Here is a 143,175-nt window from a genome sequence, read left to right as displayed (position 1 = left end):
AGCGATAAAAAGAAACACAAAAATGTCAAGAAGCTGTTGTATTATTAACTGCAATAGCCGGTCGCATGACAGCCACGGGAAGCCGACGGGTAAAGAGATCGGTTGTTATCGGATTACGTCGTTGAAGAGAAATTGTTCGAGCCATGTTTCCGAAGTAACAAAGACGCGACGGGTGGCCTGGATTGCAGCCATTCAAAGATCAAATATAACGTCCCAGAACACTCCAGCTCACAGGTTAGTCTGCTCCAAGCATTTACACAGAGGTCAGTCTGCTGTTGTAGTTAATGCGTCATTTTTCTTAACATAACTGGTGATATAGGTTACAAGCAAGTCTGGCGCTGAACAGAAATTGTCGCGCTATGCTCCTTTGTTTATTGTGCATAAATAGTGAATTGTCCTGACACAATATTGTGTTTCGCTTCTGTTATTATGGTACATTGACAAAAACATATACTTTTATTCACAGGATAAAACAGTTGTTTTGTATCACTAATTGCCCAGTACGATTACAGCATACAGTATTATTGTCACTGCTACATTTCTGTGATGCTACCAGAAATTATTTTCACTACTAATTAATTACCGCTGAGCTCAAAGGTTATATTAATAAACGGTTAACGAATGTGTATTTATGACGACGATTTGTGAGACTGGTAAACTTATGATACGTACGATGGCCTTTACTTTCTACACGGTGCATTTCAAGGTCCTGCACCCATCCGTCAGTAAACTGTACCTGGGCTTGTTGCAGTGACCTGAAGTTACTAAACTTCATGAGTGTATGCACTCACTCCAAGAACCGTATGATTATAAATATGAGCGTGGTGAAGTTGGGCAGCACGCTGACGTCTTTTGTCCACTCTGTGTGCTCGTAAGGGTCTGACCCTTTCACTCCTTTGATTTTTTCCTCGTATCTTTTCTTTGACTTTTCATCAAGTCTGTCTTTGTACGGACCGGCATTGCTCTCCTTCGTTTTGTACATACCTTTTTGGGGGGCAAAGAAAAAGCAAGAATTTATTGGAACCGAAGAATGAACATTTTGCGGTGCTGCAAATGCTTGCATTTGATGCAGGTACTTGGATTGTTTTGCCACGAGTTCCCGGCATGCAATGCGCAAAAATCACGTGGTCTGTCAATCTCTTGATGCTTCTCATTGTCACACTAATAATAACAACAGAGACACTTCATACACAGTGTGGATCACTGATGTTTGGCATCAGGTAAAGTCTCGTGTCTCGACAACATCCCATACACACATCTGTCTGTTTCATATCTACGGTGAGTTTCTCTTTAACAGGTTGTTGCTGCTGTGAGTCCCTGCAGCCGGAGCCCGGTTGCTGTTTCTTCCAATTCTGCTGTTTTGCTTCAGAGATGAGACTAGAACGATGTGACTGTAAATGTGTTCCTTTAAAGAGAAGTGTGTGTGTGGCAGTATCCAGATTACAACCCTGTGAATTCAGAGAGCATCACCACCTCCACACATCACAGCGCATAAACATAAGCATGCTTAAAACATTTCCAACTTGAGCTTCTTCTCTTACCTTTCCAATTTCAGGTGCCCATGTCACTGAAATCTGATTGGGTACTGCAGATGAGAGTCTAACAAGGGAGGTAATGTTGAGTGGTCTTCCTGGTCTCTTCTGTTCCACGCCATTTTTTGGTGGCGGTGCGTAGCCCTGCAGGCAGAAATCCAACGTTAGCATATTCACAATATAAAGTTTGCCTGGCTTCTTGTTTGACTGCAGTACAACGAGCACTTACTGGCAAAGGAAACAGTTTTCCATTGACCTTTATGCAAAGACTGTTGGGGTAATTGTCCTCCTGAGGGCAGCTCGTCTCTGATAAACAAAACCTGAAAACACACAGAAACATTTCAGAGCCCAGTACGAAACTTTAGATATAGTCAGATATACACAGATATACTCTGATATACTCAGATATACTCTGATATACTCAGATATACTCTGATATACACAGATATACTCTGATATACTCAGATATACTCTGATATACTCTGATATACTCTATTTAGGTAACTGAGACTTCATCATTACTCTTAACTGAGAAGTGGGTCGAGCCTAACTGCTGTAGGAGAAATAAGACAGAGCTGTATTTATATTAAAAAATCTGGACAATAATGTTTTTTCTGAAACGCAAACAACGAGATCTGTTACAAGCAGTTATTTATGAATGTTTACTGTCATAATATGACAGAAATAATCTGGTTTGATTGTCACAGGAAGTCAGGGACCAGTCCCAGTGTGTTCAGATCAGTGGGCTGGTATTTCTCCTGTTTTCATTTATCAGCCACTACAGAGTGTAAAACATCCACACTAACATCTCACAGAGGACAATATGACGGGGGTCAGGTTCTAATGTAAAGCCCTCTTCACACCGACCGCGTCAATTCACCCGCCGTGTATATCTGAACCAAGCTGGAGCTTTCTGACGTTTCCGAATCAAGAGATCTGACCAATCAGATTACAGCATTTGGTAACAGGTGCCCTCGTAGCTCAAATCTCGCACTGGTATGAATATTCAATGATATGGAAATACAGTTTGTAGCTCAGACACAGCTAGACGCTGCTCTGGGTCCATCTGAATGACCTCTCTGAGTTCAAACTGCCATCCTGAAACATGTATGTACGCTGTGATATTCTCCATGTTGCTGCCTGCTCGTGAGAACTGGAGGAACTCGGAATCTCTGCTTCCTCCTTTTCTCCTTCAGGATCATCAGGACCAGATCATCATCGCTTCAGCTTCTTCTTTTGTTTTTAAACCGTTCGTTTTTTGGGGACGAATTTTCCTCAAAATTCAGTGTGTATAAGTCACACATCGGTTTAGATTGATCAAATCTGCAATGTCGTGTTGTCTTTAGGCACTGTGTTCGGTGTATAAATGTCACTTTAAGTGTTTACAGAAAACTGAACATCCTCACCTCAGCTGAATCTGAACCATATAGTCTCTCCTCCCACCTGGTAGAAAGTCTCTGAAAAAGTTTAAATCAGTTAAAGTCGATTTTAAAAACTTTTTTCAGTTACTGCAGATGAACTGACCAATCAAGAAACAGGCTTACCGGGAGATGCACACTTCTCTAACTTGTTGTGGCGTCAACGCAAAGATAAAATATTTTTCCTGGTGGTACCTCTGAGCCGTACTCGCTCCTGTCAACAGAAACCAGGGCTGTCAAGTCAGGTTACAACACACACTTTCTCTGTCATTTATATTTTGGACAAACGATCCTGACTTCAATGATTTCTCCACTGAGATCGGCACCATCTCTCTGTTAGCTGTTGTTATACTGACTGTTGCCCCACAGCAGTGGCTTTTATCATCATGTGCCTGAGTACACTGAGTCCATCCTCACCCACCCACGACCTGTTTCAGTCTGCATCCTTAAAGGACGCCCTCCCTGGTGCTCTCAAACCACTCATGTGCTACTGCTGTTCCTGCACTTCAGTTCAGTTCCTGTTCCATGATGGTAACAGCAGTAACACCTCCAACAACATCATGCTGCGCAAAAGGCTCCACAGCAGCGTGTGCTCAGCCCACTACTCCTCACCCAGCTGATCCACCAACCAAATCACTGGGTTTCCAGACGACATGGCACCATCAGCATTGCTGTTGATGGCTCCACACTCCTCCTGCGTTTGGGAAGGAGGTACCACGGCATCCAGAATCTGTCTGAAAGACTGCTGAACAGCTTCATTTATCAGGCTGGGGAGGTGTTTGGAGTTTCATTGTTTTGTAGTGTTGGTCATGTGACAGCCTTGTGTGTCACAGGGTTTAGCTAACCCAGTATTTAAGTTCCAGTTTGTCTTGTGTTTGTTTTTGTAGCTAATATTTGGAGTTTATCGAGTTGACCTCTTTTCTTGGTCTGCCTGTCCAAGTTTTGGATTTGTTCATCATTTTTCATATTTCAGGGTAAATAAAAACACATTTTTGGATTTAAACACCTGTGTCCTCGATGCTGTTGATGTGTAATTAACTGAAATTACAAATAGATTTTTGGGACTAGGACAATCAAATTAATTACATTTTCTGTCCTCTAGATGGCAACATTGTGTACTGATTGTCAAGCAGACGGGACAAGTTATGAGCCAAGTATACTCACTCCAACAGTCATGTTGGGACTAGGGGTGGGCGATAGAAACGATATAAATTTGGCCAACGATAGAGATTTTGATTACACCACTCAATCACGTTAGCGCATGTTGATGATGTCATCAAGCTGCGCCTGTTTTGGTCAAAAGCATCGCAGCGGCTACAACCATCATCATCTGCAAATTATGCCGACAGTCACAGCAAAGAGATGAAGCACTTTTGAAATATGGGGAAAGCCAAAAACTGCGCTTCCTCTACTTCCGTAACATTGATTCATTAATGTTGGATTCTCTCGCAGCTGCTCTATTCCGGTGTTGTTTCAGTATATTAATAACTAACCTCGTATTGTGGATGAATAATCTCAGTTGTTCTCCTGACTGAAGTTTGGCCCGTGTACAGCATCCTGCTATGTGATTGCATTTGTCCCTGACCACCAGAATCCCTCACGTTAACTTTTATCGAGTGGAAAAAAAGTTGGCTTCATCCTCCAGCTTCACTGTGCTAATGTTATGCTAACATAGCTGTGTCGCTAGCAGTCACGTAGCACAACATTATATAGCAGCTAGCCCAACTTCAGTAACCCTGCAAACGTCACTGCTGTTTAGTTTCTGTCTTCATTTATGTTGGAAGTGGTAGCAGAGCTGTACGTTTGAATTAGTTTCAAAAATCTCTCAGTCAGAACATGGTATGAAATGTTTAGGTGGTAACTAGCGAGCTAACTTCCTGCTAACTTCTAACTCTGTTAAATTTAATAAATTCTGTTTTCATGGATGCCTGGATGTTAAACTTAATTGTTACACCTGATAAAGCAGCAACGCTGATGATTTTATTAAAGATGAAAGAATTTAGACCGTTTTTAACTCTCAGTGTTCGTTTGATTTGGGACCTGAAGCGGACGGAGTTTTGGACCCAGATTACTCCGCGAGGCTCCTCACTACGGCAGCCGTAATGCTCTGACAATCCATCAAACATTTTTAACAGATTTCTGCAGCCAAAATCGGTTCGAGGTCAGTAAGCACAACCAGAATTCATACATAAGGAACACTCTCTCGATTTTTGAGAAAATTAAAGGATTTTAAGTCCTTATAGTGTGAAAAATACGTTATACAGAAGAAAAGAATATATCGCGATATATATCGTTACCGCACGTGCTTCAAATTATATCGCGATATGGATTTTAGGCCATATCGCCCAGCCCTAATTGGGACCATTTAAAGTAGTACTGCGGGTATAAAATACTCACTGCAGTATTCTCCTGAGCCACAGGTGTCACCACTCAGACTACACCACCATGTCAGTGCTGACAGAGGCGAGGAAAAGTCAAAACTGGAAGTCAAGACTTTGCCGAGTGTTTTTGTTCTTTCCAAACTGTTCCAGCGTCTCCTTCTGTGTATCTGCACGTCTCTGAGCTCCTGTTCTGGAGCATCATTAACATGGGGGTAAAAGACTCTTCCACCCAGATGGGCAACGCACCTGGTTGTAAAAAATCAAGACCAGTCGACACACCACAAGTTTGTGTCTTGTGACACATGATGTGACGTCAAACTAAGCGGCGCACCAGATAAGAAGTTGCAACACGCGTTTGCGTCCATATAAAAGGCACTGTTTTTGTCCGCTAGAGTGGGATTTTCACGGCACATTCTGCACCACATCTCTGTGCGTTCATCATTTGTTTGAAGCCAGCTCACCTCCTGCAACCACTTTTCCAAGAACACGCGCTTCTTTTGTGGTTCGGACTCCTTCTGACATTTCTTTGGAGGTGGAGGAACACTAAAGTAATTGCTTAAAGGAGCTTCTTCGACATCTTTAAGCGTTCTAAACAAATGTCTGTCCTCCTCCAGAAAATCTTATGTACACAAACACGCGTTGCAACTTCTTATCTTATGCGTGTTTTTTATTTTGACAGCAAATGCGCACCACTTATGTGCACCCCTGGTTATTTAGCTTGTCATATTGCAGCCACAGAAATTCTTTTGTCCATGAAACCATAAAGCTGCACTTTCTTTTTGTTCTTTTCCGTTTTGTGGTAAGCTTTTCTTTGGCTGTCACTTCTTCACCCTGACCTGTCTTATTTGGCTGAACTAAAATATATATCCTGCTGCTTTTACACACGCGCTCACGTTGTCAGCGATTCTCTGCTCGATCAACCTCTCACATGTTTAAGCTTGCTGTGGGAGATTTCACTTGTCATGTTTGCATAGTAAGCTAACGATTGATAAGACAATGTCAGAGGAATTGGTGCGCAAATTATCGTCACTCACCAATCAGTACTGTCGCTCTCTATGCACAGTTTGCGCGATTGCAAAGTGAAGCAAAAAACAAGCGCAAATTCAAACGCGATTTCAATATGTCACATATTGACAGTGGCTCACCGATTCCAATGACATAATTACCCAGCTACATTTCCGAAAGAATGCAAAAGCATTGACATATATTTTTCCTTCCTATGATAGCCCGACGGGCAGGGCTGAGATAGATTTTGGTAGCCCGACTGGAAAAATCGCTAGCCCCGGGACGTCGGGCTAGCGATTTTGCGAGCCCTGCTCTAGGAACAACAAGTAGGTCTGCAGAGCAAGAGCGAAGTGCTGTAATAGGGTGATATGGTACTACAAGGTCATTAAGATAAGATGGGGCCTGATTATTTAAGACCTTGTATGTGAGGAGCAGGATTTTGAATTCAGTTCTGGATTTAACAGGAAGCCAATGAAGGGAAGCCAAAACAGGAGAAATCTGCTCTCTCTTTCTAGTCCCTGTCAGGACTCTTGCTGCAGCATTTTGGATTAGCTGAAGGCTTTTCAGCGAGTTTTTTTGGACATCCTGATAATAATGAATTACAGTCGTCCAGCCTGGAAGTAATAAATGCATGAACTAGTTTTTCAGCGTCATTCTGAGACAGGATATTTCTAACTTTAGAGATGTTGTGCAAATGGAAGAACGCAGTCTTACATATTTGTTTAATATGTGCGTTGAAGGACATGTCCTGGTCAAAAATGACTCCAAGGTTCCTCACAGCGTTACTGGAGGCCAAGGTAATGCCATCCAGAGTAAGAATCTGGTTAGATACCATATTTCTAAGCTTTTCAGGGCCGAGTACAATAACCTCAGTTTGATCTGAATTAAGAAGCAGAAAGTTAGCGGCCATCCAGGTCTTTATGTCTTTAAGACATTCCTGCAGTTTAACTCATTGGTGTGTGTTATCTGGCTTCATGGACAGATAGAGCTGGGTGTCATCTGCATAGCAGTGTAAATGTATGCTATGTCTTCTAATGATGCTGCCTAAGGGAAGCATGTATAATGTAAACAGAATTGGTCCTAGCACTGAACCCTGTGGAACTCCATAATTAACCTCAGTGTGTGAAGAGGACTCTCCATTTACATGCACAAACTGGAGTCTATTAGATAGATATGATTCAAACCACTGCAGCGCAGTACCTGTAATACCTACAGCATGTTCTAATCGCTCTAATAGGATATTATGGTCGACAGTATCGAACGCTGCACTGAGGTCTAGCAGGACAAGCACAGAGATGAGTCCACTGTCAGAGGCCATAAGAAGATCATTTGTAACCTTCACTAAAGCTGTTTCTGTGCTGTGATGAGCTCTAAAGCCTGACTGAAACTCTTCAAATAAGCCTCTGCAGATGATCTGTTAGCTGTGTGACAACTACTCTTTCAAGGATTTTTGATATGAAAGGAAGGTTGGAGATTGGCCTGTAATTAGCTAAGACTGCTGGGTCATAAACAGATTATTTTGATTTTGTGCAAAAATTATGATTACTTCTCTGTCAGTGCGCCCCAGGGTGGCTGTGGCTACAATGTAGCTTGCCATCACCAGTGTGTGAATGTGTGGATGACTGGATGTGTAAAGCGCTTTGGGGTCCTTAGGGACTAGTAAAGCGCTATATAAATACAGGCCATTTACCATTTACTTCACATTTTAATATTTTTAATGATAACATTATTAGGTTTTTAATGTCCCTTACTGCAGAATAAAGGTTTCTTATGAAAGTTTTGTTTTGTTTTGTTTTTATCTTTAGCTCCATTCTAAGAAAATGACCAGTTTCAAGTGTCCTCAGTGTAGGACACATACAGGATGTCATGCTGAAATGTAAAGCACTTACAATAGAAGACAAACAACAAACTATTCCAGCCTAATTGATGACATTTATGGCATTTGTTTTCTGTGCTGACTGATATGCTGCTCAGTGCTTTGCTGCCTGCTTTTAAATCAGATGTCACTCTGAACATAAACACAAGCTACATGTGATGTCTCTGATGTGTATCTGTTTCTACCCATGCTGATGCTAGCATGACTAAAGCTAGCCAAGCAGCAGTAAATATGTGAAGTAAGGAAGAAGGATATACTCATCAAACAAACAGGATCATAAGAATATAAAACCACGAGCACTACAAATGTAACAGAAATATGTTGACATAAAATGGCATGTTATTTGAAATCTACACGAAACAATGACACAACTACTTTTTTTCAATTTTTTCAATTTATTTATTTTTTACCAATTGTCCAAATTAGTCTGTGATTGGCCTGAGTGTGACAGAAATCATATTTATATACAACTAAATATGACTCAGCAAACATGTTTTAAATGGATGATTCCTCACTTGATGACGAATGATCCATTTCCATATTTGCTGAGTCTTAAATTTGATGTCAGTGAACTTACCAGTGGTTGGTGTTAAAAAAAAAGCCCCCAAATCCCCTATGAGCAAGCACTTGGCGACAGTGGAGAGGAAAAACTCCCTCTTAATGGGAAGAAACCTCTGACAGAACCGGGCTCAGGAAGGGGTGGCCTTCTGTCTCGACCGAGAGGGGTTCAAATGTTCACTGACAATTTAGTTGTATATAAATATGATTTTTAGGACTTGATGTTGACACCAATTATGTGAAATTGGGGACGCACACAGTTCCGCTTCTTCTTGTTCTTCTTCTTCTTCTTACTTGGCGGAATCTCTGGCAGGCTCTTAACTTCATTCTCGAGTTCAGCCACCTTGACATTGAGCATTTTCTGTTTGTCTCGTAGACTTTGCAAAGATCCCTGTACAGAGAATGCAGCTGACTCTTCTTTTTCGATCTTCTGTTGTTCTGTGGTGTCTTTTTCTTTCTGAGGCTCCTGCAGAGACATTGCAGTGGATGGCAGTGAGTCCTCTTTTTCCATCTTCTCCTGTTCTCCAGTCTCGTTTTCTTTCAGAGGCTCACATTTATGCATTTCATTTGCAGCAGTGGAATTTTGTTCTTTGTGCTGCTGTGGGATTTTAAGTGAGCAATCTTTGGCCTCTTTCAGCTCTCGCTCAGGAGATTCTCTCTTCAAATCATGAAGGGCCTTGTTGGGGCAGAGCTGGGATTTCAGGTCACTGATTTCCAGGTTGAGTGTCTCCTGCTCCTGCCTATGTTTAACGGCCTGCTCTTCAAGCTGATTTTGAGCTGCTAGGAGCTGTTTCTGGAGCATCTCAATCTGCTCTTGCTGAATCCTACATTTGAGCTCAAATTCAGCCTCCTTAGAGGACTTCAGTCCTACAGAGTCAGTGTGTGAAGCCTCTGTGGTTGGAGTGGCAGACTCCACACACTGCTCTGTGGTAGGGTGGCTGATTTGGTCCTGCAGGGTAGCAATCACCTCATCCAATATGACAATAGCTTCATTGTCATTTGTGAGAGTGTCTGTCTCACTGATGTCATTGGGCTTATTACTAGAAGCCTCTTCCAGCTGCTCTATGAGGTCTTTAATCGTTTCCTCATAATTTCGCTTGTTCTCGTGAATTTCTTCACAAAGTTTGTTCACCTCAAGCTGGTGATAAGAGGCCCTCTTGTTTGCACCTACCATTTTACAGTAAAGGTTGTTCTGATGGTATTGGGAGGCTTCCAGTTGGTGTCTGAGAGCAGCAATCTCGTGCCAGGGATTAAACGGGGGTCTAAATGTGGGATTGGGTTGATATTGCCAAGTCCCTCCGTTAGGCACAGGGTTTGGTCTGCTGTGGTTCTTCCTATTTCCCTCTCTCTCCATGTCCTCCTTTGCATTTGAAATGGGGAGGGATTCAGCCTTTTCTTTTTCAGGAGTGGCTTCAGTGTTTTTTTGCACTTCTTCATTTTTCGAGTTTGCTCCATAACCCGTGCTGTTTTGAGCTTCAAGAAGAGCCCGGGCATTTGCCCGAGTAATTGGTCTTCTTGGTTCTTCAGCCACTCTTTTCTGTTTTTGCTTTTGTTGTTTCTTTGGTTTCACAACCGTTTCCTTTGGTGGTTGTGCCACAGGAGACTTTTCAGTATTTGGTTGTGCGGCTTTTTTTGCTTCTGCCATTGTAGATGCGTCAGCGTTTGTGTCTGCGTTTCTCTGCGTCTGCCTTGTCTTTGTTTTAACAACCAGGTTGTTTTGTGTTTCTGCCATCCGAGATCCACTGAAGTTGGTTGAATGTCTCCCCTATTTATAGGTTTTTCAGTAGAATGTGCACAGTGACATCACAGGCTGTTCCTGTGATGCGCTGTTCCTTTGAAGTGCCATGATTAGAACAATTCAAAATAAAATGCCCACAAACCTAATGTAAAGGAAAGGCTTTTATTTTGTAGCACATACTGAATTAACACTATAAAAGCTACTCTACAGGAATTGCAGTAAAAAATAAAACTAAAGCAAAATATGTTTTTTAAATGGTTGTTAAAAAAACTAACCAAAGTAGAAGACAACTGTTTAGTGGAAAGTATTCGACATTCTAGAGATTCTCAGGCATAATAACTTCTTTCATAATTTAAACAAGGACAGGTAGAAAACGTTCATATTTAGTGAAAGATATTTATTAACATTATCCAATGAGAGTTACTGAATGTCTGTAGGCAGTGAGATCTTGGTGGTTGCCGAGGCAACAGAATATCATCTATGTTTTGTTTTAAATTCAGTTTCAATGCTGAATCTAAGAAACAACAGACTGCAGAGGGAGACTTTAATAGAGGTTTACTAACTCTTACTATCATATACATTGTGGAAAAATCTGTCTTTATTTAGCATAATATATTTGTTATAAGCACTAAATATGTTTGATGATTAACTGACGATGAACACTAACGTACCAAGCTGAAAATTCTGCTCACCAGTCAGCAGCTTATATTCACAAAAAACGGATAAATCTGCGATCCATGCAACTCTAACCAGCCAACAAAAACATGTGTTCATAATACAAAACAAGTTTACTTTGTGAAATGTTAAAAGGTACAAAAAATAAAACAATAAAATAAAACAATATGTTTTCAAGACTTTTTCACAAGTTCCTATGAACTTCCTATGAGCGTGAGGGCGCCATAAATCATCCCTGCTACCCTCGATGTAACCTAACTGACCATGAGCAGCACTAACACTGGAGAAGCTCGAGAAAGCTTCTAATTCACAGGAAATGACGCAGTTCATCCACCTGCTGTGAAGAGGTCATGGAACAGGAAGTCTGACACCCCTGCAATGGTTTATCTGTGCTCTACACTGGGCTCAGTTTACACGAGTAAAGGCCGACATTTCTTATCGTATTAACCCAATAAAACATTTGACTTTCAGTGTTAAAAACAAAGTGAAAGCAGACCTAGACTTGAAGGTTTGATCAGAACATCCAGCACATCGTAGAAGGGAAGAGGCTTCATCTGCACATCAGGGTGGACAGGGGGGATGGGAGGGGCTGGCTGCTGGAGATTCATGGTGGATGTGGGGACACACGGCTGCTTCACCCGTCTGTGTTACAGAACTTACTCCTGTTTAACATAGAGAAATGAATGCGTATTTACTATGGTTAGCCTTCAATCAACAGAGAACAAGCAGCAGTGATGGTTGGACCTCCACGGTTGGAGACAGACTGGTAACACAGCTCCTTCATACGTAAGCAGAGACAGCCTGATACTGAGCCCAGTAACACGCCTCGACGGTACATGACTGAATACTAGCATAAAATAAAAACAAATTCAAAGAGTTTTCTACAGTCATACTGATGCACTGAGAGAAAAAAGCACAACTGTGTGATGTAGATCTGAGCGTACAGTAACATTTTTAGAATAATGTTGCATAAAAAAGCAAAAGAGGCCCTTTTGTTAGTACTTTACAATATTATAACTGCAGGTGTTTTATCAACATATCAACATGTTGTTGCCTCAGGGTTTGACTGGAATAATAATGTCATAATGTGAATTCATTCATAGCAGCTGACGTACAGCCGGCTGCTGTGAGAGGACTCCACAGTTTCTCTGGTTCAAACATTTTCCCAACAAGTTCAACACCAGCTTGTTTTTACTGAATAAAGTGTTTGTTTGTGTCACTAAACTAGTCACATGTCATCATGTGTGAAACACACACGACAACATGTGGGTTACTGACACACAGCAAGCTTCAGCTTACATGGTTATCAAGCAGAGACAAAACAGGACATTTCTGCCACGATCCCACAGCAGAGGGACGGGAGCTGAGGAGGATATAACAAATCTGATATATACCACTCATAACATTACTTTCAGGTTACTCTGTAAAATAAGCTGAAACACACTGTCTCATAATCACCATTTAACAATATAACCTGAGGCTACAGCCCCACACACCAGCACAGATGCTATCCTGATGAGGACACTCGTGATCTTTCTCTGAGTGTTTATGTATGAAACTAGGGGTGGGCGATAGAGACGATATACGATAGAAACGATATAAATTTGGCCAACGATAGAGATTTTGACTATACCGCTCTATCGCGATAGTGCATGTTGATGATGTCATCAAGCTGCGCCTGTTTTGGTCGAAAGCATCGCAGCGGCTACAACCATTATCATCTGCAAATGATGGCGGGCGACAGTCATAGCAAAGAGATGAAGCACTGTTGAAATATGGAGAAAGCCAAAAACTGCGCTTCCTCCACTTCGGTAACATTGATTCATTAATGTTCTCAGTGTTCGTTTGACTTTGGGACCTGAAGCGGACGGAGTTTTGGACCCAGATTACTCCGCGAAGCTCCTCACTACGGCAGCCGTAATGCTCTGACGATTCATCAAGCAGTGCGGCTTACAAAGTTGTACTAAAACATTTTTAACAGATTTCTGCAGCCAAAATCGGTTCGAGGTCAGTAAGCACAACCAGAATTCATACATAAGGCACACTCTCGACTTCTGAGAAAATTAAAGGATTTTAAGTCCTTATAGTGTGGAAAATACGTTATACAGAAGAAAAGAATATATCGCGATATATATCGTTACCGCACGTGCTTCAAATTATATCGTGATATGGATTTCAGGTCATATCGCCCATTTCATAATGAAACCAGCACAAAGACACTTCAAAGTGATTCTACTGTAGAAACATCAACAGGTAGAAACCTGCAGCCTGACTGCTCATCAGTTTGCTGCCTGTTCAAGTTCAGCAGCAGCTCACTTTGTAACGGTGCTGGTCTGGGGTCAGCATTTACTCAGCTTTAACGTCACTCTGGGATCTTGGCTAGTTTAGCGTTAGCGTTAGCATGTTGTCTGTGCAGGTGCTTGTAAAGAGCTGAAGTTGTGTTAATAGTGTGATTCTGTCCTGGAGCAGTCTCACTTTACCATCACGCTCTCATCCTTTTGTGCAATAAAAATAAAAGTCATGTCCACGCTGCGGACTGCGCTGCTGTGTTCCTCCTCCACAAACTGAAATCAGCTGATCATAACGAGGGTGCAAGAACTGATAACTGGGATCTATAGGCAGACCGACTAACGATTCCAAGGAATCCTCGTTTCCCAACCCTAGAGGCAGGTGACATCCACACAGTAATTGTCTTTTTTCTGTTCGTTAAACATGCTAATCATCCTTCATCTAGTCTCAGGCTTAAAACACATTCTTACAAAAACTACTGCAATCCATCAGTGTCTCCCCTCAACTCTATGGTATCAACTTTAAAACATCCTACATCATCTCATCCTCAACTTATCACATTCCCAAGATTCCCAGAAAACGTACTCTGACCTTTAGGTCGAGGTCACCGAGGTTGGAACTCATTAGAAGATGTTGAGTAGATACACTTATGGTACTAAATGAAAATCCTGCGTCGCTTCATTCTGTAGGTCTTCCTTTTTTCTTTAAAGTAAGGTCACGTGATATTTTGTGTGGCAACACTAATCCTAACTCTATCGATACAGGCACGCCACAGGTCAATAGGATGCTGAATTCACTCCCTGCTCTCACACATGATCTCCAGACCTGCATGCACCTCTTCCCTCTGAGCCCCCCCTCCAAACATACAAACTCTGACCCACCACCATCAGCCTTTCATTGACTGCCCCACTCCCACTGCACACGGACTTACCCACAATCACTACGATTGTGTTGGACACTGCTGTTTAAATAATTGTGTAGTGTTGTATTGTGTTGTACATAAAACTTTTTATTTTATTTTGTTTTTATTTCCTTCTCTTTGTATTTTTAGTGTACACTGGGGGAGCATTGCAATTCCAAATTCCTGTGTACGACTGTACATATGATCTTTGACAATAAAGCTGACTTTGACTACTAAACGAGAGGGCACATTTCACCTGAGGCAACCTTTCTGGACACAGCTGCTTAGGCTGACTGGTTAAAAGGTCTAATTTATAAATGCAGGCAGATTTCCAAAGAATGAGTCTTTATCAACAAGGACAACTGAAAAGGATTCGACTGAGCAGCTGCTCTGGTTATAAGAAGAAGGCTTCACAGCAATAATAAGCAGTAATATCTTCATATGAATTTGTCTCTACGTGACAACAACATGTTATAGTGATTTATCACAGCTGCTGTATCATCAGGAATAAACTGCATGTAATTTGAAACTGTCGGATGGCAACATTTATGACAGATACAGTGTTGGTGTGTTTGACAAAACTCAGAACTATCTGACTGAATTAAACAGATTTGATGAAGTTTAACTTAATTTGCAGTTGAAAAAGATCAAATGTCAAAGTTTATTATTACAACGTGGATTTGTTATATGTTTGAACTGAAAACTAGAGCGTAAGAAAAGTACTTCAATCGTGTATTTCATTGTGTTTTTAATGAATCCATTTGAACTTTCAAAAGCGAGTTTAAATGTTTGTCTGAATGAAAGTGACAGACCTGATTTCATCAGCTGAACAAACAACTGATTCTAGTTTCTCAGAACTGAAGACGAACACACAACAGCACGGCCAAGTGCCCAGCTTAGTTTGTCCTTTATCTGGGGTCTTGTTTCAGTGTCACGTCCACGGTGAGTGAACCCACGACAGTGTGATGATACAGACGCGGTGAACGAGCGCTGGATCAGGAATATTTAACACGACATGAAAGCAAAGTTTCTGTAATCTCGTTACTAATAAAATGAAAACCCGGATGTTTTAACATGTTTGTGTACATCGTGTTTAACTCACAGCCTCGCGATAACTTTTGGCTAATCGGGTGTATGTAGTTTTTTCGATTAGCAGTTTGGTTTAAGATTCCCACGGAAACTATTATGTTTCTTACACCATACCTCACACTCATGTCTGCCACATACAACACGTAGTACATCAAGACAGTGTGCGAGCTTCAGGCGCATTAACTTATAATAACAGCGGGTTGTTGGGAGCTAGCAGAGACTGGCTAGCCTGTGTTAGCATCAGGGCTACATAGTGAAACGTCCACGATTCCCGTGACTACGCTCATCCCTGCCTGTGGGCGCCCACCTCGCCCATCACTCACACAAACACACATCAGCTGCTTTCTTTCTTCGTTACAAGCTTCAGCGTCAACACGAGTTACAGGTTGTGTTTTGTTTTCGCCTACCCGAAGCACCACAGTCCTCGCCATCTTGTTGTTCCGGTCAGTGTGATCACTTCCAGGTGAAGCTACAGTGTATGGCGTTATTTTTGTGCCAGGCAGCTCCGAAAACGTCAGAGCACTTGTGCAAATATGTGATGGTATTTGAAGTTTACACAGAAACATTCTCGCATGGAAAATATCTTTAAAGTTTATTTTGTGACGCAGACAGAGTAATATTTCAAACTCCGCCACTCTGTCTTCCTCCGCCACTGCCTCGTTTGAGTTTTGAACGAAATGCATTCTGGGATATTGCATTTCGTCATTTCGAGCTGATTGGAGACCAGAACAGCCAATCAGAGTTTTTTGCATCCAAGTCTGTGATTGGCTGGTTTTGTGGCACAAATATAACGGTGTAGAGAAAGAGTTGAACGCGCACGGGCAGAAATGTTGAGAGCGCGAGCGACACATTGCGAGCGAGCGCAAATGCAAAAACTGAGCGAGAGGGGCTGCTGGTGTGTGTGTGGATAATAGCAAACACTGAAATACATCTTTTGCACACAGGAATGAATTTTGTTCACTCAAATTTAGCTTTTCTTCGCTCAAAATAAATTTCTCCTCAAAATACAACACTTGCACCTGCAAACTTTTTTTTACGTGTGCTCAGAATAGCAGTGTTGGGTAAGTTACTTTAAAATAGTAACTTAGTTACATTACTAGTTACTTCTCTCAAAAGTAACTCAGTTACTTCAAGTTACTCGTTACTTTCAAAGTAACTAGTTACTAGGGAAAGTAACTTTGGTTTTACTCAGAATTCTCGTTAATGTGTTGCTCCCATAACTTTGCAGTCTTCTAGCTTGCTTACTTGCCACAGTGCACTGTGCCACCGACCAATAGAAAGGAAAAGATAATGTGCATATTTCCACGAGAGAAATCCCACGCCTGGACCGTCATTGACTGCTGCCATGATTCTAGCCTACGTCACAGCGTCATGTGCGCCTTTTACATCCAACACAAAAACTGCAGTCGTGGTGCTTTGATTGTACTCAGAACTCGGAAATTCTGCCTTCTGAATAGGAAGATGTAGGTAACAGCAGACTGCAGATGAGCTGCATACAGAGCTGGACTGGGACAGAAAACTGGCCCGGGCATTTTGACTATTATAGGAAAAATCATAAAGCCTTTGAATGAAAACAAACACTGTTGTGACAGTGATGTACACTGTTCTGATGGTATATATGCATCAATCTATCAATCGTTTGTTGTAAGATTCAGGTAATTATTTTTTAAAAGCTCGACATTTTAAATGAGAATAAGAAAGAAAAGTATTTCTTTGTGCCCCCCTCTCCCTGTTAATGCCCTACATGCCCCCCTGGCCACACTTTGCTAGACCCGCCCCTGCACAGTCACCAGCTGTCAGCTGCTTAGAAAAGGATCCTGGTGTTATTTGTCTCTCAGAAACAGTTCATAACTTCAACTCATTCATGTCACCTAAAAGGTAAACCTGTTTCTCCATCACCTGCTCAGCTCTGATGATTCAGTAAGGACATCTCCTGGTTTCATCTTCATGTTTCCCTCTCACCAGATAACCAAACCATATCATGACCAGCAGCTTTACAGCTGTGGCTCCAGCAAACATCAGCTGATACTAGAAATTAATATTAAATAAATTCTAACAACAGCTGATCAAGCTTAAACGTGCTGCTGTTGTTTAGCGCGACATCCGCTGGTTTCCTCTTTCGGCGCAAAGTGGGCGATAAACAAACAAGAGAGCTGATCAGCTGATCATTGATCAGTTTCATGATTGAAGTAGAAATGGGAGAGAGAGAGGGGAGAATGAGAGAAGAAGAGGCAGCTGTGCAGCGTAAACACAGAATAACTCCAGCTTTGTGTCTTTTTCATTGTAGCTGAATTACGGGACAAACTGTTCCTTTTCACCTCAATAATAAGAAACGCGTAATATTTTCTCTGAATACCAGACGGGACGGTTGGCAACTCTAATAACTTATGAACAAAATAAAGTTCAACATCATTAACTTCATAGCACCACCCAGCTGTATAGAAACTCTGTCATGCTAGCTAGCACGCAGTACGGAAAAGGTCAGAATAACGAAAATAAACTCCACCTACACTTGGTTCATATCTGACCCAGAGAGACTGCAGGTCATAACTTCTTACCTGAAGTTCAGTTCACACTTGGACCGGCGGCCGCCTCGGGTCTCTTTTCCTTCTGTGTCCCTTTTCCTTCATCCACCTGCTGGCCTCCACCACTTGCTAATGTTACTGAATCTGTGGAAGCTCCGTGATAGCCACCACACGAAGTAACGAGTAACGACCCTATCTAAATCCCAGTAACGAGTAACGCGTTCCTGATTTTGGCATAATAACTAGTTACCGTGCTCGTTACCACAATAATAACGTAGTTACTGTAACGCGTTACTTAATAACGCGTTAGTCCCAACACTGCAGAATAGTGGCACAAAAATAACGCCATAACAGTGCGGTTCACTTTACAGCAGCTACAAGGAAACTCACAGTGAAGCCTGTCACGACAAGCAAGAGTCTGAAAACTGCTGTTGTTTAACATGTGTTAGGAAATGGTCCCACAGCACGTGTCAAATCCTCGCTAATTTATATAGATAAGAGAGTGAGACCAAGCTCTTTAAGGCCACCGAAGCAGCATGTACCACCGAGCTGATGGGTCCCACTATGGGCCCCGGGGACAGACTGGGTACAGCCTGCCGTGGGTACAGCCTGCCGTGGGTATTGCTGCCGTGTCAAATGTGGCGCATTGCTATGGAACTAAATTAGGATCAAAAGCTTTGTTCATCTGGAAAAGTGATTTCCATCTGTTTTTGACATTTAAAAAGTAAAACAAACAAGCAGATGAATTATTTTGAATAAAGTATCCTTTGTCTGTTTTCTGTTGTTGTTTTTTACAGCTGCAATTTTTTCTTCTTCTTTTTTATCAGTTTCAGATCTTTTGGCCATGATTTTGTGTTGTGGGCGTGTATCAAGGGCGGGGCGTAGAGTAACGAGTGACAGCTGGAGCAGCGTTGGATGGTAGTGCTGGAGGACGACTTTGGAAATCAAGAGGAAGCGAGTGAAGGCAGAGGCAAGGATGCAATGGTAGGAAATGAAGAGTAAAGGATGCTGCACAGATTTCAGGGAGAGGTTGAGACAGGCTCCGAGTGGCAGCAAACATGACTGGAACAGTACAGCTATAGGCTGAAGGAACCTGTCATGAAGGTGATGGGTGTGTCCTACAGAGGAAAGAGGACAACGAGACTTGGTGGAGGGATGAGGAAGTGCAGGAAAATATTAAAAGGAGATTACCAAAGAGACTGGCAAATAAAAAGTGGGACCGGAGGTGCAAAATACAGACAGGAGTACTGGGAAACTAGGCATACAGGAAAGACAGACGTGGCAAAGGAAAAGCCTTAGTGAGTTGTATGTGAAGGAGGGAAAGAACAGTGCTGAGTGGCTACACGCTGACAGATGGAGCTGGAAAGGAGCTGGAGATAATCAGGGACAGGAATGGAGATGTGTTAACAGGTGATGGGAGTGTGCAGAAAGCGAGAGATTGAGGAGCACAGATGGACAGTGGGTGAGTCAGGAAGTGACTTAGAAAGGAGGAGGAGTGGAAAGGCAGCTGGTCCAGGTGCCATACCTGTGGAGGTATGGAGATGTCTGAGAGGGAGCAGTGGACTTCTCAGTAGGCTTACAGCAAAGCAGTAAGAAGAGAATCACAACATCGTTTCAACCTGTTGACCAAATAATAAAGCAATCTTTGATGATTTTCCACCTAACGTGCACATTTGCAGACACTCTTCTTCCTGTCATCCTCAGTCCTATGTTGATGCAAGTGTTCAGGTATTTCTGACTGTTCCAGGTTTCATGTCTGTAGTTTTCCCAGTTTAGGGAAAGAAAGGGGTTTGTCTTTTGGTTAATGTTTTGCTATCGGCCATAATGAACGACAAATCTAGTTTTGCGTCTGGTCGTCTGTGTTTGGGTCGCCATGATCACTCCACACGCTGTGGCACTGCAGACGATCAACATAATCTATGTTATAAGAGCAGGTTTGTGGTCCACACACACTGAGTAGTTCTATAAAATCATCATGAGTGAAACAGAAGCTTCCCTGGTGTGTATCATCTTTCACTACGTGTCAGATCTTGTCCTGTTCTTAGCTCTGTCTCTTTCTCACCCTCTCTGTCCTGCTCTCTCAGTGCTGTCACAGCAAAGTGTAACAGTGAAACAGAATTTACAACCACATAAATGCCATCAGACTAAAGTTAATTAATAATTTCTAATAACACAGTGTACACATGTTTATAAATGAGACGGTGCAGTCTGAATATTCAAACTGAAGGTGGACTACCGCTTTTCAATGTTCAGGTACAAGGATGACCTGCAGAGCTACATCATCCTATACTGAGAGAGACGACGGTCATTGTACAGCAGGGTGGTGCAGCACATACATGTGTGCAGCAGTGGGGGGGGGGGTTACATCAGAAACGTGCTCTGAGCCGTACTTGTTTGCAGTGCTGATGGACAGATTCACACATGTTTGTAGCTTTAGAACGAAAGTGCAGGGCGAACATGGATTTGCACGTGATATTAAAGTAGAAACATGAACTCAAATAAAACTTTATTGTTGAAAGTGTTGCACAAGCACATGGAACCTTTTTGCTCTGTGCCATCCACACGACTGTTGCATGAGCCAATTACAACAGACTGACAGCAGAGCTGAGGGTTAACCAAGCCGACTCATACAGGTGTAACTCATCATGCGTTTTCAGGGGTCTACATGCGAACACCTGCATTAATACTAACAAATAAAGCGGAAGCAGACACAGCTGGGTTCAGGCTCAGGTCTCCCCCCGCGGCTCCGGCTCACAGCCCAACATGTTTGTAACATACATAATTACAGATATCCCGCATTTAAACACGTCGCTTCCTGGCGTGGACATGTCGGCATGTTCACAAACAGGCGGATGTCCAACCTGATCAGCCTCAGCGCAGGAACAGACCCATATTCCCAGCGCGGTGAATTCTGGGAACACACAGTAGTTTCAAGATGGCGGCGAGCAGGAGGCTGGCCAAGGTAAATCCGTCGTTGCCGTTCTTTTTGATCGTTTCTAATGTTTAAGGACGTATTGACGGTTAGTGGAAGCGTCCGTCCTTTGGCTCGTGTTCACGTTACAGAGTATATTTGCATTAAGTGACCGTCAGTGTCCAGCTGTAGCTGTAGCTCAACAGAAACAAGAGGTCAGCATTGACCACCTAGCCGACCAAATATTAACGTTAGGCAACTAAGCAGTCCCAAATCAGGCCGGAGGATCTACAGGGATCCTGCCCGGGGCTGCCAAAAACCTCATTCAAGTCTCTTATCTACAGTTTGAACGTCAAACTCTTGAGTTGTGTGACCGAGGGAGTCAATCCGGCAGCGGGCAGCCCGAGATCGTGTCAATTTCCACGGCATAAGACGTTTGCTAATCAGCTAAGTTGCTATCCCCAGGTCTCAGCTAGCTACACTTCAACTTAATCAGACTTTGAAGTTCGCCATTAGGAAGTGGGTGTGAACTACAGCGCAGCGTTACACTTCCAGTAATGCGGCCTGAAGGCGACACACACTAAATGCTGCTTTCGTTTTGTGTAGTGGTCGTAGCATATTGCGTAAGGTCTGCGTTAACCTACGTTTGTTTCCCCGTGATTATCGTTTCCGCCTTTAAACGTACACTGCGCTGAATGAGGCGGTTACAGGAGGCTGTATGTTTGAAGTTTACCCGGAGTAACAACGCTGAAAGCTCGCGGAGCAGAGCTAGCCTGGAACCGGCTCACTGATGCAGGTGGAGTTATTCAGTGCGGACATGCAGATTAACATTGACAGGATTTCATTCACGTGAAACAAACGTCGGTGCTGTTGGACCGTAAACCGGTCACACGCTGTTTATTAATCACAATCACTTTACCCTAAAAACGTGTTAGACACGTTTACACCGTCGAGCTGTGCAACAAAAACCTGCCACAGATGGAACCACGAGGCTGGCTGTAAGTGCCACTCAGGGGGTTTCAGCTAAAAACTAACATAATCTAACGTAAGTCAAACTGGTGACAGAACCAGTAACCTGATGGCAAACTAGGAGGTCCACTGTGGTGCTGCTGGATGCAGGTTGTAGTTCACTTTCACTTTCACTGTTGGCTGCTGCACTGAAATGAAAGAGAAACGCTCCTGTTGGCTGGAAGGCTTGAGTTTGTTTAGCATGTGATGAATTAGGATTAAGTGCAACGCTGCTACTTTATGCAATGAAATAGTTGCAATCCAAGCAGTTTAGAGCTTAACGGGTCACTGGACACATACTGTGAATAAAACATGTAGCGCTGAGCACATCCTCAGATCTACCATATACAACACTTCTCTACAAAGCTGAGATGTTGCAGTTGGTTTGTCATTTGTTTTAAGTGACATGTTTCATTGTATAGCAGCTTTAATTTTCTTTACCTGAAAACACTGGAGGTGGTGCTGTTTAGTACTGGGGACCTCTGAGGTGGATAACAGGAACCAAACCAACATCAGCTTGTTGTTTCTTTGCTCCTACTTTCTGCTTAGACTTCACATCAACATTCAGGAAAGAACGTGTAAATAATTTCAGCGCAGTTTAAAACCTGGTGTGTAGTTTGGAGGCTGCGTCTTCCTGCTACGCTGTCCTAAACTGGTGGTGTCATTTGGGTGGTGCATCCTTCCACTCTGTAAAATCATACATGTTTTATTTTTCTTGTATTGACTGTAATAACCTTTCTAATATCAGCTGTGTGCTCGTTCTTTCAGGAACTTGATGAGATTCGCAAGTCTGGAATGAAAAACTTCAGAAACATTCAAGTTGAGGAATCAAACTTACTGGCATGGCAAGGGCTGATTGTTCCTGTAAGCTGCTGTTCCTTCTTTGGCTGGTCTGAGATACGTAGGCCCGAGGTTCCCCTTACTAACCTTATTGGTTCCCTTTCAGGACAACCCTCCTTATGACAAAGGTGCATTCAGGATTGAAATCATTTTCCCCACCGAGTACCCTTTCAAGCCTCCCAAGATCACATTCAAGACAAAGATCTACCACCCCAACATTGATGAGAAGGGCCAGGTGTGCTTGCCTGTGATCAGTGCAGAGAACTGGAAGCCTGCCACCAAAACTGACCAAGGTTGGTGCTGAAGTCTTACACAGGGCTGCTCGATGTGAGTCGCAGCGAGCTGGAGAGCTGCACATCTTTTGCTTTTTGTCTGACGTGATGATTGCAGGAAAAAAAAAGTCCGTGTCCAAAATAAAACGTTGTCCTGTTTCAGTAACTGCCCGTCTGTCAGGCTCAGAGCATTTTCACATAGAGCTCCGTGTGACGAACAGAGCAGAAAGCGTGCTTTATGCACACGCATGGTTGTGTGATCAAAACACAGTGTTTAGTATGTTTTGTATTTATTGAACAGCACAGCTATAGTAACAGGAAGCTGTGACGATTCTGTGACTCAGTAAAGCGTCACATCGTTTAGACGGCTGTGTGTTTTTATATCGCTGCTACTGCAGCTGCTAACCTGTTTGTTTTATCAGCGAAGCAGGAGACACACAGATGACTCCTACTCACGGTTTAGGGAACATTTATTCCCTAAATCTTAAACATTGAGTGTTATTTCAGTTTGAAAGAAACAAAGAGAAACCTGCGGAGTTTATCACAAAGTGTACGTGAAAAACAAGAATGAACTCAGCACCGACTCAGTTTTCAGTGTTGTCCCTCAGGTGGTAGGACCTGCTGCCAGACAGCTTTTAGTACCTGGTGACGGTTTCAAGCGAGCAGAGTCGGGCAGAAAGTGTGATGTCAGCAGACAACAATCAACCCCACCAGTGTTTGTGAAACATGGAGGGAAACAGCTGCACATAAACCAACACTGTGGTCCAACGATGGGTGCAGGTGCAGCTATAATCCTCAGTCTGCTCCATTGTTTGGGCCACCTTGCTATAACAACCCATCATCATTGGGGTGGTGCTCAGTTGTCATGGAAACAGAGTGGAGACGAGGTGCTAGTGTGAACGAGGGAGATCTGTGGTCAGTTTCCACAGTGCTCGTGGGTATAAATGTCGTTATAATTTGGGTCCTTTAATGATTTCTTTGAACCGGTTTCTTTCAGGGTGGAGTGACTGTGCAGCGAGCACGTTTAACCACTTTAGAAACAAGTTTGGATTGATTTTGTCTGATCCACACTGCGACTGAAAGCAAACTGCCCCTCAGTGAGTGGGGCTTGGCCTTTAGCATAGTTCTGGCAGGATATTTGACCACCGTTCTGGGCACAGTGGGTAGAGTTCATTCCAGTTGGTTTGGTGTCATGGAGCCATCTCTGTAACCCTAACCTCAGTCTACAAACTCTTCAGTAGGGTTAATGTTGGGCTTTTAAGAGCATCCCAGGAGCTCAGTGCAGCCGTTTCTAAATGACTGCAGATTCTGGGATCACCAGTTTCAACAGTTGGACATAAGTGCCAGTTATTTGGATGTGTTAGCACTTTGCTGAGGTGTAGGAGAGGACACGTTAACCTGCAGCTGCCCACGTGGAGAAAAGTCAGCGTCAGATCAGACGTTTGAGTTGACAGACGGATTTAAAATTGTGCATCCAATTCTTTCTTCTTTTTTTAAAAGTCCTTAAACATGTGCCGTACAGTCGCTTCACCCTGGAAGAGTTACTGTGAGCGTCTGTAAACTTTTGGCCTTTCATTATAGATCAGGTTATAATGGTTTCTACTGTCAAACACATCGTTACATACGTCACACTGCAGGGTTTCATCTCACTGGTTAATCTTTAATCTGACAGTTTTAATTCAATAGTTTAAATGTTTCCCCATAAGCTGAGCTTCAGTCTGCTGACGTGGAAGAGCATCTGTCCTCTCAACAAACACCATACATGCAACCACGCAGCTGAAATGGGGGTTAACCTCTACTGTGCACGAGAGATGGCACCATACCACTTTTTTATGTCCGTACCGATATCATAAATTTGGATATCTGCCGATACCGATATGAATCCGATATAGTGTTTTTTAATCAATAAAACTGTTTTTTAATATCTTGCTGCATTTTGTATAAGTTCATACTCAAGTTTAAAACACCCCACTAAAGCTATTCTGTTACTCCCATATGTAAAAAAACACACTGCACCCAAAATATTTCATAGTTCAGCAAAACTGATCAATCTAATAAACTTAAACCTGCTCCATCCTCCTACTCTGGTATTTTAAAGAGTACTTAGCAGAAATATTAAGCAACCTAACTAATAGGGCTGCAAACTCCCAACAAAAAAAATACTGAACCCCCACCCCCCACCTCATGATGCTTAATCGATGTAATCAACTTTAATTTGATGCAGTGTGAAAAAAAAAAATGCACAGAAATAAATTATTTTTCAAGAATAAAAATAGATTCAACATCTTTCTTCAACAGAACTGCACAGATGGAAAAAGTACTATAGCTTACTAGGGTATATTAGACTTAACAGTTATATATACAGTAATGGACTTCTATACATTTACATCAGATTAAAACTTTGGGTGTAAGATTTGGATAATTATTTATTAAAAACTCGACATTTTAAATGAGAATAAGAAAGAAAAGTATGTCTTTGTGCCCCCTTTTCCCTGTTCATGCCCTATCGGCCCCCCTGGCTAAACTTTGCTAGATCCGCCCCTGCACAGTTACCAGCCGTCAGCTGTAGAAAAAGATCCTGGAGTAGAAAGTAATATTAAATACATTCTAACAACAGCTGATCAAGCTTAAACGTGCTGCTGCTGTTCAGCCGCTGGTTTCCTCTTTCTGGTGCAAAGTGGGCCAAAAACAAACAAGAGACGATCAGCTGATCATTGATCAGTTTCATGATTGAAGCAGCAGCAGGAGAGGGAGGGAGAGGCAGTCGCTCCATATATCGGTTGTTAAGCTTAACGTGGGAATGCTTTACAAACATTCAGAGATGAACTTGCACACTTGCTTTACTTCTCTCTGGGAAAACTTCCTCTGAGTTTGGTAGCGAGGCTACAAACACACAGCCGCTCTATCACGTCACCACGCTGCTCCGACGTGCTACGGTTATGAGCAGAGTTACGGCGTGTCGCAAGTTTTGTGAGGTGCTTTTGTTATTTAATGGATCGATTACATTTTTTTTTTTTTTAAATTTCTCTCCGATATCCGATCCAGTAATTTACGGTCCGATACGTAATATCGGATCGGTCCATCTCTACTGTGCACATGACTTATTGCAGCAACGTCATTGGTTAATCAGTTCCCAGTTGCCCTCTGTAGTGTTTCAGAACGGTCCCATGGATTTATCAGTGGACTTACATGATGTGTGCACGTTTCAGAAGAACGACACGACTGTGCTGATCAGGTCTATCAGGGCACGCTGGGTTTGTGTTTGTGGATTCACTGAGCGCGTCTCCTAAACGTCCACACACAACAAACAGTTTTATTTAAACAATCACAACAACATTAAGCTGAAGCTGCTTCCCACTGTCAGTGTGTGTTACCTACAGTCATACAACATGTGTTTGCATGATGTGAGACTGACGAAGAGAAGGTTGGACTTTCTCACGACACAAACTCATGAGTTCACTCTGACTCTAAAGACTTATCTAAGTGCACAAGCTGCAGACTGTTTTGTTTTTATTACTTTTTAGAAATGTTTTCTATTTCTTTGCTTTACATGATGATAGTTGTGAAAAGCTGTAAGTCACAGCACACTGCAGCCTCCTGACAAACAAACTGCTGTGACAGTGGAGGCTGTGGCCTGTTAGGAAGCATTTTGTGTCTGACTCGATCTCCTTCGTGTCTTTCAGTAATTCAGTCTCTCATCGCGCTGGTGAACGACCCCCAGCCCGAGCATCCCCTGAGGGCCGACCTAGCAGAAGAATACTCAAAAGACCGTAAAAAATTCTTGAAGAACGCAGAAGAATTTACAAAGAAACACGGAGAAAAGCGGCCAATGGACTGATCACGTCACGAGCGCGTAGCCCTCTGTCTGCCTCCCTCCCCAGCCCCCTTCTGTTTCACGTGTCCGACCAAATACTGATCTTCCTCTGCCCTCCCCGCTCCGTCCCCCACCAGCAGCTCGCCACCTCCTCGGCCCCCCCCCCCGTTTCACATAGCGCTCCTTTAAACGGCCCTGGAGCTGCCCCGCTGAGGCCAGGCAGCGACAGCCAAGCAGGACTCTCTGTGGATCAGACCGCTTTCTCTCTCTCGTCCTCGTCGCCGTAGATCTCCAGACCATTTCTAACTTTCTACTCTTTCTTAAAGTGAAAAATGGAAAAAAGAAATGCTAAGGGAACATGTGTTAATTTTCTTTGGGCTTTTTTGGCTTTTCCTCAGTAGAAACAGCTCCTGTTTTAAATGGATCTCACTTAGACATGATTGGTCATAAATATTTGATTCTTTTATTTTGAAAAGCAGAAGACGAGTGTGTTTGTTTTTGGTTTTGTTGGTTTTCATTTGGCCCATCTTGTGTAACATTTTAAGCTGAAACACATGAAGTAGTGAAATGAGAGTTGCCGTAGCTCAGGCCGATGTTTGGCTGCAGAAATGCACCGTACTCTGTGGAACATCTCACATCTCCTCCCCCAGAGTCTGTAACAGTTGACAATGTTAGGCCGTACATGAGTCGAGTTATTGTAGAAATGCCAGAGATGACTTCCGAGTGTTAAAGATTTTCAAACACTAAAAACATGCAGCTGAAAACTTCTGCATCACAGATGGTTAGCCATTCACCCGCCCTCCTCAACAGCCATTGGCTCCCAAACGTCTTTTTTTTGATTGACACTTGTGTATAAAATCTGCAAGAATGTGTTGGATTGATTTGAATTTCCATGCATGTCCCCTTTCCTCCTGCTGGGTGCCCAGTATAACCATGTTTAGAACCAGGAACCTGTAGTACACTGAGACATACTCACATAGTCCCAGCTGGGAGGGGCCTAACTTATCAAGCTGGGGGAAGGAGACGCTAAGCTTGAAGCTTGGATCAGCTCCTGGAGATCGTCCAAGAAACGGTAACCTAGAAGGCAGCTGGGAGAGGGCTGGCCGTCCAGGGATGTGCCGGGACATGGAAAGGGACTGCAGCGGCCAAACGACACCATGTAACAGCTATTTGATCTGCTCCCAATATTGTTTCATAATAAAGATGATGGCTTACCATTTGGCCTCCATGTTTTCCTGGTGCTGTGGGGATGTTGTGTTGGGACTCGATCCAGTGCTGCTCACAGAGGGACAGATTCACTCCACTTCCAGCATAAACTGGGATTTGGTGTTTAAAAAAACACACCACAGGTATTTAGAGAGTGCAGCGAGGGGAAGAACAGGCTAACAGAGATAACACACCGCGTCAGTCCAGGGCTGAAGAAAAGCAAAGTTATAACATTCAAACTATCAAATCTCTGTTCACACCAACGGACCCTTTATCTACAGCTCGGTGAATAATGGAGGCCCACAGTAGTTCTGACAGCAGCTAAACTCCATGCTATAAGCACATACAGATAAAATTGTGCCATACAATAGTAATGGTAGCATCTACCAACACATTAGATTTAGATGGTGAAAACATATGAAAGACTAGGGGACTCTTAGCTGGGCAATATCTGCCATTTGAGCCAATATGAGAATAAAGCTGTTTTATGGCATATTAACTGTAATGGTTGTTGGGTCTGCGCTTCCACAGGCCGCTGGTTTAGAGACTTATTCCCATTAAGGAAGCAAGACGAACAGCGATTTTACTTGCGCAAGGGAGGATCTCAGAGCAGCCCTTCTGCCCTCGTTCAGACCACTTCCACCCCGGCCTCCGCTTGCTGCCTTTCATTGAAAACAGTTACAGTACACACAGCACCACCCATTGTAAACCCCCCTATGGTTATAAAAGATAAGGTACTGTGTGTGTGTGTGTGTGCACGTGTAAGCATGCGTGTGTATGCATGTATGTGCGACCATCTGTATGTGTGTGTTTGGGGTTGTGTTTCTGTGACCTGCTGCCCACAAAAAGGTCATAAAGGCAGGAAGTTTACTAACCTCATAGGACCTGTCGTCCACACGTGTGGACATCACATTTTGGGTTAATTAGACCAAAATACTAAATTTTGCTCTGCAAGGGCCTGATGTCCACTGACGAGGACGTTATGCTGCTGCTGTTCTATCGAAATTCTAAACACATCCTCATATGTGGCTCTCGTTTTTCTCAGAAACCAAAATCAGGTAAAAAAAGAAATAAATCGGGTAATTCTTTGTTTTTACATTCACCAGGTCCCAATCAGCCCAAATATCAAAGAGAAATTAAAAATGCTGCTGTGGAAGAGTTCAGGTCTCAGGAGGCTAAAGAAAACAGAAGCCTCACATAGGATGTGCCTGTAATAAACACTACAGCCTCCCCACCGCTCAACAGGCTGCGGACGGCGTCAGAAACAAAAGAATGTCTTTGATCATACAGTTTGAACTAACACAAATTTAACTAACACAATGACAACATTTAACAATTTGACTCCAACAATGGTCAAGTTGGATAAATATATTCAAACCATGACACGGTCCATTCAATGACTCTGGGTATTCAAACAGTGGAGATTTAGTGCAAATGACAATGAACTCAGCATTTCATGGCTAACATGACTTTATTTGGGCCTGAGACTAGTTTTTGTCTCCGTGCAGCAGACGTTATACATGTAAGGATTACTGCTTCTACTACAGGCAGCTCCAGGCTTTGAGATGTCCAGTAAGCAGGTCACAGTCACAATCGATGACCTGAAACTTTGATTGGATGCAAATGAAGGCGTGAAGCTGCCCTCGACAGTGCACCGCCTGCTGCACCTCACCTCTGTGCAGGTGGGGTGGCTGCAGCTCAACGGGCACAGCAGGTCTGCTAACTGGACGGTTGGTGTTTTGATCCCTGGCTGCTCCAGTCTGCAAGCCAACATATTAACCTCGTGTTGTTCTCCGACGCATCAATCAGAGTGTGAATGTTAGAAAGAACTTAAGCACAGTAAAAAGTCATTGAATGGGCGAATGAGGCGCGTTGCAGTAAGGCAGAGAAGAAAAGTGCTGTATAAGAACCAGTCCAGAGTATTATGGGCTCATGTTGGGCCATCAGGCCAGCCTCATGTCTGTTTTTGAGTGACTGATCAGAGACATCCACACAGCGACCTGCTGGAGGTCATTTTGTGCTCCTCCTCTTCTTCCTTACAAATACCAGTCCTGCTGATGGGTTCAGGACCCTTTGCAGGTCTGCCCACCTCTTCCTGAGACTGTGCTTGGGGACACAGTTGGACTTCCTCTACAGCGTCTGTAGGGACATGCTGGTCTTAGCCAAATGTAAAACTTGAAAGCACAGTACTCAGCTTCTTCACTGCTCGGGCTGACAGAGACGGCAATGTGAGCAATGAGGAAAAAGGTGGTGCAGTCCAGAACATGTTCCTGTGACTGTCTCACCTGACAATGAACTGAGCGTTTCACACGTTATTTACTGGGAGAACTCTCGTCTGCTGTATTGATCAGTGTTTACTCATCACCACCAGCTGGTGGAGGCAGCAGCCTTACACTCAGCTGACCTACAGTGTAAACACTCAAAAGTGGGATTCATGTTTGAGCAGACGGAGGGTGTCTGCTCCTCTCCAAGGCCGGCCCGTCGGCCTGCAGTGCTCTGCTGTCAGTGTGCAGAGGAGGTGCTACAACCGGTCTGTGGCTTCCTCGTGTTGGTTTGTGAGCCAGACGCAAAAGAGAGCAAAGTTACACCTTACAAAGAGCTGAAGCCAAACAGTGTTCATGAAAGTGTGTGCTACATCCAGTGTCTGTGCTTGTCATGGTTTATGTTTTCACAGTGAACTCTGCTATCACTCCATCAGTAATGGGGGACATTTAAAAGCTGACGTGTAAACCTACGCACACAGATCAGTATTTAAGGTTTGAATACTGAGAAAACCTTTGCTGGTGCCTAATGCGTCAGGAGTATGGGAACAGTTAAGACACACTTTCTTTAAACGCAGCATCTCTGTGGCTAAAAACTGGTCCACCCCAAGGATCGGGTCCCCCGACACAAACAGAGTAGTGTAGTGCACGCTGTTAAGAGCCAGGAGGACTGCTATGAGAATGGTACTCGTGGCCAGGGATGGGTACCGGTGTCCGGTGCCATGATGGCACCGGTTCTGACATAAACGGTAGTAACCAGACCGAAAAGCAGCGCACATTTCGGTGCTTTATTTCGGTGCTTTATTTTCCTGAGCTGTGATACACTTTGGATTCTAGCCAATCATTTTACGTTTCCGAGGATAGTAGGCGGGGCCAGGTACGTCCGTTCCTTTAGAGCAGAGCTACAGATTAAAAATGCCCAAGGTGAAGCGGTCAAAGTCTGGCTGTACTTCACAGCAAAAGATGCAAACTCAGCAGCAACAAGTGCTTTAAGCTGATACTGTGATACTGTCAAAGGAGGTAACACCTCGAATCTGATGAAACACCTGGCGACACATAGCATTTTTTTTAAAAGCCGAGAAATGCGCCGTATTTGATAGCTTGCTGCGAGACCTCACACCGAGCACATCTACTGCGGGTGTGGTGCCTGTTATCGGACCCGGAGTTAGCAACATCCCCCAAAAACACGAAGAGGAGAGTCCTGGCCCCTAGCCCTGCCAGTGTAGCAGAAATGATGAGGATGATGATGCAGCAGCAGCCGTTCTTCTCTGCGTGAGTAGCTTAATGTTGTTCGTGTGTAATTTACGTTGAGTAGGCTAACCACGTTATTACATTAATGCATGTAAGGTGAACTAGCAAACATCATCATAGCTACATGCGGCTGTCTTCTTGTTTGATGGCAGATACTCCCTTCACCCTGGCCAAAAAGGCTAAAATGACCAAAGAAAAAGTGGAAAACAGTTAAACATGAGAGGTTTTTGGACAAAGTTTGTGTTTTTTCCATTGTTTAAGCACTGCTTCCAGCCAAGAGTGATACCATATATGCCCCATAGCTGCAGAAAAGGCTAACATTGTTATCTTTTTACAAAAAAAACAGCTGAACATGAGAGGTTTTTGGACCAATTTTGTGTTCTCCATTCTTTAAGCACCGGTTTGAGCACCGTTTGAGCACCGGCACCGTTTCAAAAGTACCGGTTTGGCACCGGTATCGGATAAAACCTAAACGATACCCATCCCTACTCGTGGCCATTGATCATTGATCAGTGTTGTTAATCAGTGATCATGACTGTTTGCCTATTAATGATCAACAAACTGACCTCACAGCCCTTTGTTCCTTCACTGGGCTGGTTTCAGTCATCGTGCAAATGTCCTGTTTATAAGATTGGAAACCTGCAGTCAGCTGAGACTGAAGACGTCACCTGATGATGATGATGATGATGATGATGAAACGTTTCTCCCACTGGAAACTTCCAGATGAACACAATCAGCCTTTAGGATCAGCTGTCACTCCTTGCTCTGCTCTGGCCCAACAGCCACCAGTCGCTCACACCATGCACTTCCAGTGACTCTGCCAACTATCCAGCAGTATGTGGGCTGTAAAACACAGGACAATACAACTCTGGACACACAGGTGACAGAGCCACGGGGGAGACAGAACAATGCTGTAAGCCCTGATTACATCAGTCCCAGGGTCCTGAGATCTCTGAGGCCCAGCCTTCATCCTTCAGCATCTCTTCAATTCAATTCAATTCAATTCAATTCAATTCAATTTTATTTATATAGCGCCAAATCACAACAAAAGTCACCTCAAGGCGCTTCATAGATACAGAGAAAACCCAACAATCATATGACCCCCTATGAGCAGCACTTTGGCGACAGTGGGAAGGAAAAACTCCCTTTTAACAGGAAGAAACCTCCAGCAGAACCAGGCTCAGGGAGGGGCGGGGCCATCTGCTGTGATTGGTTGGGGTGAGAGAAGGAAGACAGGATAAAGACATGCTGTGGAAGAGAGACAGAGGTTAATAACAGATATGATTCAATGCAGAGAGGTCTGTTAACACATAGTGAGTGAGAAAGGTGACTGGAAAGGAAAAACTCAATGCATCATGGGAATCCCCGGCAGCCTACGTCTATTGCAGCATAACTAAGGGAGGATTCAGGGTCACCTGGTCCAGCCCTAACTATATGCTTTAGCAAAAAGGAAAGTTTGAAGCCTAATCTTGGAAGTAGAGATAGTGTCTGTCTCCTGAATCCAAACTGGAAGCTGGTTCCACAGAAGAGGGGCCTGAAAACTGAAGGCTCTGCCTCCCATTCTACTTTTAAATACTCTAGGAACAACAAGTAGGCCTGCAGAGCGAGAGCGAAGTGCTCTAATAGGGTGATATGGTACTACAAGGTCATTAAGATAAGATGGGGCCTGATTATTTAAGAGCTTGTATGTGAGGAGCAGGATTTTGAATTCTGGATTTAACAGGAAGCCAAAACAGGAGAAATCTGCTCTCTCTTTCTAGTCCCTGTCAGGACTCTTGCTGCAGCATTTTGGATCAGCTGAAGGCTTTTCAGGGAGTTTTTTGGACATCCTGATAATAATGAATTACAGTCGTCCAGCCTGGAAGTAATAAATGCATGAACTAGTTTTTCAGCGTCACTCTGAGACAGGATATTTCTAACTTTAGAGATGTTGCACAAATGGAAGAAAGCAGTCTTACATATTTGTTTAATATGTGCATTGAAGGACATGTCCTGGTCAAAAATGACTCCAAGGTTCCTCACAGTGTTACTGGAGGCCAAGGTAATGCCATCCAGAGTAAGAATCTGGTTAGATACCATATTTCTAAGATTTTCAGGGCCGAGTACAATAACCTCAGTTTGATCTGAATTAAGAAGCAGAAAGTTAGCGGCCATCCAGGTCTTTATGTCTTTAAGACATTCCTGCAGTTTAACTCATTGGTGTGTGTTATCTGGCTCCATGGACAGATAGAGCTGGGTGTCATCAGCATAGCAGTGTAAATGTATGCTATGTCTTCTAATGATGCTGCCTAAGGGAAGCATGTATAATGTAAACAGAATTGGTCCTAGCACTGAACCCTGTGGAACTCCATAATTAACCTCAGTGTGTAAAGAGGACTCTCCATTTACATGCACAAACTGGAGTCTATTAGATAGATATGATACAAACCACTGCAGCACAGTACCTGTAATACCTACAGCATGTTCTAATCGCTCTAATAGGATATTATGGTCGACAGTATCGAACGCTGCACTGAGGTCTAGCAGGACAAGCACAGAGATGAGTCCACTGTCAGAGGCCATAAGAAGATCATTTGTAACCTTCACTAAAGCTGTTTCTGTGCTGTGATGAGCTCTGAAACCTGACTGAAACTCTTCAAATAAGCCTCTGCAGATGATCTGCAACCTGAGACTCCAGCAGCAGAAGTTGTCGAACTATGGAAGACATCATGTTTAGTTCCAATACTAAAGAAAGACAGATCAGACTGGTTCTCATGTCATGAAGGTGCTTGGAGCGGTTCTTGCCCAGTTTAGCCTGCAGGTGAAACCTCTTCAGTTTACTCACCAGTCTTTTGTGGGGGTGGATGATGCTTTCATCTACCTGTTGTTCCAGCATTCTCACTCTCAGGTGGAAGGTGGCATTGTAAGAATCATGTTTTTTATTTTTACAGTGCCTTTAATACCATCCAACCCCTTTTGCAGAGTGGAAAGCTGGTCAGGATGTCAGCACTTCTACTGTCTCCTGGATCGCTGTCTGTCTGGCTGGTGGGTAGCCTGTGTGTTGTGGTGGTCAGTAATACTGGGGCACTACAGTGCTATCACCATTCCTATTTACCTTGTACACCTCAGATTTCCAGTATAACAATGAAACGTGAGTCCTCTGATGACACTGCAGCGGTTGGGTGTGATAGTCACGTAGAGCTGGAGCTAAGTGTCAGAGTGGAAAGACGGTGCAAACCATCTGTACCCTCGATCATTATGGGAGATGTCAGATCTCTCCCCAGTAAGATCGAGGAATTGGCGGCGCTGACCAGACTCCAGGAGCACCGGAAGGTTAGCACGATGTGCTACATAGAGTCGTGGCTAACACACCTCACTCCAGACTGTCACGTGACTGTTCCGGGATTTCACCTGGTGAGAGCGGATCAGGACGCGAAGGAGACCGGCAAGAGGAAAGGTGGGGGGATTGTGATGTGTGTGAACGAGAGGTGGTGTAAATCGGGACACATCAGTGTTAAGGAGCAGCACTTTACTCGTGATGTGGAGCTTTTAGCGGTTAGCATCCGACCATATTACCTGCCGCGGGAGCTCTCGCAAGTCATCGCGATAACCGTGTACATCTCGCCAGCGGCAGCAGCATGTGAGACAACCCACGCGGTAGTGTCCCAGCTGCACACGTCACACCTCCAGTGGCGTGTCTAGAAAATTTTTGTTTGGGGGGCCAGGTAGGGGCACAGATTTGGAGAAGGGTGGCAGATGTAATTGGCAGATAATGTTAAAAAATATTCTACCAACTGAATCAGAATCAGAATACTTTATTAATCCCGAAGGAAATTAGGGTTACAGCAGGCAGCACGCTAATGGCGCATGCGCACTTACAAACCTTCTGACCAACTTTACACAAACATCACATTGGGCAGACATGTCAGAAGGTAGGCTGATAGGAAAAAAACAACGAAAATACACTACATGAGGTGAGAGGAGGAGAAAAAAACTCCACTCAGACTGAGCTCCTGGTGGGAGAACAGTTTGATAACAGAAAAAACACCTCAGCACAAAAGCACATGACTATCAACACACCACAGAAACACGAGACAAGCAACAGGGGCGGGTAAAGGGTAAGAGAGAGCCGGCGTAGACAGCGCATCCGGTCCTGCAGCATGTCTGTGCTGGTCCAGTCGACTGCCATCTTCCCCGGTAGGGCACAAGCATCGAAGGCGTTTGGAAAGGGAGGGGGGATGAGTGTGTACATATCAGTGTAAGTGTGTGTGTGTGTCCAGAGTTCAGCTGAGACAGTGTCCTTCGCCCTGCCAGCCTAAGTAAACAGTCTTCCAGCCAACCCAGGTGGCCTTGCATGGGATGGGAAGGACAGTCATAACACAGTCGTTATCAGGGAGTGATTGTTCGGCTCCAGCCTTGGGCCTGCAGCTGGCGCCGTGATGGGGGTCCGCAATTTTGATATTGATTTTGTAAATTTCCATGCGAGCAGCCCAGGAGAATTTTCAGGCTGCTCTTTAACACTCTGACGCTGGTCTCTCAATCTCCCGTTGGAGAGTCGCGAGCCTCCCCATGATGGTATCAAACTTCTGTTCCGTGGTGTTGTCATTCTTTTGATTCTGAGACCTCACAGCTGCAGTGATCCGTTCCGCGATGTCTTCCAACTGTCACTCAAGGGTGTCATTCTGAGCAGGCCCCTCTCTGATGTATCCCCCATACGCTCAATGGTGTTGTTTTGAGCCTTCACAGCAGCTGCAAGCGTCTCCAAGGTGTTGACCATATTACGTTCGTTGTGAGAGGTCGCGCCTCGTCCCGTCGCTTCGATTCCAGCAGGCAGCCTTGGGGGGGTTTGAACAGCTGGTTCCGCTCTCTTATTTCTCCGATAAACCAGGGCTAAGCCAACGCCGATCAGCAAGAACAACCGTTCACCATAATTCAATAACCCTATAAACCTAATAACCAAATGTGCTTTTAACTCTTATTAGAATGAGATTTTAACCACTACGGTGCAAAGTTTTTAGATACTGCGTTGATAAAGTACAAGAGATACAATCAGTCAGTGTTTACTCAGCATTCAAGGACAGCAATATTTGCATAGTATTTTTACTGACATATACTGCACATGTGTTTTGGGCAAAAACATTTTTGAATATTAAAATACGAACATTTGTAACATACAATTGGCAAATTAGCCAATGTAAAACTTTATCTGCCTGTTAAAAAAAGAAGATAATCTTCTCACAAACTGGTGTTTGATTTTGAAACAGGAAAAAAGTGGGGAAACAACTGAAAAGACTAACATTTGAATAAAACCTGAAAGCAAGTAAATACTTGCTATGCTGCCTTATGGTAAACTTTGGTAATATTGATAAAGAACAACACTGGCTGATGATGAAATCCAGTCAGCTGGCATGGTGACACTGCCAGTATTAACCTGCAGGGCTGGACTGGGACAAAAAAATCGGGCATTTTGACTAGAGACCGGCCCACCAGGTATTAAAGCCATAAAGCCTTTGAATGAAAACAAACACTGCTGTAGGCTGTGGCACTTGGCCAGAGGTGGTGCTGGTTGATTCGAGTCCATGTTAGTGCACAAAGTAAACTGCACGCTTTAGTTGTGAAGCAAAAACACTGAAATCGGGGAAATAAAACGTAGGAGGGGAACGATAACGACGACAAGAGCATCCCGATCGTTGACTCTTGCTGTCCTGTGAACAACATCGGCTTCTGGGTGGCAAATGTTTGGAATCATGTATGATTTTCGTTCCACTTCTCACGTGTGCACCACTTTGTGTTGGTCTTTCACGTGGAAGTCCAACACAATTGATTCATGTTTGTGGCTGTAATGTGACAAAATGTGGGAAAGTTCAAGGGGGCACAATACTTTTGCAAAGCACTGTAAGAAGAGCATGAGCAGACTACTTTCTAAGGAAGCTCAGACCCTATAATGTGTGCAGAAGGATGTTGGGAGGTCTTCTACCAGTCTGTGGTAGTGAGTGCCAACGATGCCAGTGCCAGAGGTCCCAGCAGGATCAACAAACTAACCCACGAGTTATACTTGATATATAAAATATAAGTCATGAAAATAAAGATTCATAGATGAAACACAAAAGTCAAAGTGCACTTTTCCCACTGACAACATCCAGATGAGCAGAATCAACTTTTACTTACCTGGATGATTGAAACAGATTTTGTCTTGATGTCTGCTCAGAGTGCAGCAATGTCCTGTGTGAAGGGGCCTTCAGTCGCTTGTATTTATGCCCACTGTTAAGAGGCAGGAAGCCACTGCAGTATCCTCCTGAGCGACAGCTGTGTCACTCAGACGTACGTGCTGGTAAGAGGAAGGAGTCACGTTCTTTCCACAAACTCAACTTTTCAAACAGTTCCAACACTGTGTGTCAGTACGTCTCTGAGCTTCTGTGCAGGATTATCATTAAAACTGTAGTAAACACTGGCACCATCGCACACTCACGCCTCTAATCCAGCTGTGACGGCCGCGCACAGCGTGCCACCTTACAAAATCAAGAGGTGCACAGCTGACCGACGCAACACAAACACTGTGTTCCAGTCCCAAACAGCTTTAAATCCATCACGGACAGCAAACTCACCTGTTCACCTGCAGAGTCATGCACCCTCTAAATAACACAGTTAGTATAAACAGGAGATTTCATCATCAGTTGATTTTTAACATGGCAAACAACCCTGACAAAAAACAGCCAAAACAGACAAACACAGCATCTGTTTTTATTTAGATTTCGTGCAGCTTCCCACAGATGGATGCAGAAAGTCAAAAACTGGCACTTTAAGATAATTAAGGCATTTGTTGTTGGTGATCAGGTTTACGCTGCAAGTGGTTTGAAAGAAACAACAAAGAAAAAAAAGTTCACCATCATTTATTCCCCAGAGCTGTTCAGTTCTGATGTTTGATGACAGCAGACAGAAAACGGTTTCAACATGAAAATATGAGCTTTGAAATACAAAGAACATATCTATAAAGACTACTGAAGCTCTCTGTAGTTCCACACATCCAGACCTGAGATAGTTCAAAAGTGTCCCTGCTCAGCAGGTGGAAACCAGGGCCATGAACACACATACAGCTCCTTTATTCTATAATCTGAAAACTACCAAACATACTTATGATGAGAGCTCTGAACATATGTTGCTGATTATTTTAGTAAAATGATTCATTAGTTTAAAACAGTGTTGCAGTGAACACTGTGCCTTCATTAGACATTTCTACACATGTGCTGCTCTGACAGCCATCCTCAGGCTAGACTCAGAGCCGGTCATGGACAGTTCCACTCATTAAAGGCTGCTACGAGCTAATTTGATCAGTCTCAGTTTGTAGGGCAGCATAAAGTCGTGTTACTACAAACATCAGTGGTAACTGAGCAACATTTGGAAGCTGAGGGCAGTCACAGGTCTCTGAAGGCACAGAGCTGCACTCTCTCTTGGCAATAGAGAGCCAGCACAGATGGATCTTTGAGAACACTCAGCTCGTGCTGCCTGTCAGCAGACTGGGAGAAGTCGTCGGGGCCCTCTCCACAGCCTCCCTCCTTGGGGTGACTGGGGTACCCCGGGTGGACCATGAGCTCAGCTGTGACCACAGGCTGATGTGAACCCTGCACAGAGCTGGAGGTAGAGGATGAAGGGTTTGCAGCCAAGGCGTAGCTGAGGGCCCTGTGCAGGCTTGGGATGGACATGTTCTGCCCCATGGTGGTCAGTCCCAGGTACACATCTGGCCACCTGTGGAGGAGGAAAATTGTTACGATTCATGTTTCTCATATGTGCAACATCAGAAACTCTCTACAAACTCTCTTGTCCTCCAATTGTCCAGTTTCCTTTATTTAAAGACACTCTCCACACTCTGCCCAGCAGCTCTTTGGAAACTCTAATGAGACACTTAAGCTTGTCACAACATCTTAGCAAAGATACTGAAGTTTTTTGCTAAAGGCAGCTAGTCCTTTACTACGTTTCAGCGTTATGTGTAGAAACTCTGGTTCATCACTGTGTCCTGAGTCAGGTGTCTTTCCTGTGCTTGAGTCACAGGTCAGTGTTGAGTAGCTTCCTCTGAAAACAAGCATCACACTGAACAAATGAGTGAAACGCTGCCAGTGTTCAGAGAAAGACTTCAGACAGTCTGGAGCCAAATATAAAATCTAAGAAAGTGTGGTGAGTTTGGACAGCACTGTGAAACACCACCACTGACACTTAAGCTTGATGCTTAAACTCAAAGTAACTGTAGAGCTGACTGGGCTCATCTGCACAGACAACAGGACAAAGAGCAGCCAGCAGCCAGCTTTGATGAAGCCTGGAGAATTATTTCTGAGGACTACTTAAAGAAAACACGAGCGCCCCACAGAGTCCGGCTGTGATGGAGAATAGAGGTGGTCACACCAAATACTGACTTTCAGGTCAGAGTTGTGTGAACTCTGGTTTTGCCTTAGGTGTGTTTTTCATGTATGCTCACAAATTTGTTTAATTGCTGCATTTATTTCCTGTTTTTGTAGCAAACTAAGTAAATCTGTCTTTGTTCTAATACAGTAATGTGCAAAAGTCTTGAGCTGTGCCATCGTTTATCTAACAGACATGGAGCCAAAGTCCAGCCCTGCTGCTTCCACAGGACTTCAGAGGGAAGCGTGTGCTGGTAACACATGCACCATATAAACTGATCATCAATAAGTATGAACGCTTCTATAAAAGCAGAAGCTTTTGCAGGTTTGCAGTCAGGTGTGTGGGCAAAGACAGCAGCACGGATCTGAAAGATCATGAATCACTGCTGCTTATCTTTTCTGCACAGAAGCCACCTCGACAAAGATCATCCCAGGACTGGACGTCACTGCAAAAACACTCCGACTCTACAGCTCTACACGTTCATGCAAGAACAGCAGCATGGGTCAGGTTTGCAAAAACCACAATGTGCTCTGGAAAGCAGTGCTGTGCAGGTCCATACTGGAACCCACTCAGCAGAGTCATGTGTGGGGCTAGTTCAGCTCCAGGAACTTAAAACTACAGAGGCCCATTTGTTCAAACTGCAGAGCCTTTAAAGTTTATTATGCAGAGTAGGTCTCCTTTAAATATACAGCGAACATGAAGCTTTAGAAAATAAAAGTACAACTCGCAATATTTCATAGATGAATAAACAATAGCGTGTGTAAAATGTTTCTCAGCATTATTATTGTTTTCAGTTACATTTGTTTTTATGGTACTTGAATATTTTGAAATGCTGGTAATGACTTTTTTAGGATTTCTGTTTCCTGTGTGATAATTCTGGACAATTAAACAATAAGACCGAGAAGTTTCATGTCGTGTGTTCATCATGAAGGTGCAGTTTAAAAGTGTCAGTGTGGGATCAGACAGGGGTGTGTTTCTACTGGAGGGTACACAGACGCTTCAAGCTAGCACGGTGGCGTCTGTTGGCCTCTCCGTGTTGAGGTGCACTCTCAAACGCTGCGTCTGCATCCGGTTTATTCAGTTTAAACCTCGATAAGGACTCGATCACATTTATGTCCTGACATGTAAAACCTTAGAGATGACCAGTGTTGGGAAGGTTACTTTTGAAATGTATTCCACTACAGATTACAGATTACATGCCCCAAAATGTATTTTGTAACGTATTCTGAATACTTTGGATTACTTAATATATTATCATGCTTTTTACAGCTACATGAATGTCCTATTGCTGTGTGATTTATTACTATTACTGCAGGTTACTCTCCACACCAACACCAGCTAGATGTTTAAATCTTAATATAAATGCGTAACAGTAGGTGGACATTAGGTAAAGCTGCACTTTTTGCAGTGACCTCGTGTAGAAAACTATCCCACGCATATATAAAACAGGTCAGTGGCTCTGAACCGTAGTAAAGGGACCTCTGGCTGATACGTCAGGTTCGTGTCGGCTTGTAGCTGAAAACTAGCTTTACTTTGTTGTCTGGGTCACTTTGCTAGCAGAGACAGAGAGAGGCGTTGAAAGGCTCCAACAGAACTTATTGTTTCAGAGGAAACACGAACACGGTGTACAGTCGAGTCTTAACAGCTTACTCACAGCTGGGCTCGTCAGGCTCTCTGTTTGGCTGCAGTGGTTATTATTATATTTACATGCTTCCAGCTCCGGTTTCTGCTCGGTTAAAGCTCCTACTTTTCCTTTTCCTCCCCCCTCGCTCACAGACACATCACGGGTACAGCAGTCCATCCTCCCTGCAGCACGGACTACGCTGCCCATCAGGCTGCGTGCTTTAGGGCCTGTAACACTCTGCCTGTTGCCTTCATATTGAATCATTTTTAAAATGACATTATGAGACGCGAGGCTGAGACGCAGACATCAGAGCCTCTTATTGCGTGTTTTGTTTGGGTTTCCACCAGCGTGGAATTACCAAAAATAGAGAGGGCAGAGCCGAACATGTGAAACAGGAAAAGACCGCTGTGTAATCCATTTATTTCAACAAAGTAACTGTATTCTGAATACCACCCTTTTAAACGGTAACTGTAACAGAATACAGTTACTCATATTTTGTGTTTTAAATACGTAACGACGGCACATGTACTCCGTTACTCGCCAACACTGGAGATGACACTCACTGCATATGTGTGGTTTAATTTGAAGCCTGGTCTAGTCCCAGCAGTTTCATACAAACAGACCTGATTCCATGGCGTCTGAACACTGGGATGGCATCCAGAGCGTCCTTCTCCACCTGCTTGTAGAATTTGTGCAGGTGTGCTGGTATCCACGGGCAGCTGTATAGACCCGGCTCCACGGGAACACGAGTGTAGGGGATCCTGAGATCTGAGACAACCTTCGCAAACACTTCACGGACCTCTGCACAGACGACATAACACGAACATTTCACTGCTGTCATCTTCTTAATGGAGCCAACAGCTAAGCGCTCACTGAACTGAATCCTACATATGGAAGAAAAGCATCAGTGGAACAACAGCTAATAGCAAAGCTCTGCGTTGGAGCACAGCAGGACTTCTCTTTGTTTCTCAGCTAAATTATATTTCTGCCCATATAATCATTGCTCTTTTACATAGCATATTATTAACTACTCAAACTTTTTCACTGGTCTGATGACAGGATGCTTGGTTTGTTTTCTATTATAAAAACATTTTTTAAATTAATGAATCTGATTAGTAGAACCAAAATCAGCTGCCTCAGGACAAACAAACATTAACGGTCTCCTCCCTTCAGTTCACATTTACCTGCTAACTCAAAAGCAGAGACACACAGGTGCACATTTGCATGATTAATCTGTACCATAACTCCATGGGGACGTGTTGGAAATAACCTGAAACATGCTACATCACCACAATCAGCCATCAATGTGTAAATGCTGTTGACTCTAGCAGCAAACAGCAGTTACAGCTTTGTCTCTTCATCCTCTGATCCTCTGACCTGGGAGGACGTGAACATGTTGGTGTCCGTCCATGTGCTCGGGTAGGTGACCATTCAGCTCCACGAAAAGCCCGACCTGGGCCCTCAACTCCAGCTCCACCTTGGAGGAAACAAAACACACCTGGAAACAGCTGTGATGGAGACACATGACTTCAAAGACAAAGGTCGTTTTAAAATCTGAGGCTGGTGTTTTTGCAACTCAGCAATAACAACGTGACAGCTGTACCCAAGTTCAAACTGGTACTGTCTGAAGACGCTTCAGTTTCATTCACATAGTGCTGAATCTCAGCAGTCGCCTTCAAGTGTAAAAATGAAATAACAGAATCCGCCAGCGATCAAACTGGAGTCTGTTAGATCTGCTCGGTGTTATTCAAACCACTGCAGCGCTCTAATCTCGGTAATACTGTGGTCAGTATTGGTGTAGCTCATGAGGCAGAGCGGGTCATCTACTGATTGGAAGGTTGGTGGTTCGATCCCTGGCTTTCTGCGTGCCAAATATGCTTGGGCAAGATACTGACCCCAAGCTGTATGAATGTTGGTTAGGAAGCACTTCTAGAAAAAAGTGCTTGTATGAATGTGGCGTGTTGTATAAAGCGCTTTGAGTGCTCAGAGTGGACATAATAAGTATATATAAGAACCAGTCCATTTTTTCTCTGACTGTAAAATTGTATTTGTAAACGAGGCCATTAATAGTTAATGTTAAAGGAACATTCAGTTCAACAGAGTTCAGACGCTCCTTCAGTGCTGAAGGCAAACCTGTGGTTGTTCTTATTCTCTTAAATCAGTGAAAGATTTACTTTACAAAGGGCTCTTTTTAAATAAAGCAACAACCTGTTTTTCCAGGCTAAATAAAAACCTTCTAAATTAACGAGACGCTTTGTCCTCTCCAGCTTACAGGTATGTATGTATGTATGTATGTATATATATGTATATATTGTACTATTCTTAGTTAGCGTATTGTCTGTCTTGTCTTAATGTTGGTTTAAAATGGAGCACTGTAACAAAAAATAATTTCCCCCAGGGATCAATAAAGTATTCTGATTCTGATTTGCTTCCATGTGCGTGTCTGAGAGTTACACCTGGGACTCAGGTACCTGTAATGTGAGGCCTTCGTTTGCAGAGGAGCTGCAGCATCCAGAGTGGTACACAGTGAGGAGGTAACACTACGAGATAATCGACCTCTGTGGGAGGAGCTGCTCTGCACTGTGTTTGCATACAGTAATGAAGAGAGTAGCAATGGAGAATGAAAGTAATCTCCTGTAATCAAATGTATCCCCACTGCTGTGTAATCCATTACTGTAAACTGAAATGTTGTCAAGAAATGATCAGCTGAGACTGTTTTTCAGGAAACACTATTAAATGTTCAGTTTCTGTATGTCTGGAGAAGACAGAGCCCACTATCACTCCTGTCACACTCCACCACCTGACAGGTGGGAAACACAGTCCCACCTGTCACACCATGTGACCTAACATTTGTTTACCTGTATCTTATATATTTTAAGATATTTTAAGATCATATAAAGATGCATAAAAATGTGTAACATTATGTATTTTATACTGATCTTATTTAATGAATCATTTCAATGTAAGCAGCTATCTCCTGGAAGTTTTCAGTCTTTTGAATATGTGGCTTTACAGCTGAAGGCCCCATCCAAAGTTGTGTTTCTTAATGTTTACAGGCCTCCCAAATACTGCACAGACTTTTTTAATGACCTCAGTGAACTGCTGTCTGTGATCTGTGTTGATTTTGACTGTGTAATTATTGTTGGGGATTTTAACATTCATGTGGACAACCCTCAGGACAAAGGGACTAAAGACCTGAGTAACACTCTGGGCAACTTTGGGCTGACTCAGCATGTAACAGAGGCCACACATAATAGAGGACACACTCTCGACCTACTGATCTCCAAAGGCCTGAGCATTTCAAAGGTTACTGTGTCTGATGTGGGCCTGTCTGATCATTACTGTGTTTTCTTTGAAAGTAAAATCTCAGCCCACACAAATATATCAACAGCAGTGATCACAAAACGGTGTATAACTGAAGACAGTAGTGCAATTTTTTACCAGGTCTTCCCATTAACACCTGACCTGTCCAGAGGGTCAGTCAATGAGCTCGTCAATAGCTTCAATGCTAACATGTTAAATGTAATGGACACTATTGCTCCCATTAAGGTGAAGGTTATCTCTGGAAGGAAAAAGTCTCCATGGAGAAACTCCACACTGGTGAAAAATGAAAAAAGAGAGTGTAGGAAAGCTGAGCGCAGATGGAGAAAAACAAACCTCCAGGTTCATTATGACATTTATAAAGAGAAACTTCACAATTATAATTTACAACTGAGGAGTGCAAGGAGGTCCTACTTCTCTGACATCATCACTAAAAACAGCCATAATGCTCGGGTCTTATTTTCTACAGTTGACAGGCTAACAAACCCTCCTGTGTCAGTGGCAGCTGAACTTCATTCGACCATGGCCTGCAATGACTTTGCCAAATTCTTCACTGAAAAAATCCAAAAAATTAGACAAGCAATTGGTACATCAACAGCAGATCCAGGATATGTACTGTGTCCACCAAAAAACTGTTTAAACACCATGAAACAGTTTCAACCTATTAACAGCAAAGACCTGGAGGACATCTTAGGTCAACTGAACTCCTCCTCCTGCTGTTTAGATGTCCTGCCAACAAGTTTTTTCAAAAAGGTCTCAAAGACTTTAGAGTCAGACCTGTTACAGATCGTCAACTTTTCTTTATTATCAGGTGTGTTTCCAGAATCACTAAAAACTGCTGTAATCAAACCTATACTGAAAAAGGACAATCTTGACAAGACACAAATGAACAACTACAGGCCGATCTCAAATCTCCCGTTTTTAAGTAAGATCATTGAAAAAGCAGTTTCTCAACAGCTCAGTTACTTCTTAAAACAGAATAATTGCTACGATGCCTTCCAGTCAGGTTTTAGACAGAACCACAGCACTGAAACCGCTCTGACCAAAGTGTTTAATGACATATGTCTGAATACAGACAGTGGAAAAATGTCAGTCCTAGTTTTACTGGATCTCAGTGCAGCATTTGATACAGTTGACCACAACATATTACTCAAACAACTGGAGAACTGGACAGGTCTTTCAGGAACTGTACTAAACTGGTTCAAAACATACGTAGAAAACAGGAAATACTTTGTATCAATAGGTAACTTCACATCTGAGCAGACAAGTATCACATGTGGAGTTCCCCAAGGTTCCATCTTGGGACCCCTTCTGTTTAACATTTACATGCTCCCACTGGCACAGATTATAAACAACAACAAAATAAACTATCACAGCTATGCAGATGACACACAAATATATATCACAATGTCACCAGGAGGCCGAGGCCCTGTACAGGCTCTTGGTAAATGCATTGAGGAAATCAATGACTGGTTGTGCCACAATTTTCTCCAACTAAACAAAAACAAACTGAGGTAATAGTCTTTGGAGCCAAAGAAAAACGATTACAGGTCACCAGAGAACTTCAATCTATACATCTAAAAACCACAAACCAGGCGAGAAATTTGGGTGTAGTGATGGATGCAGACCTAAACTTAGAAAAACACATTAAGACAATAACAAAGTCAGCTTACTATCACCTCAAGAATATATCAAGGATAAAAGATCTGATGTCTCAACAGGACCTGGAAAAACTAGTCCATGCATTCATCTTTAGTAGGCTTGATTACTGTAACAGCATCTTTACAGGTCTACCTAAAAAATCAGTCAGACATCTACAGCTCATTCAGAACTCTGCTGCTCGAGTCCTCACTAAGACCAAAAAAGTGGACCACATCAGTCCAGCTCTGAGGTCTTTACACTGGCTGCCTGTCCGTCAGAGGATAGACTTTAAAGTTCTGATGCTGGTCTATAAAGCTCTGAATGGTTTAGGACCAAAATACATCAGTGACCTCCTGACCCAGTATGAACCTTCCAGATCCCTCAGGTCATCTGGATCCGGTCTTTTATCAGTTCCCAGAGTCAGAACCAGACACGGAGAAGCTGCATTCAGCTTTTATGCTCCTTATATCTGGAACAAACTCCCAGAAAGCCTCAGATCAGCTGAAACACTCAGTTTATTTAAATCCAGGTTGAAGACTCACCTGTTCTCAGCTGCATTTGAATAAAGCACCAAATCCACACTTTAAGCTTAAATTTCAAAACTTACATTTAACTACTGATTTTATCTACTGTTCTGATTTTATCTGTTTTGATTTTATATACTGTTGTTTGTTTGTTTGTTAATTAGTTAGTTTATTTGCTTGTTTTAATCAATTTTAAATCATGCTTTTTATTTGTTCTTGTTTCTAATGTCTCTGTAAAGCACTTTGAATCACCTTGTTGTTGAATTGTGCTATACAAATAAACTTGCCTTGCCTTGCCTTGATCTTTATTTTTCACTGACAGTGAAATTCTAGTTTTTAATGTCGTACCTGTTTCATGCTGAGTTCTCCTCTCTTCAACGCCTGACGAAAGCCCATCTTCCCATGGAAGAAGCCATGCTGGTTTACGAGCGTGGAGGACTGCTGGAGGCTCGGACACACTGGTATGCCTTCAGACAGGTTGGCATGCAAGCCAATGGGAATGTTGTGTCTGACACAGGAACAGCACAGCTCTGTTAAACCATGCGATGCTACAACAGGCAAACATTTGTCTATGTTCAAAGGCACAGTCACTCTGTTCTTGATTATAAATACATATAACATCTGTATCGAAATACAGCTGTGAAAGAGAAAATCCACTCTCGTTTAAGGTTTTATGAATCAGGACATGAATCCTTCTTTGAAATAGTCTTTTTGTTTTTTCAACGACTGTTTCACATCATCACAGAGGAAACGTACTGCTTCACAACAGCGCTGCTTTAGTTCATCGAGGTTTGTGGGCGTATGTTTATGCACAGCTCTCTCAAGGTCCTGTCACAGTTGGGTCCAAGTCCAGAGTCAGCCACTGTAACACCTTGGTTCATTTTTTTGTAGATATTCTGTTTTTGATTTGATGGTGTACATGGAAAGAGTAATTGTATGATACAGTGTCAGCCAGGCTTTATTCAGGGACAGATTCAATTCAATTCAATTTTATTTATATAGCACCAAATCACAACAAAAGTCGCCTCAAGGCGCTTCATAGATACAGAGAAAAACCCAACAATCATATGACCCCCTATGAGCAGCACTTTGGCGACAGTGGGAAGGAAAAACTCCCTTTTAACAGGAAGAAACCTCCAGCAGAACCAGGCTCAGGGAGGGGCGGGGCCATCTGCTGTGATTGGTTGGGGTGAGAGAAGGATGGCCTCACAGTAAGCTTTATAATACTGTGGTACACAGAGGAGTTCATGGTCAACTAGCAGTGAGATACCCGGGTCCTATGGCTGCAAAACAAGCTGTAATCATCCCCCAGACTGTCCCACCAATCGCCCTTGGTCTGGAGCACCATGCAGGATCGTACCTCACAGAGTGATGATAGTCATGAAAAAGGTGGTGGATCAGTCCAAAAACATGTAGCAGGAGCTGGTTAATGATCTGACGGCAGTTCGGACCACAGTCACCAACAACACCACGGGTAACGTACTACATTATAATTGTTTGTCCCCCTGCTCAGGAAGACACATTTATAGGCTTGTCTGAAGTTTGCCACTGAACATCTAAATGATTCAGAGAAGAAACTGCTGTGGTCAGAAACTAAAATCAACTCAACCTCAGAATTGCTGAGGTTCACCTAAAGAACACTATTCCCATAGTTCCCAGTGGCCTTTTACTTTGCTCTTGTGCGATGACCTGATCACGGTGCAGCTCCACTGTTACATGTGAGATCAACTGTCATTGTCAATCAATATCCTCATCCACACAACTAATGCCCCCAGCTGAACCAGGGTGTGGTGAACCAGGATCTACGTGCAGCCTGAGTCCACCATTGCATGCCATGCATACCCCCTTGGCACCTTACTGGTACGCTGCATGTCTCACGCAGACCAGTGAGAAGTGTTACAGGGCTGGAGATACCAAACACCTGTCCCACATCCATGCACGGTCACTGTCTGTGGAAGTGTCCCTGTCCTCAAGAGCCATCGGCTATTGAGGTGTAGTGTCTGTGGCCTCTGGGACCTGAGCAGAAATAGAGGGAGAAGGGTGTTGGGTCCCAGAGCCGCTTACTTGTTCCATCAGTTGTGTCCGCTCCACCGAATCTTGGCCATTACAACGGGTGGTCCAACATCAGTGTCACTGTAATGTCGAGGCTGATCAGTCGGTGGCAACAGACCAACTCCGCTGTGCCCGCCTGAGGCCCCTCCATCACTATGAGCTCTGCCAGCCAAGCCTCCCCTTTCCTGGGACCAGGTTGTAGCTTTTGGTTTGCATATTATGCAAGGCCCTTTCCATACGCCAAGCTGCAGGCAGCTGATCTCCATCATGGAGATCAGCTGTTCTGGTCAACCACACCCCTCGCCTGTAGCTGAGCCACGAGCCACACCCCACCACTTTAACTTGAGTAGGTACTGAAAAAGAGTTGTTTATTAACCAAGATAAGGATTCTGCAATCATTCCCTTTAGTTATTTAGTTCTTTGCTTTTCTACTGTACTCAAAGGACTTTACACAACTTGCCTCATCCACCCACTCAGACAAGCACTTCTATTTTTTATGTAAGTGCTTACTAAGTAAAGTGCTCTGACTGCTCAGAGTAGAAAAGTGCTATATCAGAACCAGTCCATTTACTAACCAACATTCACACACACATGCAGCAATGGATTCGTCAGAGAGCAACTTGGGGTTAGTATCTTGCTTTGGGATATTTGACATGGACACTAGAGCAGCCGGAGATCAAACCACCAACCTTCTAATTAGAAGATGACCTGACCGAGGTGCTTCCTTCTTTTAAAGACTATACCAGATTCTAAATTTGGCTCATCCTAAAGTTATCTTATTTTTCTTATTATCTTATTTTCTTTCTATATTGTCTTATTGGAATATCATTCGAACTGTAGAAGTGTAGTCGGATGATAACACACAGAGGAAAGGTTCAGAACTGAGGGGATCAAACTACCAGAAGGCAACATTGCAGACCCGGAGAACAGCTACAAGTTCCTATGAATGCCAAAGGGAAATGGGAACCACAAACAGGCCGCTAAGAAACTTGCAACCGCCAAACACCTGGAAAAGTCAGGCAAGGCCAGAGGAGTCAGCTGAACGGTAAGAACAAGATCCGGGCTATCAACACCTATATCCTGCCGCTAATCAGGTACCCCGCTGGGATGATAAGCTGGCCAAAGGAGGAGATAGAAGCCACTGACATCAAGCAAGAAGAAGAACCATTATGGAAGGACAGGCCCAGGATGACATCCAGAAATCCTACCAGTGGCTGGACAAAGCTGAACTGAAAGACAGCACAGAGGCACTAATCATGGCAGCACAAGAACAAGCTCTCAGTACAAGATCCATAGAGGCTGGGGTCTATCACACCAGGCAAGACCCCAGGTGCAGGCTGTGTAAAGATGAGACAATCCAGCACATAACAGCAGGGTGCAAGATGCTAGCAGGCAGGACATACATGGAACGCCATAACCAAGTGGCCGGCATAGTGTACAGGAACATCTGTGCCGAGTATAACCTGGAAGTCCCGAGGTCAAAATGGGAGATGCCCCCAAGGGTGGTGGAGAATGACCGAGCTAAGATCCTGTGGGACTTCCAGATACAGACGGACAAAATGGTGGTGGCTAACCAACCGGACATAGTGGTGGTAGACAAACAGAAGAAGACGGCCGTAGTGATCGATGTAGCGGTTCCGAATGACAGCAATATCAGGAAGAAGGAACACGAGAAGCTGGAGAAATACCAAGGGCTCAGAGAAGAGCTCGAGAGGATGTGGAGGGTGAAGGTAACGGTGGTCCCCGTGGTAATCGGAGCACTAGGTGCGGTGACTCCCAAGCTAGGCGAGTGGCTCCAGCAGATCCCGGGAACAACATCTAAGATCAGCGTTAATCTCGTTAAAATGACGTTAACGCCATAACCGCATTAACGGGGCAAATCTCCGTTAGCGAGTTAACACGGATCGCCCCGTGCAGGGGCTGCATGGCGCTAACACGTTAGCGTGCTTAGCTTGTTAACGGTTATGGCGTTAACGTCATTTTAACAAGATTAATGCTGACGGCACAACTTTTTAAACCTCTTGAATTAAAGATAAGATAACCTTTATTAGTCCCACACGTGGGAAATTTGTTTTGTCACAGCAGGAAGTGGACAGTGCAAAAGTTATGAGGCAAAAATTAGAATACAATAAGAATAAATACAGTACACAACTGTACAGAATAGAATTAAATAATATACTATATACAGTAGAATAAAATAAAATAAATATACAATAAGATAAAAATAGAATACAAATACAAATACTATATACAACTGAGTAAAAATACAACGATGACAGAAAGGATTATTGCACTTAGTATTATTGCATATGTATGGATGTGTGTGCTTGATCAGTTAAAGTCTTTATTATGGAGTCTGACAGCAGTGGGGAGGAAAGACCTGCGAAATCTCTCCGTCCCACACCGTGGGTGCCGCAGTCTCCCACTGAAGGAGCTGCTCAGTGCTGTCACAGTCTGCTGCATGGGGTGGGAGATGTTGTCCATCAGGGATGGCAGCTTAGCCGCCGTTCTCCTGTCACTCACCACCTCCACTGGGTCCAGAGGGCATCCTAGAACAGAGCTGGCCCTTCGGATCACCCTGTTCAGTCTCTTCCTGTCCCCAGCAGAGATGCTGCCGCCCCAGCAGACCACACCATAAAAGATAGCAGAAGCCACCACAGAGTCATAGAATTTCTTCAGGAGTGGGCCCTCCACTCCAAACGACCTGAGTCTCCGCAGCAGGTACAGCCTGCTCTGCCCTTTCCTGTAGAGGGCGTCTGAGTTATGAGTCCAGTCCAGTCTATTGTTCAGATGAACACCAAGGTACCTGTAGCTGTCCACAGCCTCAATGTCCATACCTTGGATGTTCAGTGGTTGCAGTGGAGAATGCTTGTGCCTGCGGAAGTCTACCACCAGCTCCTTGGTTTTACTGGCGTTGATCTGGAGGTAGTTCAGCTGGCACCAGTCCACAAAGTCTTGGGTCAGACCTCTGTACTCCTTGTCGTCCCCATCAGTGATGAGGCCGACTATTGCAGAGTCATCAGAGAACTTCTGCAGGAAGCACTGGGTGGAATTGTGGGAGAAGTCTGCAGTGTAGATGGTGAAGAGGAACGGAGCCAGAACCGTTCCCTGTGGGGCCCCCGTACTGCAGACGACCCTGTCTGACACACAGCCCTGAGTCCTCACATACTGTGGTCGGTCGGTGAGGTAGTCCAGGATCCAGGTAGTGAGGTGATGGTCCACTCCAGAGTTCACCAGCTTGTCCTTTAGAACCGAGGGAAGAATGGTGTTGAAGGCACTGGAGAAATCAAAGAACATGATTCTCACAGTGCTTCCAGCGGTCTCCAGGTGAGCGAGGGAACGATGTAGGAGGTGAATGACGGCATCATCCGCTCCAATGCCAGGCTGGTAGGCAAACTGAAGTGGGTCCAGTGATGAGCTTATTAGGCGCCGAAGCTGAGCCAGGACCAACCGCTCCAGGGTCTTCATCAGGTGGGATGTCAGAGCCACCGGCCTGTAGCTGTTGAGGTCCTTGGGGCTTGAAGTCTTTGGCACTGGTACAACACAGGAGGTTTTCCAGAGCTGTGGGACTCTTCCCAACCTCAGGCTCAGGTTGAAGAGGTGCTCCATCACCCCACACAGTTGGTCCGCGCAGGACCTGACGACCCTCGAGCTGATGCCATCTGGGCCCGCTGCCTTCTTGCCATTAATCCTCCTCAGTTCCCTCCTAACCTGGGTGGTTGAGAGAGACAGGCTGGAGCCTTGTGTTGAGTGTGTATTGGATGCTGTTGTTGGGGGTGGGGGGGAGTGAGCAGGGTGAATAGAGGAGGTGTGAAGTGTCTGAGGTGGAACAGCAGCAGTGGGGGTGGGTGAGTCTGCAGCCGATGTTGTAGACTGTCTCATGGTTGAATCAAATCTGTTGAAGAAATGATTCAGTTCATTTGCCCACCTCACATCCCTCCCAGGCAGAGAGTTCTGCTGTTTGTGGCCCGAGATGGTTCTGAGGCCTCTCCAGACTTCACCAACGTTGTTTTGTTGAAGCTGGTTCTCCATCTTCTGCCTGTAGCTCTCCTTCCCATTCCTTATCAGTCCCCTCAGCTCTGTCTGCACCCTTTTCAACTCCTCTTTGTCTCTGGATTTGAAGGCCCTCCCCTTCTGCTTGAGGACGGTTTTAATTTCTGGGGTAATCCAAGGTTTGTTGTTGGAGAAACACCGTACAGTCCTGGTAGGTACAGTGTTATCCACACAGAAGTTTATATAGTCAGTAATGCATGTAGTAAGGCTGTCGATGTCCTCACCGTGGTCATCACAAATCACCTCCCACACAGTCGACTCAAAACAATCCTTAAGAGCCTCCTCGCTCTCCTCTGACCATCTCTGTACTGTGCGGGTGGCTGGTGGCTCCCTGCGCACTAAGGACTCATACACAGGGACAAGGTGCACCAGGTTGTGATCAGATCTGCCCAGGGGAGGGAGAGGTGATGAACTGTATGCCTCTTCTGCATTGGCATACAGTAAGTCCAGTGTTTTATTGACTCTGGTTGGGCAGGTCACATACTGGGTGAAGGTGGGCAGTGTGGAGTCCAGTGAGGCATGATTGAAGTCCCCTGATATTATGAGAAGGGCTCTCGGTGATTGTGTTTGCAGTCTGCTGACCACAGAGTGGAGAGAGTCACAGGCTGCATCCGCGTTGGCCGAGGGGGGGACATACGCTGTTATCGCGATAACATGCGAGAATTCCCGGGGCAGGTAGTACGGACGCATGCTAACGGCTAACAGCTCAATGTCTCTGCTGCAGAGTTGCTCTTTTACAGTGATGTGCCCAGGGTTACACCATCTGTCGTTCACAAAAACTGCCAGTCCCCCTCCTTTCCTCTTACCGCTCTCTCTGGTCCTGTCCGCTCGCAGCAGCTGGAATCCCGGTAGTGTCACGCTTGTGTCCGGAGTTAGCGGTGTTAGCCACGACTCCGTTAGCATCATGATGCTACATTGCCGGTACTCCCTCTGTGACCAGGTTAGCAACGTGAGCTCATCCATCTTATTGGGCAAAGATCTTACGTTTCCAATAATTACAGAAGGAAGAGATGGTCGATAACGTCTCTAAAGCTGAAAGTCTTACTTCACTGTTTGCTTTGAAATTCACTGTGGTCATGTAAAGAGGAAGGAAAAAAAGTATGGCTCTAACTCTACTTTATTTATCCCTGAAACTGGGAAAATATTGTGTTACAGCACCCGAAACATTAAACACAATCCATAACAAAATAGCTTACATGTAGCCGAAGCACTAATAATATAAAAGTGGCAAAACAAAACACTTAAATAAAGCAGTAAAAATATAAATAAATATATAAAAAGCATGAGAAAAGCTAAAGAGAAAAGAGAAAAAAAAGCCCAAAAAGTTAAAATAGGTGGTAAAGAATTTCTTTATGTGTCTTTCTGGCAGCAGAGCTTAAAGAGATATATGAGAGAGAGCCGGTGCAGTGTGTAGTGCAAAGGAAAATGAAAGAAAAAAAATAATACCAGAGTTACAAAACGAAAAGACGTGGAAAACAAAGCAAGTCTTCAGAAACTGCCAGGACTAGCAGGAAAAAGTGAAAGATTTCTGGTCTCCTAGACATTACATTATGTACTGTAAATGGTATTTTTGAAGTGTGTTAGATTTTACATATACAGTGTAAGGCTACGCTACCTTTTAGCCAGATCTGCTGCCTGTTTTGCAGCCGAGCCATTAACCAGCAACGAGACATTGGAGATGCCTCCAGCCTGGAAGCAATCCACAATCCCCTGGTTCCTCCTGGGACAGTAGCCAAAATCATCTCCTGTCACCACCAGCATCATTCTGGGCTGTGGCATTATTGCTGGTCTCTGTTGGCGACACACAGGGGACAGATTAACATTCATCATTATGGTGTCCATGGCTAATAATGACCAGGTTGTCCATTATCAGTGAACATGGACCCTGGATCCTCCGACTGTTCCACGTCACACGGTTTATTGATAAGAAAGACATTTGTGGTTTTCAACAGTGCCTTTCATTGCTGCTATAGAACATGAAAGAGCAGTACGTCAGCAAACAGAAGCACATATCTGTCAATACACCAGCCACGTTTCTAAACTAGATGATGGTCTGATTTAAGTTTCTGTGCACATTTTAAGATTGCTCTACATCGCCAGCTGGACTATTAAAAACACATAAAACTGCAAAGTTAGTCTATATTAGCCCTTTGTGGTGATATACTTGCCCGATGCAGCTGCCCGCTCATAATCAATGAAGTGCTGGGAAATCTTTGCTGAGTTACTGCGCTCTGTCTCTCGGTGCCTCTGGAGCTTCAGTTTGGGCTGCATTCTAATATGAACAGCTTCAGTCCGTGCAGGTAAGTACAGAGCATGATGAGCCAGACGAGCTGCTGCTTTTTACAGTGTAAAATTATCTGATCTACCTGGGCAAACACAGGAGCCACCTAGAAACCAAACAGTAACACCTTAACAAACATCTAAGTTGTGTTTACTATTTAGATCAGGTTTGAAAAAACACCCACAACACTCCTGTTAATCTTAGCCCCCATGTCTGTTAACCCAACTATATTCTACAGGTTCATGTTTACCATTATTCCTGAGTTACAAGCAGAGTCTGCACAGGTAGGTCATAAGTTTCTTTTTAAAGGGTAACAGTAGTGTCCACAGATCTTTGGTCCAACAGAAGAAGTTGGGGGCCACAGCCTCCAAAGGGCAGTCTCATTCTGTCTTCTGGATCGTGGTACAGCCAGCAATGATCAGCAGACCTCAGAGATCTACCTGGCACATACGGATGTAGCAGCTCACTGATCATGGAGGCATCTGATCATGGAGGGGTCTCAATATGATCAGCACACTTTTAAACTGAGCCCCAAACTTTATGAGGAGGCAGGAAGACATAATCTGTCCACCTTAAGAGGACCCAGTGATAAGCCTGACAGCAGAGTACTGAAACACTGGTAAGTGATCCAGAGAGGACCTGCTCAGGCAAATGAACTACAATAATCAAGATGTAATGAAATAAAGGTATGTATAACCACTTTGATTTCACTTTGAGACACAGTGTATTTACGTTTGTAAAAGAAAACCAACATGTTTTTCCAAACTGAAGCCTGATAAAAGGTGACGCCCAGATTTCTCACAGTGGGGAAAACTAAAGTTTAAAGATGAAGATGAAAGGGGCACAGAGTTATTCAGGATGAATGCAAGTGTGAACATGAACTAAATTAGCAGAAGCAACTAAAAAGCTCCTGTGAAAGAGAGAAAGAAACTCCCTCAAGTGCTGATCCAGACATTCAAACACAAGCTCTAAATGTCTAAGATACCATTAGATTTAAAGATGGAGCTGCCAGGGACGGAAAGACCACAGGGAAGCTTTATACATACAGTGAAAGAAGACACGCAGGGGTTGGTGTGACAGACGAATATGCTAGAGATGGGGTTAGATGATAGCAACTGATCTATGGCGTTATTTTTGTGCCACTATTCTGAACGCACGTAAAAAAAGTTTGCAGGTGCAAGTGTTGTATTTTGAGGAGAAATTTATTTTGAGCGAAGAAAAGCTAAATTTGAGTGAACAAAATTCATTCCTGCGTGCAAAAAATGTATTTCAGTGTTTGCTATTATCCACACACACACACACACACACACACACACACACACACACACACACACACACACACACACACACACACACACACCAGCAGCCCCTCTCGCTCAGTTTTTGCATTTCACAATGTGTCGCTCGCGCTCTCAACATTTCTGCCTTTCGACTCTTTCTCTACACCGTTATATTTGTGCCACAAAACCAGCCAATCACAGACTTGGATGCAAAAAAATCTGATTGGCTGTTTTGGTCTCCAATCAGCTCGAAATGACGAAATGCAATATCCCAGAATCCATTTGGTCCAAAGCTCAAACACGGCCAGATTCTTACTCTGGATGGCATTACCTTGGTCTCCAGTAACGCTGTGAGGAACCTTGGAGTCATTTTTGACCAGGACATGTCCTTCAACGCACATATCAAACAAATATGTAAGACTGCGTTCTTCCATTTGTGCAACATCTCTAAAGTTAGAAATATCCTGTCTCAGAGTGACGCTGAAAAACTAGTTCATGCATTTATTACTTCCAGGCTGGACGACTGTAATTCATTATTATCAGGAAGTCCTAAAAACTCCCTGAAAAGCCTTCAGCTGATCCAAAATGCTGCAGCAAGAGTCCTGACAGGGACTAGAAAGAGAGAGCAGATTTCTCCTGTTTTGGCTTCCTGTTAAATCCAGAATTCAAAATCCTGCTGCTCACATACAAGGTCTTAAATAATCAGGCCCCATCTTATCTTAATGACCTTGTAGTACCATATCACCCTATTAGAGCACTTCGCTCTCGCACTGCAGGCCTACTTGTTGTTCCTAGAGTATTTAAAAGTAGAATGGGAGGCAGAGCCTTCAGTTTTCAGGCCCCTCTTCTGTGGAACCAGCTTCCAGTTTGGATTCAGGAGACAGACACTATCTCTACTTTTAAGATTAGGCTTCAAACTTTCCTTTTTGCTAAAGCATATAGTTAGGGCTGGACCAGGTGACCCTGAATCCTCCCTTAGTTATGCTGCAATAGACGTAGGCTGCCGGGGATTCCCATGATGCACTGAGTTTTTCTTCTTCAGTCACTATGTGTTAACAGACCTCTCTGCACTGAATCATATCTGTTATTAATCTCTGTCTCTCTTCCACAGCATGTCTTTATCCTGAATCACAACTGAATTGAATCACAATAATCAACAGCAGCTTTACTGCTACTCAAGACTTTAACTTTAATAACAGATTTGTCACATTGGTAGACCATAATTTAATGATTGCCTTCCTGTATTATAGCAATTATATATTGTTAGCTATATTGTAGATGTTTGATTTCAGTATCTACAACTACAGTGAATAGAATGGTATTTATGTTAGTCCCATCTTGCATGATGGGGGGTTGTATTAAACCACAATGAAAGTTTTTGTCAAAGTGTTTTTTTCCAACACTTTCACATTCTAATTTTATTCTTTTTCTGTATAACACACAAATTATTTTTAAATTAATCATAAATTACATATTTATTCATTTATTTTCTTATGTTGTAAATTTGCACTGCACAGTCTCTTATTTCTTTTTTGTGTGTTATATTCTGGACTTTCGTGTGACCCTGCATGCTCCATCGGTCTGTCTTTGCTGCTGGAACACATGAATCTCCCCAATGAGGAACAACAAAGGATATTTCTGTTCTACTCTATTTCTATTTGTAAATAATATCTGAATTATTTAAAACAAAAAAAACTCCCTCAGTGGGTAAATATCATCAGCTCCCTGACACACACAGACTGATTGCTGATTTTCACAAAGTGGGAAATGGATATACGAAGTCATCACAACTTTTCCAAGTGCCAAAAACTGGAGCGAGAAGGATCATCAAGAAATTCAAAGAGAGCTGAAAGTACTGAACAAACTACTGAGAGATGGGTTTAAAGACCCCAGCAGACAGTAGTGAATGACTTCGCCAAGTTGGGAATTGTAGTCTCAAAGAAGAAAATCACAAGAACCTTAAACAGGAACAGACTGACAAACTGGGAATCTCATCAAGATGGAAGGAATCAAAATATGTCACAGAAAACCTCAAGTCAGCAGCAAAACTACGTCAAGGTCATTGCTTTGTCTTCCAACATGACAACAGCCCAAAACATATGACACTCCTGATGAAGAACTTCCTCTACAGGTCCAAAGTGAACATTACTGTCTGGGCTCCACAAAGCCCTCCTACTGAAGATCTATGGGGTGAACTGAAGAGCAAGGTCCATGCCAGAGAAGCTTGAGAGATTTACCAAAGAAGAATGGGCTGAGCTAATCATTTATTTCCATGGTAGTTAGCTGCACATACCTGATTGTCGTCTACTTCAACAACGGCAGTAAAAAAGAACCAGCTGCGCCATCGAGTATCCGCCAGACAGTCAGCCTCTGAATAGGCCAAACTTTGCTCTGTAGTGACTACTTTGTGTTGTTGTTTTTGTGTGTCGGCTGGAGAGAGTTTACAAATGAGAAGCAAAAAAGAGCCGTCTGATATTCAAAATATATTCAAAGGTGAGAACAGGCTTTTCCCTGCAGCACGGTATGTAATAAAGACTCACTAAGAGAATAGTGGCATTTACCAGAAGTACAAATACTTCATTAATGTACTTAAGTAGAAATTTCAGAATCAGTTATTTATTCTCAATAATCCCGAGTAAACCATCACCAAACTGGTTTAGATCTCTGGAATCGTCCATTTCTAAATTGCTTTGAAAGATAAACCTGTGTATTATCTTAAAAATGCTTCAAAGGACCAAGGATGAAGCTCCTGAACGGGTCCGGGACAGGCTTGCGGACCAGGTGTTCTGGCTGGGCCTGGGAGTTTGGGTTCTGGGTCATGGCTGGGGTTAGGGCTGCTCGATTATGGCAAAAATGATAATCACGATTATTTTCACTGAAATTGAGATCACGATTATTTGACGATATTTATTTAACCCTTTAAGACCTACTATAGAACCAAGTCCACCAGAGCTTATATTATTTTTTTACATGCTGTAGAGCCATTTGTGGGAGCATTTCAAGTTGCTATACATCAATACAACTGTTATAGCCCATATTTTAATAATATGTATGCATTAAGTCCATAGTAATTACATAAATTGCAAAAAAGTGCAATAAACTACAAAAAAAATTGAAAATCGCTTTTGTTTTGTTTACATATATTTCTACTTGGAGAAATTTAAGAGGTTTATCCCTCAAAACTTTAAATACAATAAAGTTGCAAAAAATAGTTTACAACAACAGGAAATTTATTTTGAGTGTCTTCATAGTTTTATTTTGGAGATACAGTTTTTATATACTGCAGGAAAAACAAAAAACAATCCTATGATGCAAATTTGCAAAGAAAACAGCAGGTGCATCATTTCACTGTGGGAAGTGTTACGAACAGCTGATCGGATCGGCAAAGCGTGTTTCTGGAATATTATGTTTTTGTTCCTGCAAGCGCTTTTTATGCAATTTTTGCAAAGCTATATGTGGAACGAAACCGTGACCGAGGACAAGCTGATGGCATCAGATATAAGTACAACTCCTCCGGTTTCATATGCAAAACAAATTATTGCGCTAGCTTACACGGTTCAGGTTCTACAGGGATTTAAAAATAGTTACGCAAAACGGAGCGTGCTGCTCTGACCGGCTTTAAAGGGTTAACAATGACTTTAAAAAATAATATAAAATAGTGTGCAACACCACTGAAGTTTTTTTTTTTAAACTCTCTTTTCAACCAATGGCAGTCACTCTCCTCTCCAAATAACTTCTGCTTAGCTTTCCGAGCTTCCCTCGGGTCCTCTTAATCAGCGGTCTCCAACCTTTTTTGCGCCACGGACCGGTTTATGCCCGACAATATTTTCACGGACCGGCCTTTAAGGTGTCGCGGATAAATGAGGGAGGGGCTAATAATCGGCTCAGTCATTTTTAATGATCGTTGAAAGCCCAGATCGTAATCGTGATTAAAATTCGATTAATTGAGCAGCCCTAGCTGGGGTGTCACCAGGGTTGTGGGTTGGTGCATGCAGGCCCCCGTGCATGGGGGTTTGGCCCTGGCAGACTTCAGCAAATCAGTGGAAGTGGGGGCCTCTTTAGCTAACGGGTAGGTTGGGACCATCTTTTGCAGGTGGTCTCTGCTCTTCGGGAGTCCACTCTGTGGGTGGGGGGGTCTAGCAGAGGTGGAGGATGGGTGAACCTGGGTGTCCATTGACTGAATGTTGGGGTGGGTGTAGTTTTTCCCCTGTAGTGGAGTCGGGTGGGCCACCCCGAGCTCTCTGGGGCTCAGTGGTGCTACTGCCCCAGTGTGGATGGGCCTGGGCCCCCCTGCCCTTGGTGGATTTGGGGAATGGGGGTGCCCATGGGGGTCAGCGGGGGAACTGGCTTCAGGTAGGAGGTATTCCTCCTCTGTCCCCTCCTGGCTGCCTGAGCCTCAAATTTATTCCACACCACAGACACTCGCATTACGTACACGGTCATGACAAATGCATATAGGGCCTTGTGGGTGAGTACACTGAACTGTGTCCAGAGGATGGTCTGTTTATTCAGCCTCACCTCTCGTGCCAGTGCCCACTTCTCAATTTTAAATCACACTTAGACACTGAGGGTTCTTGGGAGGGAGCTGTTCCCACAGAGGCTTGTTGGTGCCATGCCCCTCTGCCGTTTTAAATAAGCTTTAAAACAGCATGCAAAAACATCACAAATGAGTGGGCGGAGTGAGGTATCAGGTCTTCTCACACCCCTGTTCCCTGTTCTCCATCTGGGGCAGCGGACAAGGAGGAATAGCTGGCCATCTGGTCAAGATGGTGGGCTTCCCTGCTGCTGCGGGACCGGGACGGTTTGCTTGTCTCCACCCCGGGGTACAGGGGACCATGGTGGACACCAGAGGTGAAGGGAGCCACCAGGTGGAAGAAGGAGTCCTATTGGGCTTTTTAGCCTGTGGGACTTTGGAGGCAGCTGATAGGTACCGACAGGCCAAGTGGAACGCAGCTCGGGCAGTGGGTGAAGCAAAACCTCGGGTGCGGGGGGAGTTTGGAGAGGCCATGGAAAAAGACTTTCGGATTGCCTTGAAGAGATTCTGGCAAACCGTCAGACGACTCAGGAGGGGAGAGCGGTGCTCTACCTGCACTGTGTATAGTGCGGGTGGAGCACTGCTGACTTTGACTGAGAACACTGTCAGGCGGTGGAAGGAATAAACAAAATACTTCTTAATCCCACTGTCTTCCATGACAAAAGCAAAGTCCGGGGACGGCTCGTCTATCCCCGGGGGTGAGGTCACTGAGGCAGTTAAGGAACTGCTTGGTGGTAGGCCCCCTGGGGTGGAAGAGGTTTACCCAGCGTTCCTGAAGGCTCTGGATGTTGTAGGGCTGTGTGGTTGACACGCCTCTACAATGTTGTTTGATCAGTGATGGTACCTCTAGATTGGCAGACCGGGGGGGGTGGTTTCCATTTTTAATAAGGGGGACTGGAGGGTGTGTTCCAACTATAGGAGGATCACACTCCTCAGCCTCCCTGGAAATGCCAGGGAGCTGGAAAGGAGAGTCCATCCGTTAGTCGAACCTTGAATACAAGAGGAATAATGCGGTTTTTGTCCTGGTCGCAGAACACTGGACCAGCTCTTCACCCTCTCGTGGATACTTGAGGGTGCGTGGGAATTTGCCCAACCAGTCTACATGTGTTTTGGGCGACCGTGGCTCAGGGGGTTGGGAATCGCATCTGTAACCGGAAGGTCGCCGGTTCGATCCCAGGGCTCTCTGTCCTGGTCGTTGTGTCCCTGGGCAAGACACTTTACCCTACTTGCCTACTGGTGTTGGCCAGAGGGGCCGATGGCGCGATATGGCAGCCTCGCTTCTGTCAGTCTGCCCCAGGGCAGCTGTGGCTACAACTGTAGCTTGCCTCCACCAGTGTGTGAATGTGAGAGTGAATGAATAGTGGCATTGTAAAGCGCTTTGGGTGCCTTGAAAAGCGCTATATAAATCCAATCCATTATTATTATTATTATGGCCCTGGAACTTACTGATTCTTTACATTGATGCTATGGTTATTTTTCTTTCTTGTACTGAGACAGTGATTGTAATTCTCTGACACTGGGCCTTTGTTAGGACAGTGAAAAAAATCAGGGCTTAGCCCAGCCCTGAAATCTTTTTTTTTTTTTCCCAAAAAAAGCAACTTTTTAAAAGTTTTTACTATATTTTTGTCATGGTCCCGGTCGGTGAGCCAGTGTTTTGAGTTTTGTACTTCTACTTTTTATTTTATCATGGATTATGACTAGGGCTGAACGATATATCGCGACATGATCAAGTGCAATTTTCTAACCGCAAAGGCTGCGATTATACTCTGGACATGTCCAAATTCATGGGCTGTATCCTCCTGAGGCCGCATTTGTAGACTGATTACGTCACAGCGACGCGCCGAAGGCTGTCCAAATTCGTAGACTCCTCCAAATGTAGCCGACAAATGCGTCCTCCTTTTCCCCGAATTTGAAGGATGGGTCGGGTGTGTCCTTCGTGGCCTACCATATCCCAGAATTCATAGCGCGGTCCAGCCAAACTCCAGTTTCCAGCAATGGCGGCCGCTACTAAGTTTTAAAATTACTCATACTAATCTTTCTGGGTCACAAAATAAACTTTTAACATATTTTCAGGCGAGAAAGTAGTTGTGTAAACATCAAATATCTGCTCGGTTTATCAAGATATCCCATATTTGCAAAAGTGCTTCGACGTTTTCAGAGGCGTCTGCTACCCACCAGCTCGACAGCTAGCCGGGAGCTCGAGGGTTACTGATGCGGCCGAGAACGGCACAACTCCCGGCACGTCATTTTCAGATCACCGCGGAGTTTCGCTGCTCGGGTTAAACGTAATATATAAGTCACTTAGACAACCTAAAAATGTTATTGTTGGGCTTTTTTCAGTGTTTTGTTTGTTCGTGAGTAAATCGGTTTGGCTGAGATTAAAGTTATTAGATTAGATAAAATAAAACTTTATTAATCCCCCGGGTGGGTTCCTCCTTGGTTTTCACACAGCTGACTAAACGTCAAACAGAAAACTTATTAAACAGAAGTGTGAGACAGTCGAGAATTTACACCAGTGTCTGGTTATATTTTAGATAGCAAGAAGCAGACGGCCGAGTTTAATAAACTCCACCGAGACAGCGGTGACGCTAATCAGAACTAGACCGTCCAATTTCACGCCTTTAAATTTTAAAGGCGTGTTTGTGTGTGTGTTTATACAATTGCTATTATGTTTGCACTTTATGTGTAATGTTACTGACTGCAGAGATCAGTAAGATGTGTGTATTTTTTATTTATTAGTTTTATTTATTTAATATTATTTTTTAATTGAATGACTGTCTAGTAGTTCACAGATGTTGAAAAACTGAGTGTGGTAAAGCCACTGATTTTGTTTATGTATATTTCTGCAATCTGCACATTGTACTGACTTTCATTTTAATGTTTACACCAGGGTTCCTTGTCAGCACTTTATGCTCAGATGTTTGTAAGCTAAAAATAAACTATTGTGTATGTTCAAATATACTGTTGTGATTGAAGAAGTTAAATAAAAATGTCAGTCATCAATTCATGCATCACCTCATGTCATCATAACAGAGGTCTGTCTTCCAGGAAAGAACAGTTTAAAATTAATGTAATATAGTATTGGCCATACTATATGATGTATTGCTTGTCTTTGTTTAATAATACAGAAGACAAAGACCTTAAAAAATAATCGCATATCGCATCGCAATCGCAATATTGGGGCAAAAAAATCGCAATTAGATTATTTTCCATAATCGTTCAGCCCTAATTATGACTGCTTGTGCTTTGGTTTCTGCCCTAAGTATTTCTAGCTCCTTAGTTCTGTAGTACTTCCTGAGTTCTAATTCTTAGGTTTTGTTATTTGGCTTCCCGGTGTTAACTCTGTCCCACACTTCAGGTCTCTGTGTTCTGTCTCCCCAGTCTCTACTAAGTTTACGTGTCTAGAGTTCAGCCGGTGTGTTTCCTGTTTTACTTTGAAGGTCCGTGTCTCATGTCAGTGTTTCTAGTTTTGCTTCCCTTTGGTCTCGTCGTGTCTGATTTCTTCCAGCTGTGCTCTCCTCCTGTGTCTTATTCCCCTCGTTATGCCCCAGTGTATTTAAGCCCTGTGTTTCTCTGTGTCAGTGTCGCGTCCTCCCTCATGCTGTGTGATCCCTGGTGTGGAGTTTTAGGTTTTGGTTTCCCAGTCTAGTTTAGTTCTGTTATTAAAGCAGCGTTTTTCTGAGTTCATTCCTGTGTGTTGCGCGTCCTGCATTTTGGGTCCTCTTCCTGCCTGACCACAGCCGAATCGGGACAATTTTACAGTTAAATAAATATTTAAAAATTCACACACAGAGTGCTACCTAAAGGCTGAAGTAAGATGTGTGTAGCTGCCTGTCACAGAATGATACTACGATTAACTATCAGTGCAGTAAGAGTTCTTCAGCTTTGTTACTATTTTTTATTTTAAGCAGCAGCGTAAAGCTCGATGAAGTAGTTACATGCATATTTAAGCTTTACCAGCTCTGGTCTCAACGTATCTGCTTCTATTCTGCCAAAATGGCCATTTTAAACTGTTACCTGTGTTTGGTCTTTTGGGTACTCACCTCTTCCTCACCTTCACCTGGCGTCTCATCAATCTGCTGCACTCTTAATTTCCTCTACTCTCCTCCCTCGCTCCTGTCCTGGTTGTTACAAATAATGCAATCAGGATGCAAACAAACTATGTTGCAAATGTTTTGATGTGACGATTAGTATTACTACATTATTACATACTTTATATTTTAAACACAGATTTTAGCATATATTTAACATATCAGATTGAATTAAAAGCAAAAACCTAATGTTTCTGTTTCATAAGACCAAGTCACTAATGAATACCGACTACAGGCTAATATTTATTATACACTACCAGTCAAAGTGTGGACACAGCTTCTGATTTAATGGGTTTTCTTTATTTTCACGACTGTTTACATTGTAGATTCTCACCAAAGGCCTCAAAACTGAATGAATGAACACATGTGGAATTATGTAGTAAACATAAAAGTGTGAAATATCTCAAAACATGTTTGATATTTTAGATTCTTCTAAACATCCACCCTTTGCTTTGATTCCTGCTTTGCTCACTCTTGGCTCTCTCTCTGAGCTTCATGAGGTCGTCACCTGAAATGGTTTCCAACAGTCTTGAAGGAGTTCACAGAGACGCTGAGCACTTGTTGGGCCTTTGGCCTTCACTCTGAGCTCCATCTCATCACAAACCATCTCCATTGGGTTTAGGTCAGGTGACTGTGGAGGCCAGATCACCTGGTCAGCACTCCATCACTCTCCTTCTTGGTCAGATAGCTCTTACACAGCCTGGAGGTGTGTTTGGACGCATTGTCCTGTCAAAAATAAAATAAATGATGGTCCAACTAAATGCAAACCAGATGGGATTTCAAATACGGCTGTCAGCTGTGTCCCATCATGACTTCTGCACAACACAACTGATGGTCCCAACCTCATTAAGAAAGCAAGAAATCCCACCAATGACCCCTGACAGGCTCACCTGTGAGGTGAAACCATTTCAGGTGACGACATCATGGAGCTCACTGAGAGAAGGCCGAGGGTTTGCAGCGCTGTCAACAAAGCAAAGGGCGTCTACTTTCAGGAATCTTAAATATAAGACTTATTTAGAGTTATTTTTGATTTTTCTTTGATACGTAATTCCATATATCTGGCTTCATATACTTGATGTCTTCAGTTTGTGTCTACGATGTTGAAAGTAGTAAAAATAAAGAAAAACCATTAAATGAGTAGGTGTGTCCAAACTTTTGACTGGTAGGTACATCAGCCAGCATTTCATTCCCATTTAATCCCACTGGATTCTGTGGCCTTTCCATCTAATGACATCTGTCTTTCCAGCAACATCACGTCCTATTTAGGTAACACTTTTTTTTCATGTAATTCTGCATTCAGTATTCAGATTTAATGATTAGACTGTATTGTGTCTTCAAATGGTAAACGGACTGAAAGAGGAAAAGCAGAGCTATAGTCAAGGTCGGCGTGGGTCAGTGGGGCTTTAGGCACAGCTGCACATGTTCATACATTTTGGTTGCTGTACTTCAGCATCTACAAAAAAATGAGTGAGCATATAGGCAGAGATGTTTTTTTTAATTGGCATGCAATTTTAAATCCAACGTTTCTATCGGCTCTATAAACACAGCAAACACACAAACTGTTTGTGTGCAGTTTTATACACAGTGTGCTGCAGCGAAAGGTCCAGCTGCTGAATCTGGCTGGGAGAAAAAAGAAAGAGCCAACTTCACTCAGAGATGGAGGAAGATAAGAAAGCCAGGACAGGAAGAAGAGAGCTTAGATTTAAAGGCAACGACTGTCCAGTCGTTTTGATAAACTGGAAATTGAAAGCTTACATGTAAACACTTGTGTTTTTAAATCAGCTACTGGATGTGTACATGTGACATTATGTTTTTCATATTGTGAAACATGCTGCAAAACAAACAGACACAGCTCGCTAACTTTGTGTTATTGAAAGTGTGCATGAAAACGCTGCACTACAGGTCAGTGCAGGATAAACACATAACGTGATGGATTTAAAGTACAGACCAGTGACTAGTGCACAGTGGCTGTGGTGCTCATGGTCAGTTTCTTTCTCAGGATATGCCAAACTGTAGATTTAGCCCTGTTGTGTTACTTTCTCAGATGGTTTTTGGTCTGTTCTCCTGTTTCGCAGCTTGTTTCACCTGCATGGAGAGCTCCTTTGACAGCATGCAAGCACAACACCTCAGATCAACTCCAGGCCTTTTATCTGCTTACATGATAATGACATAAAGAACGAATTGCCCACACCTGTCCAATTACTTTTGGTCCCTTTAAAAAGAGGGTGGCACATGTTAAGGAGCTAAAATTCCCATTGTTCCCAAGGCCACTGTTCCCAAGGCCACTGTTCACCGGTTGTCCTAGTTTCGATTATGCATATGAACTGTTTATGGTGTTGGGGAAATCTGCAGTCAGCACATCTGCAAGCACAGTCCCTGGTTGGACGTTCTTAAAGGGATACAGCAAAGATCAATCCAATGAGTCTGCATGCGCGCGCTCCCACACACACACACACACACACACACACACACAGGAGATAATGGAGATGCATGTTAGAAATGGCATGTTATCCAGCCACAGCACAGCAGGCTGATTTACACCAGTGTCCACAGCCCTGTTTTTGTTCCACCTCCAGGATCTGTTATGATTTGTATGCAGATGGTCAACGGTTCCATTTCTGAGGGCCTTCAAATGAAAACGCTGACTGACCAAATAATGTGTTGTACTTTGGTAGTCTGCAGGCTCCATGATCCTCTGGTCCCAGCTCCTGTACGATATTCAAACTCATCCACTTTTTGGATTTCTCTCTGATCTATCACAATGGTTCAAGTTCATCAAATTTTATTCGCCACATGCAGTAAACTGCAGTGAAATGAACCCGCCCCCCGACCTTAAAAGTTATTCCAGACTTTACACCGGATTGTAAAACACCCTGAGAGCGTTTTGTTACCGTTCAGAGTCAAAGAGTGATCGCTGAACCACCGAGACACTCCCACCACCTCTGTTCAGCTCTGCTGCCTGTCGTGGAGTCTTTGCAGATACATATGTAATAGCATCATCTGCATACATCTGACACTGGACACCTTTACAACTGTCCATAAGTCACTGATGTAGAAACAGAAAAGCAGCCGTCCTAAAACGGACCCCTGTGGAACTCCCACACAATTTTGAAAGCTTGATTTCATTACATGAACTCTTCTCTATTTGCAGATATGAGCTGGGACATTTTGGACTAAGGTCTTATTATTACAGGTAAGTATTCAGAATAGCCCACCCTGCACAGGTATCAGTCTGTCACCTTCATCTGCCACAGGCTGTCAAAGCTACAGCACTGCAATGTCTAACTAAGATTTGTTTCGTATGATTGAGTTGTTGATTTCTCTTATGCTATAACTTCAAAAAACTCAAATATGTCATAGTAACAAACCCATGGCAGACCCGACCACACTAACCATTCTAAACACGCTTTTATTCCGGTTGTCGTTCTTTTACACGCAGCTGCAGCTTTTCAGCTGAACACACACCAACAACAACTCAGTCAGGACCCAGTACGGATCTAATGCAGCTGCGGTGTGTCGGCCTCCCTGCAGCGGTGCTGTCAAACATCATTCCCACACACTGGGTGACACAGATATTATGTCAATATGCAGAATCTCTGGGTCACGACTACTGTAAGCCACCTTTCTGATGAAGATGATTAGTCACAAAATCATCTGAAATAGCTGATTCATTTGTGATCAGTCTCATTCACTCAGTCTGAGAGGATGCAGCGTTACAGTAATCCATGTGAGCGACCCAGTTCATCACCAGCCTGTGGAAGTCATTCAAAGCGACTTTGTGGAGTTCTCCTGATGAACGTATCGTAACGTCTGGAGCGGTCTATGCACTACACCTACTACATTTTTTTTTTTTACTGTGTTCATGACAGTGTTGTGGAAGCTGCTAAAGTGCTGCCCGACTCAGAGCCTGCATCACTGTATCAGAGCACAGCAGGTTTGGTTTCCTGTTGTTGGACTTTGTTACAATAAACTGCAATTACAGAAATGACAGCACCAGGACAGTGGAATATGAACATCTTAGAGCTTAACATCAGTGTAAATAATATAATTCATATATTTAAAAGTACATGTTGCCTTTCGTATTTTGTAATGATTTAATATTTCCTGACTATAGACAGCGCAGTGTGTTACTGATGGAGGCAAGAAAGTACTTCAGCCAGTACTGGAGTATTTTAACACAAGGATCTGTACTTTTACTTCAGTAAATGATGTCTGTACTTTTCCCTCGTGTGTTTTATTGGGACGCTTCCCCCTGTAACCATGGTTTCCCCCCTCCCTGTGCACATACACGGTGCTGAGTTCACCGACCTGAGTTCGTGTCCCAGCAGCAGCTCGTTGTCCTCTCACGGGGCTGTTACGCTCATGGTGCAAATGTTTCAGCTAGCCGAGTTATCCGCCGGCAGACTGCAGCACAGCTGCTACAGTCACACAGGTAGGTGAATGACGTTTGTCGGACACGGACCAATCAACACGGGCGCTGACGTTAGTGGGACCCGCCCGTGGATGCTCAGCTGTGACTGGTTCATACTATTAAGGTAGGTCGGTCACAAAAATCCGTTTCAAATGTGATTCGCCCGATAAACGTTTATCTTACGCTAATCCAAAAACACGCCGCAGGCTAACGACGCTGACGTCAGCGCTGCCGGAAATGACGGAAAATTACCGTCCAGGCCAATCAAATATTTGCGGTGGCGGAGGGATTTGCGTTTCCGACGTAGCTATGACGTAAGCGTTAATCCCCGGTCTCTGTTCGAAGGGAAACGTTTAAGTGGGCGGGCACATTTGCGTGACCATAAATTTTACGGTAGGAGTGAATCATCACACAGCAGCCTTTAACCTGCTGCACCGGCAGGACGAATAAATCACCCGTGACTAAGACGAGCTTCACCGTGGGTCACCGTGGGAGAGCTCCAGTCACTGCCGGGTGTCTGTTACGGTCAGGAACAGGACGGGACACTCAGCTGTCTCCCGTCCAGCCAAGCATACCAACACCACACATCTAAGACGTCCCCGTGTTGCGGGATAAACGGCTCCTCTGTTTGCTAGTGTCACCGCCCAGTGTACACAACACGAGAACACACAATCCTATTATATGACAATACAAAATGAATCTTACCCATTGTGCTACACACGGGCGTTCATGGAAGTCCGAAAGCCCCACGCACGGCGCAACGACACTGTACTTCCGACTAGTAAGCCGCATACATGAGACCGGGTTGACTTTACTGAAAATACGTCGCCCCCTGCTGGAGAAACCGGAGATACACGTGGAAGTGGGAAAAACTCAGTGCGTTAAAACATTATCCTCCGATGTAAACAAACGCAAAAATGTAAACACGTCATAAAAACAGGATTTCCTATTAATCCTGTGAGAACTATTACATTGAATACACAGTTTTAAACAGGCCTACATTAACAGTGGGGACACTCCAGGCTGTGATACAAGTCTTCACATGATGCTAAAAGGTTTGACAATCTGAATGTTACAAAGGCAACAGCAAAAATGGAGATGGGTCTCTAAACGACGTCACCTAGAAATGTTCAGTCACACCAGTGCAACTGCACATTATCCTTCCAGTGTTTAGCAGGTGAAACCTTACAAGGAGCAGAACACTACCCAAAGGAAGCATTGCAGTACCATCTTCACTGCCTTGCTTTTTCCCCACATGTCCCGATTCTGTCGCCACTCCAGGTAAACTTATCCAAGCAGCCATTCATATCACACCACGCTGACATGGCCACTGTAGTTTATTTGGGTGGTGGACAGGGATCGGCAATTTGCCCCTATACAACCCAGCATAGCTTTCAGCTGTATGTGCTCCAGTAGCTGTTCTGTGGGATCAGGGCCCTGTTTCAGGAAGCCGGTTTAGTGCAAACTCTGAGTAAGTATACCCTGAGTTAACGGAAACTCTGGGTTTTCGGTTTCACAAAGCGAGTTTAGATTAATTCTGAGTGAGTTACTATGACAACACACTCCGTGAAGCTAACCTGCCCCCTAGCAGGTTTACTTCAACTAACCCTGACCTTCTCCGCCTCTTTGTCAGAAACCTGACTGTAGGAAGTGTCAGACATGGCGTGCTCCTTCCTTGAAGAGCCAGTAGATGTTGAAGCCCAAATTCTCCGCAGAGCTCTCCGCCGGGAGAGAGTGATTAGAGCGCGTTTGGACATTTTATCATTTCCTGATGATTTCCTGTGCGAACGTTACCGTTTTCCAGCACAATCTATAATTTATTTGAATAACATCCTCAGGCCTAATATTGCTCATGTGACACATCGCGGACATGCTCTCAGTTAATTACATATTATTTGTATCACACTTCGGTTTTTTGCAAACGGGAGCTTTCTGTATAAAATTGGTGACGCTGAGCACGTTTCCAAGGCTACCGTCTGTCGGGCAGTTGCACTGAAACGTCTCCTGTACTCGTTTGTGGTGTTCCCCGGTCATAGACCCACAAGATTTATCAAAGAGGGATGCCACAAAATTGCAGGTATCAGGATGAACAGAACTTAATTCATGATGTGGTGATACTTGAACTACTACTTAAATTTTACATTTATTCTCACGGTTCCCAGGCGTGATTGGCTGTATAGATGGTACTCACATTCCAATCATTGCTCCTTCAGTAAATGAAGGAGACTATGTGAACAGGAAGTCTTTCCACAGCATTAATGTGCAGGTACATGGTTCCCTGTAGCATGTCAAACTAACAAATTATTTCATTATAGTAATGGATGCTAATTTGTGTTCTCTGCACTGTGAAGATCATATGTGATGCTGCCAACATTATCACAAATGTGGAAGCCAAGTGGCCAGCCTCTGTGAGTGGTGGTGGTGGAGGACCCCCACCTGTTTTTCGGGCCTCCGCTTTTTTTCTGTTGGCTATAACGGGTCACATTTGAGCATACAGAGTAAGCAAATATGTACTTGTAATGTGCTCAGATAATTTCAATAAGTGCTTACAGAGGGGAAATTAATGTAGCCTCTAACTGCAATTGATTTACATCGGACAAACAGACCAAGCACTATGGCTCATAATACAATTACACCTTACCTGTTTGGACTATATTTTTATATTTCATTTTTACTTGCTGCCAGGAACGTTTGGGGCCTGTTGGGTTGCACCTGCGCTCACATCACATCACGTCACAAAATAAAATATAATATAATAAAATAACGTGTTAAATGGGTGGAAATCCCTAGATCAATGTTTAAATTAACACTCACGCATTGACTCTGTCGGCTATGTTTTGCCATGCATGCTCCCTTTCTTTTGCAGCTGAGCCTGTGTTACTTTTTTTCTGCAAAATTTGCATGTTATCGGCATATGCTGCCATCAGAATTTCGGCCTCAAGCGCTGTAAGATACATTGACCGCGCCTTCTTTCCCTCCGTCTCCATGGTGACTCGCTTAATCTGTGCTCCACTAATCAGGGCTTTATGTATCCTCGTGCGCGCGTTTAACTTGGGGTTAAAGCAACTCCGCGTTGACTGAACTAATTGTTATCAGCCTTTCTGAAACCGAATATTCTGAGTTGGACAGTTCGGGGTTACTCAACCGTGAGTGTCGTTTTTCACTCTGAGTTTTCTAAACCGGCTTCCTGAAATAGAGCCCAGGCCACAGAGGCCAGGCTTCTCTGGGGTGTCTATGGGCAGAGGAATCCTGGTGGGCTGGTTATCTTTCCTTGGAGAACTTCACAAAAGGTTGAGTACCTACGTCAAATGCTGCTTTCTTTGGCCTTTAATCACAGATTGAACTAACAACATGAGAACAAACTGTGTGGCTAGTAACAAAATGCCTAAAGATCCAATTACAATGGTTTATTTGCCTTGTCTGTCATAGAATTCCATCTAAATCTAGACAACACTGATTCATTCGTTCAGTTAGGTGACAATTGATTCATAGGTCATGTAGCTAAACAACATGCTTTCTGAAAACTGTACAAAGACTGGATAAAAACTGAGTGCAAAAGCAGGCACTGTCCAAAGAGACACTTTGAAAGTCTGTCCAACTATTGCTCAAGACCACATGTGTCGAACTCCAGGCCTCGAGGGCCGGTGTCCTGCAGGTTTTAGATGTGTCCTTGATCCAACACAGCTGATTCAAATTGCTAAATTACCTCCTCAACATGTCTTGTAGTTCTCCAGAAACCTGCTAATAAACTAATCATGTGATTCAGGTGTGTTGACTCAGGGTGATATCTAAAACCTGCAGGACACCGGCCCTCGAGGCCTGGAGTTCGACACCCCTGCTCAAGACCAATTACAAGAAAGTCGGGTCATTGGAAACAAAATACAAACAAATTCAAAACTTTTGCTCAATATGACAGTAAACGCAGATTCAGAAATGATACAATTCAGGTTTTAATTGTTGACTCTTGTTGACCCAGTGAGGTCACCTCCTAGTTATGGTCCTTCATCCACTGTTCAGTCCAATGCACTATCTGCTCCAGGTTGTGCTCCATGTCCTCAGGAGTGTTGCTGGGAAGTTGGTGGACAATCTCCTTACTGTAGGCCTCCATGGCTTCCTCATAGATGGTCTGGAAGATCTCACATTGCACATTGTCCTGCAGCTTTTTTCCCGTGTAGCCCCTTTCAGTCACAAAGAAGACAGGGACAACTTGGTTCAATGGTTAAAACGATGAATTATCACTCAAATACAAAGGGACAGGGAACCAGACACTGTGGCTGCAGACGAGTTCCTGGAAGTTCTCATTTTTACAGCTTTCTTACGGAAAAAAAAGACAAGTCTCACAGCACTTGCTATTTCTGGAACCTGGATGGCTCAGCCACATGTTCACAGTCATTATCCAGGAGTAGAGAATGACTGTGATGCCTATGATAGAGCTACATTTACCACAAGCAGTGACAGCTCTGCTCTCGTCTGTATGCAGAAGGTGCTGAAGCTGGTTAGAGCTTGGAGCTGCAGTCAGCCATGTGTCTTAGCTCCCAGCCACAGAGGCTGAATGTGTTTGTCCAAGCAGACGGTGTCACAACTTCAAAAGCACCGTTTTAAATTCAAACTGTTAATAGCTGCCATATGCTACGTAATAATTCAATGACAAAACCAGTGTAGTACTGCAGGCTAACACTGTAGTGAAGAACTATCACATTATTTAACTATGATTAATTCATGAATCAGAAATCTCATCGTTTTCACTTCAGCAACAAATGTATTTCCCTCCAAATCAAACGCTGTCATGTTGCAGCCTCGTTTCAAAACTCTTCAAATTCCATTCGCACCTGTAAAAAAGGGCTTTGCTTTAAATTCTTCCAAATGTATTAAAAACAAAAACATGTAGCTAACAGGGCAACGATACACACAATTCACGGTTCGATATTTTTTCGATACAAAAAAGTGTTCATGCCCTTTTTAAAATTTGTCACTTATCAGAATTATAAATATATATATTTAACTCAAAAGGACAGTTTTTAAATTTAATGTTGCTGAAACAAAGTAATAAGAAAAAAAATAAATCTGACGGAGGAATCACTCATCTTTGGAAAAGAGAGTTTATTACAGAGAAATGTCTCTTTCCAAAATAAAAGCTCTACTATCCACTTCTTCTGGGCTATATTCTCAGCAGCATATTAAACATATCAGGTCCCCATAAGGAGAATCCTGTGCTAACGGCTGTCTAAATGACTCGGGTAAAGTTAGTAGCATGCTTGTTGTTTTTGTCTTTGCACTAGGATGATGTCTGCGTAAATGTGCAGTTATATTCGTTGTGTTCCCACTAGTGCTGTCAGTGTTAATCTGAAATGACCTTAACGCCACAACACGGCAAATCTCCGTTAACGAGCTACCGCTGATCGCCCCGTGCATGGGGCTAGACGGCCAACACGTTAACGAGCTAACTGCGCTAACACACTAGCTCCCACCATGTAATTGAGCATTGCATGGCACATCCAACATACTGTTTTACTTTTGTCCATGACTCGCTTACCTTCAGGGTCATACATCACATGAAAACCAAAATAGTTCCAAACGCCAGATCTGAATGAGAGTGGGGGAGGTTCAATTTGCCATGTTGCAAGGAGAGCTTAACTTCTGTCTGCTAGCTTGCCCTGCGCTCAGTGAATCTGCGTTCGACTACTCCGCCTAGGCTGCACTGTCGACCCTAGGCGGAGTAGTCGAACGCAGATTCACTGAGCGCTCAACACAGACAGCATCGTCAGAAGGAAAGTTGATAAAATAAATCACAAATTTTGTATTGTTCATACATATGCGTACCGAACCGAAAGCACTGTATCGAACGGTTCAATATCGATACCAGTATCGTTGCACCCCTAGTAGATAAGTAATCACAGTCATCCTGTTTTCACTGATCATCTGTCAGATGTTTCTGTAAGTTGGCTGAATCCACCTGTTTGAAATCCAGTTGACCGGACGTGGACACACACCTGTCTATATAAGGTCCCATAGGTAACAGTAAACGTCAGAGCACAAACCAGTCCATGGAGTGTAAGGAACTGTCTGAGACCACAGAGGACTGTATCTGCACCCAGAGCCACCAACAAATGAACCAGCGGGACTCTTCCAATCTGAGCGATTCATTCAGAAAGGGCTTAGTCAGGGAGGTGACCAAGAACCCGATGATCCCTCTGACAGAGCTCCGGTGTGGCTTTGTGGAGAGAGGATAACCTTCAATCAGCCCTGAAGTGGCCAGACAGAAGCTGCTCCTTGGTTAAAGGTACATGACAGCCCACTGGGAAGTGGCCAAGTGTCACCTGAAGGACTCAGACCACGAGAAACTGAAGTGTCTGGTCTGATGAAACAAAGACTGAACCACACAGCCAAGATAACAAAGGAGTGACTTTGGGACCATGCTGTCCTTGAGTGACCCATCTGGAGCCCAGTGAGCCCCACCGAACATCTCTGCACAGGCCTGATAAAGCTGATGGAGGTTCTGCAAAGAAATCTGGGAGAAATGTCCAGAAATAGACACACCAGGCTCGTAGCGTCGTACTCATACTGCCAAAGGTGACTCAACGTTTTGAGCAAAGGCTTATGCACATGTTAAATTTGTTTTTTTATTTTTAATAAATCTGCAAGAATTTCAGCTTGTGTTACTTTGTCATTCTGAGGTCTTATGTGAACACTGAGTGTAGTCCACTGTGGAGCAAGCCTGTAACATGACAGCGCTGTGATGACTGCTCTGTGAGCAGAAACAAACCCAGGTGTTGTTACCTGGCCTCCAGTCGAGTGTACAGCTGGGTGTTGTCTGTGCGCAGGACAAAAACGATGTCGAACCAGCGCTCGGGGAACAGGTCACAGCCGTGATAGTCCACGATCACGCCTCCTTCACTCATCTTTTCATCCAGCTCATCCACCACCTGCAGAACACCAACAAGCTCGAACACTGACACTCGATGCACTCCCTCAGTCTACCTGCACCGTTAGCAAAACGTTTGTTTTGTCTGCAAGCAGCAAAATTCTGCTAGAAATAATAAAGAGAAATCCATCAACTTAGTGGAGAGGTGGGCTCTGAGAGGGGGAACCATCAAAGTGTGCTGTGGCAAAATATCCAGACATTTATCATTTGTTGTAATAATGATATTAATAAAGCTCAGCACATTAACAGCTGTGGACAGATTCACAGGCCCTCTTTCTTCCCCTGTTTTAATGATGGAGAGAAATGTGTCTCCAAAAGGCTGCAGATGCTTACAATGTGCTGCACAGGCGTAAACTAAGATGTACACATGAACACACGCTCCGATCCATTTTACAAATGCATCCACCTGATCATTTATGCACAGTTATTACCTTCAGCTCACAAATCTGATCGTTTTCTCTTTCAAAAACCTTCCTGCTGCTGGTCTGTGGGTTGTTGTCAGACTGTGTTTGTGCTCATTGTTGGGCATTAAAAAAAAAAAAGTGGTTTGGATTTTCAGGAAGGAGTCGCTCTCGTGACTCAAGTGATGTCACTGACTGAGTAACTGGTGGCAGGCTCTTTGAAAAAGTAGCAGGTACTGGAGAATATAAATGTTAGTTAAGTTTTAGTTAAATATAATCTCTGCCTCAGACATCGTTGTGTTTCTCTGCTCTACAGTCCAGTGTGGAAGTTCACTCACCCTGTCCTCATCCAGAATGGGGCACTGGTACTCGTCATCATATCCATCAAACAGTTGTCCTGGAGGAAAAAATGATCCATGCAGAGTTCAGATTCAGTGTGATTGAAAGCAGGGCCATCAACAGAATCACTGGCTGTAAATCACTTTGTGTAGACGAGTTAGTGAAAGTGTAATAATTGTCCTGAGAACATGATTTCTGCTTTGGGTCACAGACACCGTGTGCTGTAAGTATAAGAACATGGAAAAGATGGTGCAGACAGCTGCACCTAGTCAGAGTGGACGGGTACAAATGCCAGGATGTTGATGGCTCCAGCCTCGTGGAACACAAATCATGTGTGTGACATCAGAAGAAACAATAAGACCAGTCTGTTCCACTCATGTACCAGAGGGAATCTGTGGAGGCCACAGCAGCTGTGACAGCTGTCATCTCCACAGTCAGCCTTTGTGTCACAGCACTATTTCATTTAATCCCAAAGTTCTGAGTTTATTCTCAGAACGATCTTTGTCCTTAGCATGGTAGATGTTTCTGTCTTAATGTCCATTAGTTCCCAAAGTTCCTTTACCTTCCTGGGCCAGGTCTCCTATGTTGACATAGGTCAGCCCCGTGCGCTGGGCCAGTTCCTTTCCTAGAGTGGTTTTTCCAACTCCGGGAGTCCCTGTAGGAAGAAGAGTTAACAGCTGAATTCAAATTCAAAGTTAGTCTATATTAAAGATTTGACTTTACCCCATCTGGTGATGAGCATCCGATTGATTCTGCAGTAAAATGCTCAGTTTTGTTCTTCAACTACCCACCTGGCATTTAATAATTCAGTAGAAGTAAGAAATACAGTGATAGTGGTGCTACTGGGGGGTTTCAGCTGCTGGGAACAGTCTCTGCTGTGACTCAAGGCTATAAAGTAGTGATAGTGATGATATTTTAATCTTCTGTTGACCATACATCTAGTTTACCCATTTAACTCATAACCGACTTCAGGAGGCACAGACACTCCCCCCTCATTAAAAATGGAGAACGCCTTCAGGTTTCTGGGCACCAACATCTCAGCTGGACCCATCACCCTGGTGAAGAAGGCCCAGAAGCAGCTACACTTCCTCCGTGTCCTCAGGAAGAAGAACCTGGACCAGGAGCTGCTGCTGGCCTTCTACTGCTCCTCAGTGGAGCGCGTGCTCTCCTACTGCCTGGTGTTTGGTACTCAAGACCCACTGCTGAGAAGAGGAAGGCTGCACAGAGGATACTTAACACTGACCAAGAAAGTCACTGGCTGCCCTCTGCCACCCCCGGAGACCATCGCCAGATCCTCCTGTCTCAGGAAAACCAGGGCCATTACAGGTGAGCACCCTGCTGCGCTCTGGTTGGTGCCTCAGGTCAATCAGGTCCACACGAGCCCCCCCATTGGAGGTCCCAGGTTATCATGACATTAGTGGTTATTGTACCTTTGATTATATAACGGGTTGGTAGGTTACTCACATGCTTAAAGGTGGAACTATAGTAAAGATAAATAATAGATGCTACATGGACCTGAAGCTGCTGGAACACCTTCAGTGTGCTCTGGCATTCATTCTAAGAGTAAGCACAATCTAACGCCCCGCTCCAAAACACAGCACTTCATCCTCCCCCGTGTGCACGGAGGCGCGATCATTGTGGGACACGGCAGCTCCACGCGAACAGAGACGTTTCACCGTATAATCAGTCAGAATAACTTTGGTGTGCTGACACGTGGGTCCAAGGGGCAAACGCTCCAGTATACCCCGCGACATAATTACTCGGGTTGTTCATCATGTCACCCCTCTGTGTGCGTGGGACGGGTACATATCTAACAGCATCCAAATACACTGTACACCATTTTTATCATCGTTATTATCGCAGCTGCAGCTTCACAGGACGCGATGGCTGAGATCAGACCACATGGACTCAGCTCCCATGATTACAAACATGTTGAACACCTACTAACTACCCGACATTTAACCGCAGCGCAGGCTTCGCGTCTGCAGTAGGGTAACTGCAGAGAGTAACCAGGTGTATAAATGTACCGAACCTGTCAGCAGGATGTTCGGTTGCTTCTTCGTCTTCATAGCTCCAGCAGACACGTGTTTGATGATCGACACCTGAAAGTCAGAGCAGTGCTGTTATTCCTCCATGTCATTCCAGTCAGACCAGTAACGGCCAGAGTTAACTAACAAACCTGGAAAACTGGGAACCAGTTCGATGTAAAACTTTGTTTTGTTGTACGCTATAACCGGACTGATTCCACTGCCGTAAACTGAAGCTTTACGTCAATATTACGTCAGTGAGCAGTCAGTTAGCGACAGTTAGACAATTAGTTGTCGGAGTTTAAATTTTACAGCTCCGCACGAAGTGTGTGGGAAACATACGTGTGATTGGTTCAAACTGAAGTTTCCATTGTGCCCGGACAAGAGTGCGAATCTCTGAAAAGCCAGCTGTGTTTCGTACGAGGTAAAGCGAAGTTATATTAGCTTAACAGAAGCTGCCGTCCGAATATAAACTGTGAAATGTGTAATTAGCTAAACAACAGTAGCCTGAGAGACGTTTGTTATGAGTTTGACACTCGACAGAGGTCCTGGAGTCTGGTCCCTGTGGCTTAACTAACAGACGCAGTAAGTTAGAGATGTTGTCCCGAGTGCTGCGATATTTACGGGCTGTGTTTTCTCTCTCGTTTCGTCGCCAGCAGCTGTTCAGGTCTCCGGTCCTTCACTAATCTACTGTTCTCTATGGGAAACAGCAGCTTTAAGGATGAACAAGCTTGTGGCAGATAAAGCTACTGAGCGCAGGGTAAGTAACACAGTGGATTTCGGGAGGGAGGGGAGCCCGGGGTCAGTGGGGTCACACTGCAAACAGGAAGTATAGAAACCGTTACTTTATTACAAAGTGCTTCCATTTACATAATCCACGTCCATATGACGTTGTTTGCATGAGCAGTGTCCAGAGTAGAGTTTCAGTGTTCATTTCTGTTTGGTTTAAATATATTTATTTCACTAAACTTCGCAAAACTCTGACGCTTCTTTCATACAGCCCAACCAGCACTGACCCAACCATTATTTAGGATCGTACAGTAATCACTCTGATGTGCTAATACACACCTCAAATACTTAAGACCAGCAAACTGTCAAATGTTCTGGTCACACTTGATTCCTGTGGAAGCAGTAAGGTTGTATTAGTATGTCAGAGGACTGCATGGATCCTGCTGAAAGCTGTGTTTTCCACGTACCTGTTCAGGTATCACCTGCATCTCACATGTTTATTAAGGAATGTAATCTTTCCCCGACCTGATTCTCGTACCATTATTTTGAGGTACTAGCTCTCCATTAAGCACAGAGCAGCCAAGTACCTCTTTTGTCATGTTTTGCATCAATAAATTATGTATTTTTTGTACTTCGTGTTAGGGCTGGGCCATATCATCATATATCATATTATACCGTTCATGGTAATACCGGTACAATGTTAGGCAGCGATAAGAAAATGAAATATCGCGATACAATATGAGTAAAACCGCATGTGCAGTGCCTTTGTTTTCATACGCACATGGCAGAAAAAGCATGGCGGCGATGGCGAATGAGGAGAGCGAAAGCGGATCGTTGAATGAAACGATGTAGCTTTAATGCACATAAAAAAACAGCTGCTTGTTTAAGTGAAAATACATTTATGTTTTTTTTGGGGTTTGTTTTGCACTAATAAAGTTGAGGAGTTGTAAAGTATTTTCTCGTGTCAGTTATATCGTTATCACAAATTTTCAAATGTATATCGTGATAAATATTTTTGGTCATATCGCCCTGCTCTACTTCCTATATATATAACAGGCAAACCATTGGGTGGATCCATCCTTTATTGATTTGAGAGAGGAATGTTCTTCTCTTTCTGGAAGAAGAAATGGCAACCCTGTTTTATGCTCCAAGGCTGAGATAAAGAGGAAGAGGAAAAGAGAAGCTAGCGTCTCCTACCTGCTGAAGGAGTCGTCTCAACTGGACCAGAATGAGCCCTGGGTGGACAAATACTCACCCCGCTCACAGGTCAGCACCTTTGCTTGTCATGTACAAACTGCCCTTCACAACACAGTCCACCCACGTCAGCTCAGGTTCAAGTCCGGCATGCTGTCGTGAGCTTTCAAGGCCCTGCATAGCACGATGGAGTCCCCTGATGGGAAACCTTCTACCCACTCAGGGTCTCACCAGAGGTAACTGTAGACTGGAACAGAGTCCAGTCACAGAAAGACCCACTTTTTAATCAGAATAAAGCATCAGGACAGTAAATTTTGATCTGTTGGTCAGTTTCTACTGCTTTGGTGTTAGTGAAATTAGTAACAGGTGTGCCAGAGGGGCAACAACGAGACAACTCCCAAAACGAGAGTGGTTTTACAGGCGGAGGTCCCTGATAGTTACCTCCTCATCTTTTTTGTTTTTGCACTAGTTTTGCATTTGTCTGGGCTCGTTGTCTCAACCAGTAACATGAGGTGACACCTGGACCCTACAGAGGCTGTACAGGTAGTCATGCTCCAGGATCAATACATTAGCATTGCTGCATCTCCCAGCACAGCTGGAGGAGATTCCAGGAGACTGGCAGTTCTTCTAGGAGAGCTGGACAAGGCCGTAAAGGTCCTTAACCTATCAGCAGGGCCAGTATCGATGAGCATTGTCAGAGCTACAAAATGACCTCCAGCAGACCACTGGTGTGAATGTTTCTGACCAAACAATCAGAATTAGACTTCCGAGGGTCAGCCGAGGCCCCGGTGTCCTCTAGTGGACCCTGTGCTCACTGCCTGGCACCATGAAGCCTGATTGGCATTTACCATCGAGTTCCAGAATTGGCACCTCTGACGCCAGGTCATTTTCAAAGATGAGAGCAGGCTTAGAGCTGAAAGCACATGTGGTAGACATAATGGGTCTCGAGAACCTGTGGAGAACATCCCTGTAAAGTCATTCAGCATGACTGGTTTGCTGGTGGTTCAGCGGTGTCTGAGGAGGTATACCCATGGAGGGACGCGCAGACCTCTGCAGGGTAAGCAACAGCGCCCTGGCTGCCATTAGGTGCTGGGCTGAAACCCTTGGACCTATGGTCAGGCTGTATGCTGGTGCAGTGGGCTGCTCTTGGTGCACAGCAATGCCCAGCCTCATGTGGTGAGAGTATGCAGTCGCTCCTGGAGGATAGAATAGAATAGAATTCAACTTTATTGTCATTGCACATGCACAGGTACAGGGCAACGAAATGCAGTTTGCATCCATCCAGAAGTGCTTTAGTGATATAGATATATTACAATATATATTAGCAATAATATAGATATGTGAGTATATTACAGAAATGGGTCTATTATGGTATGTTATAATGTACACGGTATGAAGTATGTTGTGAATATTCTATAACTATAAGTATGTACAGGCTGTAGTGAGTACAAGCTATGTACAGGATATGAACAGGATATAAATATGAAAAACTATACAGAATATGAAATAAATAACTTTACAGAATCTGAGATATACAGCTATACAGAAATGGGAACTGTGCAAGTTGTAAACAGTTGTAGGATTAAAGATTATCGAATGCACAGAATGATTATTTACACAGAGCTATACAGTAGTGCAGTTAAGATAAGTGAGGGTGTAGATAGTTTCTACAGAGGCTATATAAAGTGCTGGTGGTTGTGAGTGGTGGTTCAGTCCATGTTATTATTGTGTTTGAGGGTACAGTTGTCCATTGTGGGTGTGTGTATGTTCAGTCCATGAGTTTAACGTGGGTCAGATGTCAGGAGGCAGAGTTCAGGAGTCTGACAGCTGTGGGGAAGAAGCTGTTCCGGTACCTGGTGGTCTTAGTCCGGAGGCTCCTGTGGCGCCTCCCAGAGGGCAGGAGGGTGAAGAGTCCATGTGATGGGTGACTGGGGTCTTTGATGATTTTCCCAGCCCTTTTCAGACACCGCTTCCTGTAGATGTCTTTTATGGCAGGAAGTGGTGCTCCGGCGATGCGCTGGGCAGTTTTCACGACCCTCTGCAACGCCTTCCGGTCCGAGGCAGAGCAGTTCCCGTACCAGACTGTTATACAGTTGGTCAGGATGCTCTCGATGGTGCAGCGATAGAAGTTCACCAGGATGTCTGAGGACAGGTGGTTCTTCCTCAGAGTCCTCAAGAAGAAGAGGCGCTGGTGAGCCTTCTTGACCAGCTTGGAGCAGTTGGTCGTCCAGGTGAGATCCTCGGAGATGTGGACTCCCAGGAACTTGAAGCTGCTCACACGCTCCACAGCCGTCCCCTTAATGTGGATGGGTGGATGTGGGTCAGCATTCCTCCTGTAGTCCACGATGAGCTCCTTGGTCTTCTCGGTGTTAAGCAGCAGGTTGTTTGTGTCGCACCACTCAGCCAGACGATCCACCTCCTCCCTGTAGGCGGCCTCATCGTTGTCACTGATGAGGCCAATCACCGTGGTGTCATCTGCAAACTTAATGATGGTGTTGGAACCATCAGCAGGTCTGCAGTCGTGGGTGAAGAGGGAGTAGAGGAAAGGGCTCATCACACAGCCTTGTGGTACACCGGTGTTCATCGTGATTGTAGATGAGCAGCGGTTATCCAGCCGGACATGTTGGGGGCGGTTGGTCAGGAAGTTCAGTAACCATTTGCAGATGAGGGAGCTGATGCCCAGGCCTGTCAGTTTCCTGATGAGTTGTGAGGGGTGGATTGTATTGAACGCTGAACTGAAGTCTATAAACAGCATTCTGGTGTAGGTGTTGTTGTTGTCCAGGTGTGAGAGGACAGAGTACGATGGAGACTGCATCCTCTGTGCTCCTGTTCTGGCGGTATGCGAATTGGTGGGGGTCCAGGGTGGGGGGGAGACAGGATTTGAAGTGTGGATGAAGGGATTCATAGTATTGACTGGCCCCCACGCTGAATGACACCAATCCAAAAGAACACCTCTGGGATATTATGGCTACGTTCACACTGCAGGCGAAAGACTTTTCTGACCCTGTGCGACCATCTATCCGATCATGGTGTGACAGTGTGAACGGCACAAATCCGATATTTTCAAATCAGACCTGGGTCACTTTGGTATGTGGTGCTGAATACGATACAAATCTGCGACTGGTGTTTGATGGTCACGTCGCATTAAATCCGTCTTTTACGTCACTGACACAAGACAGACGCCAACTATCAGCGCCGGAGAAGACATCGCGAACGCTTCCTGTCCATCCGGTGAAACTGTTGGGAAGACAACGTTGGAGAAACGTGAACATTTTATTTGTACTGTATAATCTGCAGATTCTGACAGAAATCTGCAGCTATCCTTTGAAGCTCCTCTAAAACAGCAGTAAGGATCATTATTAGGCCAAATGTAGATAACAAAATAACTTAAAGCAAAAATTGGGAAACGTAAGGTCCGAAGTCTTTATATTAAGGCCATCAGTCACATGACACTGTTGGTCTGGGTCTAAACAGAGCGCGTTGTGTGTGACGTCTTCTTTTGCGCTGCTTTGAGCGTTCACACTAGAGCGCGGTTGCTGTCACATTTTATTTGTAGTGTGAAGAAGCAGACAGAAAAATCGGATTTGATCCAAAAATCTGAATTGAGCTTTAAGACCTGCAGAGTGAACGTAGCCTCAGTTCTTGTTCCATCTGCCAGCGAGCAGCTGTCCATGAGCTCAGTGATGTCTGAGGAGGTCTCCCACAACTCTGTCATCTCACAGAGCATGCTGTGACATTGCCAGGTTTGCCTGCAGGGGCCATTACAAACTAGCCTGTCACATCATTTTTCCACTTTGACTTTGGGGTGTCTGTAGACTGATCTTGACTTTAATTCCTGACACGTTACACAGTCAGTGTAGATCTACAGGACGATTTCTCTCCATTGAGATCTGATGCTTTCAATGTGTTCCTTTCATGTTTTGAACAGTATGTTTGTAGGTTTGGCCAATCAGCACTTGGGAGAAGTTCATTTGAAGTTTAAAGGCCTCTTGAGACTAAATCTGTCTTAATGTTTATTATCAGTTGTTGCAGGTTTGATTGTGTTTGTGTGGAAGATGAATGATCCCGTCCTGTGTTTGTGACGAGGTATTAGCGCTGACTGTGTACTGAGCGGTTTATGCTACGGTGTGTCCATCTGTGTAGGCTGAACTAGCTGTCCACAAGAAGAAGATGGAGGAAGTTGAGAAGTGGATCAGAGTTCACACCAACACAAAGGTAACTACGCTTTGCATTCGTACACTGAGTGAAGTAATCACGTTCAAGCAGTTCATGCTCTGATTTTTCTTTGAGTAACAGAGATAATAATGCTTCATCCTCCCTGACAAAAAGAAAATGAGTGATTGCTGGTGGAAAACTTCCCCTGCGTGGACACGTGGCTCAGCCACAGCCGGAGTTCTGATCATTTTAGGCCCTGTTGTCTGAGGAGGCTGTAAAGTCGGAGACTCAGTTTGAGCCTTTCATCTACAGAGTGGTATTTTGCTGCTGACGGGGCCGTCGGGCTGTGGAAAGACGGCCACAGTCCGTGTGCTGTCCCTGGAGATGGGCCTCAGGGTTCAGGAATGGAGTAGTCCCACAAACCTAGAAGCATACAGCAGCAGTCATGGTGAGGAAACATCTGTCTGTCCTCCTCACACGTGTCAGCGGGACAGTCATCAGCATGAAGAGGTTACCTGTAGAAATTCAGTGTGATGACTAAACCTCACCTGTGCTTAATAATGCAAATTCATTTAACAGGTATAAACTAAGTCAGATAATCTCTGGATAATAACCAGTTTCTGTCTGGACTGGAACAACAAAGAAAGTGTGTTTGGTGTGTTATTGCTGTGAAAGCCTGTTTATTGGCCCTTACATGGGGCCTCGTTTGTTAGGAAAATACATCTGTGGTTTCCAATGTTGTATTTGCCAAATCTTCCATCGTCCAGTCCAATAAACTGCACTAAACAAGTCAGTAGCAGGATAAGCTGGTTGGAAACTCCATGTGTGCGTTTGTGCTTAACCCACAAACGTGTGTTGCTTATGACACCACCGGCACCGTTTAAAGCGACATAAACAGGCTTTCCAGCTGTGTCAGATTTATACAAGAAGCATCACAACAACAAAGTAACTGACCAGAGACAAAGCTCCTTGTTTCCTTACTTGTGCTAAATTAGGACATTTTGGCAAATGTGAGATGTTCCAGATGGAGAGCGAAGTTTATCTTGCTCTGCATGTGTGTTTTATCTGCACTGAGCAAACCGCTGCTCATCAGGAAGTCTATACATGTTAACCAGATGGCACATCATACCAAAAGTCTAGCATGCAGAGTCTGTTCTCATATGTGCAGGTGATTACTCCTCAGGTAACCAAATGCATAGAGCTGGAGGGTGTGGGGGCACAGTGACAGTGTTGTGTTCTTGTAGCCATCCCAGTACTAACAGAAGACCACGTGCCTACACTGTAGCATACAGACTTCTGCTTCTCGTCTCTGATGCTCTAAACTTTTACTAGAGTGGCGAACGAACGGCTTCTCCTCCAGCTCTCAGTCGTCACAGTTCCAGGATTTCCTCCTCAGAGCCAACAAATACAACTGCCTGAAGATGGCAGGTGATGGAGGAGTCGCGCACAACAAGCTCATCCTGGTGGAGGTATGACACACAGAGACTACTCCAGTGTTTCACTGCTGTTCATTTCAATACGACTGTACAGCTGTGGGAAGATATTATGGTCTGTATTTCAGTTTGACTGTTGCTTCATTTCCTCATAGCTCAGGGCTGGAAGGCAGTGTTAGAAATCCCTCGTTATTCATGGTGATGTCGAAGGCATCTGTTCTTTCAGTGCGTGTAACTCATTTAACAAAACTCCTCTGGTGTGAAAACAGCGCTGCGATTCATCGTCTCGTGTTATGCTCTGGGATTTGTTTTGTGCTGTCACACAGTTCACTGCTGTCGTTTTTCACTGGCAGTTTGCAGTGGTCACTAACACATCGAGGAGCTCGTTCCTAAATGTGGGTCTGTGTCTATAACACGGCTCAGCCATGGAAACAGAAAACTGTACAGTGCAGCTAACTGGTCCCAGTACAGACACCGACACCACAAAGCTCTTCTACCACCTAACCACGAGGCGTGTGAAAGAGTAAGGACAGAAGTTACTAATGAGAAAGAGCCGTCGGACGCTCACCGTCAACACCAGACTCCCCGCAGTGCACCACAAAGACTCAGAGACACGAGCAGCAACACAAACACTCGAGTTGCATCGTTTATTTAGTGTTTGAGGACGTGTGCAGTGCAAGACACGTCTGACACGTGGACGAGTCAAACAGCAGAGCCCTGTGTGAGCTCAGTGCTGCACTTCAGCAGAGACGGAGACGCCACAGTGGATGTCTGCAGACTCGTGGAGCCCACATGGGCTCAGCCACTGAATGAAAGGTCCCATAGACACCACAGTGCTGGTGATCTGTGCCGTGTTGTTTTCATTTTTAATGTTGTGGCTTTGGTGGGTTCAGGGGGTTGGGAAGCTCATCTTGTGATCGGAAGGTTGCCGGTTCGATCACAACTGCTCTGTCTGTCTCGGTCGTTGTGTCCTTGGGCAAGACACTTCACCTACTGGTGTTGGCCAGAGGGGCCGATGGCGCGATATGGCAGCCTGGCTTCTGTCAGTCTGCCCCAGGGCAGCTGTGGCTACACCTGCAGCTGCCTCCACCAGTGTGTGAATGTGAGAGTGAATGAACAGTGGTGTTGTAAAGCGCTCTGAGGGTCTCGAACGGCGCTATATAAATGCAATCCATTATTATTATTATTAACTGTGGCATATAAACTATATAGTGGTGTAACGCAGTTTTGTTTAACATGCGTACATTTATACTCTCGTGTGCCTCTTCAGGATCTGCCAAACCAGTTCTACAGGCAGCCCGGAGCCCTGCACGAGGTCCTGAGGTAAGACCTGATCCCAGGACTCTGTGCCGTGACAAACAGCTTCACATGTTTTACATCATCAAACACATTTTCATGTTAGACGGAGGCATCAACAAATAAATACAACCTGCAGTTTGTAAATGATTTTATTTATTAGGGGTAAAAACTATCCACACACATTACACACACGCTGTAGAGGAAGTAATCGCCCCACTGGTTAAATCATGGATCAACTGTGATTAACAACATTAAGATGAAAGTTCAGCTTCAACATGGAGGTGTGCTTACTGACAGACCCGATGAATCATAAGTGCACTGAAGTAGGTCGTGGTGGTGCCACAGTGAGAAGAACCTGCTGGAAAACAAAGCCGTCGATGTTCATCACTCTAGAAAAGGTTACAAAGCCACTGCTGAGGCTTTTTGAACTCAGGTGAACCAGGATGGGAGCCAGTGCTGAACCTACCAGGGGCCATCTGTGCTGCCAACATGAATCCAGAGCATCGTGTAAACGGCACAGTGACCTTCTGACCTTCTCTGTGCTTCTGCATCAGCACTCTCACATCAAAGATCACATCTGTAGAGCAGCGTGTTCAGGGTCCAGTCTTTATCTCCCTGTAGTCACTGCAGCTCTGCACGTCACCTTTGGTATTTCCTCTGCTGCCTAAAATCTCTTCCTTTGAGTATAGACAACATCGAGGTGCCCCTCATATCATTGACTTATTTTCTCAGGAGAGGATGTGACACTAGTGTCTTGCAGTGTGTACTTGTGCTTTAGATGGAGGGCTTGTACAGAGAGGACAGCCCCTGGTGGTTCCTCTGTGCTACTGACCACGCTGTCAGACGCACATATTGTGGTCTGTCTGTCAGGTGATCAACAACCCAGGACACGAGCGAGGCATCCACCTGCATCGCTGTCAGCTTTTCACCCATGAGGGCTGGCCTGATGGTATTAAATACTCTGGAAAAGTCCAAAATCACGTCCTCGTCGTGCCAAGCTGACAGAAAGCGTCTTTTTATCATACCTGCAGTTTTTCACAGTTCATTTGTTTTCACACAGCAAACAAGAACCTGTTTCTGTCCTTTTAATGATTTCTTTGAAGTGTTGAAGGTAGGATTACAGGGTAAATACTTAGTTACACCAGTACCAGCATTCCTAGTTTACATTTAGGACCAGGTTGGCCTGATTGAAGCCTTGCTGCATGCAGTGGTCTGTACACTGACTGCACTGTAAGGTTTATAATGTTTGTGTCACCAAAGCAGTGCTGTGTGGTTCCTGCTCTCAGATTCTGTCCTTGTGTCTTTCAGGCGTTTCGTGAGGACCAGTCAGTGCCCCCTGGTGTTCATAGTGTCAGACAGCCTGAGTGGAGACGGCAGTTCACGCTTTCTTTTTCCCAAAGACATCCAGGAGGAGCTGGGCATTAGCAGCATCAGGTTCTGGAAACTGTGAATGTGATTTGATAACCAGCTGTTACACACACTTCATCCTAGGCATCTTCAGATCTTGGTTTCACTGAGTCCGTAGTTGCAAACCTTGTGTAGTCAGAGCTCGATTTATTAAATAAGCAGCTAATTATGCATTCAGACCCTGAAATGAACCGTGGGAGGATGAACATGTGGATGCACAGTGCAAAGAAATCAGACCACACGTCTCAGCGACATCTGTGCGCCCATTGCAGCAGGAAAAGATGGGGCGGGAGGCACCTATAGGCATCCCAGGGAGGGGCAGCGGTTATTTCCGGGCCCCAGACCCAGCTACAGCTGCACACACAAAGGCCATTTGCTCAGTTAGTCAGTCACTCACACTTAACCCCCCCACCCACTGATGACCCAAGTCTTTGGCCCATCTGCACACTGTGTCCCAACACCAGTCGTCCACTCAGTTACAACAGACACACAGTAAAGGGACAAGACAGACTGGTCTGGATCTGGGACAAACTGCACCAAGCAGCAGCTGCTCGCTCACCTGGAGGCCCCACCCAGTGGGTCTGTGGACACCCACGAGCCCCCCAAGCGCAGACCAGACATCCCAGTGTGGGCGAAGCAGCCAGGAAGGCGCAGACCTTTACATGCTTACTGGCAGTCTGACTCTGGAGGCATCTACGTACCAATATGAGGTCACATTAAGGCGCCACCTAGTGGCAACATTAAATATGCATACAGTTGTATGTATGTATAATCATGCAGCATGCATAAAATTACACACGAGTTTTGATTTTGTGCATCTCAAAGGCCAGAGAGCTGTTTGTGTTCCTCTCGCTGTATAACAGCGTTTACATGTTTGTTATGATTCCATTTCACACTGACTTCATCGTCATCATCATCAACTTTTATTCGCCACATGCAGTGAAGTAAGTGTGTGTGTGTGTGTGTGTGTGTGTGTGTGTGTGTGTGTGTGTTTTCCAGCTTTAATCCAGTGGCTCCAACTGCAATGATGAAGGTTCTCACTTGCATTGCAACCCAGGAGGCAGCAAAGGTGAGACTCTGTTCACATTCATTTGTGTGCGTCTGTGTTTGTTGTCTGCATTGTATTTGTGTGCTGTTCTAAGCAGAGCTGTAGAAGCATGTGCGTCCCAGACCAGACGCTGTTGGAAACACTGTGTTCAGGAAGCTCGGGAGATATTCGCAGTGCCGTCAACAGCCTCCAGTTCTCCTGTTTGCCCACTGATAGCTGTAAGTGTACAAATACATGTTAAATTATCTATAAATGACTTTTGATCCTAATGATTCAGTTTATTCTCACTAAAACTTTTCAGGCACGTCACTGGAAACAGGTTTATGGAGGACAAAGAAGGACAGGTCACTGTGCAGAGCTGGTTCCACAACAAGTCAAAGGAAGAAGAAGTCCAAACAGGAAGAGGCGCTCGCCATTGGAGGGAAGGATGCCTCTCTCTTCTTGTTCAGAGCACTGGGAAAGATCCTGCACTGCAAACGTTAGTCACTCCCACTTTCAGCTTCCTCTCAGCTGCTTTTGTCATCTCTGCAGTGGCAACAGTAAAATGTCTGATCTTTGTCAAAACTTACATTTATCCAAGTGAACAAACTCAGCTAATAAACACCCACTGTTTTCTTTATGTCTTTAACCCACTGACTCTCCCACTGAGCAGGGTGGAGCAGGGTGGAGCAGCTGCTGGGAGTCACATTTTCAGTTAAGGGTCATTAAGAGGCCCTGCTGTATAATTTTAGGTAGATAGTAGGTGAGTGGGTGTGAGCCAATCCTCAGTCACAACAACATTTACAGGAACATTAAAATCATTGAATCAAACCCTGAGGAGATGATGAGGTCACAGCTATCACTAAACAAACTATTACATAATGTGATTTATTACAGAGTTGTAACAAAACAATAGATACAAAGAGTAGTAATTATAAATATCCCAGTATGTTACAGATTAAATGTGTACGTCAGACTGCACCATATTTCCTCTGTAGCACATGCAGAGATAGTAAAGGGTGGGAGGTACTGTCCAGCTCTTCCTTATCTGACACCACCTTAAAAAGCTCCAGCTCCATGCCCACAGTGTTACTGGCCTTGTGGATCAGTTTGAGTGTGTTGGGAGTCACGACCCTCGACCTGTGGACTTGCCTGAGTCTTCTTATTTGTCTCTAAACATGGCCGTGAGTGAAAGTGACAGGTGTGGAAGGGGTGTCAGGGCTTTGGCTGTGGTGTGGCTGTGGACTGCAGGCTGACTACAGTAACTCAGTGTTGAATCTGTTGAACACATTCGACCTCCTGGCTCTGTGCTCACGCTGTCAGCTGTGCACTACAATAAAACACATGCTGAATGACCTGCTTATGTTCTGCCATAGTTTCTGTTCTGTTTTTAATATAATTGGTCTGTGACTAACTATAGTGAACAGTAGGGGTTGAGAACGCAGCCCTGCAGGGATCCAGTGCTGAGTGACTTGACTGGACCAACTTTGGGGGGGGGGCTGGGGTTGTGTGGGAGGGGTGGTCTCAAACCAGGGAAAGAAGCAGGTGAGCTCCTCTGCTGCTGTCGGGGGTTGGGGGGCACTGGGCTTGGAAGGTGGAGAGGGCCTGGATGCCTGTGAGACCTGGTGGGGGTTGTCTGTGAAGGAGCCCTCTGTCCTCCCCCTGCAGGCCTCCTCGGCCCGTTTGATGCCCCCTCCTCAGGTTGGCTCTGGCTGTGCAGAGAGCCGTCCCTCTGAGCAGAGCCTGGACTTTTCTCATCATCCAGGTTTTTGGTTTGGGAAAACCTGGATAGTGTTGGTCACTGTCACATTGTCTCCAGGTCCAGCTGTCCAAAGATGAAGCAGTCCTGAGGAGAGCATCATCTGGACATGTTTTAATGAACCGGAGGGTGGAGGGGCCCCTGAGGGTGGTGTAGGCAGGGATGAGGAGCAGCGAGAGGCCTGAGGTTACTGTACACATGGTCCAGTGTCCTGGCCCCTCTTGGTAGGACAGTTAACATGTTGGTGGAGTTTAGGGCCGAACATTATTAAAGACCCCAGCAGCAATCTGGACGCCTGCTGGGTGCTCTCTCAGCTGTCTGCTGATGAGAAGTTGGAGGTGGCTGAGTGATGAGCTAACGTTAGCATTGGAGGGGATGTAAACTATGGTTACTATGGCTACCATTAGTCCCCGACTGTCTCAAAGGTAGATAAATAGGCCTGAATGGACATGGCCTCTATGTCTGCAGCCCTGGAGTACATAAGCCCCCACCCCTTCCCTTTGTTTCGGTGCTGGTGGTGTACGGTCCGGACCGTAGCTCCACTGAGGCATTGAGGCTTAGCAGGTGGAGCCAGGACACTGTCGGACAGAACAGTTGGAGTAAATCTTGGATTGTAGCTCATCCGTTGTTTCCTCAGCGTCACTCGCTGTTCCCCGATGACTGAAAGTGATCCGTGCGTCACACAAAGACACAACACGCCATGAAACCATAGAAACAGAAGCTGCGCAGCAGTAAGGAGCGCTGTGACGCTCGTACAGCCGTACCAACTTGAATAGGTAAAGATAAATGAAAGCAATGATCAGACTTTGAGCAGTCTGGCAGGAGTAGAGTTTAATATGCACACTGATGATTTACAGGGAGACGTGATTGAATTTGACTCTAAAAATATATTTTGTATTAGAAGCGGTCTAACATCAGGAGGTATCACAGTGCTCACACACACCTGTGGGATGGATTTGAATCTTTTTAACATTTTATTTGAAGAAGTTGATGAAGTCATTGAGTTTAAAGGAGAGCTTGGCTCATCAGTGCTGAAGACAAACCTGAGGTTGTCCTCGCATCAGTGATGAGTAGTACCAGGTCCTGCCACCTCTTTATTGTCATTGTTCATTTACAGTGAGATTGTAGGTGCTCCACCGACTGTTCTGGAATAAAATCTAAATGACAGACAGCAGGAATAAATAGCAAACAGGAGAAACTGTACAATCGAGAGGGAGGCACACATTAATGTTAAATGTAAGAAAAATGCAGAACATTATGTTTAGAGGAGAAGAGACTCGACACAGTGAAACACAGGAGGATGTAACACAGCATCGTCTCACTGGCTGCTTGTGACGTCAGTCACTCTGCGCTGACTTTGCTTAATAAATCACATGAATCTAAATCTGCTCGGTCAGTTTGAAACCTTTTAATAATGAAGAAGAAGAACCGTGTTTTTCTCTGGTGTTCTGTGTAGTTAGGGGAGCGTGCTTGCTGTCAGTCCAGCTGCTGTTTCACCTCTTTATCTTCTGCAGGAATGAGCATGTGGATACTAAAGCTGCTGCACTGTGCCTGTGATTGTCATTGACAGGAGAGAAACATGAAGGTGCTGACGGAGCGGAGGGTGGTTGTGGGCGTGGTCTACCGTCCCACCTGCTGCATCATCACAGAGCAGCCTTACTAGTGGACCCTGAGGTGCTGATCAGCTGTTGTATTGATTTATCTTTACTTACAGGAGCATAAACGGTCTTTGGTCTTCTCTTTCTCCTGTCAGCTGGTTGTTGAGCGTTCTCACATGTCCGGAGAGTTCTTCAGCCTGTACCTTCACCAGAACTACTTGGACTTCTTCTGCGAGGTGGAGGATGTGGAAAGAGCCAGCGAGTATCTGTCTGATGCCGACCTTCTCACTGCTGATTGGACGGTCAGTCCTAACATCATTCTCATTTCTGTGGTTGTTATTTCATATCATTGTAACATGTCAATGTGAGGAACCAGCAGCCCGATGCAGGAGCTCAGTCCCTGATCCTTGGAGTCCCGGCAGTGGGCAGTACAGAGATCAGAACCCGGAGATGTGCTCATCTCTGTGCTGAGTGTTTAGACTCTAACACTTCAAAAGGGAACTAAATGAATGAACAACATGGTGCCGGTGAGGATGCTGGCTGTTACTTGGCGTCCTCCTCATTTCTGCATTTTTCGTATGTTTTTAACATTTTCTTTTTTTTTTTAATGTTTTGGAAACGTGATGCACTGATCACCTACGACAGAGAGACTCTTACACAGCCCACAGCATTCACTATCTGGGACCACACCAGCAGACTGGAATGGAGGCTTGTCTCGGCTACGTGATTGGAAAAGAGCCTGATAGCTGATGAACAGACGGCATTCTTCTAGCTAAAGTCCAAACTTTGGAAAACAAGCTGTCTTTATTTGCACGGAGACATGGCTTACTTCACTGGCCTTGGCTGTTGTTGCTGCGGGCATCTCCGCTCACTGCGAGGAGAGGAAGGTGTCGGGACGCTGGGAGGAGGTGGCGTGTGCACACTCACTGAGCGATGGTGTTTGGGTGTACAGTTTGATCTTGGACACTTGATCGGAGAGTTTACAGCTGTGTTCTGTACTGCTGTTTATATCCCCTCCCACGCCGACGCAACGCTGCCACGCGACGAGCTGTATGATGTCATCGACCAGCAGGAAGCACTACACCCTAAAGGGGCTTCCACTGTGACGGGCGACTTCAACAAAGCCAAACTAAAGAAAGCTCTGCCAATGTTCTCCCAGCATGTAGACGCTCCGTCGCTCAGCCACAACATCCTGACCAGCCTTCGGCGAATCAGGAAGCTCCGGGCCAGATAACATGGTGCTTTCAAAGCACGCACTCATGAACTGGCAGCTGTCTTCAGACATGTCACTGCTTTTGTCTTTAGTCCCCTCATTTGATGGACCACCATCATCCCCAAGAAACCTAATGTGAGTTTAAAAAGGAGAACACTGAGGTCGATTAGCTCAGAACTTTGTTTTATATCTTCTCTTTGAACAAGATAGAAATGTAGGAGTAACATGGCCTTACAAACCCAGCAGTGACATCTTAAGAGATCCAGCATACGGCTCTTCAATGGGTGTCACAGGGTCCCCAGGAAAAACATTGTAAATGTAAAATAATAAAATAAATATTCTCCTGCTGCACAGTAATGGCAGGTTTGTAATAAGGCAGATCACGCTAACATAATATGCACTGTTAGTTGATTATTTACCTGCTGCATTAACGGGAGAGGACGTGCAAACGTTAGCGCTGCTGCCGGGCTGAGATTCACGAGTCCAGAATTAAAAACACGACATTCATTTAAGGTCATCGTGTGTTTTGTGAGCAAATGCTTTTGCATATTCGTAGTGTTTCCTCCCTTAAATGAAATATCTGCTTTGCAAGTATTGCAAGTTGCCCTGTTGTCATCCGTTCTCATAAAGTGTAACCAAACTTTTGAGCGTTTGAGCCGCCGTGTTTCCTGCCAGGTAAATGACGCTCCGCAACGCGGTGACGTCATTCAGGGCGACTGGAATCGATAAGAGAATCGAATGGCAAACAATTCCAAGGAACTGAAACAGTGGGAACCGGTTCTCAACAAGAACCGGGTTTCGACACCCATCCCTAGTCCTGAGGTGCTTTGAGCGTATAGTGAAAGCTCACATCTCCACTCTCTGCTACACTCAGTCCTTTGCCTACAGGACAAACAGATCAGTCGCTCCGCACACGGCCCTCTCCCACCTGGACCATAGGAGCACACATGCTGTTTATTAGCTGCAGCTCTGCTTTCAGTACTATAATTTCATCCAGGCTCAGCATCAAACTTTGGAATCTGCACATCAGTGACTCCTTATCCACCTGGATCCTGGACTTCCTGACAGACAGATCACGGATCAGCAGCGTCACATCTTCTCCTACCAGAAGCTTCTTGTTGACTTATGGCTAAACTGACAATCAGCCGGTCCAGGTGGAGATGAGTGCTTACAGAGCAGAGGTGAGTGCCCTGGCATCGTGGTGTCAGGACAACAACCTGCTGCTCAACGTCAGCAAGACCAAGGAGCTCATTGTGGACCACAGAAAACTGCAGGGTGGAGGGGACACCCCCATTTACACTGAGGGGACAGAGGTGGAGAGAGTCGGATGGTTCCTGGGGATTAACATCAGTGAGGATCTGACCTTCTCACATCACGTGGATGTAGTCACAAAAACAGTGAAACAGCAGCTGTTGTTTCTGCATCGGCTGAGATTTAGCATGGACTCTGTCGATGCACCAGCAAAGTATTCTGTCTGGCTGTAGCTGACCTGCTGTGGCACCTGAAACGCTCTGGACCACCAAGCTCTATGGAGGGTGGTCAGATCAGTGCTGTATATCACCAGGTCTGAGCTACCAGCATCCAGGACCTCTGCAGGCAGCGCTGTGGGAGGAAGGCCCAGTGGATCCTGTTTGATCCCAGCCACCCAAACCATCTACGCTCCTGTCAGGCAGGAGCTACAGCAGAATCCACAGCAGCAGATTCGGGGACCGTTTCTACCCACAAGCCACCAGGCTCGGGCAGCGGTTTGATCCGTCTGTCGTCTCTGCTGGAGTTTAACTGTGAACATCTTGGGTCCAATAATCTGGACTGTTCATATTACAGAAAACCAAGGGAAGAACCCGTATCGCCTCTTCACCTAAAGGCCGGATCGACTCGGCACGGTTCACCACATTCTTCAGGGTTTTCCATTAGGCCACAGTACCTGGTCCCAGGTCTTTTTTTAGTACTTGAGCAGGCACTAAAATGTGACATCATCAGACTGTATGCCACTGATTGGCTGGTCAGTAGCGTCAGTTGACGAGTCATGAGAACTGCCCGAGTTTGAATTTTCCCCCGAGTGCGACGAAACCCACAGACTGAGCAGCAGGTGTATCCGTGATTCAACGTCCACCTTTTTGGTAGCGCTCGTCTTCCATATTAATTCCACTGTAGGATGCTTGGACACGTTGCTATGACGACAACCTGAACGTCGGCGGAGTGCGACTCTGACTGCAGAAAGATAAAGGCTGTAAAGAAGCCTCAGCTGGTTAAACTGTGTTAAATACAACACACAGTTAGAAGTAAGTTACTTCAGAGAGATAAACATGCCAAGGAGCAAACGCTGGTCCTCAGATCCCTCCTTTGTTCTCACATGTTGTTTTAAAACACCGAGAGGATGATGGTGAAAAGCACACAACCAACAGGCGAGGTCACAATGCCCTAACCCTCAGTGCGGCGGGATCACACCTGCTCGCAGGTCCAAGAGTGGAAACTTCTGTTTTTGCTGCTACAGCAGAGCTGTAAGTGGCCTGTAGTGTACTGCTGCGTGTGCTGTATCTGTGTCTCCTGTATGAATGGCCGTCTGTACTGTTTCCAGAATCGCAGCGTTTTGGGGGATTATGGGTCTTCAGTGGCCACGAGAGGCCTCCTTCACTCCAACTCTCAGCTGGCGTCTGTTGGCTTCAGAGCCCTGCACAAACCCAGCTGGCTGCTCGTCAACAGGAAGGTGAGTGACTGAGATCAGATGTCACAGCATCTGGAGCTCAGCTGTTAAACATTTAGTGTTACTTTATTACCTGTGACATTTCAAATGAGCAGCATGAATTTACACTGGACTGTCTTCATGAAATGGATTCTGTAGTTATCAGTAACTGGTTCAACATCTGCTTCCAAACTTCACTCATCAGCTTCTTTTTGTGCTCTGACTTTTCTCTTTTGTGCTATTTAAACTATTCAGCTTGTGTCAGTAAAATCTGACAGTATTTTCATGGAGGTTCATGACGCGACTCTAAATGCTTCTACGTGTTTTCAGCTACAGGCACCATTCAAAGTTGATACCAGGACATTGTTCCAGTTTCATGCTTCATCGTCAGCTTCAGTCAGAGACACACTGAGTGTAGGAGGGATGATAGAGTTCATCCTTCCTCTTCATCTGCTGCTGAGCCCATATTTTGCAGCCATAATTTTACCCACAATTCATAGAGCCACACTTCTTCTTTCAAATAGCTCGTCTCTCCAAACTAACAAATGCAAACATTTTGATGAAAGTGGATCCAAGCAGGAGGAGAACCTTCTAACTGAAGCATGGGGGGATATTTTAGTCTGTCTGAACAGCAGGACAGACCCTGTTTTTGTCCTCTGATGTAACATGTTTGACATCAGGAACATAACAAAAATATGTTTGTGTAGAACTTCTTGGCACTGAGTTTAAAAACCATTGCTTAGTGTCCTGGATTTAGAAGCAGTCCATTGATGGCTGCACCAGGCTCAGTAAGAGGGATTGGTCACAGAGTAACATGATGTGAGCCATCACTGCAGCTCAGCTGTTGGTAGGAAGGGAACAATAAACCACCCAAACCATATCTGGCCCTCTGTGGGAAAGTATTTGCCCAAAGCCCACAGTGACAACGAAACGTCTGGAAAAATATTCTGTGAACTGAAGAGTTCAGTTTATTTTGACAGGTTTGAGTCACAGCTGGTGCAGCACTAACATGGCATTTGATAAAACATCATCACACCAGTCAAACGTGGTGGTGTGCTTTGCATGGCTTACACATGAAATCTGCTCTCTACCAGGAAACTGAACGAGAATGTCAGAAACAAACCAGGTTCACCTCTGAATGACTGATGAAGACACTCCAGCACCTTCAGTTTTTAAAAAGGCCCAAACCCCATCGGCATGAAGCTAAACAAGGGCGATCGTGGCTCAAGAGTTGGCAGTTCGCCTTGTAATTGGAAGGTTGCCGGTTCGAGCCCCGGCTCGGACAGCCTCGGTCGTTGTGTCCTTGGGCGAGACACTTCACCCGTTGCCTACTGGTGATGGTCAGAGGGCCCGGTGGCGCCAGTGTCCGGCAGCCTCGCCACTGTCAGTGCGCCTCAGGGTGGCTGTGGCTACAATGTAGTATTTTAGTATTTAGTATTTATTTATTTATTGTCATTGTCAAGAACAATGAAATTGCGTTTGGGGCTTCCATACAACCCAAAAAAAAGAAGAAAATAATAAATACCCCTTAAAACCCAAGTGTACATATTTAACCCAGTGTGACTCCAATGCAATAAGACAATCCTTAGCAATAATGTTCGTAGAAATTCAGACAAAGACCTGAGAAACATGACAAAATACAACAATGCAACCCATTCAATATTATTGTACTGTGAGATATGATAGTTATCTATTTAAGAAAGAGGAGGGGGGGGGGCAGGAGGGGGAAGAGAATAAAGATATGATGCACCAATGCAGACCAGTTCATTGCTATTAAGAAGTTGGATATGGTTATTGTCCGTGAGAGGGGGGCAGAGAGTTCAGGAGCCTCACAGCCTGTGGATACAGGCTGTTGGCCAGTCTGGATGTTCTGGCCTGTATAGACCTGTACCTTCTCCCTGAGGGCAGCAGATGGAAAAGGTGGCGCGCAGGGTGATGTTGCCATCACCAGTGTGTGCATGTGTTCGTGAATGGGTGGATGACTGGATATGTAAAGCGCTTTGGGGTCCTTAGGGACTAGTAAAGCGCTATATAAATACAGACCATTTACCATAAACAGGCTGTTCATGCTTAACAACCCTCCAATGTGGCTGAATTCAAACGGTAAGGAACAGTTGGCCTAAACGTCTCCACATCGGTGTGAAAGACTCGCTGTGACTAATCATAAAGGCTTGATGGCAGCTATTGCTGCAGTCGCCTAGTGGGACGACTGCCAGTGAAGATGCTGTTAAGCCCAGTATGTGCAGGTGTCCTCTGAGTGGGAGACACCTGAGGAAGGTGATGGTGTGTAGCTCCAGGACACTCTTTGGTAGTTCGTTGTCAGATGCAGAGCCATCAGGTGAGCCACACCCTGGTGTGCTCTTTTCATGACCTGAGATGCTGAATACGAGCTGCGTTGGTCTGCTCTCGGGTTGCTTCCTGGATCGCTCTCTGTGATAACAACGAGGATATTTGTTGTAAATGGGGGGGTCCTCCCAACCCACTGTAGTGCAACATGATCCTACTGTCTCTGTATTCTTGTTGAGAGATGACCCAATGCCACAGAAGGTGTTTGGCTCCCTCTTGTGGCAGAACCGGGTGTTGCAGTCCAGGGGATGTGCAGCCTATGCATGCATGGGCGGCACATGTTTGGCCAGGTGTCATGTGGCTGGACACCGCTGAGGACCTTCTCTTGTGGGAGATGCTAGGCCGTCCTCTTCCTCTGGGGGACCAACTGTCTGTGACTGGGGGACCCTGAGTGGCAGTAGGTGGGATGTGTTTTCTAGGCCAGTGGGTTTGGATACTGGGATCCTGTGGAGCTGTCTGCAGGGGATTTTAAGTGTCAGCATGCTGGCTGGTGCCCAGTGACCTGGACAGACATGCAGCGAGCGGGTGGAGGTGTGGGCACGGCCTGGGTCTATGAAGGCACAGCTGCACGGCGTCGCCCTCTTTCTTTTTCTCTTCACGCTGCCGTGGCAACGGTGGTGCCAAAAGGGCCAGCGCCTGGATGCACTCATCAGAGATGTCACGTTTCCTTTTTCAAGAACACCGACAAATTCCGCCACCTTACCTCGCGTCTGGACGATGGTGCTGAAAGCCCTCTGTGGCTGCTCCGGTGAGGTGGAGACGTGATGGAGCCCAGCTAATCCCAAAGCTCACTGCCATCAGTTGAGCAGAGTTTGTGGTCCCTCAGATCTGTCAGTCCATGTACACTTTTCAGTTGGACAGTTTCACCAAACACTCGCTCCCTTACAGCCCTGCAGTGGCTCTCTCTGAAACAGCCTCTCAGCCACACACGGCTTCAGTCCCCTGTGAAGTTTGGAGCGTCATAGTGATGTTTCTTATTTGGATCATTGCTCCTGTACAATAAGAGTGTATTTTTCAGGGGATGCAGTTTGATGCAAATCATTCCAAACTGCACATAGTGACCAGTGATGGTGTGCTAACTCTGCTGTTGTCCCTGGCAGCACTGGGAGAACTGTGTGGCTGCCCAGTCCTTGTTCCGGAGCTTTTGCCTGACTCCGCTCAGCCTGCAGACTGAGCTGCTTCCATACTTGGCCAAACTCACCAACCCTATGAGGAACCAAGGTAAGGCCCACGGGTACACGGGGGGTACTTTCAGGGAAAACCTGTTTTATTAAGGAGTGGAGTTTGCAGACAGATGTTCGTTTGTGCCACAGCACCTCATTAGAAGTGTGACTCTGCAGCATCACTCGGAGGATCCAAACAGCACTGACAGCGCTCCAGTTGTTCCACTTTTTTTTTTTTTTTAAATACTTTCTCGCAAGGGAAACCAACACATTCACATATTCCAAAATACACAACGCCTTGTTTTACTTACACATACTACATATTACACAGGTGCATGTTCCATTCAAACAAATTCGCAGCTGTCCCTCTGCATCACAGAGGTATCAGTTTCTAGTCTCTTGACGTATAACGATCCCATCGTTCCCAAAGTCTCTCTCCTTTCTCCTTCTGTAGCCGCAGTGAGAGGGTAATCAGCCTATGCATGCATGCGCTGTCAGCATTTTCCAGATGCACTGCAGTGTAGCAGTGACACATGTAGTGTAATAGTAGTGACACAGCGTTAGTCAAGCCTGTTTTCACTGGAAACTTTCAGTATAACAGTTTAACAATACCTGAAGGAACTTCACAGTATTGTTACCTGAGCACGCTGACCGTGAACAAACATCCTTCCTGGGATGTTGTTCGATCTTTTTAACCAGCTGCTTAAAGCCCTCCATTGCATCCATGTCACTGCTCAGTTCCAGTCACAGAGAGGTGCAGCAGTGATGCTCAGCTGGGCTGGTTGTAGTTTTTGCCTTAGAGCAAAGCAGGTTTGTTGTTTCCACCTGTCACTGTTAGCTAATACATCACGTCACCGTATCCATCACTCAGTATGATTTATTTAATTATTTTTGTGACTCGTGTGAAAATGATTCCTGATGTTGTCACAGAGCTGTGTGGCCTCCTTACAGAGCTCAGAGCCGAGCATCATTACTGTGAGAATCACATGTTGAGTCAGTGGTAGTTGTTGCAGTGAATTGAGGCATCACTCACATACCTGATGTAATGTTAGTGATGTTAATGTGCTGAGCACAGCTGTGGACTCATGTCTGTGCTGCTCTGTTCCTACAGACCAAATCACATTTATCCAGGATGTGGGGCAGATGTCACTGAGGAGATTCTCCAGCAGGTACCACACTCTGTCATTTACTGTCAAACAGCACAGGATGTCTTTATTGTCACTACACAGTTGCAGGAGAGCAGGTAGAACAGGAGTGATTGGACTGAGGGCTGGATGGCTGTTTTCTTTCACCAGCTGTTTGGTCCTTGTTGCTGTTCTTTCTTTCGTTTCCTGGAACATGTCAGTAGGTTGGACGTGGTGCGCTTGTTTTATCAGCTCTGTTTGTGTGGCTCCAGCAGGCTGAGGTCATCATAACTGTGATCAGACCGAAGAACAAATGTTTCTGTTGTTTTAACAAAGTAACGATGTATTCTGACAGAACAGTAATAATGCCAACAGAACTTTGTGTGTTCTACTACAGCTGCTGCAGTGTTCATATTTGCTATTGTTACAAATGTACATGTTTTAAGAGTTTTCTTCTTTTGTCTCTTTAAAGTTCTAGTTGAGCTCCTGTTACCGTGGATACTGTAACACATCATAGTGGTGTCCCGTGTCAGTGACCTCACGTTTTAACCTGATCTTTGACCTCTGATCTTTGGTTTTCTCTTGTGTGTCCAGATTAAAACCAGAGGCTCTGACAGACAAAGAATCAGGCGAGCTGGAAATGGACAGTGAGGTGGAGGAGAAGGAGGAGGTGAAAGAGGCAGGTGGTGCTGAGGAGGGTCTGCCAGCCAGCCAACCCCAGCCCACCTTAAATCAAGTCCTCCTAGAGGACGAAGACCTGACCATAGAGGAATACATCAGTGACTGAGCCCTCTGTGCTGTATCCACTGATACGTTTGTGTTCTAGAGGAAGTTCTCTGCTTTGTGAATAAGTTGTTGAAGTTGGTACTTTTCTAAGTCACAAACCCACGGTGGCCCCCAGCGTGACTCCCAGCAGACCCAGCTCCTTCCACAGATGAGTGTTTCTGCCTCTGAGGTATCATCACCTGTCCCACAGAGCCTGCATGTCATCCTGTAGTTTTACACAGGCTGATAATCCTGAGGATCGTTCATCGTTACAATAATCTAGAAATCTCTCAAAGTGAAGCTAAATTATTTGGTTCTGTCAGTTAAACTTATTATTTATTGGTTTTGCTGAGTGACTGTTCAGGATCGATGACTGTTCCCCGTTACAGTCTGTTTAGTAAAGGATCAAGTGTATGAATAAATGTAAGAAATGAATGCAGTCTTATTGTTGGACACACCTTCTTCCAATATTTACTCAACAGTTTCTAGTGACGCTCTGCAACATGCTCCATCTGCTGATGGTGACTCACTAAACTCCTCCATCATAAAGTTGACTGCGTGAATGAAACAACCAGAGTGTGATAGCGTTGAAAGCAAAGGTGGACTATTACAGAAACATCTACAGGTATAAAAACACAGCATCACAAACTGTGATCCTCAAACACACCTGTCAACAGAACCTGTTTCACCTGAGCACCACTGTCAGTCACACGGTGCTGTTAGCATCACGCATGTGCCTTTACATCGATGTAGTTTCATGTCATGCTTATCGCAGCCTGAAGGATCCAGTGCTGAGAGCTACATCTGATTACCTGTTGGTATATTTGTTGTAGAGAAATGACCGAAGTGCTGCACTCTGATTTATTCAGGTTGTGTTGGACAGAACTAGGAGACGTCTTGATGCTCGATCATCCAGGTAAGAAAATCCAAAGGTTGATTCTGTTCATGTGGACGTTTCAGTGGGAGAAACGTTTCATCATCATCAGGTGACTTCTTCCGTCTCAGCTGACTGCAGGTTTCCAACCTTAGAAACAGGACATGTGCACAGTGACTGAAACTAGCAGCACTGATTGAACACTGGGTTGGGGAGGTCAGTTCCATACAGGGATGCTTCCCCACACTGAGGGCCCAATGGATTGGGCCATGGAAAGTCTTGGAAAAAGGTTTATGAAAACATGGATGACCTAACAGCGCCACACACGGGAAACTTAGGCTTTGTTAGGTCGTCATTGGAGTTTACTGGCTGATTCATCACAAGAAACGTCAGTTGCAACCACAGACTTTAATATATTGAAGAAGTGTTTTGTTTTAAATAAAACTTCTTTTTTTTTTTTTTTTTTATAAATGCTGGTGGTTGTTCATTAAACTTCGTTTGCAAATGTGACCTGTTCAGAACTAATGATTGTTGGTAAGTTCAGCACAAGGAGCTGGGTCAGGTCACCTACCAGTGCGAGGCCGGTGGTTTGATCCGCGGCTACTCCAGTCTCCAAGATACTAACCTCAAATTGCTCTCTGGTGCATTAATGGGACTGAATGTGTGACAATGTTAGAAAAGGTGCTTATATTTGAATTGGTGAGTGAGATGTTCTAGTAGAAAAACACTTTACAGGGAAACGACTAACTAATGTTAGTTTGGTCCTCACGTCTCCGAGTACAGTTTACTCTTAACTCATGTTGTTATGCCCGTCATTGTGGAGGAAGCAAAGAAAGAAAAATATATATGAAGAAATATTCTTGGGTAGATCGTCTACAGAGACATCCCCCCCTTTTCAGGTAAGCTTCTCTTCCACGTTAAAGAAGTCTATAACAATCTGTAACCATGTTTTTACTGCACAATCAACAGTCTGACGCACAGCCGTCTGATACACGCAACAGTAAAAACTGTTAGAGAAAAATGTGTCTTTTAATAACAACTTCTTTCTTTATGCTGATTCTACATTAGGGTAGAGAAACCGCAACACGTTGCAGCAACACGTTGCAGCAACACGTTGCAGCAACACGTTGCAGCAACACGTTGCAGCAACACGTTGCAGCAACACGTTGCAGCAACACGTTGCAGCAACACGTTGCAGCAACACGTTGCAGCAACACGTTGCAGCAACACGTTGCAGCAACACGTTGCAGCAACACGTTGCAGCAACACGTTGCTTCTCCTGAGCACAGCTGTGTGTTGCCTCAACAGTGAAAATCATGTAAATTAAGATGAGAAATTAATTGATTGACTTCTGTAAACGCATCATATTATATTCCGAGGTGTTTTTAAGGTATGAGTGTGTAGACTTATAATAAACAATGCATGATAATAATGCTGGTTAATAAACTTCCCAACTAGACACATAACGATGAACTGTTGAGTGCAACTTTTATTTCTGTGCTGAGGTATTTAATCTTCATGCGACTACTCTTTAAAAACGATGAAAGAAGCCTGTGTAAACAAACATAACCAGTTAATATAAAAACCAGTTAATCTGACACACCGGAAGTCGTTTCGTGTTGGCGCGTGCACTGTGCTGGAGGTTTCAGACGCGGTTGGTCGCTGCTGGGCGAAAAGCTGTTTTTGGACTTTCTAATGTGTATTTTTACTTTCTTTTTTCCGTCTCCGCTTTAACTTCGCAGGTTTCGCTCTGAAACTATAGTTTCATTAAAACGGATCTTCATCCGGGTCGGAGCAGACGCAAAAGCTTACCTTTGTCTCAGGTTCGCAGGTAAGAGGAAGTCATTCAGAAAACAGCATAAATTTTGACATTTTAAAAACACTTCATACCTTTAATGCACGTTGTTTCTGTCACATGTCGTCTAATAATCATTTGTATTCTTTTGCTTTGTGTGTTTAGTCTCTGCTGTATGATAGTTTTGTTAGCCTCCACTTAAAGTAATGTAGTCAAGCTAGCTCCCACGTGCTGCAGCAGAGAAGTGATTTCAAAATAAAAGCGGCGAGCTGGCCAGCGTGATTTCAAGATGAGCAACGAAAAAGATGAGATACAGACTCATGCATAAATACAACAAAGGAATATAAATGTATGCAAAGGTAATAATTAGAAAGTAGCATTGATGCACATAATAAATTGGAGAATAAGACTGTGTATTAACATTAAAAACAGTCAAGTAGTGGTTTCTGAGTTCAGCGTGGACGTGGCTGGAGAGTAAAAACTGTTCAGGAGTTGTCCTGTGAGAGTTAGGTCGTTTGGAGGTGTGGCCCCTGATTGACCTGAGGTGCGTCTGGAGGGCAGGGGGTCAAACAGGTGGTGAGTGGGATGTGAGGGGTCACCTGTAACAGCCCTAGTTTTCCTGAGACAGGAGGAGCTGATGATGACCTCGAGTGGTAGCAGCGGGCAGCCATTGATTTTGGTCAGTGTTAATGAGCCTCTGCGCAGCCTCCTTGTTCTCTTTTGGCCCCTGTGTACCAACACCAGGCAGGAGGAGAGCACGCTCTCCACTGAGGAGTGGTGGAAGGCCAGCAGCTCCTGGTCCAAGTTTTTCTTCCTCAGGACACGGAGGAAGTGCAACTGAGGTTGGTGGCGACGTAGGTGCCCGAGAAACCTGAAGGTGGAGACAGTTTCCACCTGTTTTCCATTTTTAATGAGAGGGAGTGGACTCGTCTGTGCCTCCTGAAGTCCATGATGAGTTCTTTGGTTGGATGTTCAGTTTCAGGTGGTTTTCTGAGCAGCAGCAGGACAAATTCTCTACCTCTGCCCTGCACACTGTCTGATGTCTGTTAGAGATGAGACCAGTCACGGTGGTATCATCGGTATACTTAATGATGACGGTGGTCGGGTGGGTTGGAGACTGGGGCCGGTTGGTGAGGAGGTCTTTGGCCCAGGGGAAGGTGGCAGAGGGGATGTTCTGGTGGTCCAGTTCGTTGATTTTTGGGATTTTTGTGTTAAACGCTAAACTGTAGTCGACGAGGAGCATCCTCACGGAGCTCTTCCTGTTCTCCAGATGGCTCAGTGCTCTGTGGAGGCTGATGGTGATGGTATCCTCTGTAGGCTGGTTTGCTTTGTAAGCAGACTGGTGGGTATCGAGACAGGAGTGGAGGCTGAAAGCCTTTATTGTCATTATACGCAGTATAACAAGATTAAAAAGCAGCTCCATAAAAGTGCACATATGCTAGCACATTATAAGAAAGCCTATAATAAAATAACCATAAGAATAATATAAATACACAGCACAAGAGTGACAGAGTTTGAGCACCGACAGTTTAAAACAGACATGAGTTCAGAGAGATTTCAGTGCAGATTACTTTGGTGCAAGGTTGAGTTTGGTGATAGCTTTGGGGAAGAAGCTGTTCCTGAGTCTGTTCTGGCCCACATGGATCTGAAGCGCCTGCCAGAGGGCAGTAGGTTAAAAAGATGGTAGCCGGGGTGGGTAAGGAGGGCAGGGTGTTTCTGGCCCTGCTGAGACAACGGGAGTTATAGACGGCAGACGAGGAGGGCTGTGGGCAGTGGATGATTCTTTGTGCTGTGTTCACCACCCTCTGCAGTCTCGTCCTGTCTGCCTCCGTGCAGCTGGCGTGCTGCACTGTCACTGCATAGGTCAGCAGGCCCTCGATGGTGGATCTGTAGAAGGTCACCAGCAGTGTTTAGTTGCTCCTTCCTGAGGAAGTGTAGCTGCTGCTGGGTCTTCTTGCCTCCACTTGCTCTACACATTCACCGTTTATGTGCAGGGCGGCACAGCCTGAAGTCCAGGATGAGTTCCTTGGTCTTGGTGATGTTAAGTGCCAGGGGTCTGTAGGTAGTCTGTGATGTGCTGAGACACTGAAGTAAAGATGCCACTGAAGGCTGTGAGGTGGGAGTTGGTATATTCTCATTAACTATAGCTGCCTTTCCCAGCAGCAGGTTGGTTTTTCTAGTCCATGCTAGTTCCACTTCTTTGCCACTGATGTGCACTGGTGTGTACATCCTTCTTTCTCCTGAAGCAGATGATCACTTCCTTTGTTGTCTTCATATTGAGTGGAAGGTTATTGTCTTTAAATCACACTGCAGCTGTGTTGCACTTCCTCCCTGTAGGCAGATCAGCCTCACCACCGATGTGTCATCAGCAAATCTGACCGTGACACTGGTGTTATGTGATGGGGTGCAGTCATGTGTGTACAGGAAAGGGCTTAACAACAACCTTGTGGGGCTCCAGTGTTAGAGCGGGGGCGTGATTGGTGCTCATCCAGACTGTTAGTCAGGAAGTGCTTCATCCAGAGGCAGATGTTGGTCTGTTTGCCCAAGTTGGACATTTTGAAGAAGCCTGCTGTACAGGGTGGTGTTAGCAGCACACGCAGCAGCCATGCACATGTCCCTGGCTGTTCGATTGCACTGCAGTTTCCATTTTAAGCTATAAATGCTGACAGATTTTGCCTCAAAGTTAATGCGGTGCTGCAGTCACAGGGTGATCTACCAACAGTAATAATAATTTACTGACAAAGATGCAGCAGGTTCACTTCAGTGATAACCAGCTTTCTGCCAAGAGGAAGAATGATCAGCTCGAAAATCAGCAGACCTGAGGGAGTGATGTCAGCCTTTCCAGAATAATCCGGTGCAAGCTCAGGTTCCTGCTTCCCTGTGAAACAGCAGGGCAGTGTGTACAGATGAGAGGACGGTGAAGGAAGATGTTTCTTATAGATACAGATACAAATCTGTGTGCACTGTGCAAAGGGCTCCGAGGATTAAGACACAGATGCCGTATTTATCCAGAGAGAGCAGCGCAGATCTCCTTTTGAAAGTCATTCCTGATAAATCCTAACACTGTTGTTTTCTGTATGTATCATGTTGCTTTCTTCATCCACCCTGACACTGCAGTGTCACGTTTGTCTGCATGTGTTTGATGTTCACATTCAGTGTAGGTGGCAGCATTTGTGTCTGTGCTGTATGTGGAATGGAGACTTTGAAAAAGCACTTCATCATAGGCACAACTATAACCATCTACTATAGTGCTGTTCGATATAACGATGTATATCAGATGACGATATAAAAACATCTGTCGTTTCATTTTACGCTATCGTTTGTTTCGTGGTGTCGCAAAATAAACTGTTTACGGCAATATTTGTTCATGGTTCTGATGTCACTGTAGTGGTTATATTAATAAAGTTCTCTCTTTCTCTTATATTTAATAGAACCACACTACAGACGGACAAGCGCCTGTTTTTATGCGTTGTCGTTAGCAACAACGACGGTAACACCATGGTGTGTCCGCTTGTTTATGTTCCACATAAACCTTTCACAATAAAGCTCAAGATCCTGTTGAGACTTTTCAAAATAAACTGAATCACGTGAAAGAGCAGATTATTTACGGGTGAGAAGTAGAAAAGAGCCGCCAGGTGCTAAAAAATAAAGCTTAGACTCAAACGTTAGAACAGGCTTTCCCCGCAGCACGCTGTGTAATAAATACAAAGAAAACGGCGCCGTTACAACTTATGTCTAAAAATGTGTAGTTTCATGCATCGGTTAAAACACTCGACTCCAGCTACATGACGCACAGCTGGAAACACTTCACACAAGTCGAGCTGCTCGAGATTCACAGAACTTACAGAAAATGTTACATTGTTGTGATTTATATCGTTATCGGACGATAGATGTCTTATATCGGGATATGAGATTTTCGTCATATCGCACAGCCCTAATCTACTATACACTTAAAAAAATGAAGCAACATGTTGAAACACATCAGATCTCGATGGGTCTTGATGTCACTCATGTGCTTGTATGTATGGCTGATACGGTCCAGGCGTGCTCTTAATGAGATGATGGATGGTGTCCTGGGGCTCTGCTCCCAGAGCTGGACCAAGGCATCACCCAGCTCCTGAACAGTCTGAGGTGCAACCTGGTGGATAAACTGAAACATAAAGTTCCCGAGGTGTTCTGTTGGATTTAGGTCTGGCAGCCACAGAGGCCAGTCAATGGGTTCAATTCCTTGATCCTCTAGGACATTGGTGTCCAACTCCAGGCCTGGAGGGCCGGTGTCCTGCAGGTTTTAGATGCGTCCTTGATCCAACACAGCTGATTTAAATGGCTAAATTACCTCCTCAACATGTCCTGAAGTTCTCCAGAGGCCTGGTAACGAACTAATCATGTGATTCAGGTGCGTTGACCCAGAGTGAGATCAGGACACCGGCCCTCCAGGCCTGAGTTGGACACCCCTGCTCTAGGAACTGCCTGGATACTTGAGGTTGACCATCGTCGTGCACCAAGAGGAACCCTCGACCCACTTCATCAGTGCACCTTGGACAGCAGGTCCAAGGAGTTCATCCCGATACCTAATGACAGTCAGGGTGCTAGTGGCTAGCCTGTAGAGGTCTGTGTCCCTCCGTGGACATATCCCCAGGCCATCACTGACCCACTGCCAAACCAGTCATAGTAAACGATGTTACAGGCAGCATAAAGTGGCTCCTCCTTCCACGTCTGTCTCTTACTTTCAGCTGTAGTTACACCCATTACTGTAACAAGTGCAGTGTGTTACTTTGCAACAACTGTCCGTGTTATCCTCACATTATTGAACAGAAAACGAGGCTGCATTTCATGTTCCTGGAGCTTCTTATCAACAGTGTCATGCATTTTAATGTTATATTATAATGATTACATGTACCTCATTTACAATGAAACAAGGAAAAATGCAAATAAAAAATTTCTACACATTCAGGCAAAAATCATAAAAATCCCATCCAGACTTCTGTACTTGGTGTACGTAGGAATATCTAAGGACTGGCTACTTGTCTATACGCAGTATTTAAATACTTGTGTTGACCACCTGTGATGAAACCAGTATGTGGCCTGTGTCCAGTTTAGCTGGGACCTTTTTCAGATGGAGGAGCTCAGTGAGGACTGCAGCCTGAAGGATGACATGGTGGATGGGGACCTGGGTGATGGGATAGGAGTCACAACAGCACTCAGCTCCACTAGGATGAAGAGTGACAGAGTGAGCGGTCGCTCAGAGAGTCGGCTGCTCAGGACAGACCCGCTGCAGTGCAGCAGTCGAGCAGGAGAGGCCGTCTGGACTCCTACAATAAAAACTGCAGAGACACAGCAGAGAGCCCAGCGGGAGCTGTCATACTTTGGTAACACTTTCTAACATGTGTTTCTTACTGTTGTACAGAAGACACCAAAGAATATACACCATATCAGCACATTTCACCATTTTTAATTATAACTGGATTTTTTCAGTTGGACGTGAAGAAGCTTTTTGGATCAGCAATGAAATGTCTTCAAAGAACATCTGAAATCTACTCATTCACTCAACTTAGCAGTTAAACATCCTGTCCCTGTGACTCACATCTCTGGCTTTTTAGAAATATTTTACATAGTGTTTCAAATGTTATCATACGACACTAGTTACACAGCTACGCTAGCTAGTTTGGGTTCTGCAGCCTCTGCTCAGTTTGAACGTCTTTGACTACACTGACAATGTTGTCTTGATAAAAGAGCGTCTTCTGTGACTGTATAGGCTCACTCGTGGACCTGTCTAAAGACGAACTCAAGGAAAGACTACAGGAAGCAACTAAGGTAGGACAAAAGTAGAGCTAATGTAACTAATGTTGTCAACTTGATTGTAGCCTGGAAACTAACAAGTGCTGCTTCTTTGTTGGCAGATGATAGATGGACTATGCTGTGAGCTTGATGTAGCACACCGTTACTTTGAAGGAAAATATGAAGCTCTGAAGATTCTGCAAGGCAAGGTAGAGCAGCACATTACAGCTTATAGTAGCTAGCTTAACTTCTTTGGACTCTATTAACAATACTTTTAGGACTTTTGCAAGACATTACGCCAGATTGAACCAAGTTTTAATATAAATTATAAAAAGAAAACGGAGTGAAATAAAAGTTTGATTTTAAAGGAGAACATGACTTAGTGTTTGGGGAGAAACCGTGGATGGACAGATCGATCCGCACTGCAGTAAACGCCAGGACCGCCTCCCACAACGCGGGTCTCGCCACTGGCGATATGAGCGCCTACAAAGTGGCCTCATACGGCGTGCGGCGCGCGGTGAGAGATGCCAAACGCAGGTACCGGGAACGTGTGGAGTCCCGCTTCCACCAGGGCGACACACGGAGTATGTGGCACGGACTACGCACCATTACGGATTACAAAGCCAGGGACACTGCGCCGATCAACGCCGACTCTGCATTCACCAACGAGCTGAATCGGTTCTACGCCCGTTTCGAGGTTAGCCAGGCGGCTAATGCTATCTACCGCCTGACTACCGAGGACAGTGATGTCATCAGCGAGAGACCGGTGACCAGCATCGCGGAGCATGACGTCCGAGCGGCACTGAGGAGAGTGAACACAAGGAAAGCGGCGGGGCCAGACGGCATCACCGGCCGTCTGCTGCGCTGCTGTGCTGACCAGCTAGCAGGTGTGTTCACTTACATCTTCAACGAGTCCCTGGCGAAGTCTGTGGTCCCCACATGCTTCAAAAGATCCACCATCATCCCTGTGCCCAAGAACAGCAAACCCTCATCCCTGAACGATTACCGGCCAGTTGCACTGACCTCAGTAGTAATGAAGGTGTTTGAGAGGCTGCTGAAGAACATCATCTCCTCCTCCATCCCAGACACCACAAATCCGCTGCAGTTCGCCTACAGATCCAACAGATCCACAGAGGATGCCATCGCCCACGTCCTACACACCACTCTCAGCCACGTGGACAAGAAACAGGGTAACTGTGTGCGAATGCTGTTTGTTGATTACAGTTCAGCGTTTAACACAATAGTGCCCTGCAGACTGTTCACAAAGCTGAGGGATCTGGGACTTAACAGCCGTCTGTGTGCATGGGTGTTGGACTTCCTCACTGGCAGAACTCAGGTGGTGAGGGTGGGCAGGTGCTTCTCCAACAGCATCACCATCAACACAGGAGCACCTCAGGGATGTGTCCTCTCGCCACTGCTCTACTCCCTCTACACTTCAGACTGTGTCAGACTGCAGTCCTTCAAGTATCTTGGTGTCCACATCTCCTCAGACCTGACATGGGCTGCCCACATTCAGGTCCAGACCAAAAAGGCTAGGCAGCGCCTGTATCACCTACGACAACTGAGGAAGTTCAGGGTCTCTCCAAAGATCCTCAGGATTTTCTATACAGGCGCTGTGGAGAGCATCCTCACACAGAACATGACATCGTGGTTTGGGAACAGCTGTGTGAAGGACCAAAAAGCTCTCCAGAGAGTGATCCGTACAGCAGAACGCATATGTGTGTGTATATATGTATGTATGTATCTGTGTATATATATATATATATAAAATAATTCAATAATCTTAAAAAAAAAATAAAAAATTCTAAGAAGTTATCAAAGAAGAAGGGATGAGAAACAGAAATGTATATGTATATATATGTTCTTCCTCTACACCCCCCCCCCCCCCCCCCCCCCCCCAAATTTTTGCACATGTCGAGGAGCGTGTCAGGCTACATTTCACTGTGTGTTATACTTGTATAACTATGCATGTGACAAATAATAAAGAACCTTGAACCTTGAAAGCCTGTTGTCAAGAACAGCATTAAGACATTTCTTGTTGTTGGTCTCCAGGTTTGCACATATGTTAGAAGGATTCTGGGCCACTTTACAGAAACTCTGAATCCTTTAGGTTTCTTGGCTACTGGGTGGCAACTTGAAGCTTCAGCTTCCTTCATAGGTTGTTCTGTAGCATTGAGGTCTGTAGATCACTCCATGACCTTAATATGCTTCTGTAGCCATTCTATTGTTGCCATGGCAATATGTTTTAGGTCATTATCATGCTAGATGATCCATCCTTGACTGATCTATAGTGTTCAGGCTTGGGAAGGAGGTTCTCGTCCAAAGTTTTACAGTACGCTCCCCCATCCATTGGCGTGTCGATGCTGTGAAGTGTCTTCTTGAGCAGAGGAATTGCAAGATATCAAATATCACAACCCCCTTGGTTCTGCCTACTTTCCCTCTCGTTACAATCCGACTACATTTCTCCAGTCTGAGTGACATTCTATATCACTGCTTTTGATCGTACTGGTATGGATCAGTGAATCCACGTCTCGTCCACTTCTGGAACACTGCTTGATCCATGTAGAGGAGTCTTGTTGGTGATCTTAGTGAGGGGTTCAGGCTATGCAGAGCAGCAGTGGGGACACAGCATCTCCTTGCTAAACCCCGAACTTCATGGCTACTTGAAGTGTTGTTCGTCACATTCCTATTGAGTTCTTGATGAAGGCTCTTGGAGTCCTGTTGATCTTATACAGTTCTATGAATCATGACATTATTATGTGTGAGGCGCTGAGTGATAGGCTTACTTTAATCAATCCAGGCGCTGCACAGTTTGGTGTGTCTGATCTGCCAGTTTGTCTGAATTTAGAAGGAAATCTTGGGACATCCGTGCCTTTATGTCTTTAAGACATGTTGGTAGTTTAACTCATTTGTGTCATCTGTTTGCATAGATGATTACCATTCCTGTGTGAAGACTCACGATTAATATACAAAAACTATCAGACAGAATTCAAACCAGTGCATCACAGTTCCTTTAATACACACATTGATGGTTTGGAGGAAGTTAGTTAGTCATTGGAAAAGAGAGAGTCTAAACAAATATAAACACTTATTTAAGCCCACAGATTTATCCAGAATAACCAAACGCAATTAGAGAAACTTTATGGCTCGTGTGTTTGAAATTAAAAGATTGACTTTACTTTGAATTAAATTATTTTAAATTTCATTGCACAAGCAGTGCCTGCCTTGTGTGCCCTCATAGAACACCACTGATTAAAAAGTATGTGCACGTCATGCATTTAATGTAAGACTGAGCCGTATGTTTCACGTGTAAAAACATTTTCCTTTAGTCAGACTGAAACTAGTTTCTGTAGTTATAAACTGCATAAAAGTCCCACAGAAATCTGTTGATGACTGAAAACTATTGTGTGTGTTGTTCACAGGCCATTCTTGACAAAGCTACAAGTCACACTAAAAGTGTGCTGCAGAAAACTGAGGAGAAAGCCAAAGCACTCGAGAAGGTAACGTCATTTCTGGTTTATATAAGAGCAACTCAATTAAAAGTACATAAATTAAAAAAATATATAAAAGAAACTCAGATAAGGTTGTAAGGAATCGATCTGTTAGTGCTAAAATTCTTCTTTCCTGCTCAACATTCATGAAATAAGCTATTCCTGTTTAACACAACTCTTGTAAAAAGGTTTTTCCATTTGCAGTTACATGCTGACCAGAGGTTATGTTATCAAGGGGGGCTTTTGCCCCCTGTAGGGTCTCCCACAGCAAATTGGTCCTGGGTGAGGAAACAGTCATAGAGCGATTCAGAAGACCCCTATGAGATCAAAGGAACAGTTCACCCTGCCTAGTATAACATTACCGGGACCCTAAACCTAACCCCGGGAGGTTGCTCACGGGCGAACATCTGGTGGTCGGGCCTTAGCTTATGGGGCCCGGACTGGGCACAGCTCAAAGGGGCATGAGCTAGGGCTGCTCGATTATGGCAAAAATCACGATTATTTTCACTGAAATTGAGATCTCGATTATTTGACGATATTTATTTAACAATAACAATGTGTTGGATAATGACTTTAAAGATTGTCAAAAAATAATAATAAACAGTGCAAATACTGATAACAGTGCAAATGTTTGCAGTATAAGAAATAAATGAAAAATGTAAACATCTGTGTTTAGTGAGCTTTGCAGTGTTGCTCTGTGGTGCAGCTACAACACCGTAGCAAAGTTTACACACTGTGTCTACTTGGTGCACGTCTGACTCCGCCAACCCATAATGTTTCCACACCACTGAAGTTTTTTACCTCTCTTTTCAACCAACAGCAGTCACTCTCCTCTCCAAATAACTTCTGCTTAGCTTTCCGAGCTTCCCTCGGGTCCTCTTAATCAGCGGTCCCCAACCCCCGGGCCTCGGACCGGTACCGGTCCGTGAGTCGTTTGGTACCGGGCCGTGAGAGTTGAGGCTCAGGTGTGAAATGTCTGGTTTTCAGGGTTTTTATCGGTTTTCAGCGTTATTTTGTTATCGTTTTTATCGTTTACTCGGTTTTCCTGGGTCTTTTCATGTGTGTTATGAATAAATTTTCTTTTTTTCGGTACTGGTACTAGTTTTATTTTGTTGTATTTATCCGCGACACCTTAAAGGCCGGTCCGTGAAAATATTGTCGGGCATAAACCGGTCCGTGGCGCAAAAAAGGTTGGAGACCGCTGCTCTTAATTGTTGTGACGCGTGTTCGAAATGCAGAGAGGTGCGCTCGATTTGCCACACGGAGCAGCGCGAGAGTAAAGCACGAGGGAGGGGCTAAAAATCGGCTCAGTCATTTTTAATGTTCGATTAATTGAGCAGCCCTAGCATGAGCCTATCCTCCTGAAGCCCCACCACCCGCAGGAGGTGCCGTAGGGGTCGGGTGCAATGTGTGTTGGGCGGTGGCAGGAGCGGAGGCCCTGGCAGACTGATTCCTGGGTACAGACACTGGCGGTTGGGACATGGACTGTCACCATTCTGGTGAGAAAGTTGTCTGAGTTAGTGCGTGAAGTTGAGAGGTACTGGATAGATATAGTTGGGCTCACTCTCCAGTCTCCTGGAGAGGGGCTGGACTCACTGCACTGGGTGAGAGGCGGCGGGCTGGCGTGGGTACCCTAGTATTCCCTCGGCTTGCTACCTGTATGTTGTGGATTCTCCCGGTGGATGAGAGGGTAAGCGCCGAATGACTGCTCAGAGTACCCGGCCTTCTTGGGCGGGGTCCTTGAGGGTGCCCCAACTGGGGACTCTGTAGTCCTACTGGGAAACATCAACGCTCATGCAGGCAATGACAGTGAGACCTGGAGGGATGTGACTGGGAGGAACGGGAGCAGCATTTTGTTACAGGACTTATGTGCAAACCAAAGTTTGTCCTTAACATGTTCAAACATAAGGGTGTCCATAAGTGCACGTGGCAGCAGGACATCCTAGGCTGCAGGTTGATGATCGATTCTGTAATTGCATCATCAGATCTGCGGCCATATGTTCTGGACACTCGGGTAAAGAGAGGGGCTGAGCTGTCAGCTGATCACATCCTGGTGGGGAGTTAGATCAGGGGGTGGGGAGGATGCTGGACAGACCTGGCACACATAAACGTATAGTGAGGGTGCGCTGGGAAGGTTGGCAGAGGCTCCAGTCTGCGAGATCTCAAACTCACACCTGCTTCAACAGCAGTTTGAGAGAGACTGGCGAGTCCCACAGTCTTATCCTTGGGATTAATCTTGACAGGGCAGCAGCTCTGATGCACAGGAAGTTTACCGCCTTATCTCCCATTTCAAAAATAACATTGCTTTGTTTTAAGCAATTGAGTTTCAAACTTGGATGTTGACAAAAGATTCAGGTGTTGATCATACAGAGTGGGAGAAATGGCATATTGTGTGTACATTTCCAATGGTTGATTCAAAAGCCAAGTTGTTTTGTCTGTGTTGACCTTTTTTTGTGGTGAGAGGGAAAAGAGATGGCCTGCTCCCTCAGATAAAGTGCCTCTCAGGGGTATCATTTATCTGAAAAAAGATTTCCACCAAGAAAAAAATCTAGGGTTGGTAAGTAAAAAGCAAATTTATAGTCATCCCAGACAGGTAGACCCTCATCAGCATAACTGGGGAGTCAAAAAGATGAAAAGATGCTGCCACAAAAGACCCAGAATCTCCAATCGAATGTGTCGGTTTAATAATGGCCCCCTCTTGAGTGAAATACATGTCCCATCCAGGATCTGGTAAGACGAGAGACCTCAGAAGGTTTAAGGAGGGTTTCCCCCCCAGCTGTCTCAGGTGTGAGAGCGCCCTATCTGTCTTAACTATCCTGTTAACTCCCCTAACAGGCCACGAAACAGTCCTGCAGCCCTGGTTTTATGTTACACATCTATTCTTGTACAGGGATGACAGACTCGTGCTGTGATGATATAAGTTGGAGAGCCTCCCTCTGCCAGCCCCGCCCCCACTTCCCAAATACCCTGTATGAGATCCCTTTAGAGCTCCCAGTTCTTTGAGCACAGAGATGCCCTTCTCAGTGCACCTCCCGCTGGTTGTGATCCAATCCTTCTGACAAAGATGTTGTGAGGTTGTTCTAGGGTGGCTGTAGCCCAGATGGTAGAGCAGGTCACCTACTGTCTGCTCCAGTCTGCATGCCAAATATTCTTGGGAAAGGTACTAACTCCCATGTTGCTCTCCAGTGCATCCATCAGAATATGAATGGGTATGAAAGTTAGACAGAAAGCACGTAGAAACAGCGTAGAGGTGTAAATGGGTGTGAATGGGTAAATGAGGCAAGTTGTGCTTTGAAAGGAACCTTTTTTTAATCGCAGTGTAGCATCAAGTCAGTAATGGGATGGTGATCAGGTCAGCTATGTAGCAGAGGGGGTTGTTAATCAGTTAATAGCACCAGAGGGACAACAATGAGAAAACCCCCAAAACAGGAAGAGTCTACTGGTGGAGACCACTGACTTTTTTTTCCTCCTGATTTTTCAGATTTTTTTAGTTTTGCATTTTGCAGCGATCACTGTCTCTACTAGTAGCATGAAGCAATACGTGGACCCTACAAAGGTTGCACACGTAGCCCCACTCCTCTAGGATGGCATATGTATACGTACAATGCCAGAAGCTTTGCTCTGTCTCCCATCGAGAGTATGGAGGAGATTCAAGGAGACAGGATGCAACTCTAGAAGAGCTGGACAGGGCCATAGAAGGTCCTTAGCCCATTAGCAGGATCAGTATGTGCTTCTTTCTGCCAGGAGAAACAGGAAGAGCACAGAGCTACAAAATGACCGAAATGAACAGCCGGTGACCGACCAATCAGGACCAAACTTCATGACGTCCTCTAGTGCAGCGGTCCCCAACCACCGGGCCACGGACCAGTACCTGTCTGTGAGTCGTTTGGTACCAGGAAAGAGGCTCGGGTGTGAAATGTATGGTTCTTATCATCAACTCTGTTTCCCTGGGTCTTTTCCAGTTATGAATGAATCTTCTTTTTTTTGGTACTGGTTTTATTTTGTTGTATTTATCCGCGACACCTGAAAGGCCGGTCTGTGAGAATATTTTACAGATGAGAGGAGGTTCACCCTGAGCACATGTGACTGAAGCAATGGAGAAAGACATGTTTATGTAACATCGTTCAGCGTGACTGGTTTGGTGGCATATCCATGGAGTACACAGACCTCTACAGGTCATTAGGTACTGGGATCAAATCCTTGGATCCACAGACATTGTCATATGCTGGTGCAATGATTCCTGTGTTTCTCCTGGTGCATGACGACGCCCGGCCTCATGTGCTGAGAGTGTGCAGGCAGTTCCTGGAGGATGAAGGGATTGACACCATTACCTGGCACCCACGCTTGCTTGGCCTAAATTTAGTAGAACAGCTCTGGGACATTGTTTCAGTTCATCCAGCAGGTATCATCTCAGACGACTCGGTTCAGTGAGGCCCTGGTCTGGAGGAGATGCTGCAGGACACCATCCATCATCTCATTAGGAGCATGCCTGGATGTCATTGGGCATGCACAAAGCACCTGAGAGCCAAACAAACTACCGAGCACTGTTTTGAGTTGCTCAATGAAATTTCAGACTGCTGCATAATTCTTTGATTTTCGAGGTGTCTTTGAAATCTACCCTCTACAGGTTGAATTTCATTTTGATGATGTGGCATCCTTTCATTCTTAACACATTATTCATGTCAGCATAGATATCAGCATGATGTTTTTCCCCTACTGACATCTGAAGTGGTCCTTTTTTTCAGCAGTGTACTAGCAATCCAGCGTTAAATGGGAATTGCTCTCTGAGAGCATTTTTATGTTGTCAAAACAAGCATGAAAACTGTTAAAGTTTAACCACGTCAAGGAGACGACAGAGTTGATGTGTTTATTGTAACAGACACCGACGTCATCATAGTATCAGAAAGAGTATGAAATGTGGGCGATTAGACTGTACATTTGAAAACTGATCAGAAACTGCAGATAAATCCTTCATCGCTTGCAGGAGGTGAACAGTTTGCAGTGGGAGCTCAGCTTCTCTCAGGCTCAGATGAAGAAATCTGAGCAGTCCTGGGAGCACAAGCACAACAGGTCAGATTAACTCTGCATACACTTCTGTCTCTGGTCTCTTACCTGCATCATAACGCTGCTGCTTTATGATCAGAATGTCAGGTGAGAACAAGATTCTGACTGACAAGTTGCAGGAGATGGAGAGTGAGAGCCAGCAGCTCCGAGCAGAAAACTCTGGTAAATGAGTCCAACACATGTAGATGCTTGTATAAGTTATATGTGATGCAGAGGGTTAACGTGTGTCTGTCTGCAGCCTTGAAGCGACAGTACGTGGAACTTCTCTCCATGCTGAACGTGAAGGAGCAGAGAATTTACCAAGCCACCAAACCTCAGTACAGCCTGGACACCGAGTCAGGTGTTCTGGAGGTGAGAGACGATGGGGGAGGTCGCTGGGTGGGATAGCACGCTGTGATTCTCAGCAACACAAAAGCTGCTTAAAGCATTTGTGCTGATTTGAATGTTGTTATGGCTCATCTGCTTTCTAGCATTGACTCTTTGATGCAGGAAGTCACAAACCGATCAACATCAGCACAGCTTGACTCTCTTCCATGTACACTTCTGAAGCTCGTGTAAAAACAGCTTAATTTTGATCTGTAATCGTTCATTTAGGAACGGAACAAGAATTTACCCTACCAAAGAGCACAGCAGGGCCAGTAATAGGTAAGGGTTTGTACACCTCAGCATCTACACCCAAATCTGTGAATGCAATGAGAACGAGGCGACGTAGGGTCGATGTCATAGATGTGTCTGCTAAGAATCTCGGAGCAGTTTGACTCTCGGTGACCTCGACCTCAAGGTCAAGCTATCTGAAAGGTTTGTGGATACAAAGACTCGAGAACGAGGTGATTTGAAATGATACCATAGGTGTGTCTACGAGGAGGGCGAGGGTCCACACCAAACATCATATCAGAAACAATAAGACCTTCACACTGTTTACCTGAAGCGTGTTTACTGATTGCATGTGTTGTTACACTGAAAGGTGAATGTGTTGTCATTTGTGTTGAACAGCTATGATGAAATAAAGTTTGTAGCCCCTCACTTAATGCTTTAAAGCAATAAATAAGATCAAATATAACAAGTAAGTCGTTATGTAGTGAATAATGATCAAATAACAAACAGTTTTGCAGTTATAAGTGTAACTGTAGCAGGAGACCACGCTACCACATACAACAGGTAACCAGGCTGCAGCTTCCAGGTGTTTCACTAAATAAGAGGAATACGTTATTAGATGCACAGCTGGTGTGTGATCACTCCCTGAACCACTCTGCCACAGCTGGGCAACACAGTTAATTATCATTAACTTGCACTTGTACTCAGTCGTATCCTTTCTAATCTCTGTTTTCCAGTTGACTGTACTGGGAGCCTGCCAGTGTGCGTTTGATACTGAACCGTGTCCATGTAGTCGGACTGCTGCTGCCAGCAGGAAGCAGTTGGTCCAGTTACAACAGGAGGTAAACGTCATGTAACTCTGTCACTGCACCAAGTTCCAACTTTTGTTCTATTCGGGTCAGTTATTATCATCTATGTATCGTTCAGTTTGATTCATGGATTTAAAAAATGTTGAATAATCAAAATATTGGTTTTGGAACTGGTTAAAAATATAACAACAGCTCGTGTCAGAACAAACAACCAAACATCCTCCAGCTTCTGTCTCCTGAGGGGCTCCAGGCAGGGATGCCCACTCTCCCCTTCACTGTTTGCAATTTTTATTGAACCACTAGCAGCAGCAGTTAGACAGGCTGCAGTAATGAAAGGCATCAGATGCAAGAATGTAGAACATAAAGTCAGTCTCTGTGCAGATAATGTGTTGCTTTCACAAACCAATCTCTCTGAGATAGTCACGCTAATAAACTCTTTTTCAAGAGTTTCAGATTATTCAATAAACTGGTTAAAATCTGTAGTTCTTCCGTTGAATTGCTCCTTCCATAATTCTTCTTCTGCCCCACTGCAATCTGGAAATATTAAATACTTAGCTATTAATGTTTCTACTAAGCTTGCAGATTTAACTAAATTAAACCACATCCCAGTTCTAAAGAAAGTAGGAGACGATCTGGCTAAATGGAAATCTCTACCCATATCACTCATGGGAAGGGTCGCTGCAATAAAAATGATTGTCTTGCCAAAAATAAATAAATTATTCTCACTGATCCTGAGTGAACCATCACCAGACTGGTTCAGATCTCTGGATTTGTCCATTTCTAAATTCCTTTGGAAAGATAAACCCGTGTATCAGATTAAAAACACTACAAAGGACCAAGGACAAAGGACTAGATCTGCCTAACTTTCAACAACACTTCTTAGCCCACAGGCTTCATCTCAGGATGGTTTAAACACACCCTCTTAGATGAGCCCTGGGCAGATGTAAAACTTTGCACTAATCCAGAGATTTCAGACCATTTATCAGCTCAAACATCAAACGACATGATGCTTTAAAAGCATCAACATCAGCTCTTCTCTGACAGCATGGTGGGAGTTTGTAACAATGACGGAGTCTTCATGCAAACGCCTATCTGGAACAACCCTGACATACTACAGAACAATGATATGATAAACTCCCAGATTGGAGTTGTAAACCCCACCCCAACCAATCACAGCAGATGGCCCCGCCCCTCCCTGAGCCTGGTTCTGCTGGAGGTTTCTTCCTGTTAAAAGGGAGTTTTTCTTTCCCACTGTCACCAAAGTGCTGCTCATAGGGGGTCATATGATTGTTGGGTTTTTCTCTGTGTTATTGTAGGGTCTGCCAATATAAAGCACCTTGAGGTGACTGTTGTTGTGATTTGGCGCTGTGTAAATAAAACTGAATTGAAAATAAAGGAATTAAATACTTGGAACATATATTCAAAGGAACAGATATTATTCCGTTTGGCAGTAGTTATACAAAATGTGTTTAACAAGAAAAGACTTCAGAATATCAACTAATTAAATCTATAGTAAAAAAAGAAATTTAAGCCTGGTCAAGTCAAATTACAACTACCACCAAGTGCAGTATAATTCCTTAATTTCAAACCCCCTAAATTACTGTCTAACATATATAGGACACTCTATAAAATCAATGAATCAATATGCCCTCCTGTTGCAAATGGGAGGCGGATCTATCAGTCAGCTTAGACCAAAACTTCTGGTCTCAACATGTTTAAAACCTTTCAAGTGATTAGAAATCTACAATTACAATACGCAATACTACACAGAGTGCACCACACAGGTCAGCAGATGTTCAGCAGGGGTTTTACAACAACTGCTTACACTGTCAAAACAATATACATGACAATTGCCTCCACGCTCTAGGTTCAGAGGTTTTGGTGAAGGATATGTGAAGACTTATCAGAGTGTCTGAAATGCAGCATTCCAGCCTCCCTTTTAGTTTGCTTATTGGGCAACTTATTATGTCCCTGTGGAGATGAATACAGTCCACATGGCTCTCACTGTCCTCATGACGGTCCTCATGAACTGGTGCACCAGGCCTCCCCCGGCACCTGATCCAACTCACCATCAGATAGTGATCAGTCGACAGCTCAACCCCTCTCTTCACCAGAGTGTCCTGCACACATGGTCGCAGCTCTGATGACACAATTACAAAGTCATTCAATCATGATGTTCATTATGGACAAACTGTAACAAAACGGCGCTCGGGTTCAGATCCAGGAGGCTGTCCAGGTCTCACTATCATCGCCCAGCGTTGAAGTCTCTCAGTATGACAGAGTCCCCAGGTGGAGCACCCTCAAGGACCCTCTCAAGGACCCTGCCCAGGGACTCCAAGAAGGCTGTGTACTCTGAACTGTCGTTTGGCGCACAAGCACAGACGACAGTCAGGACTCGTTCCCTGACCCAAAGGCGAGAGAACAAACCCTCTCATCCACTGGGAGAAACCCCAACATACAGGCAGCAAGCAGAGGGGATACTAGGATACCCACCCCACCGCCTCTCACAAAGGGCAACTCCTGACGGAGACAGAGTCCAGCTCCCCTCCAGCAGACTGGTTCCAGAGCCCGAGGTGTGCTTGAGGTGAACCTGACGCTTTCTAGCCGGTACCTCTCAGCCTCACACACTAACTCCTTCCCCATCAGAGAGGTGCCACTCCATGTCCCAGTCGCTAGTTTTGGTAGTCGGGGATCAGCACCCCAGGGCCTCCACTCCTGGCTGATAAGGTAGCGATTCACGCTACCTTATCAGCCAGACCAGGGACCACGAGCTTCCCCAGTCCCCCAAACCCCTGACAGGCCATCACCCTCCTCCCCCTCCCTTTCTCCCTCCTCCCCACACCTGAAATTCACTGAGGAGATGATGGAGCGGTTCAGTGCTGGGCTCAGATCTACCCCCCGGCCCTTTTTGTCCCCCATAAACCCCCCACCAGAGCAGCCAAAGGTTCGTCATCGAGCCCCACCCTCAACAGAGCAATCGAAGTCACATTGCCCAGCCTCGCCCCCCTTAGTTCCTCCTTACCACCTTCATGCTCTGTCTCCGCAGTCTGATGTGTGATGTGTGGAGGGTCCGGGCTGTGAGGATTATGGCAGTGGTGACTTTTCCCAGGAGAGGCTGGGACCCTGTTTACTAGAAGGTTTTAAAATCTCTGTACTTTCAGGTGACAGGAGACATGTGGCCTGGTCAAAACACAGAGAGCTGCACTCTAAAAGATCTTTAAACATAGTAAACATACCTTGTGTGCCACAGACTGCTCCCAAACACGAGGGGACAAGTAATACCTCTAAAACACTTAAGTTGGCTTTATTAAACGTTAGATCTTTAGCTGGGAAAACATTTTTAATTAATGATTTAATCACTGAGCACAGCCTTGATTTTATGTTTCTAACTGAAACTTGGTTGGACCAAAGTAACAGTGGAGCTGTTCTCATCGAGACGACCCCTCCTAACTACAGTTTTATCAGTGAGGCCAGGGTGAGCTGGAGAGGAGGAGGGGTTGCTGTCTTATTTAATGAATCATTTCAATGTAAGCAGCTATCTCCTGGAAGTTTTCAGTCTTTTGAATATGTGGCTTTACAGCTGAAGGCCCCATCCAAAGTTGTGTTTCTTAATGTTTAGAGGCCTCCCAAATACTGCACAGACTTTTTTAATGACCTCAGTGAACTGCTGTCTGTGATCTGTGTTGATTTTGACTGTGTAATTATTGCTGGGGATTTTAACATCCATGTTAAATCCAGAGCAGTTTCAGTGCTGTGGTTCTGTCTGAATACAGACAGAACCACAGCACTGAAACTGCTCTGACCAAAGTGTTTAATGACATATGTCTGAATACAGACAGTGGAAAAATGTCAGTCCTAGTTTTACTGGATCTCAGTGCAGCATTTGATACAGTTGACCACAACATATTACTCAAACGACTGGAGAACTGGGCAGGTCTTTCAGGAACTGTACTAAACTGGTTCAAAACATACTTAGAAAACAGGAAATACTTTGTATCAATAGGTAACTTCACATCTGAGCAGACAAGTATCACATGTGGAGTTCCCCAAGGTTCCATCTTGGGACCCCCTCTGTTTAACATCTACATGCTCCCACTGGCACAGATTATAAAGAACAACAAAATAAACTACCACAGCTATGCAGATGACACACAAATATATATCACAATGTCACCAGGAGACCGAGGCCCTGTACAGGCTCTTGGTAAATGCATTGAGGAAATTAATGACTGGTTGTGCCACAATTTTCTCCAGCTAAACAAAAACAAAACTGAAGTAATAGTCTTTGGCGCCAAAGAAAAACGATTACAGGTCACCAGAGAACTTCAATCTATACATCTAAAAACCACAAACCAGGCGAGAAATTTGGGTGTAGTGATGGATGCAGACCTAAACTTAGAAAAACACATTAAGACAATAACAAAGTCAGCTTACTATCACCTCAAGAATATATCAAGGATAAAAGATCTGATGTCTCAACAGGACCTGGAAAAACTAGTCCATGCATTCATCTTTAGTAGGCTTGATTACTGTAACAGCATCTTTACAGGTCTACCTAAAAAATCAGTCAGACAACTACAGCTCATTCAGAACTCTGCTGCTCGAGTCCTCACTAAGACCAAAAAAGTGGACCACATCAGTCCAGCTCTGAGGTCCTTACACTGGCTGCCTGTCCGTCAGAGGATAGACTTTAAAGTTCTGATGCTGGTCTATAAAGCTCTGAATGGTTTAGGACCAAAATACATCAGTGACCTCCTGACCCAGTATGAACCTTCCAGATCCCTCAGGTCATCTGGATCCGGTCTTTTATCAGTTCCCAGAGTCAGAACCAGACACGGAGAAGCTGCATTCAGCTTTTATGCTCCTTATATCTGGAACAAACTCCCAGAAAGCCTCAGATCAGCTGAAACACTCAGTTTATTTAAATCCAGGTTGAAGACTCACCTGTTCTCAGCTGCATTTGAATAAAGCACCAAATCCACACTTTAAGCTTAAATTTCAAAACTTACATTTAACTACTGATTTTATCTACTGTTTTTTAATCAATTTTAAATCATGCTTTTTATTGTTTTTGTTTTTTAATGTCTCTGTAAAGCACTTTGAATCACCTTGCTGTTGAATTGTGCTATATAAATAAACTTGCCTTGCCTAATATACATATACAGAAGATCATTCAACAGCTACTGATTAAACTCAGATGAGACATGAGTCTTAGCATACATCAAACCTAATAAATCAACATACAAACCACATTATTAACATGATCAGTCACCATATTATGACTCACACAAGAAGGTTTTTGTATTCCTGTGATTCCTGGTTGGTGGTTGGACAGCACGTCCCTGTCTTAAGAGGGCAGACCTGGCAACATATGACATTACTGGAGTTTAGCAAAGTCCAACATTTTCAAAAATTAGATCTCCCCTCATTGGTCTACTATCATTCAAACTTAAAGGAAGCCTTAATATTTAGGAACAGTCATCTCTTCTTATTCCAGAATTTGGTTTCCTTTCTCTTCTTACTCGCTTAAATATATTTGAATAAGATATTCTCCCCAGGACCCCTCAGAAGGGGGGCGTCCCAGTTTTTGTTTCATCTGTTGTCTTTATCGAGGTTTTCTCTTGAGTGTCAGTCATTAAGTAGTTCCTCTTGCACTCGGTGCACCGTGTTCAGGGTACATCGGTGTCCACTGTAATGTTTACCGTGGTGTGAAGCGTTAGTGTTTGTATGTTTTACAGCTGGATGCTCAGCGCTTAAGGAAAGAAGAGGCCTTGATGGTTGCAGATGCTTTTCGCATCGCCTTTGAACAACAGCTGAGGAAGCGAAGTGAGGAGTTCCTGCTCGTAGCCGAGGCCAATATTAAGAAATCAAATCACTCTAAAGCTGAAGGCAAGTCTGCTGTCAACATAACGTCCTACACTAACTGGATCGTTTGCTTTTGGACTGGTTCTGGGTCTTCTATAGCACCTTTCTACTCTTCTGAGCACTAAGAATTTTACACAACTTGTGCATTCACCCACTCACACACCAACTAACATTCACACGCATTCATCCTCCGATGGATGCATCGGAGAGCACTTTGGGGTTAGTATCTTGCCCAAGGATATTTGGCATGCAGACTAGGGGAAGCCAGGAATCGAACCACCAACCTTCTGATCAGTAGATGCCTGAGACTAGGGCTGGGCGATATGACCCAAAATTCATATCTCGATATTTTTTAGCTGGATGGCGATATAAGATATATCTCGATATATTTTTTTAAAGCCATAAAGTAAGAACAAAAAGAGAGTTCTTAGTCAAAGCTGTGTCCCAGATGTCACACTTTTATTAACATAGAGCAGATGTACATAACATTTTCTCAAAAATAAATTATGAGCATTTATTAAATAATAATGCTCCATAAATAAAAGAAAACAATGTTGTTTTTGTGCATAACAAAAAGCTCACAATTATTAGGTGTTCACACAGCTGGTCAGAGAAACGACTCTCCCCCGACCCACACAGAATCAGCTGCAATAACTAAAGATACACATGGACTTGATTTATTATTTTAGGTGAAAAAATAAAAATAGTGCACAAATACTTAACAAGGTACTAAAGAAGTACAAAGACAAACACTGAAACCCCCCAAAAAGCTCAGAACAGAAGCTGCCACTGATGCGCCTCTCGTGGCAAAGCAAAAACTAACTTGTGTATTGAAGCCACGCAAATTTGACCTCCGTTCAAAATAAATGTCGATTTTTTTCCGTGGAATAACTTTGGACAAATCAGACACAGTCACTGATGGAAGCAGTTTGTTTTAAGTGATAGTAATTATGCAGAGGACGGTGGACATTACGCTCACTTGTCTTCATTTGTCTGTTCGGACATCAAAGCTAAAGGAAGCTGGCACGGGAACGTTTGCACTGCGACAGTGAAAACGATGTAAACAAATCATGATACAAATGCTTCTCAATCTGTTTTGTCTACAGGTGCCAACAAGAGTCCTTTAATAAGTGTAAGTAAGAGGCTGAAGGCATTGCTCCCCTCTGGTCTGGAGATGAAGATGCCTGATGAACATTTAGAGACTCTCTACAAGCTGCTGGACTTGGTTAGTATCTCGTCTAAGATCTTGAAAGAGATCGAGGCCCCACCGCTGCTCAGCTTCTTCTGCAAAAATATTTCTCTGTGATAGAACGGTTTCATCAAGAAATGTTAATTTATAGAAAAACTCCGAAAATTTAAATACAAATGCTCGTCTGTAACCTGACAACGAAAGAAGTCCACTAGTGACCAACCGTCTGCAACAAGCTCTGTGGGTGGGCCTTTGTAACAAATGTTATTTGACTTTTAATACTGTGTTTTCTGGTGTAGCTGAACGACAAGGAGGAGGCCCTGGCCCACCAGAGGAAGGTGAGCATCATGCTAGCCCACAGCGCTGAGGAGCTGCAGAGACAGTTGCATATGGGTTCCAGTTGCCAGCTGCAGGACCCACCAGAACCCAGGATTCAACAGAAGCAACCCCAAGCTCCACTGGAGAACCAGAGCCAGTCTCAGAAAACATCTGAGACATCAGAACCTGAGGTTGAAGTGTCATCAGAGTGCAAACTCCACAGTCCACCACAGCTCTCTGAGTCCAGGACAGAATCAGAGGGTGTGTGAGGCTCATCAAAGACTAGCAGTAAGGTACTGGCTAATTACAGGAGCTGCAGCCAGTTATCGTCCTGATCTCCCCACATGAGGAAATACACTGAGGGTTCTGTCTGAGCACTCGGGCTTTACTCTGAAGTCCCAAACTGTGACAGGTTCATTTGTGACCTGTCCAGAGTATACCCCAGTCCTATCATGGCTGGAGATGCATTATATGTTGCATTGCATGTTCATCCAATATTATAATTTTATCTTAGTCTGTAAAATCAATTGCTTACACAACACATAACACAACATCAGCTCTTTGCAAGCATTTGAAACCAAGGCTAGCGACGGCCCAGAGTGGCGTTAATGTCTCCTAAGCAAAGCTCTGCCATCCCAGCCAGGCAGGCCGTCTGATTATCAACCTGCCTGTTATGCAGTCAGCCTCATAGAGCTGAGATAGACAAAAGTACTGGGCTACCTCGTTGCCTTTGAATTCAGGTGTTTAATTCCAGATCTTAGCCACGCCCTCTGCCTTTATATTTCATCCTAGAGTCTTTCTCACTGAATTTGAGGGTGATACTGTAAGGTTTGATCCATGATCAAAAATTTCTTCCTCCTAAATGGTCTCTAATCAGCTGTGAGTTGTGTAATTGCAGAGTGAAAGTGGAACCACACAGTCATGAAATGACAGCATGCAGGAAGTTACAGAGCAGGTTCAGCGAGTGCTGCGATGCCCACTGTGTAAGCGTTGCTGTGTCAGTGACGCGTGAGCTCTCCTGGCATGCATATGAACAACATGCAGGAGTGTATGCAGCTGCTGTAGGTGTGACACGTAGGCTCTGGGGCCATCGTGGCTCAAGAGTTGGCAGTTCGTCTTGTAACCGGAAGGTTTCCGGTTTGAGCCCCGGCTCGGACAGTCTCGGTCGTTGTGTCCTTGGGCGAGACACTTCACCTGCCGCCTGCTGGTAGGTGAATGTGAGAGTGAATGAATAGTGGAATTGTACAGCGCTTTAAGGGACCTCGAAAAGCGGCATATAAATGCAGTCATTATTATTATTATTATTATTCTTGTACTGTTGTCCACGTTGCATCTGTGCAGATTCTAAAGCATGCTGTGGCTTCTCCTTTGCTCACACACAAAGGTCAGCTGGGAAACACTGGGTCCTGCTATGATGTTATTTTGACACTCACCACCTACTTAAGCATTGTTGTACAGACCATGTATCAACAAGCTTGAGTGTTGGCTTGGCTTCCAAAGTCCCCACGTCCCGATCCAGTCGAGCTACAGATCAGGGATCGAGTCCATGCCTCGACAGGACAGGCAGCTACAGAGAGGCACCAACACAATATGAGGCAGGTGGTTCAAACCTGACCAGTGTAGGTTAAAGCACTGAGAACAAACAAGGAAAATGAACATACATGAAAACTCGATTATGATCTGGACTTTGGCTGATTCCTACAATCGAAAACACGTGTTTGGGTTGCTGGATCAGCTGTTCAGGTGAAGGACAGGTTTGTTTTTAAGCTTGAAGATGACATCTGTCGTTTAACCTGAAACTGCAGCTCAGGAAGTAACCAGCAGAGGGCAGTGTTTGTGTGTGCGTCTCTGTGCGTTCATGGCTGTGGTACCTGCAGCTTCCAGCTTTGTGTCACTGAGCTAACACTGTGTTATTGACATCTCTGTTCATCTTTACAAAATATCAGTACTGTAACCCTGAGATATCGACATTACAGTTTAATTTAATGCAAAGAGACGATCGTTTATGGTGGATTTCAAACTAAAAACAGTCAAAATGTTTTTATTATAGTTTCCAAAAATGATAAGTGAACCATGTGATACTCAACCACAGATGTTTGTTCCTGACAGCATGAACATGTCGTTTAGTTCCTCATCATGGTGCCACATACTTTGAGGTACCCGTCACTACACCCGAATAACAGCTGACTCTGCCCGTTTCATTGGTTTTTACATTTATATTTACACCAAAGGAAAGACGAGTTACAGCCCTGCATTTCTCAAACTGCTTCACTGATTCCTCATTTTTGCTGATAACGACTTGCACATAGTTCAGTATACACCAGTGCAAACTGACTTTGTGGATTTTAACCATTGAAACATGTGAAGTTGACTGTTTTTACATTTGTATGAAGTATACATGTCTTCACAAAGAGCGCGGTGGAGTGATTTTCAGCTTTGAAATTAATTACTGTTAAAGTAAAACTTTGAAGGATTGGAGAGCGAGCAGTGAAACCTGTAATCTCCAAATCTGTATTAAAATGATTTGAACAGAGAAAGAATCAGAGAAGTACAGAAAAAGAGCTTTCAGGGGTTAAAACTCTGATACGAACCTCGTGCAAAAGATGTTATATGTATAAATATATGCATGTGTGTGTCTCTCTGAGACGTTCACAGCACATCTTGTTTGTGTACAAAGTAAATCAATAAAATAAATGTTTTTCTTGACTCTTTGCTCGAAGTTCCAGCTGCTGCTTCAGCAAATGAAGCCAATAAGACAAATGTCAGTCATCACAGTTCACCAGTGACACCAGTGACTGGATTCTTTAATCAGCCTGTGACTACTTCCTGAAGTGATAGCTAGCATCTGAACTCTGTACTGTGTCATTTCCACCTCCTGTGTCTGCCCCATTAGCTTCAGATAATGGCCAAGCTTTCCACACAGGCTGGCCCACAGCCTTGGAGCGCTCAGCATCACTGATTGCAGGCATTCTGGGAATTGGACTGACAGCAACCAAATAAATGGAATGAGAACTGAATTGCAATAGGAGGTAATGCTATGGAACAAACACGCTGTAAAAGTGAAAGGAAATCAGCATGTTGCAACATTTAGTCATTATTATTTCTATTTATTCATTTATTTGTAACTGAAAACATCCAGGACAAAACAAAAACACCCTGTTTAAAAAACAACTGTGAAAATGATCATGTCACTTCATTTTATCCTCCACTGAACCATCTGCTGCACACTGACAACATGTTTCCCTTTGAAATGAACCAAGTTCATTTTTTAAAATTCTTTCATTGGTCCTTCAGGTAAGAATCTCATTTCTAACCGAGACCTGACATCATGGCAGCAAAGCTCAAACACACTTGCACCACATAACTACTCTGCACAAACATGTGACACAATAACAGATCATTAACAGAAACATCCACGCTGACTAACAGAGTTCTTCCTCGTTCCTTTACGGTGGACTTAAACTCCCCCACAGTAACACTGTCCAGGAAACAGCGCATCTAAAAGCCTTTTTCCTCGTTCTGTTCAGATTTTTGGGACAGTCAGTTACATGATACGATTTTACACATATAAACACGCGAACACGTTACTTTTAAATTCAGATTTTATTTGTCACGTACACAGTCATACACAGTACGATATGTAGTGAAATGCTTGGACAACTGCTCGTGACCTAAAGAAAACAAAAAAGGAAAGGCTATGAATAAGATAGGAAATAAATATGAAAAATTAAAAAGGGTAAATTTAACTAGGAAGGAATAAAATATAAATTAAGGTTAAAAATGAAATAACTGTACAACACAAATTAGAATGAAGGGTAAATTTAACTGGGAAGAATAAGATAAAATATATAAATTAAAGTTGAAAATAAAATAACTGTACAACAAAATACACAATATAGAACTATATAAGAATGTATGAAGAAATATAAATAAATATATACACAATAACAGCAGCATATACACAATAACAGCAGCATATACACAATAACAGCAGCTGTACAAGTATTAACTGGAAATGAAGAATATAGTGACCAGTGTTGTGCAAAAACAACAACAATTAATTACTTTACATTTTAAAGTAAGTATTAGTTCATCATATTATCAAGTATACAGAATTATTGCAGTAACAGTTACTGACGTGGGTCCTGTTGCACTGGGCCCATATTTGTGATGTGACTGAAACTATGAGTGTTTCTCCACACGTCCACATTTTTAATAGACTCATGGATCGAAGGTCGTGGCTGCATTTAAACATGTTGCTAATGCTTCTGAATCTAACATCCCAGATGCCCCATTCTGGAGGTGGATTCCTGGATTAAAATGACTTTTGTCGTGTATTTGTGAGCAATGAACTTTCCCGTACTGACAGGCCGTGGCTGTGGGTCGCAGAGCCAGCCTCCTGCCCTCCTCTGCACGGGAACAAAAGCAGAGATGCAGTCAGGAGCTTTATGGGCCGCCTGCATCCCCAGGGCACTGTATGTGGGGCACCCCGAGCCTCCAGGACTTTCATGTTTTGCACTTTGTAAAATATTGACACTCCCTGGGCTTTCAAAACTGCACCATTGATTGGCGCTTAAGCCTCGCAGCTGGACTCTGACCAAAGCTGCTTCGTATTATTGGCGTGATTAATTAAAAAGAAAATGGTTTTAGCATGGCTGGATACACAGACGGGCTGCAGCCGCGACATGGTGGGACATGGCATTACATACAGACGCGTTTGCTCGCATGCACACGCATGAGCGGCGTACTGCGATGGCTGAAGGGTGAGGGGAGGTGTATGAAACACATTAACCCACAATGCACTGCTGAGTTTTGACAGATCCCTGCTTCAGGGCTGCTGAATTCATGAGCCATTACTCCTTCTCCTAGTTGGTGCATTATGTTCCATGTCATCTGCTATTAGTGGTGCAGTGACTGACATCCATTGAGAAAGCCGGTGCTTTCTGACACTGGCCAGCTGATGGGGCCAGCGTGGTGTTCTTGGGCTACGATGAAGCCACATTGTTGTTTTGTTTCCAGGCCTCCCTCTTTTTCTTGCTCATCCAGTTGCATTCATGCCTGCAGTAATCAGGACAATATTGCATCCTCCACAACGTCAAAGCAGCTATTGTGGTGCACAGTGAGCTCCAGCTGGCCTGCTTTACTCTTTTAGGGTACAGTGAGCTGGGGTTACCACCTTACGTTAGACTGTTCATGTCACGCAAGCTGTGATGTGGAGTTGATGTTTTTAAGGACAAAAATCCTGAAGCCTTTAAATTATTAGAAATTCAGCAAATATAAGAAATAAGTCTGTATTTACCATCTGTTTGCTCCTTTTCTGTGTATATAAGCAAACTGCATATGCTGTAGTATCTAATATCTCTGCCTTAACAACTGTGATGTGTATGAAACTGGGCCATGATCTCAGGAAGTATGCTGACTTCCTGTTTCAAATGCAATCTGACTGTATTGTAATTGTGACCATCACAGATACAGGAGTATATTTGAGTAACCCCCCCACCCCCACCACCTATTAGCCCACAGTCTAAATAGGCCTAAAAGGTTATGATGGAATTCGTCCCTGCCTGTTGTTGTTTACGCACTTCTTAGCGAAGGTCAGTGTATTGACCAATCTGGATATGGGGCAAGCATGACAAAACGCTGACATATAATCTGTGTGGCCTTGATGCTCCATTAAATGATCGATTCAGCTGGTTTGGGCTGGGGGGGGGGTAACCAGGGACTATGAAAGGTCAGTAACTGTTAGTTCATTGCTGGAGTGATTAATAAATCAATAGGAACAGCAGAGAGGTCCAGTAAATAAAACAGTTCCACCGAGTCCTGACCTCTCTGCAAACGGATGAATGAGGTGAGGGTGTGTCTACCAAAAGACCCCCCCTCTCTGAACCCCCATACATACTGCTGACTGCTGCTGCTATAGAAACAGATGAATATTATACTAATATTCATTATTTTAATATTATAGTCATATTCACATTATACTAATCTTTAGTATACTAACGATCTGTTACATTAGACAGTCATGCATGTTCTGGTTACATTAGTTGTATTTGTTTCTCTTTTTTTGTGAAATAATCTCTACTTTTACAGGATTTGTTTCTGGTGTATTTTGTTGATGATGTTATCCTTAGAAAAGTACATAAACTTCCCTCCTGACAGACAAATAAGCTAACCCCGAGGTTATTTATTATTTATTATTATCCAGACTTTGTCTGAATGAAGCAACACAGACTACAGCAGGGGGAGCCAGGACAAAAGGTCAGGGGGGAGATGTCGTAACCCCCACACAAGATTGGTACCACACTGGGTACCCACTTAATGTCTGCTGGGAGATGTGAACGCAGTATTATGGACAATATCTACTGCGACCATCACTGAACCAACCAGCTGATCTACAGCACGGCAGCAGTGACCAGGGAGATGCTACAAGATGAGCAGTAGCCTCCATGGAGAAGGAGGCTAGAGGCCAAGATGAGGGCAGCTGTAAGCTGTCCACACCTGAGGCCAAAGAGCCACAGCCTCGGTCAGCTGCTGGAGGAGGCAGGGAGAGAATAAACCAGCTGTTCTCCACAGAACCAGCCAAGGTGTAACCTCAGTGACGGGGGAACAACACGAGAACATGACCTGTAGTGTATGTGCTGATGGTGTGTGTGTGCATACACTCTGTACATGCAGCAGAGATGTTTGTGCTTCTCTGTCACGGATTCACGTAACTTAGTGTTGTTAAACTGTTGTTATGAACAACATCGATAAAACAAACAACATCAGTAAAAGCCGACATGTATGCAGTCATGATGTGTTGTTATGAACATCTTGATGAGATTATTTAATTGAGCTAAAGTCGATAATCTCTCCCACACACACGCACGCACACACACGCACACACACACACACACACACGCACGCACACACACGCACACGCACGCACGCACACACACGCACACACACGCACACACACACACACACACGCACACACACACACGCACACACGCATGCTCTGTTGGTTATTCTTTTAATGGACTTCCAGGTTGTTTGTGATTGGTCAGTACCTTCCTTGGCATATCCTGCTGTTGATGTTTTCAGGCAAGAAAACTAATAAACAGTAATTAGAGAAAGCGAGTGCACGCGTACACAGGGAGGCTGCAGTTTATGTTCATGCTGTTTGTTCATCAGCAAATTGCTCACCTTTGCAGGCAATGCTGCACTAACACATTTAAGCGACAGGGGGCAGTAGCGCCCCATGCCTGGGGTGTGCTGTAGCCCTGCGTGTGAGAGAAAAGAAATGGTTGCCACATGTTTCTCGTCTAATGCACTGGAGGATGTTTGAGTGGATTTCAAACATTTCCCTCGGAGGCATCTCTCTTGAATTTTCTCCATGTAGGAAGAAGATGAAATGCAGCAGCTTCTGTGGTAATGACTGGAACACACACACACACACACACACACACACACACACACACACACACACACACACACACACACACACACACACACACAGAGCTATACATAACAATTAGTTTCTCTAATATTTTTAAATTCTGGGTTTTTTGTTTTGTACTTGTTTCCTTTTTATTTTCTCAGCAACCAGTGTCACGAAGAATAACAGCTTCATATTTACAGAGTGTAATTAAATCTGCATTTGTGACACACGACAAACAAGCTGCAGACAATATTATTTAAATGTCCTTTGACTCTAAAACACAGGCTGATCTATTGTTCACAGCTCAAATGAACTGTGTCTGCTTTAAAGACTTGAAACTGGGACGAACACGTACGAGTCTTTAAATGAAGCTGAAGGTTCATTTAACTAATTAGGTTGTTGTTTTTTAAACATTAAGAAGCTGGTTGGTTGGACAGCTTCCAGAAAGCTTCAGTCCTGAGCAGCAGAGTCGCAGTGCTTCTTCTACTATAGCACTTTACTAAAAGCAGCTAAAACACAGGTAAACATAAAGGTCAGCTGTGATTTACTGGATCTGACTCTGAAAGCACACATCAAGGTTTCACTATTATCACTTGTAAACATGACTAGCAAACAGTGCTGTAGGCTGAAAGAAACCTCTGTCACTGATTCAATGGTGATAATTGACGCGTAGCAACATTTGGGTCCTTGAAGAATAATTTTGATAATAAATAATACGTGAAATATGCACACAGAGCATGTGTGTACAGTTTAATGTTGGAATAAATACCAGAAGCAACATGCAAAAAGCAAAGTACATAATGTCAGTTGGTTTCTAAAGGTGTCTAACCGCTGTGCTCCAATATTTGTACACAGCACATCGATTTTAAATATAATGTAAAAGTGATTATTTGACACAAATGCAGTTGAACTGGGAATCCTATAAGATTTGTATATTTAATATTCAAATGGATTTAACCACATTCAAACTGATCACATACTGAAGCATACCTGCTAAAATGAAATGTAAATAAAATAAAGGAGCATATGCGACTGATGTTCACCAGTGTCTGAATCTCCAGATTAAGATTAAACTGAAATGACAAGTTAGTTGAGCCGGTCTAAAATCCTGTCTCCATGTGACATGAATGAATTTTCCAGCTGAGTGAACGCCATTATTGATCCCACACGGAGACACTTCTAGAACTGTGCCCACACCGAAGTTGGCTTTTGGTTAAATGTTGGACAGTCGAGTTAAAGACGAGGACGTTTCTGTCTGACTGTCCTGGAGAAATCCAGCTGCTTTTGCATTTATTATTTGAGCATTCAAATCCTCTTTGTTCGCTGTGTTTTTGCCTCAGTAACAGTGAGCTGTTCCACCTCACTGATGTTTGACTCATGTGTCCAAAGCGACACTCACAGATGTCATGACGTCGGGGGTGGTACCCCTGCTCCCAGAAGGATTTATTCTAGCAGTTGGCCTTTGAGTGCCACTACCCACTGCCGTCCTCTGCTCCAACAGTCCATTGGTCTTTAATAATCCTGCTGCTGTGGTTATTACTGGGATGCTCATCCTAAAATGAGGACGTGGGCCCAGCTAGTGAACTGTGGACTGTGGACGACAACAACCCCAAGGCAGTTACAGAAGTCACCATCACATGTGGAACATAAAGTCCCAGCTGCTGTTCTGCATACGCCTCAAGCACCCAGGCCAACTCATCACTAAGACTGGATACAGATATAATTCAGGAGTGGAGTTCCCATCAGCCACCTCCTCTACATGGATGACATGAAGCTGTATACATGCAGTGAGAGAGACGCTGACTCACTGAGCCGCGTCACTAGGATCTACAGCGAGGACGCTGTGATGTCATTCAGAAAACGGGAAGGGTGACGATGAGTAATTAGTGCGCGTTAGTGCCACAGGCCTGGATAAAACACGAGGCATTCACAACTAAGGGAGGCTGCAGCTGAGCCAGTAATGACTCAGCTTACAGACGTGATAAGGAACAGGAAGAGGAACTACACGGACCACCAACCCTTTCCATGGGACGTACCATCGACAAAAACAGTTGGTGGCTGACATCAAGAAAAATTACCCGTAGGTAGAAAAGGTTGGTGTAAAGGACAGCACAGGAACAGGCTCTAAGCACCAAACAGGCTGCAGGCCGTGCCAAGGGCCCCGAAGACTCTCCAACACATGTAAGCTGGGCCCATGTACACTGAGAGGCAGCCTCCAGTGGCTGGGAAAAGTATAGCAGCATCAGAAATGAGAAAATAGGTTCAAAGTATCAGGTCTGAAGGAACAACTGAACAACTGGATGATGTGAAAAGGTCTGAAATAAAGACGTATTTACCTGTTGTGACTGGAGGACACACACAGGGTGGGTATATGCTAGGGGTGGGGAAAAATCGATACTGTGTAGCATCGTGATATTTTGTTTGCTAATAATGTATCGATACAGGGACAGCAGAAATCGATATTTTGTAACAAAAAAGGTTTTTGTGCTCTGACTTCAGAGCATGTTGATCCTTTTTCTGAGCAAGAATCCTGACATTCCTTCACTGTCCAAATGTGTTTAACATGTTTTATGGCAGCAATAAACATGACAGTTTACTTATTTTAATTTAAGACATGTTTTATTTTAATTAAGTTTAAAACTTTTTTATTTAATGTGAAATTATATTTTGTTTTAATTTACTTTTAAATTCTTCAGTTGCTGAAGGGGCCGCATAGTTTCCATAAATTGCATAGTTCAGAATAGCTGTAATTGTACCAGATGGTTGCATTCAGTTAAGTTGGACTAGACTGTAATACAAACCGTTCAGTTTGTCAACAATAAAACTGAACTGAGAGAAAGACTGAGTGTGAGACTTTGTTATTAGATAAAATGAATATTGATAAAGTTTAACTTTATGGACAGAATCTGAATATCGCAAAATATTTTTAAAAATTGCAATAATATCGTATTGTGCGTTAAGTATTGTGATAATATCGTATCGTGGGATGTTTGATGATTCCCACCTCTAGTATATGTCTGTATCTATCTATCATCAGTGTTTTGTGATTGAAAATACAATTAAAATGAAGGTGAAGCACACAGCAGCAGCTAAAGTGTGATTCATTTGGCAGAAAGCTTGTGAAAGACTGACACTGTTACAGTATTAAACCCAGTGTGTCTCTTTGTCGGGACGCTGTGAGGTCTTTCAAACGCTGCTCCTGTCAGACGAGGAGTCCCAGCATTCAGTGTGTACTGTTTTCAGTATGTAATGACAGAAATATAACAAACATAATAGATACATAGTTGCATATAATCAGTAGAAAATTCCATGAGCTGAGAAGCACCGACACTGTAAACAGAATAAACAACGATGCTGGACAGTTGTTCACGTGGGGTTTGCAGTTTTTAGACGTCCCAGTCTTTCTGCCAGCGCGGTGATATTTGGTCTGTCATTATGCTTCAGGCAAGACAAAACAAACAGCAAAAAAGCTTCTTTATTTTTAAAGGTGTTGGTTGCTTATCCAGTCTGCTGGCCTCAGAAAGCCTAGTCTGAAAACCTGAGCAGCAGTCTGGTGCTGTAGCTCTTATTACAGGCAGAATCTATTAAGGGTTTTCTGTACCAAGCCTGTCTGTCAGGGCTTTCATGCAGCTAACAAGGAGTGATTAATCACAGGAGAAATCTGCCTGTCACAACTGAGGCAGCAGTGGGACACACTGCTCTCGGTTGCTGGTCTTTGTCCAGGACTAATCTCTGTACAAAATCGACTCCCAGTGCTCTCTTGCCCACAGGCGACTTCTCTGTTCTGCCTCTATCTCATAAATCCACCATCTGGTCACACTGACAGGTTGTTATTAATCTGAGGAACATCTCTGATTTCTCTGTGGATGACATCGAGGCTTACACTGGGTAAAACAGCTATCACAGTCAGTCCCTGTCATGCATTTTGTCACGCGTGTGGAAAACAATTTTGGTTGCACAAAAAAGATTTTGAGAGTGGTAATAACATCAAAGGGCCAAAACGTCCCCTACGTCCTTCGCTTCATTAGCAGAACATTGTGTTTTCTTTCAAATTACAAGCATAGAGATGGCTGACGATGGCACAACAAAACACGCCATCATCGGGTTTGCTGTGTCTCCCAGAACAGTCTCGTGAGGAGCTCCCAGTTACTGCAGGAGAGCTGGACGGGCTCTAGAAGGTCCATAACCCATTAGCAGGGACGGTGCTTTGTGCAAGGAAGAGCCGCAGCTACAAAATGACCTTCAGCAGCCCGCTGCTGTCACACAATGTCTCTGACCAAACAGACCCTGTGCCCAACACCTGTCACCTCAGAGCCTGATTGGTGCCTGCCACAGAATACCAGAGCCGAGAGGTCCATCACTGGGCCCTGTGGTTTCTACAGATGAGAGCAAGCTCAGTCTGAGCACATGTGACAGATGTAAGAAGGTGATGATCTGCATATTTATGGAGCGATGCACAGACACGTACAGGCTGGGCAATAACAGCCTGACTGTCAGTAGGTATCTGGATGAAATCCTTGGACCTGTCAGTCTGTATGCTGGTGCAGAGGGTCATGGCTCCCCCCTCATGTGCAGGTAGATCCTGGAGGGTGAAGGAACTGATACCATCACCGGTCCTAAATCCAGTAGATCACCTTAGGGACTTTATGGAAAAGCCCCACATTATCTTTACTAGAAGTTCAGAGATGATCCACAGCTAAAATAATTTAAAACTTTTCATCCATCACTGCCAATCAAAATCAGCTGAGAGGAAATGAGATCAGATCCCTGCAAATGTGTAACGCACTCACAGCAAACCCCGTGTACAGGTGTAGATATTATCTGACTTTGGTGTGATCCTACAAGAAGAAACACATGACGTCTAAACAAAAACATCAAACATTTTAATGCACAGTTTTATATACCAACAACAACCAGCTCCCTCCCACTCCACTCATGACACTTCTAATATACTGTCAGCAACTCCACATCAATAAATAAAAAACAGTCTAATAATTGCCGTTTTATTGATGATTGTATTAATGATGATGAACAATCATATCTGGCCGTCTGTCACACGTAACCAGTAAGAATCACAGATTCTGGGATGTTACTGAATGGAGACAGTCTGGAGTGTGACTACAGTTAGCTCATTGTTTGCTTTCATAGTCACATGTAGGCTTTCATGAAGTGTTCCTGGGACCAAAAGGTATCAGAAGCTTTGATCCAGTTGTGTAAAAGACACTTTCCTTTAAATGTTTTCTGAAATATTCCTCCAGGTTCTTTCGAAAACAAATGTCCAGGACCTGGAATTATATTCACACTCTGAGAAGCAGTGAAAGCAGATCAGGGAGGAGAGAGAGGACGAGACATCACAGAACAACAGGGCAGTGGGAACAATCTCATACTCTCCTCAGTCTATTGCATGGAAAAGTAGGTTTGATCCAGGTTATAGCTCCCCTCCCTAAGTTATCCTCTATATATCCTGTGCCTACATCCTTTCCCACTTATGAGCAATATTGGCAGCTCATATGGATCAGAGGAACAGAGAAGGGAGTAGAAAAGTAGAATAAAATAGTTTTGAGATCCTTCCCAGAAGCCTTAACGCCCACTCACATCCTGGGCCATCTGACCTCAGGAATTCGCATGATAAGGTGGGGCCAGGTTTCACAATGAGCTCACCCGAAACTCTGGCTGATTGGGACCCACACCCAGTTTCACACCTTGGCTCATGTGATTAGAGGATCATCAGGGGTCCTTTTGTCCCTCTGTGGGGGGAAACTCCCACTAGGTTTATATCTGGGACTCTCCACCATTTGACCTTAGAACTGAAGAAGCTTCTCGGATGAGAGGTGAAACGTCTTCAAGCAACTTAAAGAAGTCCAGACGCTTTTCTTTGCAAGCTCCTTTGACTACGATGACCTGGATGACTGAGAACCTTCACAGACATAGAATAAAATAGAATAAAGTGTCTCCCAGTTTGGCGAGCAAGATAAACCTGGATGAGAAAACATCAAAGACATCATGATGTATATGAGTATATAAACCCCACCATGAAGAGGACACAGATGAGACAATACAGGATTGATTTTAAAATTTTACTGTTGGTTTTTAAGGTTCTTAACGGTACTGCACCTCCTTACCTGGCAGAGCTTCTTAGCATTTACCGCCCCAGGAGATCTTTGAGGTCAGCAGACCTGATGCTTTTAGATGTTCCCAGGTACAGACTAAAGACTAGGGGAGAGAGGGCTTTTGCTGTGGCTGCACCCAGACTGTGGAACAGTTTACCTCCTCACATCAGATTCTCCACAAGCCTTGGAAGTTTTAAAACTGCTCTTAAAACTCACCTCTTCTCATTGGCTTTTAGCAAGGCTTAACTTATTGTTTTAATTTATTGTTTTATCAGTGAGGTGTTTTATGTACTTGTGTTTTATTGTATTTTATATTTGTATTTTATTGTACAGCTCTTTGGTCAGCCTCGGTTGTTTTTAAATGTGCTTTATAAATAAACTTGACTTGACTTGACTTGAATACCAGCAGGAAAGTCAGGATTTCGGACAATGGGTTAATTTAATGCTGCTGTATAAGAAAGAGTTTTGCTTTATTACAGGACAAGTGACCAGACTGTGGGAAACATGTCTCCTTATGTAGCCAAACCTAAACTAGCTAGCAGAAGCCTCGTT

At 44.4% G+C, this 143,175-nt stretch overlaps 6 protein-coding genes across 20 annotated transcripts in view; 3 read left to right on the top strand and 3 right to left on the bottom strand.

The window, feature by feature from the left end:
* The window catches only part of pias2 (protein inhibitor of activated STAT, 2), a 25,364-nt gene extending 9,221 nt beyond the window's left edge, over window positions 1-16,143 (bottom strand). The window contains exons 1-6 of the mRNA XM_026187364.2: window positions 15,870-16,143; window positions 11,680-11,845; window positions 3,077-3,164; window positions 2,939-2,989; window positions 1,762-1,852; window positions 1,542-1,676 (exon numbers count right to left, since the gene is read on the bottom strand). Of these exons, the coding sequence (XP_026043149.1) occupies window positions 1,542-1,676; window positions 1,762-1,852; window positions 2,939-2,989; window positions 3,077-3,164; window positions 11,680-11,791 (477 nt within the window). The 5' untranslated portion in view covers window positions 11,792-11,845; window positions 15,870-16,143. The remainder of the gene's footprint in view (window positions 1-1,541; window positions 1,677-1,761; window positions 1,853-2,938; window positions 2,990-3,076; window positions 3,165-11,679; window positions 11,846-15,869) is intronic.
* A 4,658-nt stretch (window positions 16,144-20,801) lies between these two features.
* ube2l3b (ubiquitin-conjugating enzyme E2L 3b) lies at window positions 20,802-28,049 on the top strand. Of its 3 annotated transcripts, none has more exons than XM_026188272.2 (4): window positions 20,802-20,949; window positions 22,675-22,770; window positions 22,853-23,039; window positions 26,702-28,049. In XM_026188272.2, exons 1-4 carry the CDS (start codon window positions 20,923-20,925, stop codon window positions 26,854-26,856), a joined length of 465 nt encoding a protein of 154 aa, XP_026044057.1. In that variant the 5' UTR covers window positions 20,802-20,922; the 3' UTR covers window positions 26,857-28,049. The 3 variants fall into 3 exon arrangements, with proteins under 3 accessions (XP_026044057.1, XP_026044058.1, XP_026044059.1); XM_026188273.2 differs by lacking the exon at window positions 20,802-20,949 and adding an exon at window positions 20,972-21,007; XM_026188274.2 differs by lacking the exon at window positions 20,802-20,949 and adding an exon at window positions 21,578-21,694.
* Window positions 28,050-38,254: 10,205 nt separating this feature from the next.
* ydjc (YdjC chitooligosaccharide deacetylase homolog) lies at window positions 38,255-70,572 on the bottom strand. Of its 8 annotated transcripts, none has more exons than XM_026187601.2 (8): window positions 70,438-70,507; window positions 65,274-65,351; window positions 55,304-55,522; window positions 54,751-54,926; window positions 47,379-47,538; window positions 42,922-43,021; window positions 42,168-42,345; window positions 38,255-39,272 (listed from the first exon to the last, which is right to left on the bottom strand). In XM_026187601.2, the coding sequence occupies exons 3-8, from the start codon at window positions 55,322-55,324 to the stop codon at window positions 38,942-38,944; spliced, it is 966 nt and encodes a 321-aa protein (XP_026043386.1). In that variant the 5' UTR covers window positions 55,325-55,522; window positions 65,274-65,351; window positions 70,438-70,507; the 3' UTR covers window positions 38,255-38,941. The 8 variants fall into 8 exon arrangements, with proteins under 8 accessions (XP_026043386.1, XP_026043385.1, XP_080165218.1 ...); XM_026187600.2 differs by lacking the exon at window positions 70,438-70,507 and adding an exon at window positions 69,630-69,938; XM_080309092.1 differs by lacking the exons at window positions 55,304-55,522; window positions 70,438-70,507 and adding exons at window positions 65,830-66,047; window positions 66,212-66,276.
* Window positions 70,573-73,043: 2,471 nt separating this feature from the next.
* On the bottom strand, window positions 73,044-80,186 carry ak6 (adenylate kinase 6). Of its 3 annotated transcripts, none has more exons than XM_026186951.2 (6): window positions 80,046-80,186; window positions 79,427-79,496; window positions 77,957-78,049; window positions 77,394-77,452; window positions 76,510-76,655; window positions 73,044-73,910 (listed from the first exon to the last, which is right to left on the bottom strand). In XM_026186951.2, the coding sequence occupies exons 2-6, from the start codon at window positions 79,461-79,463 to the stop codon at window positions 73,721-73,723; spliced, it is 525 nt and encodes a 174-aa protein (XP_026042736.1). In that variant the 5' UTR covers window positions 79,464-79,496; window positions 80,046-80,186; the 3' UTR covers window positions 73,044-73,720. The 3 variants fall into 3 exon arrangements, with proteins under 3 accessions (XP_026042736.1, XP_026042737.1, XP_026042735.1); XM_026186952.2 differs by having other exon boundaries at window positions 79,764-80,082; XM_026186950.2 differs by lacking the exon at window positions 80,046-80,186 and adding an exon at window positions 79,574-79,803.
* Window positions 78,153-103,755, top strand: rad17 (RAD17 checkpoint clamp loader component). 3 transcript variants are annotated; one of them, XM_026186945.2, is made up of 17 exons: window positions 78,153-78,720; window positions 80,078-80,181; window positions 81,207-81,416; window positions 85,488-85,559; window positions 85,812-85,947; window positions 86,832-86,968; window positions 88,203-88,255; window positions 89,540-89,665; window positions 90,638-90,707; window positions 90,784-90,904; window positions 90,988-91,164; window positions 93,995-94,098; window positions 94,178-94,324; window positions 97,814-97,942; window positions 101,365-101,485; window positions 102,539-102,596; window positions 103,146-103,755. In XM_026186945.2, the coding sequence occupies exons 1-17, from the start codon at window positions 78,396-78,398 to the stop codon at window positions 103,336-103,338; spliced, it is 2,283 nt and encodes a 760-aa protein (XP_026042730.1). In that variant the 5' UTR covers window positions 78,153-78,395; the 3' UTR covers window positions 103,339-103,755. The 3 variants fall into 3 exon arrangements, with proteins under 3 accessions (XP_026042730.1, XP_026042734.1, XP_026042732.1); XM_026186949.2 differs by lacking the exon at window positions 78,153-78,720 and adding an exon at window positions 79,813-79,845 and having other exon boundaries at window positions 80,081-80,181; XM_026186947.2 differs by lacking the exon at window positions 78,153-78,720 and adding an exon at window positions 79,816-79,845.
* Window positions 103,756-105,795: 2,040 nt separating this feature from the next.
* Window positions 105,796-131,799, top strand: ccdc125 (coiled-coil domain containing 125). 2 transcript variants are annotated; one of them, XM_026188174.2, is made up of 12 exons: window positions 105,796-106,021; window positions 111,086-111,354; window positions 111,741-111,799; window positions 111,886-111,972; window positions 115,186-115,263; window positions 120,239-120,324; window positions 120,398-120,480; window positions 120,557-120,669; window positions 121,650-121,754; window positions 127,460-127,610; window positions 128,693-128,811; window positions 129,075-131,799. In XM_026188174.2, the coding sequence occupies exons 2-12, from the start codon at window positions 111,102-111,104 to the stop codon at window positions 129,360-129,362; spliced, it is 1,422 nt and encodes a 473-aa protein (XP_026043959.1). In that variant the 5' UTR covers window positions 105,796-106,021; window positions 111,086-111,101; the 3' UTR covers window positions 129,363-131,799. The 2 variants fall into 2 exon arrangements, with proteins under 2 accessions (XP_026043959.1, XP_026043957.1); XM_026188172.2 differs by having other exon boundaries at window positions 111,081-111,354.
* The last annotated feature ends 11,376 nt before the right edge of the window (window positions 131,800-143,175 follow it).

Source organism: Astatotilapia calliptera, chromosome 12 (assembly GCF_964374335.1).
Source record: "Astatotilapia calliptera chromosome 12, fAstCal68.1, whole genome shotgun sequence".
Lineage (NCBI taxonomy): Eukaryota > Metazoa > Chordata > Actinopteri > Cichliformes > Cichlidae > Astatotilapia > Astatotilapia calliptera.
The sequence above is the reverse complement of the archived record's forward strand: the minus strand, read 5'-3'. Positions and strand labels throughout refer to the sequence as shown.

Coding starts and splice junctions, on each gene's coding strand:
- ube2l3b (XM_026188272.2), top strand. CDS start 20,923: ATGGCGGCGAGCAGGAGGCTGGCCAAG. Junction 20,950..22,674: donor CGAGCAGGAGGCTGGCCAAG/GTAAATCCGTCG, acceptor TCGTTCTTTCAG/GAACTTGATGAGATTCGCAA. Junction 22,771..22,852: donor GGCAAGGGCTGATTGTTCCT/GTAAGCTGCTGT, acceptor GTTCCCTTTCAG/GACAACCCTCCTTATGACAA.
- ydjc (XM_026187599.2), bottom strand. CDS start 70,524: ATGCGGCTTACTAGTCGGAAGTACAGTGTCGTTGCGCCGTGCGTGGGG. Junction 43,022..47,378: donor GAGAACTCAGCATGAAACAG/GTACGACATTAA, acceptor GTTTCCTCCAAG/GTGGAGCTGGAGTTGAGGGC. Junction 42,346..42,921: donor ACATGTTCACGTCCTCCCAG/GTCAGAGGATCA, acceptor TCGTCTGTGCAG/AGGTCCGTGAAGTGTTTGCG.
- rad17 (XM_026186945.2), top strand. CDS start 78,396: ATGGAGAACGCCTTCAGGTTTCTGGGCACCAACATCTCAGCTGGACCC. Junction 78,721..80,077: donor GAAAACCAGGGCCATTACAG/GTGAGCACCCTG, acceptor TTTCGTCGCCAG/CAGCTGTTCAGGTCTCCGGT. Junction 86,969..88,202: donor ACAAGCTCATCCTGGTGGAG/GTATGACACACA, acceptor GTGCCTCTTCAG/GATCTGCCAAACCAGTTCTA.
- ak6 (XM_026186951.2), bottom strand. CDS start 79,463: ATGAAGACGAAGAAGCAACCGAACATCCTGCTGACAG. Junction 76,656..77,393: donor CCATTCTGGATGAGGACAGG/GTGAGTGAACTT, acceptor GGTGTTCTGCAG/GTGGTGGATGAGCTGGATGA. Junction 73,911..76,509: donor TACACTCGACTGGAGGCCAG/GTAACAACACCT, acceptor TGTGACTGAAAG/GGGCTACACGGGAAAAAAGC.
- ccdc125 (XM_026188174.2), top strand. CDS start 111,102: ATGGAGGAGCTCAGTGAGGACTGCAGCCTGAAGGATGACATGGTGGAT. Junction 120,325..120,397: donor TGGGAGCACAAGCACAACAG/GTCAGATTAACT, acceptor CTTTATGATCAG/AATGTCAGGTGAGAACAAGA. Junction 120,481..120,556: donor GCTCCGAGCAGAAAACTCTG/GTAAATGAGTCC, acceptor GTCTGTCTGCAG/CCTTGAAGCGACAGTACGTG.